The following is a 144,179-nucleotide window of genomic DNA, read 5'->3' as shown; positions in this document are numbered from 1 at the left end:
CAATAAAAATAAAATTATAATCCTACATTTTAATATATTAAAAAAAATTATTTATCATATTTATATATATATATATATATATATATATATATATATATTTTCACTTTTACGTATCCATCTCTTCAAGTAAATAATACTATAATCTTGTCCCTGTTCTCCCAAATCATTTATAAATTTTTATAATTATTACTATTAAGATAAAGAGTGCATGACAAAAAAAAAATGTTGGATGATTACTGTAGTCAATAAATTTGGCAAGTATTTCAAGATGAGGAAAGGGTGAAAAGATCCTTTGATATCCTACACAATAATTAGTAATACTTATTCTTTTTCTCTTTTTCCAACATTTATTCCACCAGACAAACCTTTTCCAACATCAATCTTTATCTCTTTTCACAATCACACCTTCTAGACAATTTATGTCTAAGAAAACAAAATAAAAATAGTTAAATAACTGATTTTTAGGGTAAGTTAATATCAAATAATATGATTAATTGAAGATGATATTTAAATGGCACAGTAAAAAATATTATATAAATAATTAGTAGATTTAACATTTTTAAAAGAGTAAACAAAGTATTGATTACATTCACTATGAAGGAAAATAAATATAATAGAATCTATTTATATATTAAACAAAGAAGATTATGTATATTCTAAGCAATCACAATCCTTCGGATTTTAGTTATGAGATATGTGATATGGTTTAACCAATTAACAACAAAATATTATTGTCAAACAATAATATGAAATATATCGAAGGGATGAGTTATCCTACTAATATTCATAAAAGAAACTAAAATAATAATAATAATTGTAATTGCATGAAAGATGCATGATTTATTATTCTATTCTTTCACTTCACTTAGTATAATAGTACCATTAGATTATTTAAAACGTCATTATTTAGGCATTATATATATAAAAAAGAAGTTTAGTTAGCTTTATCTGATTTTCGTTTAAACATATACATGAAAACTGACAAACTTGATTCCTAATTAAATTTTTTGTCTTTTTAGGTTGATTTTAGTCCAAATCATCACACATATCATCGCTTATACAAAAGTTATATGAAACGGGACCAAAAGAACCCATTAAACACTTTTATTGGTATAATTTAAAGAGAATGAGAGTAGCAATGTGATTCTCCTTATCACTCCATACTCTTTGTCTCAATATATATTTCATGATTCGACTTTTTTTATTTATCAATAAAAGTTAAGCTTTTCATTTTCGTTTTTTTTCTTCTAATTGAAACTTCTTTAATAAACCAGTATATAAGTGTGTACAAGTAAGGTAAAAAAAATCTATGTTCATGTTTCAAAAAATATCCGATCTTCTATACTAAAATAAAATATAAAGCGAATGCCCATAACTTTACTTAGTCTTAAGATATGTTTCAAATAACATACAAAAACATATGTAATGATTATGACTTTGTTTGAAAGTTAAAAATATATTGGTAATTATAACATTTATCACATTTTTTTTAGTTTATTTAAAACATCTCTCAACGTTGAAAAAAATTATGTGCATGTGTTTCAAAAAAAGATCCAATCTTGTGTACTAAGTTAAAACATTTTTTTTATCAGCAATAAAAATTATATAAAAAATCAGAGTGACTAAGTTAAAACATGAAGTTAGTAAATTCCTATACATCAATGACAAATCTAAAAAGAATTCAAGTTAGGATGTGTACTATGCCCTAAATGTATTGCATTATTTATTTTTATTTTTTTTGTCGATAAAAAATTACTAAAAAATTTGTTTAGAGAATGACATCAAAAGCAACAAGCAATATTGCATCTTTTGGACAAGGAGATTTGTAAGAGACTTCTATCTTTAAATTTTATAAATTTTTTGTGTCGTAAATATTTGGATTATAACTAATATTCTACATATTAAAGTTGAATGTAATCAATTTTGTCTCTTTGTATTTTATTAACATTTCAAATATATTAATACTAAAACATTTCAAATTCTCATCTCTTTATTAATACTAAAAAAATTTAATCCTACTACAAAAACAAATTCAGATCACTTATTAATTGTTGGAATTGAATATATATATATATATATATATATATATATATATATATATATATATATATATATATATATATATATATATATATATATATATATATATATTTTCCTTAAGAAAAAAATATTGAACTCTTTGATACACGTTCAAAGGATATTTATCCGCTAATTTCAACAATAATAAAATATAGGCTTAAATACATTTTTGTCATCATTTTCGTAGTGTTTATTGCGGATGGTCCTCATTTGACAGAATGTTTAAAATGGTCATTATTTGTACCGAATGTTTTAAATGATCCTCATTCTCGTCGCAATTCATGTTTTATTTGGTCATTTTCTGTAACGTCGTGCATTGTACATGTGACACGATTTGTATTAGGGTGTGTTACGTGTACTGTATATGTGTGATAATTAGATATTTGGGGATAAATAAGTGAGATAGGGTTTTGGTAAGGAATGTTTGGGCAGTTGGTGAGTTTTGACAATCTTGTTCCTCCATTCCCAATTTGTGTTGCTGCAATCTTCTTCTTCCTGCAATCCCATTATATAAGTATGTTACGGTCCAAATCTTCTTCGTTTACCTCTGGTTGTAATCGTTGGAGGCAACCGTGTTGTATCACTTCGTGCACTGTTGGTGGTTCAACGAGAAATGGATTAACCCCGATTTGTAGCTGCAGAGAGATGACAGCTTTGAGGATGACAAGAACTCCAAAGAATATTGGTAGAAAATTTTGGGTACAAACTATTTTTTTTGTATTAATAATAAATTGGTTTTAATTTTTGATTTATTGATTTACATAGTGGTGGTTCCAATAATGTGGGCTGCAACTTTTTCAAATGGTGGTGTTAATGAAAAGGATGTCATCATCATGACACAAATAAGGCAGATTAATGATTTGAAGAAGTCAGTGAAGGTTGATGAGAAGAGGCTACAATTAGTAATAGGGTTCACTTGTTTGTTATTGTATTATTGTATTATTCATAATATTATTGTGTGTAATCTTTTAAAGTCCAATCTGTTTTGTACTATTGTTAAATAAAGAAATGAAGAAATGAATTAGTTTGATTATGTTGATATTAGTCCCAACATGTTCAAAATGACATCTTAATCTGAGCATTGCAGTAAGTGATATTGATCTAAGCTTGGGAAAAATTAAATTGATCTAAGTCTGGAAGAAATTAAATTCATAAAATTAATTCATCCTCATCAAAATGCACTACATCAATATTTGACAAAAGTGAAATTGAATGAAGTTTAAGGAAAATCATAATGCAGTACATCAATAATGAATTATACATCAGAAATTCAAAAAAAAAAACTAAGACGTTTGTAGCTGCTATCATGGTCTCCTCCTAATCTGTAATTTCATCCTAAACTGCTGAGATGGTTCCTCTACAATTTCATCCTAATCTGTAAATCCTAAGCTGCAACTGCAATCCAATGATGAAATGACAAGTATTAGTTGCTTCCTTTACAAATCCGAGCTCAAGAAAGACGAAGAAATTTCCATAATTTCAAAATTTCCCCTAAATTGAAAAATTAACATTAATTAGCCATATATACAGTACACATAGCACACCCTAGTACAAACTGTGCCACTCCGTTAATGATTTAAACGACGTTACAGAAAATGACCAAATAAAATACGAATTGCGAAAATGAGGACTATTTTAAACATTCGGTAAAAATAATGATCATTTTAAACATTCTATCAAAATGAGGACCATCCGCAACAAATACTACGAAAATGGAGACCAAAAAGGTATTTAAGCCTAAAATATAAGTCAAATCTATGTAAAGAATGTAAATTTTTTTAATCCAAAAATAATAAATTAATAAAAATTCTTTTTTTTACTAAACTTGTTCATTTTTTACTCCATGTAAAATTGAGAATTACATTTTATTTCCCAACTCTTAAAACAAATTATCAACCCTTCATATTATAATTCAACTTAAAAATATTGACCTTCCTTGTGCTTGGAAAGTGTCATTCATACCTAGAATGAAAAATTATGGTTTTAACAAAATAATGAAACATGATTAAGGCAAAAATTGTGAATCATAATGTAAGATAATTTATGACTTATACTTGGACATAAGAACAAATATAATAGCATTTATAACATTTTGGCTACCTGAGATAAATCATGTTAACATAAATTCATATTTTAAATTTATTTATTTTTTGTTTGGAAGATTAATTTTAACACATCTTTAATAATATTTTATATACACTCAATAATATACGACCTCATTCTTCCTATGTGTTTTTTGTTTTATACAAACTTTTTACTCTAAAGATGCCATCTTCCTCAATTATTCCAAGCACATCAATGGAAATGTACTTGAACGTGATATTTGCAATTTCACTTTCTTAAAAATATCTCGATGTTTACACAACACTCCAAGATAAGTGACAACTAAATTGAAAAATAATTTGAGTGGAATTAATAGGAGTGATGTAGCAAATAATAGTGAAGATAAAAGGCAAAATGATTCTGTTTTGACATTTAGCCACTCTGAATATAAAAGGTATCTGGGTTTGAGCACTGACATGAATTGGATAAGGTTTCTGCGACAATGCCTCTGTTCCAACCATAACATTAAAATAAACATTATAAATGAGTGGTTCCCAAGAGTACAACCAGAATTGTTGAATAGAAGAAGCAAAGGTTGGGTTTTGTGATTATTTTATTTCCATACATTCTTTCTTTCTTTCTTTTCCTTTGGGTGGTTGTCACTGTTCAACTATGGTAGCTCTCTGTTTGGTCGTTTCCAACTTTGTCTTGTACTCTATGCACATATCATGTAGAGTGAAAGAGATGGAATAATAAATTATGATATTATTTATCGAGGACTATTTATTTAATTGGATTGATTCACCACATGAAACAATTAAGTTGATTATAATCCTTTGTTTAACTTATTGTCAACCAAAACTATTAAATCTAATTCATAATTGATTCGGATATTCACTTTGTAATTTATAAATTATGGATTTTAACCAAATAAATACTATTTTTTATTACTCTTCTCTTTTAGTCTATACAAATTCTTTCTAATATAAAACTACCATTTACAACATTCTCAGATCGAAATAAGTATATATGAATTATGATTAAATACATATAAAATAAAATGAAAAAATAATAATAAATTTGATTAATGAATAAACTATAATTTTATTTTAAAGATTAATTACGAATTAAATTCTTAAAAAATCATAAACTTTTCGCATATAGTCTCTCATTTTATTTTATTTATAAAAAAAATATATATATAAAACATTTTTTCATACAAACGACCTTTGTCATTAACTTGTTTTTATATTTCATTATCCATATGATCGCTTTAAACTAGAATTAATCTTCTGAAAGAAGAATTACATCTTTAAAATGACTTTAAATTTAATATGCCTAAATAAAATGGTTTAAGATATTTATTTCACTGAGGTCAATATATAATAAATGAAATAAATTCTTACCTTACAAACATATTTTGTGAGAATAACAAAGTTAGAAATCTTCTTGAGTCTAAGTTGTATGAAAAAAATAACAAAGTTGAAGTAATATATATATATATATATATATATATATATATATATATATATATATATAAAAGAAAATTCGTAAATTTATTAACGTGTTATCTTAAAATTTTTGATTAAATGTGATATCAATCTTATATATAAACTGGACTTCTTTATTGTATCTTCCTAATAATTATTTTATTGAAAGACATATCAAATTAAATTTAATATATTTCAGTATATTGGAAATTTTATATTGTGCCAATAATAAACCTTTTATATTGGTTAAATTTTGACATTTTAATATATTTTTGAAGATAGTGAGACAATTCTCATTTTAAGAGTCAATTTTAGAAAATTGAACCAAAGTTAATTAAATTACATTAATAAAAATAAGATAAGAACACTTATTGTATTCTATCCCATTTCATTTTGAAGAGGGAAACAAAGTAAGAATCATGCTACAGCAACATTTAATAACTTAATTAGTTTATAATTGGGTTATATATCTGTTTCAAAAAAAATTAAGAAGGAAAACTGTATTTTTATAACTGGCACCACTTGATAACCAATGGGAAATAATATATATATATATATATATATATATATATATATATATATATATATATATATATATATATATATATATATATATATATATATATATATATAGCAATGAGTTTTTGAGTGATAAAACACTATAATAATTTTTTTCACATAAAATATTATTATTGTTGTTAGCTTTTTAATAATATAGAAGCTAAATAAAAAATTATTTAAAAAGGAGATAAGAGTATATTACAGAAAAATAATAATATTTTGATTCAACTTTTTTACTCAATTTTAATTTAATACTTTAATCATTTTTGGATCATTATATTATATCATTATAAATAATTAAAATAAATAATTTAAAAATAATTAAAAAAATAAATAAATAAATAATTAAAATATCATTATTCAGGAAAATCAAGAGTGAGGCACACTATGTTGCGGTGCGTACAATTACAGCCGTATCAATAATAAAGCATTTCCAACACTACTACGCAACGTTTTTATGACAGCCGAAGAAGAATGTGTCGCTTACTAAAAATCAACAAAAAAGGAAAAAGAAAACATTGACAATGTTAAATCAAACCTTCAATGTCTTATCAACGAAATGGTCCCTAAAATGTGTGTTTAAGAGAGAGGGAAGGGTACGACACTATTTAGATCATGCAACGTTGGGAATCCAAACTTGTCATCAAAATTATGAACATGTAATCCATATACTTTTACTTTTTTGTTATTTAATATTCTCAATTTAAAATGGACTAAATACATTAACACAATAGGTGGCTCATCATCATCCAACCACAAATACGATAGGAATTGGAACCACAATGTGATATCATATAAACCAAGTTTTAAAATCGAATAAACTATGTGGAAAAAGAATAAAATTAGATAAGTAATTATATTAGAGTGAATTTTTAACTTACGGTATTTTAGCAAGATCAATTTGAAAGATTTTAAGGCTTAGAATACTACTTCCGTAATTACTTTTTATTTACGTTTGAAACTATTTACACTAAAAAAAGTTTTCTTATGAACAAAATCAGTATGTAATGTATAAAATCTGTATGTAATTAGATATTATCTATAGTTTATATATGAAAATAAATCTGTATATAAATTAAGTGTTGATAAACTTACATACAAAAAAATTTAGTATGTAATTTTACATACGAATAAGTATTAAAATCTGTATGTAAATTACATACGGATTACTCCATAAATAATTCTCGATGACTTACATACGAAATATTCCATATGTAATTTACATATGGCAAAATTCACATGAATTGACCAAAATATATATTTATATATCACATACGAAATAATTCGTATGTAATTTACATATGAAAAAAATCCGTATATAATGTGGAATGAAATACATACAAAATAATCTGTAAATAATATTGCATAAAATTCATATAGTTTATTGTATATGTAAATTTGTATGTAATAATATATTTTTCAAATTAAAAACTATATTCTTCTTTATTTCCAATTTTTTTACATTTCCTATTAATTGCAATAAAATTTCACCAACACCCGCAAGCAACATTTCACTTGATCTAAACGAGAAAATTAAAATCTAAGAAAACAAATTGTTTGTGAATTCATGGAAAAGATTTGGATAAATGTAAAGTGACAAGTTAAATAGAGATAAACGAATTTGCTAAAAGAAGTGGTTCCTATTATTGTTGAGAATCAAAGTTCTTTATTATTCAACTTTCTTGATTTTAGACTACAGAAAATTTGGTGCATATAAAATTTAAGTAAGCATTTTGATTGAAATACACATAACCAAGCTAATAGTTAGCCAGGGGTGGTAAAATAGATTAACTCGATCCATTTTTTTCTAGTTCAATTGTGGTTCGTAAAAAATGAGTTGGATCACTACAACTTGTCAAACGAAACATGCCAATAATGATAATCTGCCCCGTACAAATAGGTTAACAGCCCAAACTAGATTAACCCATTTTTATTTTTAATTTTTAAAATTTTTTCAGATCTTTAAAATTTGTTTATATATACATGTAAATTAATATTAAAAACATATTTAATCATATAAATTATTTTTTAAACTTTTAATCGAATAGTTAATATATTTAATTAAATTAATTAAATTAATTATTACATGTACATGTTATATTATCCTATTATAGTTAATAATTTAAACTTAATTTATAAATATTAATGATGTAAATTATTATTATATATTTACAAATTTTTTAAAACGTAATATAAAAAATTAATCTTTTTAATAATTTTTTATTTAAATTTTTAATGTAAAAAAAAAAATACCAACGTCAGGATGAATTAGACCATATTTTAACAGGTTGAACGAACTGGACCAAAATAAGCTGAAGGATTTAAATTTTCAATCGGAATCGACTCTTTTCAAACGAGCTTATGAACTAACTCATTAGACTCAACTTTTTTGCCACCCGGGTATTTAGCCGATGATAGACTGAAAATTTTAGCTCTTCTCGGACAATATTTTGGGTTCTCTAATGTTGCGCTTACTAATCTTATATGAAAATAAATAGTTGTGAAGTTTTCAACCACAATGATATTTAACCAGAAATTTCTCCTCTCGGCCCTTTTTCTTTTGTTTTCTTTTCATATCTACTTATCACTCAGTAAGAAATGTGAATTTAAATTTCCTTTGCTTTCCTCTTAAACAAATATTACAATTTTCTGCACTATAACTTTTTACAATCAAAATGGTAAAACCATATTATAATATGCATAATCTTCCATGCAAATTTTTACACAAAAAGCAAATATTACAAATTTCCATTCATCACTTCGCACTGACGTTGGTCAGGCATTTAAAAAATCACTTGCATATTGAAAACATAATTTTGTTTAGCTTATATTTCCGAGTGACAATCAACAAATAATGTATAGATAAATTACTACTAGCATTTTAATGCCGGATCATAGAAGCAGCAGCCAGCTACAGTGTTCACGGGAACAAATTATTTCTATTTATTCAAGAAAGTAGCTGGAGGACTAGAACTTCTGGCAGAATGTGACAATCATGTTCACCAATAGGTGATTGATCCTTACCGCTTTATTCTAGAAAAAAATAATGAGGTATCGGAAGAAATACCCTTTCAGGTACATCCACACAGAATACCGAGATCTCATACTTGAGTGGAAACTACACAGGATAATTAACTTAGTTGTCAAAGACAAATGTTGTACTGATTCGCCAAAAAGAATAGACTTCTTCACAAAAAACAAAAAGCCGCATGGAGCAATTGTTTCCAGCATACATTGTGGCTTGGAGTATTTTGGATTAATGGGGTATCACTAAATATAAGAGTTGTCACTGCCACCGAAGACCCATTCAATTACCTCCAAAACATGATTTTATTATTTCACACCAATAGCACCATATCCTACCATATTATTGCAACTTAGTGTAATCTATGCCCGAGAAAGTGAAATTTGCTTATTTAAATAAACGAACCAAAAACGTTGTAAGAAATATACTCGTTCCTCGATCCGTGAGTTTGTACTAGTCTGTAAAAGTAAACAAAAGTTCAAACAAATATAACCTAACACGTTAATCACCCAAAATCAAGCCTTCAGAAAATATGTATTGCTATACTCACGTAAATACACAGTAGAAACAAAAAGTAAAAACCCTGACTTGCATTAACAGAAACATGTAAAATGTCATTCATCAATGGCATGTCACACTCCAGCCATGCTGTTATATATAGCCTGATAACCAGTTACAAGATCAAAAGACAGCAAGATGCCAGATAAACAAATCAAAACAAGGTAATTAGCGCAGGTAATTCATGTGTATATATAACTTAAAATACCAAACTCTTAGTACTGTTTTGTTATGTATATACATAATAAAATGCCATTACAAAAATTATGCATAAAGAACAAAGCAACAGTCGGTGTTATGCATATAAGAGATTTTTCAAATTAATAAGGGTTTAATACCAAACATAAAAAAATTTAAACACCGCACCAAGACAAAAAGCCACTGCCAAAATTATTTCCATTGAATTATTCTCATCAAACCTCTATATATATATATATATATATATATATCCACAATATCAGTAAAAGAAAAAATTACATTATCAATAAATATACGAGAGAAATTATTTGATAGTCAATCAACAGATTTCCATGCTCTGTACCAAGAGAGAAAACACTCAACTAAGATCTACCTGCCAAATATATCACGTTCCGATCCATCATGATTGATTTCTTAATCTCAACCCAACTTTGCTTCCACAAATCAAGAACTACACAGTAAAAAGGGAGAAATATTGAGTGTTGTACATTTCAAAAACTCAACAGCAATTCGTACAAGATGAGATAAATACTTATCGGGGAAGAAAATATGGAAAAATGAAATAAGTTTGTATAAAAGATAAAATTATGTTTATCTCTAAGTCAATGCATACAAGTTTTCTCATATCAATTTCTCCCTAAACAGTTTTTTTAACTTTACAAATCAATTTTAATTTATGAAGAATTTTTTTTTCTTCTCCTTATTAGCGTTCATGGAAAAGTTTACTTAAAATTTGGTACCAAAATCACAATATTTTTAAATCTAGTTTTAAAGGACAATTAGTTTAGCACCTTGTACGCATAATGTACAAAACCGATGTAAGCGGAAGTTTAGAATCAAGAATTAAACCAAAAAAAGTAAAGAAAAGGGTAAGTTTGGGTTAAATGATTACCAGCTGCAGCTATAACCGCACTTCTCCATAGTTTAATCATCTGGAAGCCCAGTAGACAATTTATGTCATGAGCCTGCCTCATCACCTTCGGCAATGCAGAAAAATTCTGTTTGTCTAATTCTGACTTTGCTTTACCATGGTCAATATGTCCAATAATTTCAAATCCCAAATGTTCTGTTGTACAGATCCCTAGAATTAGGTATCCGATATTTTGGTTCATCGTATCCTCTATAAAACTTGTTAAATCCAAGTCTTTCATTTCTTAAAAGCTCGGCCACACCCAAACTATTTCCGGTCTGCACTTCGTTCCATCCATCCAATTGACCATTTGACAAGACTGCATTTCTAGACTGCTGAAGAGACAACTGAGGAAATGGAGCCAGATTACTGACTTGTGATTGATTTAACCTAGAAGAGATGCCATAGGAATCACCAAACTGAGAAAAGGAATTCCCAATATCAGAAAATCGAAGGTTTTGCTGTGGTGATAGAGATCTTTGCATCAATAATTGAACTCTAGCCTCATTTTCCAAATAATTTAACTGTTCGGGGTAATTGGACCGCATGTCCAGCAATGGGCTATTTCGTGCACCTTGAATTCTCCCTTTACCAACTGCCAAAATAGCAGGATCCATAAATTCAATGTCTCCTGGACCACCGATATTTCCATTTGAGGGTGTTTGATATGAATTTCGCAGTAAGAAAGAAGGGTCACGCAACGAATTCCCTGTCAAAGTGATAACAATGATATTAAACCAAAATATCTAGAAAGACATGAAAAAGTAGAACAAAACAAGAACTAACCAGAAACAGAGTCAAAAGCGTGCCCCGTTCTCTCAAGAGAAGAGAAACCAGGAGGTGGTGCCCTGTTTGGTACAGAAAATCCTGGTGGTACAGAAATTTGTGCTCTTGAAACAGCTGAAAAATATGATAAAGAAATGTCGTTACATATCTATACAAAAAAATAAGATACTAAAAGCAGTCACTGCACTTTAAACTTGGTTACATAACTCGATCAAAATTAGCAAACAAAAATCAACTATACCTGAACAGTTGACCTGTCAGGAAGGTTTCGGATGATATAAGTATACTTAAGCAACGGCAATACAAGTGTACATTATAATAAATCGTTCATTTACCAACCCTAATGAAAACTCAATTCTTTTAATGTACACAAATATAATATTGAAATTTTTTGTGCTGAATGCTTCTAGGTAGTTCTGGCAAATCCTATCAAAAGTAAGATGTTTTTCGAAATATACAGTTTACTCAACAAGAATCTACAAACAATAATGGCACAATAAAAGGTATGGCAATGACCGAACAGCAAAAGAACTAATGATAAGAAGTGTTGCTATAAAACCTAGGGTATCCGATTTAAGTAAGCTATAAATACCCACCAGAAAGCTTATTGTTTGAAGGAAAAAATTGACCACTGCCAAGATTTCCAGATTCTTCGAGGTTATTGGAGGGGAAGCCATTTGTGATACCTAGCTTGTCCAAAGAAAAGTCTCTTTCCACGAAATCATGTAGTGAGCCCTTGCTTGGATATTGTTGAATGGCACCAGAAGATGCATGTACATTGGCTTGGATTTTGGATTCCTCCTGTCTTGCAAAAGAAAATCTGGACTGATTGTTACTTTGAATTTTCCAAGAACTACATTTTTTTAGTGAGCCATTCTGCTTGTCCGTTTTGTCACCCAACAACTTGGCCAAACTTTGAGGTGATGTTACCGAGTCACCCCAGGCGTCAAACTCCATGGACAAAATATTTGAAATTATACTATTCTCACCCTTGTCCATGACAGCATCACTTCCGATACTAACCGTTTCACTGAATAAACTTCCAATATGTTGTTCATTCCTTTCATCTTGGAGGAAACCATAAGAACTAGAGCTCATTGATTTCTCAGAATATCCGTTGCATAATATGTTATTTGCATGTAATAGTGAGTCATCCCCAACTTCATAATTGGCATCTAAAGAACCAGCATTTACAACATTGCATGATTCACCATGCTGCAGGAGATGTGGATGAGAATGATTTGGGACATGACGAAAACTGGTTGATTTTGGCAAATATGAAGAAACAACTTCTGGATCCTTAAGTCTTTGATTATCAAAAGTTGTTACGTCATCTTCCACTTCAGTATTAACTGATAGTACTTGAGATTGAGAAACCACTGACAAATCACATAATTCCTTTACATTACAAACCTCATTATCTATTGCAGCAGCTTTAGTGTCTGCATTTGTAATCATGACATCTCTATGTTTGTCAGAATTATACTGTGATTCATGAGATTCAATTGGTTTAGCCGACATGTTATCACATGAGCTGATAGGTTTGGGTTGACTGTAGTTATCATTTGCGGAGTTTCTATCAATGTAAATAGAAGACAAATTACAAGACAAATTATCAGTTTCTTCACTGGTAGAAATAATTGCTTCCTCAGAACCAAAGCTGCATGATTGTCCAGTAATATCAATAGAATTTGGTGCATTCATAGCAGTACAACTGCCTCTATCACCATCTTTGGGTAATGGTAGAGAAGACAACTGGTTGTTCAATTTCATAGGTGAAAAACGAACATCAGAAGCTGAAGTTCTTTCACCAGCTCTAGAATTGTTATCCATGCTACTATATTGTTTATCAGGTTTCAATAATTCATCTTTTACCCCGACAGTGATGCTATGACTCCCATCACTTGACGGTGGTCTCTTTGTCACATCACCATTTAAGGAAGCCTCAACAGCAGACAAAATGGGTAGTGTGTTGTTGATTGTATCAGGTTTAGGCCTGGACAATCCATTTGCACATAATAAACCACCAGCAGCTGGCTGACAATTTGTAGCCCGCGTACCCCTAGCAAACACATTAGTTGAAATTTTTAAAATTATAAATTTAAATTATTTTAACCTTCACTGCAGAATACAAGAAAATATGCATTACCATGCAGCAGCAGAAAGAGATATAGGTCTCCCAGAACTCCCATTAGGAGGTGAACCTTTAACAATGCTAACCGTGGTCTGCTCCATGATAAAAAACAGAATGTTAGAACCTATAGTAAATGGGAGTTAAAGCAACTAAATATCAAACTAGCACAAAAATAAAGATACACGCCAAAAAAATGAGGTCATATAACAAAGCAATAATTAAGGAAAGCATGAAGAAAATCCTACCACATTGTTCACAGTTGGTTTCCCTGATGAAGTATCTGTGCAATCATCCAAGGGAGGTGGCAACACATCACCAGTGCGACGTTGCATGTTGTTAGCAGCACCAGTAATTTGTTGAACACGACTTCTTCAAAACAAGAGAGCAAGTGACTAAACCATTGAATGAAAAGCACTGGATGCAATTGCAAGCATATATAGTTTGCAAACAAAGACAAACTAGGAAATTTAATTTGACTCACCAATTGGGATACCCTTATTTGAATTCATCTACAACTACTGTTATATTTATAACTTGGAGTTCCAAGCGCTAACTCTCTCTATAAGAAATTCTCAACACTCTTCTCACTTTGGGAGGTGCATTTCACTTCGGCAACAAGCCAAAAAAAATTCTCAATCGTTTCAAACTAAACTGTTTATATTTTAAATGTATACTTAATTTTCTTAACTACATATCAATGCCAATTTAAAAACAACCGTATATTGATAAATATTTATTACAACTCCAAAACATAACTTACATTTTAAATATATATATATATATATATATATATATATATTATGATTTTTAATATAATATTATTTATAAATTTAAAAATATCTATTTATTTATAATGAATAATTAATGAATAATTGTAAAAGGATAAACAGGATGAATTATAATGTCAAAAAGCAAATGAAACCTTTATATGTAATGTAATATACTAGAGCAACCTAGAATTCAATGAGTACTATGAACAGATTCAATCCTTTGACCAAGGTCACATGATTTTGATAACAAAAGGTAAAAAGGAAATATAGAACAGAGAAAAAAATGGATGGCCTGGTTTGTATCAACTCTTAAGTGAATCCGTTCTGAATCAATATAGAAAATACACGAAGCTTTTAATTTACCGCAAAAATAAAAACCTTGCCAATGGCCACTGAAATAAGAGATTGCTATACATGAGGAGTTTCAATTAATTCAAGGATTGGTTTTATGATTCATTACTTCCTTGATTTTCTAGGAGTGTTGGGCAGTAAGATTTATAAACATTTAGATGATTCAACATAATATTATAGAAAAGCTTAAGCAAATAAAAGTTTTAGCTATGATGTTCATATATGTGGTACCATAAAAGGTTTGACAGATATACCAATGTCAATTTAAAACTTAAAAGTAATATGACCAGGAAATAAAACATTCTTCTTAACCAGAAAAGGATAAAGCACCATCCTTCATCTAATCATAATGGGATCGTATAAACAATAGATTCTATCATTCAACACATTCATAATAAGTCTTGCTTTAAAATTCATTCAAGAAAAATACCTAGTGTATGCTGAAATTATTTCATCTTTAGTGAAACTATCCTCTTGAGAGCCAATCTCATGCAGATATAGACAATCCGGATTGCTGCAAGGCTGTTCATGAACATCTATCTCCAGTCAAGCTTAACCATCATCGACTGTAAAAGTTAAAATCTGAGGAATTAGTAATTTTCATACCATGTTTCTGAGCCATGCATGACAATATTTAGTGGTTCCAAAGCAAGCCCTGCAGATGTACAAAACAAAAAATACAGCGAATTAGACTATCATAGGCAAGTCATCCATACATGAATAGCTTCAATAAATCCAGATATAGATACCTTAAAGGTCTACCCTCCAAAACGAATCCATGTACATTTTTAATGCATCGAATTGCTTCTTCTTCCTTTGAATAAGTAATATATCTGGGGGCAAAAAATCTTTCAGGAACTGCTATATTTTCGTTTATAAAGGTAAGCAAGCAGACGCAACAGGGAATATCATGGAGAGGGTGAAAGCCATAAATCCCTTTTTGGTCTTCTTTAAATTAAAGCATGCGCTTAGAAGGTAAAAGGACTTTTCCAAAAAAGGTAAATGGGCTTTTCTATTTCATTTCCAAGAAAAGAAATTGCTTTGGTGCAGTCCTTTTGCTGGTCATTTCCTTCCATCCAGTACTAACAAAAGAGAAATATCAAAAAGAGAAAGAAAAAAAAATGCATACACCAATAACATCCAGTTTGTCTGGATGACAAGAAACCAGAAAAAGTAAAAGGTCTACCTAGCATTTACGATAGAAATCAAAATGAGAAGCTAGCCAGTTAAAAACCAAAATAACAAGGCAGACTATGACAGGAAGGGGTGCATAGTGGTCACCCTCCAAAAAGCTATGGTGGAATAGCGTAGTGAGGAGTGACAACAACAGAAGGAAGCCATTGCAATGGAAAACTTCAAAAATAATTTAATCAATAATCGTATTATTTTAAAAATTTATATTATTAAAAGATAAGAGAAAAAAATAGATCACAAATACATGCAACCAGAAGAAGTCAATGGAAAATTAGCAATAACACAAAATAAAGAGAACAAAGAGTACCAAAGTATCAATCTATAAATCAACACAGAGGAGCCAACCCCAAAATGGCTATCACAGGATGGTTGTTATTCTTATGATGCACACATACACACGCTCAAATATAAATGAAAAAGAAAACGCCAAAAATGAGAGTCATTCACATGCTGCTAATAGAGAACAGAGAAGAAATCTTGAATGACCAGTGAGAGAGAACATTACAGCAACCAAACAATAAGAGAGAACAGGGAACAGAGAGAGAACTGAGTAAACAACAAAGGAGCATAATGTCAAAGATGGTTCAAGAGAGCATATAAAGCCGGAAATACAGGAAGGTACGGAAAATAATGGAGATGGTGCCAGAGAACAGAGTGAGGCTAGTCAGATGGTATAAAACAGGTAGACCTGCATAAATGAGGAGCACAGGGGGGGCGTCTAATTAATTGCACACTATTTAAATATGAGTACAAGAACTTAGTCAAATAGGTGTGTGATGCACGTTCAAAGTGATTTCAGATCTCTAAATGAGGTTTTTAATGTCAAACTTGGGAAGACTATTACGTTCTGGTGAATCTTAAAGAGGTTGAAACAAGGAATATGACTCCTAATAGAGTAGTGGCCACTACGGACCACAACAGCAAAGTGCTTCACTACAAACATTTAGGATTATCCGTGAGTCATTCTGCTCTATGCCACTAGTGGCAGTCACCACCGCTGCTACTAATAATCCAGCACAGTACCACTAAGGAAAAAAAAGCTAAACTATAAAGTTTAGGACAGCATAAACTTACACACTGCATGTACTATTTGGAAACTGCTGAACAACACCAGCAGCTGTACGAGACATCGAGACTTTTAAGACCTTCCCATACTGACCAAAATATTCTCGCTGCTGGAGAAGCTGCACATTGATAAAATATTAGTAAACTTACACATAGAATAAGAAAAATTGAAAAGGAGAGGGGAAGGTAGCCAAAAAGCAAAACAGATACACAAGATAGCAACTATTTAAAACATGAGGAAAAATTTTACATCTTCATCAGCCAGATTGAGAGGCAAGCCCACTATGTAAACAAGGTTCCGCTGAATTACTCGCACACTACTGAGCTGCTTCCGTGCTTCAGATGATTTAGACTTTGCTTTCTGGTTTTTCATCTTTTTTTCCATATGAACTTCAGCCACCAGTCTAAGCAAAGAATTAATTAACAAGAGAAACTCAACAAGATGGCCAAGTTTGGTACCTTAAACAAGTTTCTAGGTAGTAAGGCAGAAAATTGTGAACAAAATTCTTACAACTGGAACTTTCTTTTGTTCGATCATAAAGACAAAAGATAACTGGAATGTATTGTATATTGCGTAATATATAGCATAATATTAAAGAGATAGCTTATTTAGAGTGTTGGAATGGTTATGCAAATGCCCGCATGCTTAACAAAAAAGGAAAAAAGGGCTTATGAAAGCAGTACAACACTTCAAGTCTATAAGAATGTACTGTTAACAGAATAACCTCTCACAGTTTGCAGCCATCCCAACAATCTTTTCCTTATCATACGGAGAACGACACGCAGGGCATCGTCCCTCTGTGTCATCCTTCTCAGCCATATCCAGTATGTGATGCCAACACCAGACACATATCTACGGTCAAGTGTAGATTAAAAGACATTATTCACCATTACTGTCAGGTATAAAAATTTCAACTGGAAAATCAAAAGTAAACAACGGAGCCAGTGTCTTAAATACATGTTGGTATACAAGAAATGAGTGGCATTTTATTCTAAACAGAAAAAAATAAAATCATTGATACAATAATAGTTAGAGAGAAACCCACAGTATTTAGTAAATAAGCAATAATCAGCAACAGATGGTGATGGTGTACTCAAATCAGGAGGAGAAGAACAATAATGCCGAATGTTAAAAGATGAAAAGAGAGTAAAATATATATTCAAAAATAAATAGTGACCAGATTAACAAAGAAATTAAATAATTCTTCTAATGAACACATGATATTATATAAAAACCTACAGATTATTGTCTAATGACAAAATCATAGTAATAGAATCGAACCTCATAACCACATTTGCATGGTTTCAATTGCTGATCAGTCAAATCCATCTCTTCTGCACAGAGAGGACAAGTCCTTTCTCCTTCGTCACTCATGATTTCCCTGGATAAAAATTCAGCAAACTGAGAAACACAAATCATTGTCAACAGTCAAACAAACACCAGGATATTGCAAACAATGCAGATCAAACTTGAATCAGAAATCTTCCAAGAGATGTGCTTAAAAAATGCAGGAAAGCCTACTTTCAGTAAACTAAATACTATTTTGCCTCAGGAACTCAACAAAAACTATGATGGTGCAACTTATCATCAATCCCTTTACCCAACAACATAATAACAACGCTTAGCACTGTTACATAGTCACTTTAAGATACTATGAAAAAATAGATATCATAAAAAATGTTGAGCATTTGATAACATGAAAATTTAGAAATACAAATATCGATGGCACAAGGAAAGTGAACTACAATCATAAAACACAGCTTTAATTCTTATACATAAATCCAAATAAAATAAACAAGCAGATTGAAGTACACAGCTGAGAAACCTAACATCAGCCAAACACTAATAGGAACAAAAAATTAGACAGACAGAAAGGGAATAATTGACAATAGAAGACCTAATCACAATTGTTCAAAGCTAACAAAATCGAAATCCGAACAAATCCGAAAGCCAAATACAAAGAGAAATTATGAATTTAAAAATTGAAAAACAGCAGAGAGATGATAGATTGACGGCCAACAGCAATGATCCGCGAAATCAATAGCAAAACATAATCCGCAAATGCATTAGGGATCTATACAATAATTGATTGTAGAATTCGATCAAGAAATTAGGGCGATGGATTGGAAGTCCATAGCTTACAGTGATGAGATCGGTAAGAGGAGATTGTTCGAGAAGCGCACGCACGAACGATAACGCAGGGTGAGAGAGCAAGAGCGAGAGCAAAGTGTAAAGAAAACCACAAGTGTCTTTTAAAAAGAGAGAGAATAAGGCTTTGTTTGGATGGGCCTTTTTGGCTTTTTCCTCTCTCTCCTGCGTTCCTGTTGTTCCAAGTATTCCATTTCCAGTTCCCTTTCCTGCCCTTCTTTTTTTATTTATTTACTGGGACGTGCCATTTCTCCCTGTTGACCCTCTCTTTATCTATTACTGTTTCAGTGTTCAGATTCTCTACGAACCTGCGGTCCTAAGTCCTTATTCGTATCTTGACGTGGCAATTCGTATGTGAGGCACGTGGCCACCTTTTCATATCACACGGCTGTGTTTGGTGAAAAGTTCCTTTCTTCATCATCAAAAGAAACACAAGTTCTTTTCGAATTAGATATCATGATCTTCATTATAAAAGTCAATGGCAATCATGATTAAATTATTTATTTAATTATTTATGTGCTAACAATAAAGTATTTTGGACCCATTGATCATGGTATTTTAGCTGACCTGGGACTAGAGACTTTTGATTCCTTAAATACCCACATGAAAGCTTTTTACACAATTTTGATGGTCAAAATTGATGCTTATGTTTCAGTTATTGAAACAGTGGTTAATGGAGAGAAACAGAGAGGTGTTAGATGGTTTTAATTCAAGGATGTTTTGACTTGCGTGCGTAACTTGCATGGTCTTGGATGAAGGGTAACACTTTCACGTGGTATAAATGACCAACATACAGATATAGAAAACCTGATTTTCAGGAAGTTATCAAGCATGGTGTGCATCAAATCATTAGCCAACTTTTGTTTGTTTCTTCGTAGGCTTCATGCTACAACAGACTTAGAAGGAAGATAAACTCCAAGAACAACTATGCACAAGAGAATAAAACTATAGATATATAAGAGATACAACCCCTTAACTATTGCCTTACGATCAAATTTAGTAAATTTTTCTAAAAAAAAAACGTGAAAGAACAAGATATATTAGTAGGTATGTGAGTTTGTGTCCAATTTACATTTAGATAGTATAATTTGTCCATATGCATAATTTTAAGAGTGCATTATTCACATCTTTTATGTAAAAAAGAAAATAAATAATTTATATACCAAACTGATATTTTATTGTAAAAAAGTCATTTGTTTGTATGTTTGGGCGTTGTTTAAAAGAAATAAAAATTTTATGATACAAGGTTATCTGTTTTTTATTGAGTTTCGGTTATAAATTAGTACTCTCTTGTTGAATGATGTTCCTGACTTCTTGTGAATATCAGAAATAGCTAGTATCGGGATAAAGTATAAAATGTAAATATTTTTATTCCTCTAAAATCTTAATGTTGTGGGTGTAAATTTATTTTCGTTTCTGGAAATATTAAAGGTTTGATATTAGTGAGTGTAAATTTTAAAAGTTTAATCTTATTTTTATAACATTAGAAATCGAGTTTAATCCTTACAAATTAGAAGTTTGATTTTAGTTCTTAAAACATTAAAATTTTAATTTTCAATCCAGTGGAATATTATATTTTTAATTTTCAACACAACATATTAAGAAGTATTAAACAAAAATAGTCTAAAATGGTATTTTATTATTTTTCTATTTATTTATTGAGTTCCTTTTTATCTCCTTATCTAAATAATTGATGTAGTTACTTAATTTTCCAAAAGTAATTGAATATAATTCTTTTGGAGAGCTATTACAGTCAAGGAATGATGATTTAATACTAGCATCTTCAGCCAATCTAATCATTTATAAATATATTAAGTTAATATAAAAAAAATGAGAATAGTAAAAACACTTGAACTTTAACAGGTAAAACTAAATTATAAATATAATAATAAATCCGTGACAATTTTATACAAATATTTCAAGCTAGTGTTACTTTAAAAATAGTTAATAATTATATTTTTGAAAAAGTCGATTAATAATTATATTATAAAAATAAAATTTATATAAAAAAATTATATATATATATATATATATATATATATATAATAAATTAATCAGGGATTCTAACGAGTTGGTATGAACACGTGTTCGTATTTATTTTCGTTTTGGATTAAGGAATTACATTAACCTCGCATTGGATTTGTCTGTTCACTGTTATTATCTTCGAGTTAATATTTTTTTTAAATAAATCATATTATATATATATATATATATTCAAATTAAGCAACAAGTCTAATAAAGATCTTCTTTTGACCTAAAAACAGCGAAGTTTAACAAAATGAATGTATTTTTTTCAGACATACGACAATTATAGCGTGATAATAACAAACAAAAATTTGTTTTAACAGATAGCGACTTAAGCCATTTAAATAGAATATTGAATTCAAAATTTTGTGGATAAAAAAAAATTATACTATTTATTCATTTTTCGTACAAACAATATAATTATAAAAAATGAACAAAACAAATGAATTTTTGGTGTCAAAGTAAAACTCGTTATTATAATGTTTGGACGATGGATTTTAACCATTTCGATAAATTAAAATATATAGTAACTGAATTATTTGTAATTTATTTTTAAAATTTTTTTAAATAATTAGTTTAGATGAAGTCATTGAATTATTTCAATTTTTTTTTTTTGACAAAGCAATTTAATTTATATTTTATGACAAACTCAACTTTATTTTTAAGTCTAAATAACTTAGTGCAATTTTCAATTCGATACAACTCGTTGTAACTTTCAGTTCAAATTGATCCTTAGCCTGGCTTGACCTTTGACTCAGTTTGACCTGACCCGACCCTACTTAAACTTTAACCTAGTTCGACCTTTGGCGTAGCGTGACTTGGCTTGACCTTCGGCCTGACTCGGCCTTCGACCCGATCTGATCTGGCTCAATCTTCGACCCGACCTAGTTTAACCTTTGGTCTGGTTTGACTTTCGGGCTTTTCCCGCTTGACCTTCATCCCGTCTTGAACCTACCCGGCTTGACCTTCATCCTGCCTCTAGTTAACCTGGCTTGACCTTCGTCTCGGTTTGGCCCGATCTGACTCGACATTCTACCCGAATTGACTAGTCTCGATCTTCTGTCTGATCCTCATCTTTTTTTACGTGTAGACTTTTTTGTCTTGACCAATAAACAATTCCACAAGATGGAAAATTTCAGTTTCATTATTTTTTAAATGAATTTCAAATTATACTATTTTAGCTATTTAAAATATTTTTTTAAAATTTCTCAATTTCAATTTTCTTTTAATTTCTCATCCAAAGATGTCATTTTTATTGAAATTTTTTTAAAATTTTCAAAAAAATAAATCACTTTCTTAAATTGTCAAATTTAAACACACCATAAATTCTTAAAATAGTTATTAGCCACAAACATTACACATTTTCATTAGAAAGAAAATATCGTGACAAAAAGATGTAATGAAATGTTTTAACCAATGCGTAAAATTTATTTTGTTCCCTTAATTTTTTTTATTGTGCAAATATCGCTTTTACTCAGAAAAATATTTCAGACTATTATTGGGGCCGAACTCGTTGACAGGGACTTTTAACACACATACGCAAGCATTTTAAAGTTTGGGTCCAGCAATAGAATTGTATCATCGTTTTGGGCCATGATATTCTTAAGTTGGGGCCTTCTCCCTGCACCTCCAACAGTTTTTCTGTACCCCCAAAAAATACCTTTATACTCTTATTTATCATTTGTGCGAGTGGATGAAATTCGTTGGGACGCAGTAAATTTCATTTACTGCGTCACCAACCTCCTGCACCCCCAAAACTTCACTCTTAGTATTTTTCTCGTGTTTCGTTGTTCTCCATCCCAGTGCTTTTGCTCTCATTCTCTTCTCCGTGGTCCCTTAGAGTTTTTTCTGTTTGCTCCGTTTCATAAACAAGAAAACCCGTTTGACGAAAAAAGCAAAATTTACTGAAAACGGATTACAGAATCCGTTTCATACACTATGAAACGGATTCTGTAATCCGTTTCTTAAAAAAATTTGCAAATTTTTTTAGGAAACGGATTATAGAATCCGTTTCACAGTGTATGAGACGGATTCTGTAATCCGTTTCCTAAAAAAATTTGCAAATTTTTTTATGAAACGGATTACAGAATCCGTTTCATAAACACGAAACGGATTCCACAATCCGTTTCAAAAAAAAAAAAAGTTTATCCGTTTCAGCGTCCTCCGACACGGATTTCACAATCTGTTTCAGTAAAGGTACGGTGGCTTGCCATTTGGGTGGTGCGATTTCGGAAAGGTACAGTGGCTTAGCCTTTTCCAAACACATACAATAATACCATGCATACAGTTTATCAATTTTACTCACAAAAAATTATTTCACTTTACCTATTTTTTGAAGTCAAAAGTAAAAGTTAAGACTAAATCTACTATTACGAATTTTGGAATTCTATAAACATTAAAAAGTTTAAAAGCTAACCTGATTAGTGAAGCCAACTCCCAGGCCAAGAAGAATACGACCAAAAATGAGCATAGCAATATTTTGTGCGGCTCCGTTAAGAACATAAACCAATTCCATGAAAGCATTTGTGAGGTGGTGTATTTAGTAATCACGGATGCATAAAGCAAAAGGATTTTTTTTTAGGAAACGGATTTTGGAATCCGTTTCCTTTTTAATTTTTTTTTCAAAAACGGCTTGTGAAATGCGTTTGGTAACTTTTTTTTTTTTTTTTGAAACGGATTGTGGAATCCGTTTCGTGTTTATGAAACGGATTCTGTAATCCGTTTCATAAAAAAATTTGCAAATTTTTTTATGAAACGGATTACAAAATCCGTTTCATAACACTGTGAAACGGATTCCGTAATCCGTTTCATAAAAAAATTTGCAAATTTTTTTAGGAAACGGATTACAGAATCCGTTTCATAGTGTATGAAACGGATTCTGTAATCCGTTTCCAGTAAATTTTGCTTTTTTCGTCAAATGGGTTTTCTTGTTTATGAAACGGAGCAAACAGAAAAAACTCTAAGGGACCACGGAGAAGAGAATGAGAGCAAAAGCACTGGGATGGAGAACAACGAAACACGAGAAAAATACTAAGAGTGAAGTTTTGGGGGTGCAGGAGGTTGGTGACGCAGTAAATGAAATTTACTGCGTCCCAACGAATTTCATCCACTCGCGCAAATAATAAATAAGGGTATAAAGGTATTTTTTGGGGGTACAGAAGAACTGTTGGAGGTGCAGGGAGAAGGCCCCTCTTAAGTTTCAATAACTTTCTTCTTGTTTCTTTATGTACTTAGAGTTTGGTCCAGTTGACCAATCCTATCATTTCTTTTTAATAACTTTTTTTTTCTGTTTTTTTTTTAAATACTTACAGGAAATAACCTTTTTTGTGGTATTTAATTTGTTTTTTTCACATATCTCTAAAATATAGGTAACATTCAAATGTATTTTTAACCCAGAAAAGGCATTTATTATGCTTGTAATTTTTCAAATTTTTTTTGGATACCATCACATTATTTAAAAAGTATTTTTAAATTTGTAATCTATCAATTTTGTTATTCTTTATAAAAATCTTTAAGTTATTAATATTTATATATGAATATGTTCTGGTTTAAGTTTCTTAGGAATTCAAACCAAAGAGTTTAACTGTAACTTGTTTTGAGTTACATTCTTATTTACAGAAAATATTGTTGTAAAATTCGTAATAATTACGTGTTTGATTCTGTTATGATGAGAAGTATTGAAAATTTGATCCAATCAATCCTTAATAAGACTTTAGTTTTAGTTGATAACAATTTTTTTATATATTTTTTAATCAGCGTGGTTTTATTTTTAAGAGTTTCAATCCATACTTTAAATTACTTTAAATTAGGAAGACATAACGAAACAAGTCGAGTTGGATTTTTCAACTTGTCAATAAGTTTTGGTTCAACCTACTAGCTTACTGAATTAAAATATCAAAAATAGATTAGTTTGATCCATATCATTGACTTTCTTAAAATTAAAAAATTAAATAAAAAAATTATATTATTTTCTTAAATGTAACTATGCAATAATTTTATAATTTAATTCATTAAAATTTTTAATTAGGTTCTTATTGTTAATTATAATATAGCAAATTAATATGTCAATGTATTGTATAGGGCTGAGTAGTACTCAGCCATGTTGTTCATTTGCAGGCCTGAAAAGCTTTAAGGCCAAGTGCATGTATAAGGTCGAGTATTACTCAATCATGTTATTCATCAAGGGCATGAAATGCTTATAAGGCCAAGTGCATGGTATGTGGGACGTCAATGTCAGGGTTAGATGTATCTCAGTCAGATTGGTTGGAGGAAAGATCTGCAACTAATTCGCTTAACGGTATGGTTGTTATGAGCTATTCACTGACATCTGCAAAGGAATATAATAGCTTATAGAGATAATTAATGAAAGGTCATTACAAACAAGTAGTTTAGTAGTTTAGTGTCAGGTAAAGGACATATTGATCTCTCTCCTATAGTAGGAGAACTCGTATACTTTTTTACCAATGACTTAAGCGTCAAAATATTTGCAGGTACCTACTCCCCACTCTCTGAATCAGATAACGACATTCTAATAGGAATCCAACACTCTTCAACTATAACAACAAGAGTAAGGTCATACCATGCACGTCATATTGATTCCATACAAAAACAATAAATATAATAATATTTTAATTTATCTAATTAAAAACATTAAATAATCAATTAATTTTTTTAAAAGTACTTATATAAATATGTTTTTAATATTTATTTACATGTATACATGTAAATAAATTTTAAAAAGGTTAAAAAATGGCGAATTAATATATCTATCATGTGATAGAATGAGTCACAATTTTTTGTATGTTTTTTTTTTTATTAATCTAACCTGACCCATTTTGAACCCATATTGAGAAATAAAAAATAACCGACACAAACCACTCCTGTTTCAAAGGATAAACTATATCAATTTGGTAAATTATCATTTAATTAACTACATTACATGGTCATGAACATGGATGACCCGACTCCATTTACCCAAAAATCGAACTTCATTCTTTGTTATGGTAAAAAATAGAATCAAACTAGTCAATATAACACGAATAATCTCTCAACTCAATTTATAGAAACTTGTCCAGAGTACTCCAACTCTCCTACAATCAACCTTCAGTCCATAAAGTATCGATATTAATTATTAAATTATAATAATTTTTAACTACTTAAAAATATTCCCTTCATTTCATCCACACGATGTTTTGCAATAATCTTTTATTTTAAAATGTTCTATCTTCCTTACAATTCCAGGTACTTTAAATTCTAATTTCGAACCAACTATTAAAAAGTAAATCAAAAGAATAATATTTTAGAGTCTGAGGAAGATAGAGAATGCATGTGAGTCTCATGTAATGTTCGGATTCTTGATTAGATTAAGATATCATCCAGCTCTAATAGTGTTCCATATTCTTGGTAATATACATTAATTTATTTTTGTTGTGCAACATATTTATTTGTAGTTTTTTAAAATTTCCCTAAACATATTTTTTAATATCCACATCCATTATCCTTGCAGTTCTTGATAGTGTGATTTAGGGATGTCAAAAAAATCTGTATTTTTGGGTATCCGCGGATAAAACCTGCAACGGGTAAGAAGTAGATATTGTAAATGTATACCTGCGGATAACGGGTACGAGTATTCATGTTAACAAGACGGGTACAAGTATCATAGTATTCGAACTCGTGAATATTCGTACCCACTATACTCTAATTTAAATTAAAAAATAAAAATAACATAATTTAAATATTAATATTGATTTTGAATGAGTTATTTTTTTATCAATTAGTTTTGAAAACAAATCATTTCTTTGTAAACTGTCATTCAAAACGATTTAAATGGATTATTTTGACTTTGTTTAAAATTTATGAATGTTATGTATTTTATTTTATTTGAATTTACGATTAAAATATGTTGTTAAATTTTTATTTTTATTTTTTTGTAAATATCCACGGGTACCCATAAATATTAAACAATTATGCAAATGTCCGTATAACGGATACCCGACAGATGTAAATACAAATACGGGATGGATATTTATCCAACGGATACTGCACCATACCAGTCCTGTTAACATCCCTGATGTGAATTGACCCTTATGGTAAAACTTGAACGCCAAATATCTAATCACATTCTCAAGTCTTTTACGTGTGATTAATTATAAGTCCAATCTTTAGTAGCTAATTATCCTCAACATTTCATACAACGTCTCAACCTAAAACATGAATTTAATTAAGGTTAATTATAGAAGCAATAATATGTATATGTTTAATCATTGTTCCAATTATTTCCTTAAAATGCCTATGCTAATAGGGAAGAGGTTTTGATGTTTGTAAAGGTATACCCACTTGATATTAATGCCTTATGGCTTGAATAAATTATTTTATGATTTGATTTTGTGCCTTGTAACTTTACCATTGTTTTAACGGTTAGATTACAATCATGCTCAAATTTAATATAATTTTGCATTGAATTTAAAATGTTGCAACGTTATGTGTGGTTGCAAGGTATTTACTAAAATGGCCTATTGACTTTACACCATCTCATAATTCCTGAATAATGTAAATAGTTTGAAAATTTTCTACACGGGGTTGAATTTTTCCTTGTCTTTTAAAAAAATGTGTAATTGTTTTTAATGAGAGATTGAAATCCAATAAAATAATATACAATTTTTTCGTTCTTCAAAATGAATGTCTAAAAGCGTGTGGGTGAATATAAAGTAATATATGAATGATTTAAATGTTGGAATTTTTAAAACTTTTGAAAATACGATAAACATAAGAGATATAAGTGATATGAATGAATATTTTTGTATTTTATTAATATATCATCTTTCTTTATATATATATATATATATATATATAAATATAACAAAATATCAAATATAAAATATTTAGAATATTTTACTTTTAATATAAAATAATAATTAATTTTTAAAATCAAAATATATCTAAAAAATTGAAATATTTTTTAAAAATTAATTTAAATAAAAAATATATTAAATAATATTCCCAACGCTATCCCACTTCAACTCTATTTATACCCTTAGAATTTCATTTTATTTCATCCTTTTTGTTTTGCTCATCGATACGGTTGTGGTCTCTATAAAACCCTCACCCCAGTATCAAACTTCATTTTTCAAAAGCTGGGCTACACCCGTCCATTCATCTAATTCACTTATCATGGCCAATCCTCATTCTCCTCTTGATGTTCAAAACACTTGGGAGAAGATGAATAAGGCGGTTGAGGATATAAACCAGATTTATCGGCAAGCTCTTGAGCGAGAAGCTCAATGTCAACAGCGAGAAGCTCAATCTCAACGGCGAGAAAAAGAGTTACAAATTACGATCGCCGTAATTAATGCTCAAATTGTCGTCCTTCAAACTCAGCTCAACAATCTTAAACGTAAACTGACCAAAATGTTCACCGACTTACCTTCAATATTAGGTATTTGTAATAGTTTCTTTTTTTCTTTTTTTTTTGTTGTCGGACTAACTGGGATGCATAATACATTTCATATCTTTTATCTTTTATAACTTGTTTCCGCTGAAGGAATGTTGCGTTTTTTTTTCTTATATGTGTTTCTTTTAAAAACTTTGTTAAAACGAAATATGCGTTTCTATTAATATTACGTGTAAATACGTAATTACATTGTTATAAAACTTTAAAATTTTCAATTATATTAATTTAATCAAAGTTTATATTTTAACATATATAAACTTAATCGTAATTTTGAAATTAAAGAGTCAAGTTTTAGACTTAAAAGTTAAAGTTTTTATTGCAATGAGAACCGACTCCATTTATGCAAGATGAGATGAGACTCATATGTATAAATATAATTGTATTGAAATTATCGAATATCATTCTAATGTCTTGGCAAAAAATAATAATATTTTTGTTGATGCATTGTTCCATAATTAAGCTCTAGCACTGACGCATCAAATCAAATCCAACCTTATCAATAAATGCTTACTCGGGAGAAAGTCCCACTTAATATTAAAGTAATCGATAATTTTTGACCACTAAACTAAATTATTTTTATATTATAAAAATAACTTCTCACACTTTTACAGCAGCAAAATTGTAAGAAACAAATCCTGAAACAAAAGTAAACAATGTTTTAAATACATTTATATAAACACGATGAGAGATGTCTATTTCTTAATTGGGTTTAGTAATTTCAGATTTTATAAATTAAAAAATTATCAATTCATTAAAATTATGGAGTAAATTTCATTTATTTATTTTGATTTACTATCATCGTGCAACTATTACAAATGTCTTGGATAATTATTTTAAATTTAAAATGTAAAATAATAATAATATATTAAAAATGTTATAATGTATATCATATAATTCTTTTCAAATACTTTTAATAAACTAATTCTCAGATTTTAACTACATTTCCTTTTATCCCAGCAACTTAGTAACCTACTAATCGAGTTTGTAACTTTTTTTTTCTCCCAAAACAAGAGAAAGAATATTTTGAGTCCATAATTATGATGTTATTATTTTTTACGTCTATCAATTAATCTTTTCTATTTTTATCAGAAAATAGATTTAACTGAAATAATATATGAAAGAACTGAAATGGCGAAGAGTTTACGTGGATTTGTAGGAAATAATTTAAGCAGGGAGGCTTCATAACATTTTTTCTAAAATTATAATATATTTACATGTATTTGAGTGTATTTATGAAAATAATCATTCTTTATTCGTTTTTGTCATAATAATAATAATTATTTTTATTTTTATTAATTAATAATTATGCAGTTCTATTTTACATAAATTTTAACAATAAAAGTAAATTTATAACCCTACATGTTAATATATTAAAATATTTTTTATCTATCATATTTATTAAATCATTTATAGATTATATATATATATATATTTTACTTTTACGTATCCATCACTTTAAGTAAATAATATCATTATCCTCTCTCTATTCTTTCAAATCATTTGTAAATTTTTATAATTATTACTATTAAGATAAAGAGTGCATGAAAAAGAGTACTGTAGTAATGAATTTGGCAAGTATTTCAAAATGAGGAAAGGGTGAAAAGATCCTTTCATGTCCTAAGTTTTGGTATTACAATTTAAATAAATATATTTAATGTGGTTAACGGCAGTCTTTGGATTATCACTTTAATGTTATGAAAATAGTCTATGAACAGTGTTTTGGTGTTTTTTTTTGTAAAAGATGTAACCGTAGTTCTAAAGCAATTTATTCTCTTCAATGTTTAAAAGGAAATTTGTGTTAACAAAATTTTTCAAAGTTTATTTTTGACAAGTGTAAAAATTATGAAAACACTACAAAAAAAATTAAAATTACCGACGAAATTTTACCGATGGATATACTTTTGTCGGTAAATTTGAATTACCGACGGATTCTTAAATTTTAATTACCGACGGAAAAATCCGTCGGTAACACAAATTTTATTTATCGACAGAAAATCCGTCAGTAAATCCGTCGGTAATTCAAATTTTTCTTACTGACAAATTTACCGACGAATTTTTTCGTCGGTAAAAGAAGCGGGAAATTTCCCGCCCAAATTTGAATTACCGACGGATTTACCGACAGAAAAATCCGTCGATAAAAGAAACGAAAAATTTTCCGCCCAAAATTTGAATTACCGACGGATTTGTCCGTCGATAAATCTATCGATACTTATATATCTCAAAATCCGTCGGTAAAATCCGTCGATAATTTAATTTTTTTTTATCGACGAATTTACCGACGGATTTATTTGTTGGTAAAAGAAGCGGGAATTTTTCCGCCCAAATCTCCTTATAAGAAGACGAGAAGAAGAAGAAAAAAAGGAAAAGAAGAAGAGAAAAAGAAGGAGAAAGAGAAGACGAAGGAGAAGAAGAAGAATAAGAAGAAGAAGAAAAATGAGAAGAAGAATACAGAGGAGAAGAAAAAGTAGAAGAGGAAGAAGGAGAAGAAGAAGAGGAAGAAGAAGAAGATGAATATGAAGGAGAAGAAGAAGAAGAAGAAGAAGAAGATGAAAAAGAGGAAGAAGAAGAAAGAGGAAGAAGAAGAAGGGACGGCGGTGGCGGCGGCGGCGGTGGCAGCGACGGTGACCACGAAAAAAAAAACGAAAAAAAAATTGAAAGAGGGAGGAGGAAGAAGATGAATAGTGCAATAAATTTACTGACGGATTTTTTGGTCATTACCGACGGATTTTTTGAAATTATCAATTCCAAAAATGTAAATTATGGAGTAAATTTCATTTATTTATTTTGATTTACTATCATCGTGCAACTATTACAAATGTCTTGGATAATTATTTTAAATTTAAAATGTAAAATAATAATAATATATTAAAAATGTTATAATGTATACCATATAATTCTTTCCAAATACTTTTAATAAACTAATTCTCAGATTTTAACTACATTTCCTTTTATCCCAGCAACAGATCTTAGTAACCTACTAATCGAGTTTGTGACTTTTTTTTTCTCCCAAAACAAGAGAAAGAATATTTTGAGTCCATAATTATGATGTTACTACTTTTACGTCTATCAATTAATCTTTTCTATTTTTATCAGAAAATAGATTTAACTGAAATAATATATGAAAGAACTGAAACGGCGAAGAGTTTACGTGGATTTGTAGGAATTAATTTAAGCAGGGAGGCTTCATAACATTTTTTCTAAAATTATAATATATTTACATGTATTTGAGTGTATTTATGAAAATAATCATTCTTTATTCGTTCTTGTCATAATAATAATAATTATTTTTATTTTTATTAATTAATAATTATGCAGTTCTATATTACATAAATTTTAACAATAAAAATAAATTTATAACCCTACATGTTAATATATTAAAATATTTTTTATCTATCATATTTATTAAATCATTTATAGATTATATATATATATATATATATATTTTTTTTTTTTTACTTTTACGTATCCATCACTTTAAGTAAATAATATCATTATCCTCTCCCTATTCTTTCAAATCATTTGTAAATTTTTATAATTATTACTATTAAGATAAAGAGTGCATGAAAAAGAGTACTGTAGTCAATGAATTTGGCAAGTATTTCAAAATGAGGAAAGGGTGAAAAGATCCTTTCATGTCCTAAGTTTTGGTATTACAGTTTAAATAAATATATTTAATGTGGTTAACGGCAGTCTTTGGATTATCACTTTAATGTTATGAAAGTAGTCTATGAACAGTGTTTTGGTGTTTTTTTTGTAAAAGATGTAACTGTAGTTCTAAAGCAATTTATTCTCTTCAATGTTTAAAAGGAAATTTGTGTTAACAAAATTTTTCAAAGTTTATTTTTGACAAGTGTAAAAATTATGAAAACACTACAAAAAAAATTAAAATTATCGACGGAATTTTACCGACGGATATATTTTTGTCGGTAAATTTGAATTACCGACGGATTCTTAAATTTTAATTATCGATGGAAAAATCTGTCGGTAACACAAATTTTATTTATCGCCAGAATATCCGTCAGTAAAATCCGTCGGTAATTCAAATCTTTCTTACTGACAAATTTATCGACGGATTTTTCCGTCGGTAAAAGAAGCGGGAAATTTCCCGCCCAAATTTGAATTATCGACGGATTTTTTGGTCGGTAATTACCGACGGATGTTTCTGTCGATAATTACTAACGGATTTTTCTGTCGATAATTACCGACAGATTTACCGACGGATTTTTTTGTCGATAATTATCGACAGATTTACCGACGGATTTTTTTGTCGGTAATTACCGACGAAACATGATTTCTGTCGGTAAAATTTTACCGACAAGCATTTTGCTGACAAATTTTTGACCGTCGATAATCCGTCGATAATGTTGATTTAGCGACGGATTTTGACCATTACCGACGAATTTTGGCCGTCAGTAATATCGATTTTTCTTATAGTGAAATAAAAATATAAAAAGGAAAATAATTTAAGTATTTAAAATAGAATAATTTGATATATAAATTTATATAAATTCTATGTGACACGATAATAACCTGATACATGACTGTTTATATATTTCAAAAATAAAAATGGAAGTTAAAAAGTAAAATTTACAATTTAATACATATCATATCATGTACAAATACAATATTAACTCTAGTTAACAAAAATTATCAAATTAAACTTTCTTAAATAATTAAAAAATTAAATTAAACAAATAAATAATAAAAGAAGAAATTAAACCAAATTAAAAAAAATTAAGAAACTAAATCAATAAATATACGTAAAGTTAACATATATTATTAAATTAAAAAAATAAAACGGAAAACTCCAAAACACTATTACTTTCATCGCAGAATTTTTATAATATTAGAGTGATGACCACTGTTTAACCACATTAAATATATTTATTTAAATTATAATAATGAAACACTGTCGTTCAAACAAACCAGTAGAATCACATCACGTTACGTTTTCTCACAGCAGATAAATCGAACTCGAAAAAAATCGAATAATGAATAATGAACTGACAAATGCATCAACTTGCAAAATATTACAAAAATGTCCCGATCTGAGGTGCATTATGTTGTCATTCCTGATTGCAGAAGGGTCATGACGTTTTTTACAGCTCCAATATAAATTATTATTTTATGGCTTAAATATATATTTGGTTCCTATTTTTGTTAAAATTATTTAATTTGGTCTTTATTTTTGTTGTTTGTTCAATTTGGTCCTATTTTTGTAAAATCGTATTTAATCGAGTTTTTTTGACAAACAGTGTTAAAATTGTTAACGGAACAATAATACGGTGAAACTGTTTGGGTTACGTGTCAAATTTTTGGCAGTGACGTTGGCACATTGAAATGTTACGGTCGTTGTAGGTTTAAAAGTTAGTGAAATTGATTTGGGAAAGAAATTAGGGTTTGAGAGGTTTCAAGCAAAATTGTGCCCAGCAAGAAACTTGTGCACAATCCAGTTGGTGATTCGGAATTCGTGTTTGAGAGGTATGTCTCGTCACCATTCGTCTTCCTCCTTTTGTTGTAATAGTTGGGGGCAACCAAGTTGCGGTGGGTCTCATATTCGTGGTTCCAAGCGCAATCTCGAAGCTTCAATCGCAAATCACTCTCCAAGCACAAATTCCCCTCTTCGCGAACCCTAATTGATGAACAAGAAACTCCACCACCCAAGAACCCTAATTTTCCCCTTTCTCACCAACCCTAATTTTTCCCTATCTCTCGACCTCTCGAATGCTCAATTTCAATTTTTCACTCAACGAACTCTCTAACTCTCGAATGCCCAATTTCCTCTCGAACTCTTGCTGCAGTAAACCCTCAATTCAAACTTTTTAATTTTTTTCACTTTACCATGTTTTATCTTTTTACGTAATTCAAACTTTTTTCTCCAATTTCTTTATAAATGTGCCAACGTGTGCCATCATATATTCCAAAATTTGACACGTAACCCAAAAACTTACACCGTATCATTGTGCCGTTAACAATTTTAACACCGTTTGTCAAAAGGACTCGATTTAATACGATTTTACACAAATGATGACCAACTTGAACAAACAACGAAAATATGGACCAAATTAAATAATTTTGACAAAAATAGAGACCAAATGTATATTTAAGCCTTATTTTATTTATATTTGTTATGAGACTTAATAGATATTTTAGATGCTTATTCAATATATTTTTTAATTGATTATTTTCTTAATTATTCAGTACTTATTTTATTTAAAAATAATTGGTATAGTTTTTTAATTGTTTTTGTTTTTAATTAATTCAGTTTATGTTTTATTTAAAAAGAGTTGATATAGTATTTTTTTTTAAAGCTGATTTTGACACGGTTTAAGATGGGATCACGTGTCATAATTTTAGTTGTTTCTAAAATTTTATTTTATTTTTTATTTAGGGTGAAATTCAAATTAATGATACGTGCTTATTTTTTAAATGATATCTCACTAATTTAATTAAAAAAGACTATATTAAATCTTTTTAAAGAAGTTGATACAAAAACTCCTTTTAGAAAAAGGAAACAATTAAAAATTTATATTGAATAAATCTTCAAATTTTTAGAAAATAATAAGTCTTTTTATTGCTATTATTATTTTAATATAATATTTAATTATGAAAAACACATATAAAAGGAGTGTAAGTGAAAAGGTAGTGTTGTGGAATATTTTCTCATTCCGGAATCTTAAACATGATACAAGAAGACGTATTTGGAACATGAAAGTTCACTTTCGATTGGTTAAAGTTGCTTTCCTGATTGGAATTTTGTTACCCCATTTATCTGAGCTGATTTTTTTATAATGTATTTTTATAATATATTTATAATATATTAATTACAATTAATTTTGATATTTTAAAATATATTAAAAAGATATTTAAAATATTAATATAGTATATTTTTAATGCTAAAAAAAATAACACCAAAAAATTAATAGAAAATTTGAACTCATTTCTTTCCATCTAGCATACTTTTCCAAAATAATTACCCAGATAAACATACTGTTACTAATATATATCAATTCAGCATAATTTTGAAAAATGGGTCAAAATTTGATCTCTAGAAATCAAGTCTTAACCTGCTTTTGTTCTAGCCAAAAAATTAAAATTGGTCAAAATTTAATTTCTAAAAAATCGAATTCTGAGCTGGTATTTTTTTTTTCGTTCTTTTAGTTGGAAGAAAAGAAAAAAAATGAAAAGTTGGTTAAGAGATCCTTAATTAAATATAGATCTATGGGATACAAAATTTAAATATATATTTTTAATTCTAACCAATTTCTTTTTCTATTTTTAATTATTTCAATTAGAGTAACTCTAATGACTTTCATTCAATAAAAATATTTCCTATTCACTTATAGCTTATAAATTTCAATTCTACTGTAATTCATATATATGATGAAAAAATAAAATAAAACACAAACAAACAAATTAATACAAACTATATTTCTTTCCATATATTACTTTAAAATATTAAATTATAAATTTTTCAAAGATTAATTTTTAATCACATATCCTATTGTATAATTAATCAAACTAAAATTCATTATTTAAAAAAAATTAATTATTTAAGCAAAAGTCATAAAATTTTAAGAAAAAAAACAATTAATTTGACAATCTAATTTTACAACCAAATTTTTATTTTCTTCAACAACACATTTTGAATCAATTATATATTCCTTTATTCTAAAAATAATCTATACATTCCATACAATTTAAAAAATATTTCATAAAATTTACATCAATTAATAAATTTTAAATTTCTTTTTCCACCCCAATCAATTAAAACAAACAAATTAACAAACCAACTATAAACAAAATAGTAATCAAATAAATTTATCTCACAATATAATTTTATATTTCTCTATATTATTAACTTAACTTATTGTATTTTTAATATATTATATTTTTAAAAATAATTTTCATTCCTTATTTGTATAAAACGAAAAAAAAAATTCAACTCAGAATTCAGTTTCTCCATAATCGAATTCGGCTGATTTTCGACAAAAACATATTCTAACCTGTCTTTCAAGATCGTACTAGATCGGTGTATATTATAGATCGGTATTATTATGAATATGTTATCTGGGTAATTATTTCGGAAAAGTGTGCTAGATGGGAAAAAAAATCTTCATCATTCTATTCTCCAAAATACTCTGAAAAACTTTCTAACAACTATTCCACCTAAAGTTCACAAATTTCTCAAAGCCAATTAGCAATATTTAATTTTTGGCAAAATGTTGCATTTTGCTTGATAAACATAATTTCTTCTGCTGATTAACTTTTTAACTTAGCAAATGTCATTCATGTATACTTTGCATAGTAATAACTGATTATAGTTTTTTTTTTCATTTTTTTTCTATTGCATAAATAAATAATTTCAAAAATATAAATGAACTTATTATTACTAGTAAAAATTAGGTAACTTTAAACTTTTGAAAGAAGAGAGTTAGTTTGATTTGGTATAGAAAGTTTGAACAGAAAGTACATACGTGTAAGAGACCCCTAAATTGTGAAGAAAATAAGATGAAAGTGCAAATAATCATTAAGTATATGTTAAATAATTTATTATGATGACTTTTTAACATAGTTGAAAACATCGTCGTAATTGATTGTGGATCTCTTTTTTGCTGAAATAATTTATTATGATGACCTTTTAACGTAGTAGTTTCGTAATTGATTATATATGGACCTGTTTTCTAATGACAACCATAAACCTCTATCCGCTTGTACAATGTTTATCTACGTTATCAATAGATATTTTTCAACTCTTCTAAATACGAAGACCATTGAGAGAAAATTTGCTTAGATTACTCTTAATTTTTTAAATTTTAAAATCTAAGATCGACACATTCGTCAACTTAATCAAGATTGGTATTTTTTTCACAAATGTTAACATTTCTTTTAAGTTAATGTCTATTGTTGTTTTTCTTTAGTGTTGTTATTGTTAAAATTTATTTATTTTTCTTTAATAATTAATTAGTTAGGTTTTTTTTTTGTTCATCATTATGTCAATCATGATTTTTTAAAATTATTAATCAAGATTATTTTCAGTTATTTTCAACATCAGCTAATTAAAATGTATGTGAAAGTTATTGTTTCAACCAACACTGAAACAATTATCTTTAACCATTATTTGATTTTTAGACAATATAATTGAAGATTTTTCATTATTCATCTTTGATATAAATGAGGATTGATTGCATACATTTTTTCTCTAGACATTACTAATGTTACTTTATGATAGATTTTTTTTTTTACTTTTATATATGATAAAGAAATTAAAATTTAATACATTTAAATTATACTTTAAATAAAATATTCAAAAATTCATTAATTTAAAATAAAAGTAAATTTCACATATAGTTGAATAAAAAAATTGTAAAATTTCCTAATATCAGTGGAACTAATTATTTCAATTTCTTATTTACAATTTTAATACTCAAAATTTTCAATGATACAGATGAATCTTTTGAACAAAAAGTATTGATATTATGCAATCTTACAAAAGTATTTCCTATCAATGTATAATTTTCTCTTAAACACTATGGTCTTGGTCCAAAAACAACACCCCAAGAGACATAGGGTTTGTTCACTCAAAATCTTCCGAAGGAAACATTGGAAGATGTGAAGAATCCCAATGCAAAGAAGCCATCTTCCACAACCACCCACTCTTCTTGCCCCCATATAGGTGAATCTCTTGTTTCCTATGTCTATGGGTATCTTCATGAAATGGAGATGCAGAAAAGGAGTAGACCAATGGTTGACTACATTGAGAAAGTTCAGAAACTGTTCACGCCAACCATGAGAGGAATCTTGGTGGATTGGTTAGTAGAAGTGGGTGAGGAGTACAAGCTTCTCCCGGACACTCTTCATCTCTCTGTTTCATACATTGATAGGTTTTTGTCTGTTAATCCTGTCACTAAATCCAGACTTCAGTTGCTGGGTGTTTCCTCCATGCTCATTGCATCCAAATACGAGGAAATCGATCCACCCTGTGTGGACGACTTTTGCAGTATCACCGATCACACATATGACAAGGCAGAGGTAGTTACTTGTCACGAAATGCGACATCCTTCGAAGCTGTCAGGAACAAGTACATGCAGCAAAAGTTCAAATGCGTTGCAAACCTGTCTTCCCCTCCTTATGTACCAAATTCTTACTTTGAAGACTTCTAAAGATGCATAGGACTCAATTAACTTATTAGATTGTACAGTTCCTTGAAGGAAACACAGCTACAATCATGATGGTTATTGCTGAACAATTGTGACAGTCTTCCAATAGCAGTATTAGGAGAATTATGATGTAGGATGAGGTCAAAATTACATAGTTCATTGCTTAGAATTTTATACGAACAAAGCCACCTTGTGATTTGACATCATTGATTCAAGTGATGGTTGCAATCTTGGGTGAGACTTTGTGCTTCAACCAATAAAGAATGAGGCTTTTACTTTGTTTCTAGACAGCAAACCAGGGGTGTTGATCTTGGGATTTAAAGATGTTGTCATCATTAAATTTGATTTTTTTTCATCATTTGTCAAGCTGTGGTCATGGCGGAAAGGAATTTTAGATGCAGAGAATGTATGGAATTAAACATTACAATTTTTGTTCAGAATTGAAAATGTCCTATTCTATAGGGATATTTATTAATATTTGTTTTCATCATTCTTTTTTGTTACCATTGACATTTATTTATCTAAACATGCTATATATATAAAGGTTTTACAAATTTTAAAAATCATTTATTATTATAACAACAGAAAGAAAACAATGATCGTAATAATAAATTATATAAATTAAAAGCATATTATAAGTAATTTTTATTTGACTAATAATACTGTAAGATCACTGCATTCAGGTACACAAACAATGTAGTTATTATAATATAAATAATTATTATATAAATAATAATTTATAATCTTGAACAATTAATATTGAAAAATTCGACATTCATTGTACATTTAATATAGTTGGTGTTGAAATGAAGGTATTTTCCAAATTATTTGTTATCTTTCAATCGCTAATAACTAACAATGACATTTGCTATACACTTTTTCATATAATTGATTAATTTGCTATAGATCATCTGATTTGTTATTTAGTCTTTATCCTCTTGTCTTATTGTTTTATGTTCTTTTCTCTCTTTTTTTCTTTCCTTTATTATTAATTTGATTTTATAACATGGATAATATAAAATATTTTTCACTTTAAAGTGAAATAATACAAAAAATCTTTTAACATTCAGTACTTTTGGTCTTTGATGTCTGTCTAAATTCTGATGTCGTATTGGGTGACATCAAAATTAATGTCGAAAATATACACCGATGTCAGCTAACGTCGGGTGATTGAACAAACAACAAACGTCAATTAACGTTGAGGGATTGGACAATAGGAAAGAAAGGAAAAATATGCTCTATTTGAACACGGGAAACAACTATGAAGTAACCACAATCAACCAAACCCAAAACAGAGATGACATGGCCACTAAATGGGTAAAGCAGTCAGTCTTAGATGCATTGTAGACTTCGAAATGCAGCATCTAAAACTAAATCTCTTTACAAAAATAAACAACAAAGATGTTAAAGTGAGAAATTAACGGCAAGTTGAAAAAAAAAATTGAAACCCTAAAAGAAAACCAGATTGCGAATGGTTGACAGGTGAATATCCGAAGATCCAACATTTGAGAAAAGTGTTTTTAGGGTGGTCGATGGAGGAGCTGCTCGTCTGTTGTTGTTGCTGTTGAAGGTCGTTGGAGGAGCTGCACAACCTCGCTGCTGCTGCCACGCGAATCCTGACCTAAATGATTGGTGAAATCATGAAATAAATAAAATAAACGACAAGTTAATTGAAACCGTTTACGGTTTATAATACTTATCAAACATTTTTACATTAATCAAATTAATTGTATTAAAAAATAATTTTCCAATAAATAATATTACCAATGAATGTTTGTATTTCAGTATTAGAAATGTTTTCCTATAACCATCATAGGTGCGAATCATGCTTAAACCAACCATATATCTAAGAAAGTGCAACACACTACTTAAGATGTTGAAAATTTTCACCACTGCCTCATGCTGCTGCAGTCATCTTCTTCGTCTTAAAAATGGATGCAATATTATAAAATAAAACCATTACTTTTTTTCTTTAATTTGTATTAACTTGTTTTTTGTTATTAAAAATGAAAAAAAAAAAAAACTTGATTTGGGGAAGAATCTGGTTGGTTCTTGGAACATTAGATTTTGGCATGGCAACCATAGCAGTGGCGTGAATAGAGAACGTAACCTTTTTTGTGCTATTTAATTCGTTTTTATCACATATCTCCAAAATATAGGTAACATTCAAATGTATTTTTAACCCAGAAAAGGCATTTATTATGCTTGTAATTTTTCATTTTTTTTAGATATCATCACATTATTTAAAAAGTATTTTTAAATTTGCAATCTATCAATTTTTTATTCTTTATAAAAATCTTATTAATATATATATATATATATATATATATATATATATGAATATGTTCTGGTTTAAATTTGGTAGGAATTCAAACCAAAAGTTTAACTGTAACTTGTTTTGAGTTACATTCGTATTTACAGAAAATATTGTTATAAAATTCGTAATAATTACGTGTTTGGTTCTGTTATGAGGAGAAGTATTGAAAATTTGATATAATCGATCCTTAATAAGTCTTTAGTTTTAGTTAATAACATAATTTGAAAATATTCCCTTCATTTCATCCACACGATGTTTTGCAGTAATCTTTTATTTTAAAATATTCTCTCTCCTCTTCCTTACAATTCCAGGTACTTTAAATTCTAATTTCAAACCAACAATAAAAAGTAAAGCAAAAGAATAATACTTTAGAGTCTAAGGAAGATAGAGAATGCATGTGAGTCTGATGTAATGTTCGGATTCTTGATTAGATTAAGATATCATCCAGCTCTAATAGTGTTCCATATTCTTGGTAATATACATTAATTTATTTTTGTTGTGCAACATATTTATTTGTAGTTTTTTAAAATTGTCCCGAAACATATTTTTTAATATCCACATCCATTATCCTTGCAGTTCTTGATAGTGTGATTTAGGGATGTAAAAAAAAAATAATTCGCAGGTATTTCTGCGAATAAAACCTACAACGGATAGAAAATGAATATTATAAGTGTATACCTGCGGGTAACGGGTACGCATATTTTTAATATTCGCATGTTAGCGAAGTGAGTACGGGTATCATAATATTCGTATCCGTGGATATCCATACCCGCTATATTCTAATTAAAATAAAAAAAAAATAAAAAAAAATAATTAAAATATTAATATATAGATTTTGAATGAGTTATTTTTTTTATCAATTAGTTTAAAAAACATCATTTATTTATAAATTGTCATTCAATATTATTTAAATGAGTTATTTAAACTTTATTTAAAATTTATGAATATTATTTATTATATTTTATTTAAATTTACGATTAAAATATGATGTTAAAATTTCAACAACAAATTTCTAATCACATTCTCAAGTCTTTTACGTGTGATTAATTGTATCTCCAATCTTTAGTAGCTAATTATCCTCAGCATTTCATATAACGACTCAACCTAAAACATTAATTTGATTAAGGTTAATTATAGGAGCAATAATATGTATGTTTAATCATTGTTCCAATTATTTCCTTAAAATGTCTATGCTAATAGGGAAGAGGTTTTGATGTTTGTAAAGGTATACCCACTTGATATTGATGCCTTATATGGCCTGAATAAATTATTTTATGATTTGATTTTGTGCCTTGTAACTTTACCATTGTTTTACATGCTCAAATTTAATATAACTTTGCATTGAATTTAAAATGTTGCAACTTTATGTGTGGTTGCAAGGTATTTACTAAAATGGCCTTTTGACTTTACACCGTCTCATAATTCCTGAATAAGGTAAATAGTTTGAAAATTTTCTACACGGGGTTTAATTTTTCCTTGTCTTTTAAAAAAGGTGTAATTGCTTTTAATGAGGGATTAAAATCCAATAAAATAATATACAATTTTTTCGTTGTTCATAATGAATGTCTAAAAGTGTGTGGGTAAATATAAAGTAATATATGAATAATTGAAATAACAGGCGTGTTTAATGAATAATTCGCGCTTTTACATTTCTCATCTTCTTATTTTATATATATAAAATCCAATTTCTCCCCTTATGCACTTGAATTTATACAAAAATAAAAATAAAAATACATGTGCGTGTGATATTTTATTTTCTAGTACGATTTGAGGATCACAAGAAATTGTGGTAATATAATAAAAGAGATTGGAATTGCATATCAATTTAGTCAAAAAAAATTCATTATTACTAGAATTGATGATACTGTATAGGCTGAAGCATGAACAGAAGAAGATAATCTGAAGTGGAGAATCGTCTATTTTAATATTATTTTACCTTTCAAAAAGTAATATTCTTAGGAAACTATCTTTTTCAAAAACATTTTTTTTGTCAAGTTTATAACAAAAATATTCTCACTAAGTGACATAAGAATCCACATCCTTTTAACTAAAATAAAAAATTCTGAAAAATATATTAATAAATTAATCATTTTATTAAAAAACTAATATAAATATTTTAAGAAAATCAGATCCCTGTCGATTGTTACTTTAGAAGAACTATAATGTCATTTGATTAATATAATAAAATATTTGTAACAACAACACTAACTATATATTCTTTCTTCTTCTTTTTCATGAAAAAACACAATCATTCTTGTTCTTTCTTCTCATAAAAGTACTCTCATTCTGCTTTTCTTATCAAAGAACTTCAAAACCATGCGAGAAGAACAACCAACAAAATAATGTGAAAAAAAAAAACACTCGTTGAAAATTTAACATGACTTGTACGTAATGATATATATATATATATATGATAGTTTGAAAAAAAATGTTATTATCACACTAAAATATAAGTAGATTAATCTCTTGGATTGAAATTTAACTTCACTTATAATTTGATTTTATCTGATTAATATTTTAATTAATATCATATCATATATCCAATATTCCTAAATTACCAATTAATAAAATAAATACATTTTTACACTAAATACACCATTTTACCATTTGATAATTACCTTTTAGAAATATTTTGATAATTAAAAAAATTAATTAATAAGAGCCTTAGCTATCTTCCTTCGAGAAAAACCACAACTAGTGGTGGGGTCAAAGAAGAGAGTAAGTCAACACACCGAATGACAACGAATTCGTGATACACACTATACATGAAGATAGTGGTTGGTGATGATAAACTCACCAAAGTAATGGACTCGTAAATATCACAGTGATAAACTTAATTTATAAAAACTTTGCCAATCATGTTTCTTATATAATGATTTTTCATTAACAACCGTTCTACCGTAATATTGCTTTATCTGATAATAGAGACAGAAAAAGAAAAAACAAACCAACAAAACTATGACTATGAAAAAGGATAATCATCAATCATGCAGTGTGAGTGAGAGTTTCAAATGTATGCATTGCTAATTATTGTCACGAAGATTGGTAGCCAAGATCACCAGTAACGTCTTTTCTTTGAAGTGGGCAAATATTTTAAGAAATACAATTTAAGTAAAAAATAGAAAACAAAACGTGCGAGAGAAACACGTCCTATAAAAAACGCACCAGAGGGGTTTCGTGGTTTGATTCTGAAGTGCAAGTGAAAGAATGTGTGACAGTACCTCAAGCGGCGGAGAAACACAGAACATGAACAGTGACAGCAGCAGAGGTGGTTGGAGGAGTTTTCCCTTCATAATTGGTCTCTCTTCTTCTCTCTCCCTTTGCCTGTGAGCACTGATTAATGATATATTAATTAGTTAATTAATTGTTTATTAATGGTTAAGCTGCAACAGGTTCAACTGCAGGTATGTCACTTGGTGGTGCAGGTGTAATCGGAAACCTGATCGTGTATCTGATACGTGAGTTCAATGTAAAGAGCATCAATGCTGCACAGGTTGGAAACGTGACAAATGGAAGCTCAAGTTTATTTCCCATTGTTGCAGCAATCATGGCTGATTCTTTCTTTGGATCTTTCTCTGTTGCCTTGCTTTCTTGCTTTCTTTCTTTTCTGGTAATTAATTCATACTCTCTTCTCTGCATCTCTATTCTTTTCTCCAAAACTTAACTTGTTTCAATGAATTTTATGAAAATCTAATAAGAAAACAATAATTAAACTCCATATAAGTCTAGTTATAAAACATGGTTAATACAATTTTTATTTTTATAAAATAAGATGAAGTTCTCAGAACTCGTGATGACATTTTAGATCGAAGTCCTTGTAAGTATAATCAGTTTTTTTAATTTTTTTTTTAAAATAAAAATAAGTAAATCAGCCACCATCATAATAACTTCAGTCTAAATGTGATCATGAATCTGGACAATTTCACTCTATTTTATCAATAAAAAAATTTTCATTGATTCTATTTTACAATTATGAATTTAAAACAATCTTGTTTTACAACAAAACCTAAAAGACTAATCTTAAGCTTCAACTTTACCAGTAATGGTTCATTGAAATAGGGTGACTGGTTTTTATTTGTTTATTATATTATTATAAATCGTAGCAGGTAGTACTCAATAATTGATGCATTAAATAAAATAAATTAACGAAACATTATATTTGTTTTATAAATTTCAGGGCACTGTTATTTTTGTCTTGACAACAATGATTGGTTCATTGAAACCTATCCCCTGTGACAATGGATCAGAGGCATGCAACCCTCCTTCAGAGTTTCAATATGCAATCTTATACGGAGCAATAGCTCTGTGCGCACTTGGTTTCGGAGGTGCACGCTTCACAACAGCATCATTAGGAGCAAATCAATTTAACGAGGCAAAGCATCAAGACACATTCTTTAACTGGTTTTTTCTGACTTGGTACATGGCTTCCGTTGTATCCTTTACTGGGATTTTCTACCTCCAAGATAACGTGAGTTGGGCTTGGGGTTTTGGCATATGTAGTGTGGCCACCTTCATTGGCCTAATCATTCTCGTACTTGGTTACCGATTTTATCGCCTTGATAAACCCCAAGGAAGCGCGTTCTTCGATCTTGCTCGTGTTCTCGTTGCATCTATACGTAAATGGAAATCTCAGCTTTCTTCCGCAACAAAGGATTATTATAGCAGCAAGGATGAGATACTTCCAATGCAACCTGCTACAACTCCTGCGAAAAGATTAAGGTACTTAGTTATCGATGTTAATTATGTTGGAAGTCCTGTATTGATTACAAAGATAAGATTATCAAATATTTGAAAATTTTCAAACAAACGGTCCTACATGGAAATGCAGATTCTTCAATCGTGCAGCCCTGATAACTGATGGAGACCTTCGATTAGATGGTTCAATAGGAAAACCATGGAGACTCTGCACAGTTGAGCAAGTGGAAAATTTCAAAGCTATGATTGGAATCTTGCCACTATGGAGTTCGAGCATATTCCTATCAGTTCCGATAGGAATTCAAGCAAGCATGACAGTTCTTCAAGCTCTAGCCACAGATCGTAAAATAGGACACCACTTCAATTTTCCAGCAGGTTCCATCAGTGTTATACCCTTAATTTCCACATCCATTTTCCTCACTTTTCTTGACAGGGTTATTTGGCCTGCATGGAACAAGTTCAATGATAAATCTCCCACCACTCTCCAAAGGATTGGAACAGGGCATGTGCTGAATGTGGTTGGAATGGTTGCTTCTGCTCTTGTTGAATCAAAGAGGTTGAAGATGGTTCATTCCAACCCCTCAGAAACTATGTCTATACTATGGTTGCTTCCACCTTTGGTGTTAGTTGGCGTTGGAGAATCCTTTCATTTTCCAGCACAAGTTGCATTCTACTACCAGCAACTTCCTCACTCACTCAAAAACACTTCAACTTCTATGATTTCAGTGATCATTGGAATCTCCTTTTATCTGAGCACAGCCTTGATCAATGAAGTGCAGAAGATTACTGATTGGTTACCTGATAACATAAATGAAGGGAAACTGGATCGATTCTACTGGATGATGGCCTCGATAGGGGGCATCAACTTTCTATATTATTTGCTTTGTTCATCTTTATACAAACACACAAAAATGTAAGAGAATAATAATGTGGTTGGACACTAATAAATCTTAGAGTTCTCTCCCTACTTTTTGTTTCTCAAACATTTTTTTTATCAAATATAAAAAATATATAAATAAAAAAGTAGTTAATATGTTTTTCAAACATACTAATTTGCAAGAATACCACAATAAGTCAAAGTAATTAGATGATAAAATCACTAATTAAACCTAAATTTTTAAATAAAAATACATCTAGATATAAATACATATATATTAAAATGAAATGTGTATTTATGGATCATTGTTAAAATAAAATGTAAGTATATTGTGTAATATAGTTCTATACAAAATAAATACAACACGGAATTGGTATTAATATTTGTAAGTAAAAATATATGTAGAGACAAACAGAGATATATTATATTAAAATTAAATATATATACACATATAGTTATTGTTAAAAAGTAAAATGTAGACTTATAAGTAGAAATAATAATAATAATAATAATATTACAAATAATACTAATATTAATAGTAATACAAAATACAAATGTTTATGTATATCAATACAATTTTTAATTAGGGTATAACATGAATTTAAGGTTTTCACTTTTAAACAAAAATGCAAATATTGTTATCAGTATATAATTGTAAAATTTACCGTACAATAACTAATTATTCATTATGCCTAAGTATATTTCTTTCTTGAATCATATATTTAGGTATGAATACTTTTATGTTAAATTAAATGTTTGACATAATAATTTATTAATGATGTATCAGTGACGTGTAGTAAAAAAATATTTATCTTTTGTGTTAAATTATAAATTTGATATAATAATTATGAATTTGTACATTTCCTTTTGGTTGAAGTAAATAAAATTTTTTATTTTTGGATTAAAAATATTAATATTCTTGTCTTTTATATTTTGGAAATAAAATATATATTAGCAATAATAAACTAAATAAAAAGACTATTAAACAGAAATCGAAATAAACAACCTAATATTCAAGCGAAAACTTGATGGTAACGTATACAACTTGATAGTAACATATACCCATTCATATTTAAATGAAACAATGAAATTTGATCAACTCACTCTTACATGGTACAAAATTACTGGGTAAATATACTGCAATTCGAGTGTGGCATCATTTCTCACTGATTATATGCACAACCGCCTGATTAAAAAAAAAGGCCATCGGCTGATTAAAAAAAAAAGGCCATCATAATGTATTTCTTACATGGTTTATGGATCAGGAGACCAAACACAATTTACCTTTACATTTGTCAACAGAAATCAGCAACATAGTTCCTTTTTTAATTTTCTTTTAATTTTTTAAAATAATATAATTGTCATTATTTTTATTTAAATAAAGTTAAGAAAAATATATTTAAATATTATATATATATATATATATATATATATATATATATATATATATATATATGTTATCGAAGTAAAAGTTGAATCTTATAAAAAAATTAAATCATTTTAAATTGTATATAAAGAAACACCGAAACTTAAGGTATCAGTTATTGATCCAATATATACATTTAAATCTTTTATAGAAATAATAAGTTTATCTATATAGTAGGTAAATAACAATAAATAATGTTGCAAATTTATATCTTACTCTTTGTTAACTTTTACTTGCATGGCAATACAAATAATCTGACTCTTAATCATATATCCGACGTCATTCAAAACCATCACATATATATATATATATATATATATATATATATATATATATATATATATATATATATATATATATAACAACTATAAATCCTAAAATAATGATATATAACTTCTTCCAAATGTCTTAATGTTTTTTTCTAGTAACAAATAAGTCAATAAATTCAGATTCACTCGAATCAATGAAATGATAGTTGAATTAAAATTCTCCATCTTAACCATGTTGTATTCACAACTTTTACCCAATCAACAGTCATGTATTGTTTGCATAACAACTACTTCCCTTGTTCTTTCGCATAACAACTACTCCCTCTCTCTGTTCCTTTCTAAATATTTTCTTTCTTGAAGATTTGTGTTTCTACTAAACTATCACTTTCAAAGTTCAACACAACTTTAATTTATCTTTTCTTTTTCATTTATACCATTACACTTCACCTAATATTTAATTAGTTTACACATTGATAAATGTATAAAGGAAAATGATTAAATAGAAATCTCATAAATATTTTATTAAAATCAAGAAAATTTATTACATTTAAGGACATTGCAAAGAAATGTAAGGACCATTTACACACAGTAGCGGGCAATCATTAGCAGAAAACCACTGAGCTTATTATTAAGAAGGAATAGAAAAAATAGAAAGATATTACAGTACATATAGTTGGAGAGGTGGGATGGAAGTGCATCATTATTATCATTCTCAAGATCACTTGTGTGTAACTTCTAATTAGAAATGCTTCTTTTGTGGCAGTGAGATTAGTGTTCATGAGCTCAATGCCGAAGTAATTGAGTGTTTCTGTCATCTTGCTAAAACTTTCCTTCTTATTTTTCAATTGTGCTGACATTGGTAATTAAGCTATTCATTGTTCTAAGGAATATCTTGGTCATAACTAGCATGTATCCCCTAATTCTTCATGTCTTTTAGAGTTTGTAATGGGCTTGTATTCCAACAATTTGGAAATCATTGAGTATTGAATGAACTGTTAGACAAAGAAGTTAGACAAAGAAGTAAAAAGTAAGAAAATGAAGGCTTAGGTAGTTGCATTTTTTTATGATATAGGGTTTATAGACAACAACATCAAAAGCCTCATGCTAGATTACATATACACTCACCATCAACTTGATCCACCTTTATTACTGCATTCTGCAATCTGTGAGGGAATGCAAGTTTTAAAATAACAATTGAATACATGTTGAATAAACATAAACTATATTGGGTAATATGTATGAAAATAAGTAATTTCAAAACAATTTTTACCACGTGAAGTTGACTTCTAATATGATCAATAACACACTTTGAAAAAAAAAATCATGTAATCAAACTAAAATTCTACATTACATATACTTACCAAGAGGACTGAATGTTGCAGTTTAGACATGACCCCTCTTCTTCACACACCATGACATTCCCAAAAGAGCAAACTCGATCCTATTATCCCATGTAGACAAACCAAGTCGTAAATTTAATTGTTCTTCATTCTAGATTACTCTTTCCTCATTATTAGTATGCTTTTATCTTATTTTTCTTTTTTAACACAATAACCCAAATCAGGAACAACGAAGGAAAGGATTTGATTATGTAAAGTTAAAACAAATAACATAGACTTAAGGACAAAATCAATAATTTGTATTTAACATGTGACAGACATCTGCATGTAATATTTATGGCTGATTTTCATATATAGCTTAGATTATTTCCTTCACATCTATAATTTAGATAGTCGTGTCCACTAAATTGAGTGATTAACTCCAATGGCTCTTTTAAGGCAAACACAATTAACAGGAGTACCTCCAAATGTATATGTTACATACACAATCAATGTTCAAGTCAAAAGGTTTAGAATTATTATAGAGCCATGAATAATAATATTTACCTACATAAGCATGGTAAGTTTGTTCTTCCTAATTGTAGGAGTTAGCTTTCTTTGGAGAACCATATTCAATGGTTGTGGTTACCCATGAAATAGTAATAACAGATGAAAAGAAAACTAATAAATATCCCAAAGAAAAACATATAAAAATGCTTTATTTTTTCTTTAATCATGCCATGTAACTAACCTTAATCAAATTTTGTTTGTCTTTGACAGCCTTTGCATCTTTGGTGGCTGCACGAAAATAACAAAATAGTTGAAAAAGAAATAGTTGGTTTGTCTTTGACAACCTTTGCTTCCTTAATATAAAATTAACAAAATAGTATTATAGAGAAAGAAATAGTTGAAAAAAAAGTACATTTTTTTTCTCTAAAAAAAACCACTAATTTTTCAAGATACACTTCCTTCTAAAATCAAATCGAGTTGAACCAACATCCCCATCCAAATACCCTAGAACATATTCTTCTGAAAGTCTAATGAAAATGATTTCTTCCATAGGGTAACGAAAATTAACCATGAAAAATAAAGAAGAAAATGAAACTTTGGGACCCTAGAAAACAAAAATCTAAATTTACAAACCCAATATTTTACAACAAAATATATCAAACACCTAAGTGCAGAACAAAAACATAACTATATAACGAACTCCCCTCAACAGTAACATTACAAATACAAAAACAAATCCAACAACCATAGCATTTAAACATAACATCCCCGTACCTACAATAATCTCAACCCAAAAAATAAGAATGACAAAAATTTATAGGTATATTTAAAGATGAAGAAACAAAAGAGATAAGTTCTTTGAAAAAAATAATAACCTTCAAGATCATGAGGATTATGCTTAACCAAATAACCATCTGATGCACCCAAACTCTGATATAGGAGATAGAAGGTAAAAACAAAATCAATATTTGGCAAATTATGGAATGACCAAAAACCAAAAACACAAAACTACCATGAACCCAAAGTAGAAGAAGACCACGAAGAAGAAGAAGAAAGAAAACTCAAGCTACCGAGCACTATGAAGGAGCACTAACCTTAAGGCTGAAGGGTTTTCTTCTGATCATGTAGATTTGTCGTGTTACGGAAGAAGAAGAATGAAAATAGGTTTTTTTGAGAGAAGAAGAAGAAAAGCAATTGTCTGTCAATCATCAATCAATATTTTAATCAAGCATTAAATGTGGAATCATTTAAAGATTTGATCAACCATTAGAGGAAGAAGCGGGAAAACTTAAATGCACACTCACGGCCATATTTTTTCAGCATGGAGTGGGAAACAACAAAGAAAAGAATAAAGACCAAAAGGACCTTCTATTTATAAACATGTCAATGAATGACAATGACGTATATGGATGGATCCCTGATGAGTGCGTATTTTTGCCCTCATTTAATGTCTAATTATAGGTATTTAATTGAATTTGTGTGCTTAAAGATTGATTTAATTGGGATTTCCTATAATTGGGTTTATTGAGCTTGAGATACAAAAACATGTTAAAAATAGCTTTTTAGTTGCATAAATGTTCGTTGGATATTTTGAGGTGTGTTAGTGCAGCTGCAGCTAAGTTGAGCTCATGGAGGTGTGGAAATATATTGATTAAAGCTTTATGACACCTTAAAGATAAATCCAAGAATAAGGAATTATCAAAAGCACAAAAATTCAAGCCAAGCATTGCATGAAGACGACAAGAAAAACTTGAAAAAGTGAAGAAGTTTGGCTAAACCAAGAAGAGAGGAACAAAAAAATTGGACCTTGCGGTTTTCTTTATCTTTATGATAGAGATAATTTGGGAAAAAGATATCTTTAGATATTTTATTTGATATTTTTAAATAATTATCTTATTTAATTATATCATAAAATATTAAAAGATATTAACTACCAAATCTTTTTAAATATGACAAGATCTTCTGGAATCTTTTTAGATCCACAACAAACAAATATATCTTGAAGATATTGGATTATTTAGAAGATAATTTGAGGAGATTGCAAATGGTTGATTTGGAAAATTAATTCAAATATTAATTGGTGATAATTTATCATATATCTTTAAGTAATTAATTAATTTAATTATATTAGATATTGATATTATCAACCAACTATATTTGTCAAATAGTATATATCTCTCTAAATATTTTTAAATATTTATATTTATCTTTATTTTAAAAGATATTTGAGAGATTTTAGCACCAGAAAAGCCCAGTCCAATTCCTATATAAAGAGACCAAGGGAGAAGCAGAAAACAAGCTCGGCACGTCGTAATTTAGGAACCCTTAGGGGGGCCTAATTTCTTTATCTCTCTTTTCTTCTCTCTATTCTTCTTTTATCTTTATTTTGCATTCATGGAGTTCTAAACTTCTTGGGTTGATTCCATTGTAATTTCATTATGGATTCTGAGGTTAAAATGAATTAATTTCTTTGTTCTTTTTATTATTGTTGAGGTTTTAATTTATCTATGTCTTTTATCTTTGAATCACATAAAAAGTAATGATTTTAAATCTATATGCATGTTGATCATATGAGTTCAAGGGTTTTTAAATTGAATTGAGACTTTACTTTGATTTTATTTAGAAACTTTCATGTGATTAAATGAGTTTTTACCAATAATTGAGACTTTACTTTGATTAAAGGTATTTACTCTAACGAAAATTAATTGAGACTTTACTTTGATTAATTAAGCTTTTTATTTGGTGAGGAGATAAAAGAATAGACATGATTAGGCATAGTAAAATTTGATTGAGACTGTACTTTGGTTGAATTTACTGTGGATAATCTAAAAGTTCTCACTTTTAATTGAGACTGTACTTTGGTTAAAAGTGAGAACGCCAACAAATTCATTGAGACTTTACATTGATTAATTTGTAAATCTACAACAATAATTAATTGAGCAATAATCTTTAGATAACCGATGATGAATCTATTTTGGAAAAGCAATGGAATCAATCTATTTTCTTTACTATTGTTTATATCTTATTTTATCTTCTTATCTTTATCCTTCATATTTTTATAATTTTATTTGACTAACTCTTGTATAGTTTTATAAGAACTAACTTGTTAAAAATCAATTCTGTGTTCGTTGGGAGACGACTTTGGGTTACTTTACCCTTACTATTTTGTTGACTACTTTCTTAACAATACTGAAGTTGTTATAGATAAGTAGTATTAATTTGATCGCGTCAACGACAGCGTTATCAATCCCTGCACCCAAAAACCACTTCTTCAAATAATATTCATCAAATAGTTTTTCTTTCTATCAATAAAAGTGTTCCTCAAACACTATAACATATAAAAAACATGTTTAGTTTAAGATTCATCAGAACAAACAAAACTAACCTTGCAATTAGCTACTCCCATTTGTCAAATCCAACATTCTTCAAGTTGGAAACAGTCACATCCTTCAGATCCAGTGGTCTTTATGTGATGAACACAACTTTGATCCCAAGAGCCAACAGTTTGTTGTAGAGTTTAAGAGTCTCAAGCAGTGCAAATGCCTCACCATACGAAACCCAGATCTTGCAAAGGACCTTAAATCCTTATCCTCGAGCCTTATCTCTGATCCAAACCTGAAAAAATCAAAATCGAAAAATGTTAAATCCAACAACAAAAGATCAATACAAATGTTCAGAAAGAAAAAATTAAGAAAAGCATTTGAAGAATAAAAAGAAAAGAAAAGAAAAACAACAAATTGAATCCTTTTTAATCCGCTTTTGCAAAGGGCCTTAGATCCATATCCTTGAGCCTTATTTTGTTTGATATCAAAGCACTTCAATCTGAAAAAAAAATCAAACCTTTCATGAAGAACAATCAACACAAAATAAAAGAAAATTAATAGAGTACGAAGAAAAAGAAAATCCACGAAAAAGAAGAAGAAAAAGGAAGAAGAACAACAAAAACTAACCTTGATGAAGCAAACATTATGTTCTGCATTAAGAACAATAAATAGGAAGTTAAAAAAATGTAACTTCGTATGAAGAAGAAGAAAAAATAAGGATGGACAAAGAAGACGGAAGAAGAGGAAAACCTAACCTTGACTAAGCAAATGGTTGAAAACAGATTGTCTTGAGGGGAAGAAGATGTTATCTGCTGACAGCTAACGTCAATCACTAATTACTTCAAGTGGCAAAACCCAACAACATCAAAAAGACAAAAATAACCTCAATTTTAGACACGTGTCAATTAAATAAAATGTCTATTTCAGTAATTTACCTACACTAACATTGTCTTAGATATATAGTAGATTTTAGTTAAATTTATTTTCTAGTAAGAACAGAAAAGATGAATTGAAAGACGTAAAAGGAAGTGAAAGAGATATTTTGGTTACATTAAACGTGGATGGTTGAAGATAATGATGATGAAGAGAGTACTATAAAAGAGAAATCTCAATTGTAGTGTTTGAATGTGGTGGCTCACTAAAAAGGTTATCTAGAGTTGTAGCTGTCATTATTCGTAGTACTCGAAAATTAAAAAACCTTAGCAGATATTTGATGTTGATCTTCTGAAATTACTAATTCTAATAAGGAAGTTATGAGAAGGAAGAGGACAAAGACGGGTTGGTTCCCTCTTTGTTTCACACAGAACAGAATCATGGAGGGTGTTCCTGTTGTGATTGATTCTCTGTTACGTTTGTACAATGAAACAGAGATAACACATGAACTCCAGCAAGCACGTATTCATAAAGGTGTTCTTCTTAAATGCTTTTAAATGAACTGCACACTCCATCATAAAAGCAACAACAACAAGCTCGTACTCATAATCGTGTTCTTCTTAAATGTTATTAAATGAATTGCACACTCCACAATGTAAGGTCCTATTTTAGAAGAATAATGCTAATAAATAAAATGTTGCATGTTTATAGTACACAATAGAGCACCAACAAAAAGTATATAGAATTAACCTTTAAAAGTTATCCAAAATATACTGAGAGAAAGAGTACTAAGACACAAAATATTGCCATAAGCTTAACTTGAGAGTACTCATAGAGTTCGAAGTTAAAAAATAAAAATAAAAATGGTATGACAAAAGTTGCTCAAAATAGCATCAGCTACCATGCCCAAAACAAGGCAACAACATCACTACCATCTGAATGATCCCCAGGAATCTCCACGGCTTTTCACACAAAGGATTTGGTGATCATGGCAAAAAGAAACACCACACAAGAAAACAAACACAAATAAAAGGGTAAGCTAGCAAACATGTTTTAGTCATGTTATAGAGCAAATACAAGGTAAATCAGTTTAAATCATAGCAGTTGGCATCCATGTGAAAACAAACATACACAAGACCTCTCTGACTCAATATCCATATTATACTCTTGATATAGAATTCTAAAGGAAGTATGCGTCTGTGCTGACTTCTAAACTCTGTAGAGTCTAGACGCAAGGGGTTATCACCCAACCACAAACAGGGTTAATCCTCTAATGTCTTGGGCCCAATACGTCCCAAGACTAGAACCTCCTGCCATTCTCACCACATAAATCGTTCTACTCTATGTGAACGTGAGTGATTATTAGAACTCAAGATACCTTCCTTTATTTAGACATCTCCTATATCAAGGTATACACAAACTGTAACACAATGATGCTCCGACACGGTGGTTGGACGGCGCTTCCCGTGCCCGAAGCGGACACGGAGGCGCGGCAGACACCTGCACGACACGGTGTCGAAAGCTTCTCCATGGATCAGACGCGGCCAGTTCTCAGACACGTGACCGGCGGACACCTCTGGTTGTTTGGATGCGCGACTGATAGGAGATTCAGAGAATTTTTTTTGCGTATCCGAGCGAAAAATGGCTGTTCACGTTTTGCTGTTTCACGATGTGTTCACAATTTGCTCTGTTCACCCCACCTAACGCCATTCTGATATTTTATTTGATTGGCATGATATTTTTGTTTGTTATTTTTTAAGAGAATAAAGGAAAATCTAACAAATTTAAAATAAAAAGGGAAATAAAAAAAATAAAAAATAATCTTTCATACATTCTATTAAAATAAACCCAAAAAAATTTAAATAAAAATGGAAATAAAAGATAAAAAATAATCTTCCATACATTCTGTTAAAATAAATCCAAAAAATTTAAATGAAAGTGGAAATAAAAGAATAAAAAATAATCTTCCTTACCTTCTATTAAAATAAATCCAAAAAAATTTAAATAAAATGATAAAAAATAATCTTTCGTACCTTCTATTAAAATAAAATAAAATCAAGATGATGAACAAAAATAAAATCAATAATAACAAATTATTCTATAAATTATTTTAAAAGTTTTTTTTATTATGAAATAAAATTATTAGATTTTAATATGTTTATTGCCGTGTCCGTGTCTTATACTTTTCAATTTTGCCGTATCTTCGTATCCGTGTCCGTGTCGTGTCTGTATCCGTATCTGGGCATCATAGTTGTAACATCCTTTCTGGAAATTACTTATTTAAATTAAATAATTGAGAAAACAAATTCAACATCAAACTGTTATTATTCTCAAACACGGGAAATATTCATAAATTATTCCAACTGTCAAAGATCAATTATAGCTATAAAAACAGTCTTATTAAAATTTTCAAAATCCAATAAAATAACAAAATTTTATAAATAGTTCCTAGCTCGAATCCCAAGCTAGCCCCTCTCTCCGTCTCAAGTGTTAGCAGCATCACCTGTATCATTAACTGCTCTCGTGTAAAGAATTACACGATTATCGCCAAGCACAAACAGAAAGGGTGAGCTCAAAAGAATATAAGAAACATATCAATTAATTAATATAAATATGCCCAATTATATTATCATAGCTAGACCGTGGTCCTACCTCTACGAACCTTCCCGCTCGTAATCCTACTATATGGACCTGCCCGTCGGTAGTCCAACACATGTTATCCACCAGCTACGTACCTCCCCGCACGTAGCATCTCTCAACAGTGAAACTCAATCTAATCTTTTAATATTTTTTTGTGTGCTTTATTTAATTTTAAGTCATGGTAAATGCGACTCGTGATAGTCGATTACTAAGATCTGTTGCTGGGATAAGAGAAAATGTAGTGAAAAACTAAAAATTAGTTTATTAAAAGTATTTGTGAGGAATTATTGCCGGTACATTATAACATTTTTAATATATTATTATTTTACATTATAACATTTTTTTTCATGGTAGAATTGAAGTTAAAACAACCTACCATCATAGATTTGATCGGAAAACCTATCTAAGGTAAGTTGGTAGGCATTTCGGTCGGCTTACTGTTTCAAGATTGTTGAGCTGAGTCTGAAAGACGACAATTTGAGCATGAAGTTTGGTGATCGTAATTTGTAACTTTTCTTCTCACTGTTGAGATTGAGTTTCTAGTTCAGTTATTTTGATTTGGAACATCGTGAGTGTTTGCATTAAAACTGGATAATTCTGGTTCATATCCTTAACCATCTTATCTATGTTCTCCAAAAAGTTTTGAACATCAAAAGGTGGAGAAGGAGGGTTGGCCATGAAGAGATGAAAGAAGTAGAGAGATGGGAAAGGAAAAATGAGACAGAGATATGAGGGAGGATGCGAGAAATGGAAAGGATAGAAGGGAGTGTAAATTGGATGGATGGGTGTGACCCAGCTTTTAGAAAATGAAGTTTTATAGGGAAGATGGTTTTGTAAAGACCGCAACAGCATCGAGAAATAAAATGAAATAAAATAAAATTATGAGGATATAAATAGAGTTGAGGTGAAGGGAGTGTAAATTGGATGGATGAGTGTGACCTAGCTTTTAGAAAATGAAGTTTTATAGGGAAGATGGTTTTGTAAAGACCGCAACAGCATCGAGAAATAAAATGAAATAAAATAAAATTATGAGGATATAAATAGAGTTGAGGTGAAGGGAGTGTAAATTGGATAGAACAAAAGGAATTTACCTTTCAGGGGTCACCAATAGAGCAAAACTGACTAAAAGGATATTAAGGTGACTCATTTTGCGTGTGTGCTCTGATAATAAAAAATAAGAGAGGTTTTTCGAATTTTTTTCTTTGTCTTGCATTAAAGAGGTTTTGTCCTTATATAAAATAGTTGGGCTCATAAAAAGGGTGCGATAATTAAAAACAAATTAGATTCTCCCTTCTTTTTCTTTTTTTTTTCTTTCTTTGTTTTCCTTTTTTTTCATGGTAGAATCGAAGTTAAAAAAAAAAACCTACCATCATAGATTTGATCGGACAACCTATCTAAGGTAAGTTGGTAGGCATTCTGGTCGGTTTGAACTATTTTAAGACTGTTGAGCTGAGTGTGAAAGACAACAATTTCAGCATGAAATTTGGTGATCGTAGTTTGTAACTTTTCTTCTCGTTGTTGAGATTGAGTTTCTAGTTCAATTATTTTGGTTTTGAACATCGAGAGTGTTTGCCTTAAAACTGGATAATCCTGGTTCATATCCTCAACCATCTTATCTATGTTCTTGAAAAAGTTTTGAACATCAAAAGGAGGAGGAGGAATGGCCATGATGAGAGGAAAGAAACAGAGAGATGGGAAAGAAAAAATGGGACAGAGAAATGAGGGAGGATTCGAGAAATGGAAAGGAAAGAAGGGAGTGTAAATTGGATGGATGGGTGTGACCCAGCTTTTAGAAAATGAAGTTTTATAGAGGGTCAGGGTTTTATAGAGATCGCAGCAACATCGAGAAACATAATGAAATGAAACGAAATTATGAGAGTATAAATAGAGTTGAAGTGAAGGGAGTGTAAATTGGATAAAGCAAAGAGGATTTACCTTTCAGGGTCCCGAATAGAGCAAAACCGACTGAAAGGATAGTAAGGTGATCCATTTTGCATGTGTGCTCTGGTAATAAAAAATAAGAGAGGTTTTTCAAATTTTTTTCTTTGTCTTGCATTGAAGAGGTTTTGTGCTTACACAAAATATTTGTGTTCATGAAGAAGGTGTGATAATTAAAATATTTTGCACAAAACTTGAGGTTGGCAATTACGATCACACTGCTTTGAGCTTAATCTGAGAGTTTTGCATATGCAAAAACTTTAAAACAAAGTGGACAATTTTTAATCGTTATTCATTATGACTTTGTGTCACTTAACTTTTACTACCTCTTCACGGATGTAGACCATAGCAGAACCAAAAACAACACTGTTGCTCACCAATCCGCTCTTCAACAACAATGTTTTAAAAAAAATCCAAACTTTATCATATATTAACCAAAAATAGAAACAAAAATCACTCTTTTTCACAATCATCAAGGAACACATACAATTTCTTGCAGTGGGTTAACCCAAAACTTTTTGTGCTCCACCAAAAGGGAAAAGGAAAAGGGAAACGACAAACCCACTAATAAAATATCTCCCAAAACGGACCAACAACAAACTTCAACAATGAAGGAACAGGAGCAGATACACTTTGGAGAAGAGATGGAGGACGAAAAAACAGTGGGCAACGACGAAAACCAAACCTGCAGATGGTTTAACCACAAACTGCTCACCACCACTTCTCCAACTACTTCCACTGCATTCTCTGTAACCCCTCACTCCCTTCTCTCACTCATGAAACTCCTTCAACCACTAGTTCTCTCTCTCTCACTTGGTTCTCTTTCAATTGTGTAACTCTGATTCTCTCTCTCACTTGTTTCACTTTCAGTTGTGTAACTCTTTCTCTCTCTCTCACTTGTTTCTCTTTTAGTTGTGTAACTCTTTCTCACTGCCACGTCAGGTAGTAAAAGAAGTTGTCAAAATTGGTTGTTAAAATATCATTTCTTTTATTACTTACCTGGCCACATAAGTGTAAGTCGGTAGTTGTCAATTTCAAAGCTACTACAAAAGTGTACTTTAGTATTATCTTATTTATGTTTGTACGAGGGACCATCGATGAGTAGAACAAAGTAATTTCTTTTTTTTCACTACTATAAATTCAAAATAATTTAATATTTTTTCTAAGTTCTGCGTAAATGTGTGATGATAAATTCTAAATATACGTAGAAAATTGATTAATGTATTTATAGAAAGAGAAAATAACAATGTTTATGTATTATCTATTTTCATTATTTTGTTTTTATTTTTATGTATTTTTTCTTTCCGTGTCTCTGCTACTTTTTTTTTTTTTGACAAGGAAAAGTATTCTTGAATTAAATTGATATTAAGTCATAAAAACTTGTGAAATGTATTGTTGTTATTAATTTGTTGTTAAGGTATAAAAGAAAAACAACACAACAGTCGTGCCTAAGAACGGATATAGCATTAGTTCTATTAAACAAAAGGAAAATAATATTTTAATTCATTTTTTTTTACTTACTTTTAATCTATCATTCTCATCATCTTTAAATTATCTGTTTTAATTTGTTGTAATAATGTGATGTGATATAATAATCTAAGAGTGATAAAAATAATAGATTAAAAGTAGATAAAAAAAAATAAATTAAAGTATCATTATCGTAAAATAAAACTCCGCCCTACACTCATTATAGTTACAGCATTTATGTCTTTAACTTCTCCTTTTAACATGAGATTCACAGTATACAGTTTTATCGAGCACGATTTATTATTTGTATTATTATATATTACTCTATAAAAGAAACTTCCAATTTTGATGTCCATAATTTTTTATTCTTTGAATTTTTTTTAAATTAAAATAATTATTTATAATAAAATCGTAAAAATTATTTATATTATTTTTATAATTATAACAATAATAACTTTTTACTTTTTATTATCATAAAAATAAATTGACCACACTTCGTGTGCATATATTTTTATTTGTAATAAAAAGTAATAATTACTCATGCATATTCTCAAACTAGGAAATAATTCGTTTAAAATACTTCTTTTTAGTAAGATAAATATATTATTAGCTTATTTATCTAATTTATAAACAAATTTAATTAATAAAAAAGTGTTTGTAAACTAAATCTATAATTCATATGAGATAGAAGTTTATTTAACTACTTTAAATAAATAATCTATAATTTTTTTTAATTTTTTTAAATGTTTGGTAAAGTCAATAATTATGTTTTAATTTATTCGATTGATACAAAACTAATTGATAAACAATTCATTATGTTTGTAATTTGTAACTTAATTAATCTTATTTCATTACTATCCCTTGTATTGTAATATATATTTTTTATTAACTTTAATTTATTTTTATCTATTATCAACTATTTCAATTTTATAAAGATAATTACTTTTTTGTACAATTTTTCATTTTTTATATTGGGACATTAGTCATTTTGTTTTATTTATTAAATTAAATTATTGTCATATCAAGTTTATATATAATTTTTATTATATGTAATTTTCATATAACACATGTAAGGCAACATTTGTCACTTTAATTCTCTATGTTGAATATTTCTCCATTTAAAAAAAAATTAAAATGTAATCCGATAAATACTAAAAACATGTATAATACTTGTCTATAAAATTAAAATAATTTACAGTAAGTAAAACAAAATTAAGATAATAAAACAATGTATTTAAATATAAATGACAATAATTAAATAAATAACGACAAGTTAATTGAAACCGCTTACGGTTTATAAGATCAAAGCTCATAAATTAAATTATTTTAAAATATTTATCAAACATTTTTACATTAATCAAATTAATTTTATTAAAAAATAATTTTCTAATAAATAATGCTATCAATAAATATTTGTATTTCAATATTAAAAATGTTTTCCCAAACCCATCATAGATACGAATCACGCTTATACCCACCATGTATCTAAAAAAGTGCGACTCACCACTTACAATGTTAAAATTTTTTACCGATGTCTCATGCAGCTGCACTCACCTTCTTCATCTTAAAACTGCGTGCAATATTATAAAATAAAACCATTATTTTTTTTGTTTAATTTGTATTAACTTGTTTTTTGTTATTAAAAATGAAAGAAAAACTTGATTTGGGGAAGAATTTGGTTGGTTCTTGGAGCATTAGATTTTGACATGGCAACTATAGTGGCAGTGGCGTGAATAGAGAGGGTAACCTAATGGCAAAAAAGATTGTGTGTGAGTGACAGAGAGAGTGGCTGAGAAAGATTGAGTACTGTGTCACTATGGTCACTCACCGGCTGGAGGGAGGAGCAATGTAGGAACCCAGATGAAAGTAAAAAAAAAAAGGTTAAATATGTTTTTGGTCCCTCAAATTTCAGCGAAATTTGGAATTAGTCTCTCATCAAAACTTTTGATCAATTTAGTCATTCATCTTTCAAAATGCATGAATCTAGTCCTTTTAATCAAATTTTGTTAAGTTTATGTGACGTTTCAAGCACATTTCATGATTATTTACTCTGTTTGATACATTTTTGCTTTAATGTTAACTTAAATACTATCATGAGATGTGCTTGAAACATTAGATAAATTTAACAAAATTTGGTTAAAAGAACTAAATTCACGCATTTTTGAAAGATGAAGGACTAAATTGGTATAAAGTTTTGATGAGGGACTAATTTCGAAATTCACTGAAACTTGGGACAAAAACATATTTAACCCAAAAAAAAAGAAAAAGTGTTTTGAATGGAATCGATGATGCAAATTAGTGCATACATTATTTTTAACAAACATACTAAAAAGTTCATACATTGTCTAATTCAGATATGCAAGATGCTCTTCTGTTTATTCACATCATAATAAAATAAACATCAAAATAATACATCTTTAAAAAAAAATCCTAAGAAAACCCCTAGACATTTCATAATTTTTTAGGAGATGCAAAATTTGTCTTAAGACATCTAACTTTATAATGTTGTGGACTTGGCTAAAAGGATACGTACAACACCAAAACTCACCACGTGTGTTCTATCTTTTTTTCTCTTTCTGTTAAACCAAAAATTCGCACTACACTCTTTATATTTACGCCATTTATGTCTTTAACTTTTCCTTTTAAGATGTGATTCATTGTATATAGTTTTGTCGAGAACGATTTATTACCTGCATTATTATATATTACTCTATAAAAAAACTTCTAATTTTGATGTACATAATTTTTTTCATTCTTGCAATATTTTTTAAATTAAAATAATTATTTTTGTCATTCTTTTAAGTAATCACTTTTCAAGACTAATATTTCTTATTTGACTCTTTTTTTAAATTTAACTCATTTTTAAATTAAAATAATTATTTATAATAAAAATCGTAAAAATTACTTATATTATTTTTATAATTATAATAATAATTATTATTATAATTTGTAACTTCATATCTTGAAATGGACTTTTGAGTTTACCTTAAACATGTATTTTGTAACTTCATTTCTGACTTTGAAAAATTATTTCCTTATTTTAGTGCTCGAGTGACGTGCAGTTAGATTTCTCTCGTTCTTTTTAGCTTTTTTATTTATTAATATAAATGGTTGGATTTTGTTCCACTTATTTCGATTAAAACTTAAAATTATTTAATTTAATTATTTTTTTTAAGTTTCGGTGATGACTCAGTTTGTAAATCCTTTGTTCCTATAATTCATTAAAGACATATCGGTTTTCAAATTTCTAATTACATAACTTACTTAGCCTTTGATTTCCTATTTCGTTAAGATTTTAGCTGTTAAGATATCTTAGTATGTTTAAAACAAGTGTTTATAATAATTTTAAAGTGTTAATTACATTTATTACATGCTTATTATCTAAATAAATTAATAATTTACTTTTGGGTAATGTATTGAATTTTTGTTTTAGGTATGTAAAAAGAGTGAAAATATCGAATTTGAGTGAATATAATCCTAATACTAGACTTTAGGTTGTTGGTTCTGGGCGAGAAATAATTTCAACTTCAAAGAAATTAGAGAGGAAGTGAAACTTAGTAAATGTGGGGGATTACAGATAGAAAATCGATAAAGCTTTTAGTTTTATTTGAAAATGTGTAATACTTTCTTCACTTCTCCTTACTTGCTTCTTTCGGATCTCTCAACCATATTATATATTCTTTCATCCGTTTCTATCATCTTTTTCTTGGTGATCTCTAATACCACACAATATATTCTTCTTTCTTTAAGAGTTGTCACCCATATTCTTATTTTATAATTTTCGTAGAAATTTAATCTTATAATGTGTTTGAATAAGAAATTTTAATAGAATAATTTGTGACGTTCATTTCCCAAATGTGAAATAATCTAGTTTTTAATTTAACTATTATTTAGGAAATAATTATATTTTATTTTATTTTTGAAAAAATAAAAATTATATATATATATATATATATATATATATATATATTACAACTTTGACATTTATTTCAATCCTTTCGTGCGTTTCTTAGTCAAAATATTTTATTATTATTATTATTTGATTTTTTTTTCTAACACTCTGATATTTAAAATATGAAAAAAAATTAAAGTTCTAGAGAGAATGAAGAAAAAGAAAAGAAACAATTTCTTGAGAAACGTAGTCTTTTATAAAATAATATGATTAATTGATTTTTGTGCTTATAATTTCGGTCTTCTAATAATAAAATAACCGAATTCCTCTTATAAAGACCATTTATACTGTTAGTTATTTTCTAATTATAAGTCCTTGTGAAAATCAACTCAAACATTGACGAAAAAATTGTGAAAAATTTTACTTTAGTGTTTTCAATGAATAGTTTTCGGACACAATTGTCATATGGTTTCCAAAGACAATATCCTAGAAATATTTGAAAAACCTTTAGTACTTTCAATAATAATGACAAACAACTAATATATACTTGTAGGGAAGAAAACCTAAGTCACTTGCCTACAACTACATAAACAATATGTTGATGAGTGAACACAAACCCCCGTTGAAAGGATAAACAACATGTTGCTTACAAGTTTTTTTTTTTTTTTTTTAAGTTTAATTACTTTTTTAGTTTTAGTTTTTGTTAAATAATGTTAAATTAGTTCTTCAATTTTTTTTAGCTTCAATTTGGTTATAATTTAGTTTTAATTTAGTTATAATTTTTAAAAATTTATACAACTGATTACTTTCGTTTTAAGATTAAAGATTTTTCATCAAAATTGAAATTATTAATAAAAATTATTTGTTTTGTTGGTATAAATGACATAATTATAGTGTTAATTTTGATTAAAAAATCATTAAATTATTTTAAAAAATTTAACAAAAAAAAAATTACATCACTTTTTTAAAATCGAGATCAAATTAAAATTAAAAAAAAAAAAAACCCTATCCAAACTATACTGAACTCGTCATATAGTTAACACCAACCCGGAATGTCCAAGTAAAAGACCTATCCGAACTCTATAAATAGGTTAAAACAGAAATACTCTTGTAGGGTCAATTCCTGTTAAAACAGAAACATTTGTAATTCTTTACCGTATGAGAACAAGTTCAACATTGACCGTTTGTTGGGAGAAAGAGAAATTGGACAGAACGAAAGAACACATGTTTGAAGATGATTTTTCTCGGCAAGAAAGAAATAAAAGATGTAAAATTTGCTTCAGACTTTCCTTTTTCTAGAATAATGAAAATCATGATCAACTTTATATATTTCAATAATACCCTCTAGAAAAATATTAGACAACAGTTAAGTTCTATATTGTCAATCTATCATCTTGACATAAAATCATAAAAAACTATAGATGAAAAACACCATTTACATTAAACATCATAAAATCAGGATAGGGTTACTCACTTATTTGTACATTGTCAAATTTACACTTGATTTAATTAACAAATCCAACTAAAATCAAAACTAAAGCTATTCACTTATTTCTACAATATCAAATTCACACTCACTTAAATTACCAAAACCGTTAAATTCAACATTATAAAATCAAGAGTAGGGTTATTCACTTATTTCTACAGTATCAAATGTACACTTGCTTTAATTACCAACACAAATTTATACCTGTACATATGAAATATATATAAAAACAATCTGCCTAAACTTCAACTTTGAACAATCCAGATTTTACACCTCTGCACTGTTTTGCCTAATGATGTTTATTAGCACACGTTCCAGACATGTATATGGTACTGCTTAGTGAAAATAATATCATTTAGTATTTCTAAGGAATTAGTCAGCGAAAGAAGCCAAACCCGACTGTAAGCTTCAGCTAATGTTGCAATCTCTGGAATTTCCAGGAGAATCCTCTTCAGAAGAAGCATCACCATCCAAGCGTCCTAAAAGGTAGCCCTCTGCATCCTCGTCATCACTCACAATATCTGCCCTACTATATCTCCTTTCAATATATGCCAATGTCTGCCGCCTCTGCAGGCGAAGAACATGCATTATAACATCAGGGGTAAGGGTTACTCGTGATCGGTCTTCTCTGCCTTGTCTGTTTGCCTCCATTATCTGGTCACATGAACAATAATCACAAAATTTGCATATGAAGAAAAAAATGCATCAAACATATCCTGTGTAAGAAAATAGTTGAGTAATGGAAAGAGGAAGAATGAAGGAAAAAGCAAAGACAGCATAGATAGTACCTCTTTCACATTTCCAGGAAGTGGAGGTATATCATTCCATTGAGGAGCCCAGATTTTCACATTTTTTTCTATACCGCAAGTAGCAAGGATAGGTATATGAGGATGGGCCTCAAGTTGATTTACAACATGTTGATCGCCTACCATTAATCTCACCAGCTTAGCTTCCTTCTTCTTCCAGATGAATATATGACCACAATCTGAACCACTCAAGACATATTCATCATTCGGGCCGAAAAAATTCACTCCTTTAATTGTCTGTGCATTTCTGTGGCCTGAGTAAACTTGTGGCTCATTAGAATTCTTCAAATCCTCAGATGAAGGCGAAGAACACATGCCCTCATTCTTTTGAAACAGATAAATGAGCTCATCATTATAAGAAACAAGGAGTTCACTAAAGCTTGAATAAGCCAATCCTGTAATATGGACATTATTTGAACCAATCAAGTGACGAGGGCAAAACGTCTTAACAGGTTGATCTGAATTTCTAGCTGAAATCCATTGGCATTTTCTTATGTCATAAACACGTGCATATTCATCAGAACCACCAACAGCAAAGTAATACGGATTTCTAGAGTCAATCACAATGGAAGTCAACCCTATTTTGCTTGGAGTCTGTTTTCCTGTTGATGAGGAACAACAGAAAAGTTTTGTAGCAGAATTACTTCGCAAATCAAACTGCAAAAGAAACAAACTTATAACTGTACGGGGATAGCATAAAGGAGAGCTTCAACGTGCAACATGCTGTAATACTTGACTAACATGTTGAATAAATCCATCTTCACCAGAACTGTAAATTATGTGGGGACTTCCAGGCTCCACAGCAAGCTTGTATACACAACCATGGTGCTTCCCCAACAATGTAGTCTCAACTCCACCACCCTCCCGGAAAAGGCCAAGCCTTACCTGTTAAAAAGCACGAGTTATGTCAACCTTATGGGTGTGGCGATTTATAGTAACATTTGGATGACCGACAAAAGGCATAATAACATCTTGATAAAATTAATCAACACCCGTATACTCGTTCCTAAAAAAGAGGAAGCAAAGGGAATTGAAGCCTCCTATTTTGGGGCTACACAGAATATTTGATCTGATGTAGACTTTGACGGATTTATTATTTACCTGGCCATCAGCAGCAGAAGTTATTATTCGACAATCACCGGAAAATGGCATAATCTTTGTCTGGAATATGTTGTCTGTGTGGCCAGATGGGTAAGCAAGCAATCTAGCTTTGGATGCCCAATTCCATAACATTACTTGTCGGTCATCAGAACCAGATACAAGAAGGTCACCAGTGGAGTTAAATTCCACTGCATTCACACACCCTCCATGACCATCTAACTTCCCGTATAAATTCAAGCTCTTCACAAGCACCTGCAAGTGGAAATAAAACAACCCTCACGAGACAAATTCCTTGACATTGAATTCATTAGTCACAATAGAGCAAATGGATAGCTGTAAACTAATCCTTTTTTTTTTAATATAGAAATCACAAAAAGCGAATTCTGTATCTATGAAAAAAAATGTCCATACAAATAGAATTCAACAGTTAACGAAATACTCAAGGAAATCAGTTATATATGATATGAACTGTGTGTATAACAATGTCCGCAATAAGGTTAACTTACACACATTATAAAACATGAGACCTACAAATAGCAGTTGATTCACGGAATAGGTTTTTCACTTTGCATTCCTTGAATTGTATTGTATTTTACAGATTTGAAGTCACAATGAAAACATTTGGCAGTTGGCGGTGATTAATCAGAGAAATTTGGAAAGGAAAAAAAATATGAAAACCGAATGTGAGAGAGAAATTGAGAAAACCTCGGAAGCTGAAAAGCGACGCGCAAAAGCGTTGGGATGAGAGAAGCCCAACTCTCTCCTGAAAATATCGGTAAAGCCACGTGGAGGTCCAGTATTGGCATTCGTAATGCCCCTGTGGTTATGGAGGTTTTCCATTTTTTTTTTTCTTCAGAGTTTGCGTCGTCTACTTGATGCAGTTGCAGTTGCAGTTGTAGAAGAAGGTGTTTGATTCCTTTTGTGGAAGAGATGAGTGTCGAAGACGCTAACTTAAGCGATTCTCCATTTCGCAAACGACGTGTCGTCACATGCAGACATGGGGGAGATTGCGTGGGCACAGATTCTCGTTTTTGATTTCCCCCATTCCGGCTTCGCTTCCATCGGTTAACGGCGATGAACGCATTTGCTTGACGAGTTTCATGGGCTGGCCCAATTAAATACCATTGATCCAATCTGGAGTCTTCTGGCCCAAATACAGCTTTAGGTATTTTTGTAGTTTTTTACAGAAAATATATTTGTTTTGTTTAAATAGCATTATGTTTATGTATGTACATTATTCGTTTTTGACTTGAGAAATGTTTAGACTAAGACAACGTTTACCTCATAAATGGTCTTAAATTCACCACGGAAAGTTCATTGTATCTTATAAAAATGACATTAAGACCCATTAGATGACTTTATTATATTATTTCAATGAATTAAATCATTATAAAAATGTCATTAAATAAAAAAATGTTAGAAATTAAATAAAACATGTTTTGATTTACGTTAGAGATGATAAAATACTTATACTCTCTCTTCTAAAAAAAATGCTCATACTCGTAATAACAATAAAAATATTTCATTTTGAGTTGAAAAATAATAGAAAATGGTCTAATTTAAATAAACTATAATTTAGTTTGATTTCTAATTTAGAAATAACAATAATAACTTATATTTGAAAAATATGTAAAATCTTAAAAAAGAAATTGATCTTACTTTCAATGACAATGTGTAAGTTAATTTTGAAATGAGATAAGAGAGAATATAATAAATATACTTTGTATTGAAAAAACAAAACAATCTTACTCTCATTAGTCGCGTGTAAAGCTAATTTTTGAACGAGATAAGGGAGAATATGATAAATATTTTTATAAGCTATAAATTTATAGAGATAGTTGAGAATATAATAAATGAGTTGGGAGTGAAAAGAATCCATTCTCGATAAAGTAAACACTTTATAATACAGAAGTGGATTCTTTTCTTCACTCCCCAAATGCCAAAATCATAAAATGCTATCGTCGTAACCAACGATTTTACAAACTTTCTCACCCTCCTTTTCATAATATTTGCTCGTTTATCACGTGCCTGGTTATCACCTTAAATATATTCAACATTGATACTAAAGCAACTTTGAGATTTAGAGTATATTTTAACGAATTTCTTTATATAAGTTTTTTTTAGAGGAAAAATTATAAAAAAAAAATAATTCTTTATACTATATACAGATTAAAAAATAAAAACTATAATAAATGAGCTTTCATATTTAACTTATCCATGAATTAATTTAGTTTATAGATAAATTAATTTAATTTTTTTTTTCTTTTCTAAGATGAATATATGGAAAAACTTGTCTAAACCTACCTTTATTGTTTTTAATAATCGAATCAATTTTAACGAGATCCAGCTTTGCACAGGGCATACAGAAATTAAAAAAACAATTACAATATGCTCCATAATCCAATCTCACCATAGTATTTTTTTTTATCAATGTGAATCAAGCATTAAAAAAACCTAAAAAAAAATACGATAGCACGATACAGAAAGAGCATGTTCATAACTTTCTGCAATCCATAAAAAAAAAAAAAAGCTTTCTATTACTTTGAAAATATTCTCCGCAATTCCCCATTTGCGCATATCTACACGCACACACCCAACCAGCCATTCATGGAAGCGCGTCCATTCACTTGTATATGTTGGCTGTAACATCTCTCTCAGAGAAGTTACTTTAATGGTTATTTTTTCAAGTGAACCAATTTCTTAAAGACAAGTCATCAACTGTGTTGATTTTTCGTTGCATAAATCAACATTTTTATCAGAAAACAATTAATTACTACTTTTTCAATTACGTATTCAAACATTCATGCTATTGAAAAACCTTACGCTTTAAAAAAGGCGCAGAAATTAAACGTAAAAATAAGAATTTATTGAATCCTTATAAATAAACCCATAATATAAATCCTTATAAGATAAGAATTTATTGAATAACACTGAAAGTTAATTAAACAAAATAAATAAGTAAATAAGTCTCTAAGTATTTATTCAACTTGACAGACAGTGGAAGTGACATTTCAAATTGTAAGTAGCCAAAATTGGCATTACACAAGCTCGTTCAGATGGCATTATTCAACTTCAGATTTCCATATATTTGATCAATCATTACAAAAGAAGAGTGGGGTTCTATAACTTCATCTATCAACATAAAAAAAATTCAGAAAAATTGGTTATTTCCCGGGAAATCCTGACCTACATCATGTATATATATGTATGTAACCCCAAACAACCAAAATCCAGTAGCTACACTCTCATGGATTCCAACTCCTCTTTACAAAAAATTACTCTAAACAGTCCCTTCCCTTGGCCCCTCTGTTTCCTATTCTAAGCAAAAGAAAAATAATACAAAACTATAAAGCAGGTATTCTGTTAGAGATACTTTCCATGACCATCGGCAATGCGATCTTCTTACAACCCCATAGCCCCAGGAAATGAGCAGGAATCTTTTGTTGTCAGGTTAATATCAAGCAGGAATATTACCTAACAACCATAGCCACTAAATTACAAATTCTCATTTTGTGCTTTCTTCACTTGTGTAAATATCCTTTGCATATATATAAATGGATCAATCAATCATCTTCCTCTGTTAAGGAAGCAAATGAAAAAGGTCTGAACTTATAGCCATCGCCATGGTAGAACTTATTTTGAAATTCTACCCAGTGAAGCCGCAACGCATGAAGAAAAGCACTAAGACTCTCCATCATTAGTAGTATAAAGGCAGTTGCAAAGGAAAAAACGGTGAGCCCCACCAACCGAATGATAAGATTGTCATATCTGTTTTAAATATATCCAGGAATGACATTTATTAAAGAATAAGATTATATATACACACAACAATGGAATGCAAAAAACATTACAGAAGATAATTCGGAAAGCTAAAATATTGAAATTATAAACCAAACATAGAGATAGATAATTTTAAAAGCTAAAATATTGAAATTATAACCCAATCACAGGTTTTCCATGCAGCTTTGAATGTAACTAAATTTGCAGTATACATAATATATTAATTGTAGAACCAATATTTATTACAAAAAATTCGTCGGCCTTAATTTTTATGATGATTACATTAATAAAACAAATGTTTCATATCCAATGCTAGTTTTGGCCTTAAGCATTAGTTTAAAATAGCATAGAAATTGGGCAATGTGATCAATAAGCCCATATGTTAACAGTATCAAACAAATGCCTTTGGTTTCCTCTCTATGTTCATGTTCTCCAATACCAGACTAGAATCTTGTGAGCTTTAAGTGCACTCTGTGGATTATAAACACCGATTCTTTAACATCGTGTAGTATTTGTGGATAACATGGTGATATATCCACAACAATGTTGAAGGGAATTCATTTTCACCCACATTCAACTATGGATTTTTGTTTTTTCTACTAAAGGAAGCGGGTTTGTTTATTAAACATTTCAATAATGCTAAACAATACAGAAAAATCTTAACACCAATGTTGAAAGTAATATAACACGTTATTAATCAAACTTACCCCCAAGCAAGAAGCAGGACTTTCTCATAGAAAACAGTAGAAAGTTCAGAGTGAGCCAAACTGTACAATTGAAAAATAAAATCAGACAAGGAACAAAAACCCATAATATAGGAATTCATGGAGATGAAGGAGAATGATGACTGTGCAAACCTTAATGCCCAAAGACGAAGATATGATGCTGTATTAGAAACAGAACCTAGAACAAATTCAATGGCGTGGATCATTTGGTGAACAAAGACTTCACTGAAATTGAATTCTTCATGATGATGTTGTCTGGCAGAATCAGGTTCAGCCTCAAGATCCTCCTCAGAACTGTTCAGTAAGCCATAACTACGACCTTGAAATCTCTATACAATGTCAGAAAGACAAAAGATTAATAATCTTGACAAACTCCTAGCATCAACTCCTTAATAACTAACTGCAATGAAAGTGTGGAACAAAGACAGACTATATGCAGAAAAGCTGTCAGCATAGCTGACAGGAGTGATAAGTAATTTATTACTTAAACATATTGATTCAGTAGAAAATCAAAATCTTATAATGCTTGTCAAGGAGAATCAATTTTCAGCAACCTTATACAGAAATTCGCTGCCAAAAGGGGGAAAGTCAAGCCAAGCACATGTAAATATAGGTCAGTATAATAAAGTAATCTGGCTGAATATAATTATAAACTTTCAAGCAAGAAAAGCATACACAAAGCAGGTAGATGTGGCACCTCAGTATGAAGCTTCTTCAATATAAAAGGTTTTGGAAAGAGCATCCATGGAACTGCAATTACAGCCAAAAGCAATAACACAATCTGCACAACAAAACACTAACTCAGAATGATGAAAAAAACAGGAAACAACAATTTATTATGCAACAATGAATAGAAGAACCAGAATCATACTTGAAGTGGTCTTTGGCCCCAGAACAACTGATTCTCGCCAAGATTGTCCGTGGGGCTTAAAAACATGTATATCATAACATGATAAAGGTCCGCTTGAGACCCAGTACACCACTTAATAACAATGAGAAGGGAAAGATACCCAAATAGACAGTTAAGGAAAATCATCTGTGGCACAAACTGGTACCTGATAGTAACATAAAGGGCAAGTTAAATCAACTACCAAAAGAATAGCATAATAATATCAGCACAGGCCAAGCAAATAGTGAGACACCTTATATCCAATGAGCTTCCAAAGAACCGTGCATTAAAATAACTTAATATAATTCCTAAATTCATATGTGCCACACCAAACAGAATGGACATCTTCATCTTCAAAGAATTCAGGAAAGGCAATTCTGAACGACTTCCACGCCAGCTGGGATCCACACCAAATGGGTATGGGTCTTGGTATTTGACTAAGCCAATAGTATGTGCATCCCTGATAAAAGGTGAGGAATGTTGAAACATTAGACAGCACCAATGTTAAAACCTGGATGCTTACAAAAAACTAGAAATCGCAGAATAGGTTTCAAAATGTAAATTCACATCCAATGTATATAGTCATAATTAGAACAATTTGAAGGAGGAAAACGATATAAAACAAAGTAAACGAAAATAGTGCAACTATGCAGGATATTCCAACCAAACTATTCCCAATGACATAAATATGAAGATAAAAAACAGAGTGAAAGGTGAATCATTACTCAATAGTCCTGGATTATGTCAATGGTTGCAGAGTAAATTTTCTGGTCATTAAAACCAGTAAACTCACATTCGATAGCAGGACCCATAACCGTTTGTAACTGATATTCTCTTCTTAATTATGACACCTACCAGCTGTAGCTTTATACCTGTTATTCTCTGTTTAATCTGGATACGCAGTTGTACAAAACTTGTATACACAGAAGTGTAGCTGATCATTGTGCAAAATTAAGCTAGTACAGAAAACTAGCTCGGTACTTTATATAAAACAAAAATACCTAATTCATCAAGATTAATAAAGCTGTTAAATTGGTCAGTTTTAATTAATAAAGCCATAAATTTTAACTTTATTCCTAAAATATCCATGGAATTAATGGTTTAATAGGTAGTTATACCACTCAATTTAAGGGAGAATTTCTTCAACTATGAGAATGCCTCGTATTGTTAATAGCCCAATAATAAATGCATCTACTATTATGGGAAATGAGTAGATATCTCACTAATAAACCTCACAATAAATTAAAGGTATAAAAGAAACTTAGCAGTTAATACATTGAAAATGATCTCGTGTTTCTCAGAATTAGGACAAAAAAATGCTCTATTATATTAAGGACTATAAATAGTAGTATGTGTATCTGAGAACTCTCCAGTCGGAGGAATTGAGTGTTTTTGGGTACTTTTCTAAGTTTGACAGGTGACATGTAAAGTACAGTACTCCTTACCAGATACATGAAAGGATTTCACACAGACAGATAAACACGCACACACACACATACATACGATCTTTAATAAAAAGCAACATGATACATAGCAGTCAAGAGAACTATTCCAGAACTATTGCAAAACAGATTTGAAGGCGGCTTCAAACCAAACATCCTCCTTTTCATTGTGGTTCCAAAGCTTATGCAAAGGTCAATTAGTTGAATTAATATTTGTATTTTAGCAATTCTATTGGTACATTAAGGATTCTAACTTAAGCTCAAACCTATGAGCTTTGGCCAAAATCCCACCAACTTCAGTTCCATGTCTACAACCTAGAATCTAGATGACATAGTTTAGTAAATCAATCAATGCACCCCCTGCTGCTGGTGAAATTAAGAAGAAACAAAAACAAAACACAAAATAGTTTAATTTCTGGGTCTGGGCTATGCCCAGCACTAAGAGCTGTTGTAGAAAAAGTCCAGAAAAAAATTGAGCCACAAACAGCAAAAAATTCAACCGCAAAATGAATTTCACATGTCATTCGTCTATTTACTAAAAGAACCAATTCATAGAAACAAATTAAACACTAAAAGAAATAATACTCACAAAAATCCTTTATCAAAATATTAAATATGATATGAACCCCAGTCCAACATAATGTATCTCATATACCCACAAAATCATCAGCAATACAGAACTTTTAAAGTGAGTTTGGCAAAATGAGCAAGAAAAATCATCAAAAATATTTGAAAAAATTGGCAGGAAAATCATTTAAAATGGTTGGAAAATGTCATAAAACAGAATCATTCAAATGTAAGGAAAAAATGTGCCAATAGACAGAAAGAATAGGTATTAAAAATGGTGTGGAAAATATGTGAGGAAATAATGAAAACGTGGCAGGAAACAATCATTAAATGGGTAGGAAAAGTAGTTAGGAGAAAAGTCAGACAAATGAGCAGGAAAAATGAAGGGCAGAAATCTGTGCAACTGGGAATGGGAATGGGCAAGAAAATGGATGAACCATCAATCATGTAGGGTTTCAATATGCATGTATGTATGTGTGCATAATGTGAGAGGAGTGAATCTCAATGATATAATTAAAATTATATTGATCATTTTTGTGTGAAAATTTACTGTTCACACCTCAAATGCTCTCTTATTACAAACGTCCCCGTGTTAGATAGATAGATAGATAACAACTCGGGCATTATTCAAAAATGTTGGTTGTACAAGGCAAGTAAAATAATTACATATCCAATCAATTAGTAAGGCATTATATATCAGATATTAAGATTAAAAAATAATTAACTAAAACCAAAATCATACACTCAGACAAATACAACACCTGCAAGAACTATCACGGCATTTGTATGCAGATGCACCAAATATGTGGAAAGGAACAGAGAAGAATTCATTGTAGATTAAGCCACAATAGATTGAAAATAGTGCCATTAGCAGAAGCACATAGCGCCCACCAAACAGCATCTCCATAAAGCTTCCAAGTTTCTGGCAGAAATTAAGAAAAAAAATTGTGAGGGTCAATTGCAACCAAGAGCAGAATAAAAGTAATAATAGAGTAATAGTATCACTGATAGAAAGTCATTTCAATAAAACAGTTCAATTTTCAATATTTTGGGTGAAAAGAAGTAATGCTGGCATCCAAAAAACAAAATCCAACATAAAGCTAAATCATTCTGATGGAAAATGGTATTCACACTGGAATTACAGGGAAATAATAGAGAAGAGGTCTAACAGAAGCAGATGAATAACAGATAGAAATGAAAAAATAGAGCTAAACTCAAACAGTAACGCTACTCTGCCCCTACACCAAACCCTCCCAGAATGCATTCCCTCCCTTGTATTCCCTCCACTCCCAGTGCTTTCCACACTTCTTTTACCATTGATTTACTGCCATCTGTCCACTCTACTAGGCTCATCTCTAATAAACTCCACCTCAATTCCCATCTTGCCCTTATAACCTACTATCTCTTTCTTTGGTATACCCAAACTGGAACCCAGCAATGGGAATTTGAATACTAAACACTGAATGCTCGGCAGATAATGAAAAGCCTCATTGACATTATTCTTTGAACACCAACCGTGATGACCCAACTTAGTTTAGAAGGAAAAGGAACATTCAAATGTGACATGACCCAACTAAATACTATGTTCACCCAAGATGAACCACAACATATCTCACGCCAGCATGTGCATTTCGCCTGATCCTTCCATCATCAACAACATAATTTTGGGTACATTTCCATTATTATATTACTGTATTATAGTTAGAATGAAATTACCTGTGTGCTGAGCTTGTTTTCACGCGCTATAAGAACCAATGCTCCTAGCAACAGGCAAATTCCATGACCCCAGTCCCCAAACATCAAAGCAAATAGGAAAGGGAATATAATAGTTGTGTAAACTGCAGGATTCGCCTCCTGGTATCTTGCAACACTGCCATGTAAAAGGGCTATTAGGAATCTAATCAGTTGTCATGGGTTTATGAAATAGCTAGGAAGCTAGATAACTAGTATCGACCATGTTAAATCCCTAGAATCAATCAGGAAAACAAATTCAAACAATAAAAGTAATATTACATGATTTAACTGCCAAGGAAGTTTTGAAAACCCTTGAACAGTCATTCGATCCAGAAAGAAATTTAAACTTAAAAACAGAAAAAGTGGTGCGAAAAAGACAATTGTTGCACCTTCCTGTCAGCAAATGTTAATTTTGCACAGTACTGAAATCAGGTTAATACTAGAAATTTGTCCTCTTCATTCCCAATATACAAAGCTTTGTTATCACGCTTCACTTATCTAATCACTCAAATACCCCACCATAAGACATTTCAAATTGTGGACTCCATAAGAAGATTGTAAAAGAAACTTCATGTGAAACATATATTAAAAACTTACAAATAGTTTTCTTTCCCAGAATTTTATAAATAACCTCAACATGTTTGAGGTACAGCATATACCTATCAGACAGAGGTATGGCATATCATGCAAATTTCTAACTTCAGAAAAGACAATGCATATAAACCTCTTCAAAAATTACTACAAGATATTCAATAATTCATGTTGCAGCTACTAAAGAAACTATAGACGGTCAATATTAATAGTAAATATGCTCACCCGTATGCATCAACAATTTCTTGATATGGATTTGTGAAAGTGTTGGTCCGAAAGTATGTAGGTGGTGATTCCACTGCCTCTAGTGGATGGAAGATTATGCCAACTTGAGAATTGCTATCAAAAGTTGCACGTTGCAGTGCCTCCTGCATCTGGAAAATCATTAAATTCAAGCTCTTTATTAGATAACGAATATTGATGATTTTTCAATTTCTCAAAAATTTGGGAAGAAATACCTGTGTTTTTGCAAGCAGAGGGCACCAGCCCTCTCCCACAAGACATTTTTTTGTAACGTCGAAGTTTAACATGTTCAGTGTATCGTACACAGCCTTCTCTCTTCTTACCTAGGACAAGTTCATAAGGATGAGATCTATTGGTAAAAAATACATATCTATTACACGTGCACATTGATCAGATATTAGGACTGGTTTGTAGTAGAAACATAGATAAAATAAAGATCTTACAAAATAGAATAAGACATACAAAAGCAAACTCTTACCATGCTCATCCATTTTCCTAGATGGTCTGCAACAGAAGCTAGAGCCTTGTTCCGGTGCCTAATCCCAGCTTCCAAAGTTGTCTCTAAGTCTGTAAGACGTGATGAAACCTGTACCAAAAAATAAACTTTTCCACTATAAGCATCATATTTGCAACTATTTGTATGTTTAGTCGGTTAAGGTGAAACATACAACAGGAATACTAAGTACAAGGTACAGTTGAATTCGATTGAGTATCAAAACCGTATTCATACCATGAATGGTACTGCTAAAAAAGAAACTCAAAAAACTGATGGCATATAATTAGGTATACGTGTCGCTTGAATTGCAAAGCAAGATGCCCATATAATTAGGTATAAGTGCCGCTAATTAAGAAAGAATCTTTATTACAAGAGCAATATATGGAATTCAAAAGTATTAGTTTACAGCACAGCAAAACTATACTCTCCCTGAAACTGTAGAAATAAAAATCTCAATTTTGTCTTGTGTAGACACTAACCACATGTCATAATGAAAAAAAGATCATAATTTAAGAGTCCAAAAATAACATAATCCTAACTGAAGCACACTCACCTCTCTAGTTATTTGCCTCTGCTTGCTAATATCTTCGGGAACAGGATAACAATTTGCACCGAATGCCTCACAAATTTTCAGAATCTTTGTTCTTGCCTGTTCCCCAGAGAAAAACACGACGAACACTGTTTTTTCAATCTGAAAAGGAAAACCACAGATGTCTGGGTTATTGTGCACAGAAAATAGGGATACAAGCCAACTAGCAACAGTAACTCAAAATGACAAATACAGATTGAAAGAGGAGGAGGGGGGAAGAAGGAAAAATAAGAGCTCAATTATCAATCTTCTTAAAGGTAAAAAGAAGGAAGAAAACCATCTCAGTTGAAACAGGATCCATGATTTGTTCATCAGCTGGTTCCTGGTTGAATAGCATATTGCCTCTTGTAGCACGAAACAACATTCTTTCAAACATAAGAACCTTGGATCTACATATTATCCCACTGATAAATCTTAAACCAGTCGAATTTGATGACTGAGGTCTCATTTCCTGTAATAAACAATTTAGGGTAGTGAACTTGCAGAATGAAAATATTTGAAAAGTAGTAACAGGATCTGCACTAATCATGCTAAAAGATATGGAGGATGATAAAGGATGCTACAAAAAACCTGTTCAAGCAAAGATGCTGTCTCAACATAGGCATCATTTGAAAATACATTCTCTTGTAGTTCTCTTTCATCTGAAAGTGCAAGGTTATGACTTGAAACAAGAAAGCCACATGCCTGAAATTTACCCAAAAATTTTTTATCTTGAATACATGACAAAAGTCATAGAGAAGATATTTTATTCATTAAAAGAACATGGTGAATTCATGAATTAAAAATAAATACTATACTGGAATTGGATGGAACACATTAAAACGAAAGCAGATAAAATAATATTGAAAAAAACTAATGCTAAATTATGATCATACAAATCATTATTTGCTAACTCAACTTCAACAGGAAGCTTAATGTACCCAAAATAACAGGAAAAGAAAACATCTTCAGTACTTAAAGATAACCTGGGATATGCTCACCACAAACTATAACCAGGGAAAAAATATACCTTTTGTAATACAATCTTGAATTCCAAGAGTTCATTATATGATTGCCGGAGTTTGTCACTATTAGAGTTCATTTCAATCAGCTCATGTTCATGTTCAGCAAGTTGTATCTGGCATAAAAAAAAAGTAAACAAAAGTATATTGTAGTAGATTTAATAATGAAAATCTTTGAGCAAACTGGAAAAATAGCTGAGTGATTACCACTAACTTATTTTAGAGCATCGTGTTACTGTTGACAGCATGGCACAATGTAACCTAAATGCTAACTCTATGTCCCTCAGAAAGTAATCGATTATGAGAAAAAAATAAAAGATAGAAACAGACCTCCAAATCCTCCAAGTCAATATCTGGTTGCAATACAGTACGAGAAGAAGACAATAGGCCAGCTTTACTGATTTGATCCTTGAAGAATCTTAGTTTTCTTGACATTTCTGCACATCGTTTTACCTGCCAAAGAGAAATGCAGCTAATGTTAATAATTAGAAGAATCAGAAAGAGAATCTTAAAGTGAAATTGTAATTCTCAATGTCTCAATGCGAGAGGGAGTACATTTATATAGACTCTGAGAACTGTCTCTAACAACCTATTCTAGTTGATGACTCAGCACTATATATACGATAGACATAACAGCTAGGCTAACTTGACTGAAAAAAGGCATGACTCTCTGCTACAGATACTGCTATATTATAACGAACAGATATAGCTGCAGGGATTATGTCTAACAGTAATAAGGGAGGACACGAAAACATTACCACAATCATAATTTTACTAGTAAATTAACAGGAATTCTCATTTGTGCAATGCAGATTACCTGATTAACAAATGTTCTCTGGAAGGGACTTTTATCAGCATTTAACTGCAAACAAGAGAACAGTGTCTATAAGAACTGCAATGATGACAAACCACACAAAACTTTTCCTCCAGCAACATCCAATCTATAAAATTTACAAGGCCAAAAAGTATTTCTACTATACAAAGAAGGAAAGAAATTAGTTTGAACTACAAATGTTTCCTACACGACCATCAAAAGAGCAACAACTCTCAAGACGTGTAGCGATTCTCGCATGTTATGTGGACAGATCTCAGACCAATTTTTAAACGACTACCGAGGAGGGCGCCCTATAACATTCTACAACAGTTCGAAAAAAAAGACTTGAGCAATGAAACTGGTCAACCACAAGTAAAACCAAAAACCACAATGTCCCGAATTACTAGCTGAATTCACCGTTATCATCAGCATTTGAATATACATTGAATCCCACAGTGCTGCGTTTTCATCATTCCTAGAGGTCCTCACTCAGTTCAACTAACATCCAAACAAATAAACATACTAATTCAAGCTACACCGTGACGCAAGCATGTAGAAACTCCAAAACTCCACACTCAGCTCGAAGAAGACCTTGAGCAGCAATGCAGAGAAGGAAAGTGCGAAGAAAAGAGGAAATGGCAAGGAATCTCGAGGGAGCTAGGTCGGATCTGGAAGAGAACTTACGTCGCGGAATTGGAGAAGACCGAGTTCGCCTAAATAGGAGATGGCGCGGTGTGCGGATTCCACCGGAATGATGAGTTGAACAAAGGTCATCTTCTCGGATCGCATCAGATCCATCGGCGGCAAGTTATCGATGAACTGCTCCATTTTCTCGATCGAGAAAATGGATCTTCCTCTAGATCTGAACCCTGCCAACTTTCGAGAAGTGGAAGAAGAAAACACTGTTTATCTGCTTTCAGTTTCCCCTCTCCAACCGCAATTAGAATCGGAAATTTTCGGTGGTGCCGTGCAAAGTATGATAAAAAAGAAAAAAAGTGGGACAAATATTTATAATAACTATATAAAATATATATGAACAGCTATAAGTTGTCGCTGTTTTTGAGTAAAAATTCCCCAACCTCGTCCGGTACGAATGCACAGGGTGACGGTGCGGTCATATATCACAATCTAATGGCATGTGCCCTGTAATTTTAGTCGTCAATGGAGTAATGTGTATCTGGTATGACTTTAATTTTTTTAATTGACTTTTTTTCACTTTTAGAAGTTGAAAATATTTTTATCTTTATGAGTAAAAACACTATCTAAACACAAGTAGAAAACTACCACCTAATTATAAAATCAAATTTAACACTCATCTGCAGTTATTTATGTGTGTGATCATGAAAAATCAAATTACTAAGGTTATATCTTACATGGTAATATTTATTTTGATGTATGGAAAAAGAAAACTTTTCAAAATATATTAACTCTGTTGTAATCCAAACTTGTAATAAATATATATATATATATATATATATATATATATATATATATATATTTAACCCACAGCTTGTATTTTAGATTTTGAAAGAAAATCAATATTTTGACAAAATAACAAACCGTATTTATTTGTACAGATTAGTTTAATTATTCAGATTTTCTATAAATTTTTTTAAAGTTAAAATAGAAAACTTGATTAGTCTGCATAACAATATATATAATTGATTAAATTTTACATATAGGTAACTATATTTATAAATAAATTATTTTAGTCTGCATAGACACTTTTTTTCTAATTTTTATCTTTTATAACTTTAGATGATAAAAACTATAAAAAAAAGTTAAAAATATGTACTATATAGGTTAAATTTTTTGCACAAAAAGTTTTTTAAGTATCATAAAGGCTAATTTCCCCATGATATACACTGTAATAATATAATGTAGTTATAAACTAAAAAACTTGGTAGTCTTTAAAAAATGTCTAGATTTTTTAATTTATTAATGTCATAGATACAAAATTAAAAATAGATACCAGTATGTCTGTGAGAATGATTAAATAACTTTGTGGTGCATTCAAAGCCAAGACAATTATTTTTAATTTACTATTTTTTTATTTATTAGAACTATAATTACACCAGTTTTTATTTTATTTTATTTTTGTCTTTATATGTATATTTACATTTTGTTTTTCACCAACGTGTATTAATTTGTTTTACTTATATATTCAATAAAAATGGGAAGCACACACTTAAGTATTATAATCTAACTCAACCAACATACCGATAAATATTAAATTATGCCTCATAATTTTAATTTCTAGAACAAAATAACAAATATTGACCACTTAAAAAGAAGACAGTAGAAAGAAAAAAAACGAGAATGTGAAACTGGTGATAAGTGATTATGTCTCTTATCAACATGGTGGGTTCTTATGTCGGATAACAATGATAATAACAAATAATAAATAAATAATAATAATAATATAAAAAATAAAAAATAACCACGATACTAAAATAAATTCATAAAATAACAATTATAATAGAAAAAATCATAAAAGAAAGTAATAAAAAATATAATAAAAACAAAGACACATAATTAATGATGACAAGATTAGATATATTTTTTGTTGCGAAATTGTAGTGAATTTGAAATTAATCTGTCATTAAAACTTTGATTCAGATTATTTCTCAATTCTAAAAATATGTGGATTTAATCATCTTAATCAAATTTTGTTAAGTTTATTTGACTTTTGAGACACGTTTCATCATTTGACTTATTTATATCGTTTGATATAATCCTGCTTCAATTTTAACAAAGAATCTATTAAGAAATGCATCTTTAACCATCAAATAAAATTAACAAAAATTTGTTAAAATGACTAAATCCACGTATTTTTAAACTAAAGACTAAATTAATCAAAGTTCAAAAAATAAACTAATTTCAATTTTTACTAAAATTAAGAGATAAAAAACATATTTAACCCATGATAACATAACAATAATAAAAAATTAAAATAATAAAAAAATCATAAAATAATAATATACTTAAAATATAGTATTTTAAATAAAATTAATTTATATGATCAATTTGGTACATATATAATTTTATTATTTTTAAAGTTTTATTATATCAATAAAATTATTCACAATTTTTTTTTACTATTTTTTCTTTAATCCAAACAACTTTTTTTTCATCTTAATATCTTTTATTTTATTTTATTTTTAAGTGTGCATATAGATCCTTTTCTCAAACTAAGTTTCTATATTATTCACAGTTTGGGTGAGAAAAAAAAAGAAAAATTGAGAATGGATTAGTTACGAGAAAGATAGTAAAAGAATTGGGAGGAATGAAAAACAAATTGTGAAAATATGTGAATAATTTAATATATATATATATATATATATAATAAATTTAAAAATAGAAATAAAATAATACATTTATAAAATAAAGTTATTACCTTTGCTATCATGAATTAATTTTAATTAATATTAAATTAAATGTATATTGTTATTACCATTATTTAAGAATTTTAATATTACTATATTATTATTGCTTATCAATTCATAATTATATTTTTATTATTTAAAAAACTTTATTATTATGGTTATTATTAATTCTTTTTTTGCATACTACATAATTATTTATATTAATACAATTGACTACATATAAATATATAAGGTAACATATCCCAAACATAAAACATGAATTATGTTATTTTTTAGTGGTGATGAGTCAGTAAATCAATCATGCATAGGTTATTAATTATGCTCAAAGGAGATAAAAAGCACATCAAAGTACGGATCATAAAAATAGTATTATTTTCAAAACAAACATAAAGTAAACAGATTAGAGTTATCACTATAAAGATTAGTAAATAAAATAGTTATTGTAAATTATGACTAAAATATCTTTAAAATGTATGTCAAAAAATATGTATAATGTATGTAATATCAATCACCTACTACTCTACTAATTCCAATGTAATGTATACAGTAAGAAATAGTATAACTGATTATATAATTACATTCTCTTATTAAAAAAACAAATTTATGACATCAAAATTAATAAGAAATAAAGTATATAAATATAATTATGCAACTGACGTAACATTCAATTAAATAAATAAAAGGAAAACATAATCAAGTTTGTTCAATTTACTTCACTAATATCACGTGACACAACACAATAGTATAGTTATCCCGTTCATATTACTATTTTTATGATAATAACTTACCAGTTAAGTTGTTTTAAAAAAATCAATTCTACATAGGAAAAACAATTATATTGATATGTAATTTTATTTCTTACAGAAGTTTGGAAAAAAAAAACTGTTGATCTAATTAGTTGCAAAACTGAAAATCAAGTTGAAAGGCTTTGAAAGACAATCATTATTTAATTTGAGAGATTTAGTTGATGTCAAAGTTTTAAAGAAGAACAAGTATATATTAATTTAAAAGAAAAAATATTAAAATAATATTTTTTTAAATATAATAAATTGAATCACCTGTTAGTCTTTTAGTAGTATAATGATTACAAAGTTGTTACAATAATATATTATTGTAATATATATATATATATATATATATATATATATATATATATATATATAAATTATTGATTTTACTAAAAGGGATTAAATTTACTTGTCTTCATTTTCAGGCTCCATCTTCATCTTCAACGGGAGTTTTACTTCACAATATATTCACAGGAAATGTTCGCCCAGGAATGTGAAAAATGGGTACACTGCAAGAATGTCACAATTATATGAAAAAGTGTCCATTATATGAATTATTTAAATTAATCAGGCTTAAAAAATAATAAAATTAAAGAACATAATTAACTTTTCCCTTTATTTTTAGTAAAAAAAATAAGTCCAATATACGTATAGATTGCTTGTGGAAGAAAGATAGAGAGAATGCTTCTTCTAACATCGACAAATTTCATCATCATGCATATGAGGATATGTTTAATTATTTGTAGATCAATAAAAAAAAGTAACAACACAATGAAACTAATAATTTAACTGCATTAGCAACTAAGAAGAATCACAACACATTCCATAGTTTCCCAAAATTTATGTTGGATATGCATTTTATAAAAGGGAGGAGTCTCTGAAGTATTTTCAAAGTATGCTTCAGTGAGAGTAATCTTTTGTGCCTACAAATTTTCAGTGAGTTGAAATTAACATTCTCTCAGTAACATTTAACCTATATACGAATATTTTTTTTAAACTTTTTTTAGTCTTTATCATCTAAAGTTATAAAAGGGAAAAAAAAAAGTGTTTATGAAGAGTAAAATAAATTATTTATAAATATAGGAAAGTATGATAAGCAACTTTAATATTTGTGTTTTTTCTTTTATTTTTGTAAAACGTTGTAAAACATTATTAATATGTTAAGAATATGTGAGAGTGTTCCCTTTGCTCGTTTAGTATCATATGTTTTTGATTCTGAAGTATGAAGTATTTACACGTATATCTGAATACAACACTTTGGAAAACCATGAAAGGGTAAAGTGGACTTTTTGAATTGTTTGGTGGTGCAGGAAGAAAAAAAGGAGGTGCAGGAAAAAGTGCCCCAACTGGAAACCATGACAGCTCACAACAAAAAGGCCATATAGAGAAGCCCACGGTTACAAAAATAAAAAATTGACCTGCTGCCTCGACTGGGCATAAAGCCGATTGGGCTATGAACATGCTTTAGGCCTTGGTGAGACAACATTTTATATACAAGTTTTCAGTATTCTGTATATACAAATATTAAAAGTTGCTATTTACGGAAGAGTAATCAAGATGACATGAATATTTATAAACCCTAGTAAACAGAAAATTAGAAGAAAAGCAGCTTCTACTACCTAATAATTTCTGAAACGTTTCCCCTCTTGTCTTGCGATTTCCATGGTGGGTAAGAACTGTTCTCATAGTATCTGAAAACGAATCCAAATGCTGTTTCATTGCATCTCTTTCGGCTCTTATTTGATGTATCCCGTTCAGCAGTTGTTGAATGGTATCGTCACGTTGGCGAAGATCGTTTAGTAAAACGGTTACTGAAGGCTCCTCAACCATCGAAGGCGGTGTGCGAGAAGACTCAGGCTGAGTTCCTGTCATCGAATCTGAAAGGATCTTTACAAGACGACAACAAAGTCTTACTGGGGTTGGACTTTCCAGAACAGAAAAGATGAAAACTAGGGTTAAGGTAAATGGAAGACGGAAGAGGATGACGATGAAAATAATGGTTTTACTGTTTTGGGCCGTGTTGTGTTGGACCTCAATTCATTTTTCTCACATCATTTAAACAAAGCCGTTTCTCTCTGCAACCATGATAACCTCCCCATGATAACCTCCGAATTTCTTTAAGAAATTCCAAAATAATTTTTTGACTTTGACCCACTCACTAATCTTGATGACACTATTGAATGTCGAATTCTGTTAAAGAAAATATATAATCATTTAAGTTATCATTTCGTCTATGTATTTAAAAAATGAAAATTTTTGCACTAACAATTTTGTAACATTATTTAGAAAAGAAATCACATAAATTCATTTGATTGATTTGTTCATGTATATAATTAATGATTGACCATTTTATAAAATGTCACAAATGATGAAGGATGTAGCATTCTTAGCTTGATTTAACTATTTCGATGAACAATATTTCACATGGACCGTATTTGAATGGATTACTTCAATAGAACAATAATCTTCAAACATTAATTATCATTGAGAAGTAGACCTAGCCTTTGTATTTAGTATATTTTTGAATAATCATTACTTGCAATAAGGCAAACTGCTTTTTCAAATATTTTTTAAAAAAATACAAAGTTTTTCAAATATTTTTTAAAAAAATACAAAGTTTATTATATGACTTATTATTGAAAATATTTAATATGTTTTTATTTAAATTAGCTTTGAAGAAATATTTTTGTTTTTTAAAATATATTTTAATTTTAAAAATTAGTTATTATTTTAGAATTAGAAAATATTTTACATTTTATATTCTGATAAATTTTGTTATATATACATAGAGATTAAAAAAAAACATGTTTCTCCATATATTATATCTATTTTATCTATCTGATATCTCGTATCTTTCATAGTTTTATAACCTCTAAAATTTACAACACTCATAATATTTTATACTATAATTATATGACTCCTAATATTTTATATTCAATTATGACTCTTAAAATTTTATAAATCCGCATCTTAATTAAGTTCGTATCGAACTCCCTATATCAAAATGTAGACTTAAACGAATGTTTATTATATATATATATTAAGAAAATTATATTATGACTTTCATATTTTTTACTCTCATTCTTTACCTCATGATAATGTGACTTAATATGGATTATTGATTCTTTCAAAAGAAAAGACAGTGATACATTGATCAATAACACACACTAAATCATATCAGGGAGTAAAGAATAATAAATCTTTTTGTAAATATTTTGTAAAATATACTTTTATTTTTAGATCATATATATATATATATATATATATATATATATACACACACACACACACATATATATATATATATATATATATATATATATATATATATATATATATATATATATATATATATATATATACTAAACTAACCCATTAATCTAATTTCATAAAATATTTTAAATTACATCTCAGTTTCAAACATGGGTGGCTGCATGAGTGGATTTGATGTTAGAAAATGATGGGAAGTACAAGGTGGAGCATCAAAAAATTGGAATGACGATTTTAAAAACAAGTCGGTACACATGCATTACATGTTCTGTAATCAATTGCTAAAAATTGTTTCATCCAAAAACTCCGTAACCACTTCACTTAACATTCCACAACCTCTTTCAAAATTCGTATAAATTTTTTGAAATGGACAACACAACTATGCGTGCTTGGCTAACGAAATTTGAAGTGACGCAAACCTAATCCCATAAAAAAAATGATGGAAACAAGTTGCACCGACACACGTCGAAATCCATTTTCTTAAGACATCCTCGCTTGCATGTTAATTCTTACTTAATTTATATCAATTTATAAAGTGAAATTTACAAAATATAAATATATCTTTAACATAGGCCTCAAACTCTTTTATTTCTTTGTTGCGTTTTTAATTTAGGGTGGTCTAATTTTATCCGAGGTAAAAGTATATAAAATATTTTTTATCAAAAGAAAAAAGAGAGAAAAGAAAACACACTTACATACAAATTATTATTTTGTAGAGTTTCATGTGGTGTGACTGGTCTTGCATGGAGCTTTTTCTCTTTTACGTTGAAAATCTTGATTGGTAATTACCAAAACGAAAACGAATTTGGAAGTTGTAATTGAAACACCGTTTTCTTTTCATGATGATATCAACATTAGTATGAGTACTTCACTATTCACTCATCATTTTCATCACCTAACTCTTTGAAATTTCATGTGTTTTCTTCATTCGTGTCTTCATCATTTTGTTCACGTGCCAATTATCATCATTCACCAAACATCCTTGCCCTTTCTTACTCATAATCATAATACTACGTGGTTTTTCAACAAGTACGTGATTGGTCCAAATATATATATATATATATATATATATATATATATATATATATATATATATATATAATGATTAAAAGTTTATATATGATTGCATTTTAAGAATTATTTTATTTTATTTTCAATTTATGCATCCATTTTGAAACTAAGTTAGAAGCCGAACTCAACCTCTTTGGTCAATTCATCACTTACATTAGAATGATTAAATGAATTTGGTGATTCCACTACTATTCGCACCAAATGATTTAAACATCAAACTCGTGAGCTCATTCCATCCAAATTAACTCAATTGCGTTTTATATTAAGTTAAATTATTGGATTAAATAAAATATTATAAAATTCAAATTCGATAAATTCTATCTAACCCATTACGTGATAAACATCAATATAATAATAATAATTATATAAAAGGGATTCATCGCCTTTCTTGATATACACATTTTTTTTTAAATTACTCTCTAATAAGTATATGATTTTTTAAACTAAAATAATTACTCTATTCATTTTATCTTTTTAAGTGATTTTGTGTTAAATTTAACTATTTATTAAACTAAAATAATTATTCATAAATGTTGGTGCAACCTCACCTTACAAATTGATTTTGCAATGTTGAATTATTTTTAAACTTCACCTCTTCATAATAATAAAACTTGTTTTATTCTAATTGGCTTGTTTGTGATATTGTTTTTTTCCAATTGCAATTTTTGTAGTTTAATTGGTATAGATGATTAATTATACATATTATATATATATATATATATATATAATTCTCTATTAAAAAAATTTAAATATAAATTTAAATATATCTTTTTTAATTTTTGTTCGATGTAAGACTTTCTATTCATATTTGAAGAGTGACACTATGAGTTTTAACCATGAGATACTACAACAAGACATATTTTTCCCACTCGTATATCTAAATTTTACCATTTTTTTAGCTTAACTGAAAATATTGACCACCATAAATTATTTATAAAAGAGACCTTATACCAATTTCAACGTAAAATCTTAACACTTCACAAATATTGTTTTTCTTATATACTAATTTTTTTTTTTTAATTCTATTCAATTTGAAACTTTCAATCTACTTAATATTTGATTCCTAATAAATATATAGTGAGAGTGAATAGTTTTTCGCTTAACTTCCTTGAAAGACTCACGAGTCTTTAATTATTGAATCTTTTGCCATCTCTTTGCCCATGATGTGTGCATGGTAAAAGAAATTCACCACACTTGAGACATTACAATGTTTAAATCACCACAGCACTTAGACTATTTACCTTGACTTTTTGAACAATAAACAGATTCATCTCCACAATTTCACATTTCACTTTATTTTTATTTGACTTGAGTAAAATCACTTTAAAGTTTTCTTTCAAAGAATTTAACCTCACGCCAATTAGTTCCAACACAAATAGTTGAAGTAGAAAGTAGAAAGTAGAAAGTGGAAATGGCATATATACGATATTTGCAGTGTGTAGATGTTGGGCACAATTTTCATCACTAACTTTTGCTTTCTGCATTTGTGTTTCCTGGACTCAAAATAAATTTGACTGGTCAACCAACATATCTGACCCACCATATTTTGCATCAATCTTTGATTAATTTGTTTATCTTCAGCATTGTCTTCCACCATGCACAATACAAACAAATGTTGTTTATCTCAATCAGCCTATTAAAACAAACCACAAAGCTACAACACTACTTACATTTTCACAGTATCCAATGGATATTTTATCCAACACTGCCACCTTCTTCAAAAGCATTTCCTAACTTGTTCATTCCTCAATCATATTCAAATCATAATTAAAGCATTAAATCATAAAAAATTATACTATATATGATTTTGTGTGTTATTGATATTTTTAAAGAAAAAAATAATAATACATTAATCAGTGATCATATTAAATCAGATCAAGGTCAATAAATAAAAAATTAGAGTTAAAAATCAAAAGATGAAAATCATAGTATCATTGTCTTTTAATCATATAGTAACATTGATTTTTCTTTTAAGTAAACACTGAATTTAGCCTTTACAAAAATATATATGCTAGTCAATAATATCAGTTAAGTTTTTTCTTTCTTTATCGTAAGAGAAAAAAATCAAATCAGACTTCATTTTAAATAAAAACTAATAAATATTTAAGGAGAAACACAAAATTCATTGGAAAATAAACTTAAAAAATCATCATGTCAAATTCTACCTTATTTGGGTTCTAGGTCATCCATTCTAAGATTTCTTTCCCGCAAAAGTTTGGGAATATATATATATATATATATATATATATATATATATATATATATATATATATATATATATATATATATATATATATATATATATATATATATATATATATATATATCTGAATTCAAGAACAATAAAAAAATAAAATATACTATAGTTTCCTATATTATGGCTGCTTCTTTTTCTTTTTCTGAGAGTGAAAACCTAAAATCTCCTTTGATGTTTATTTTAATTAGTTTTAAGTTTCTGACCATATATGTCACATGCCATGCATTTTATTTCTTATTTTATATAATCAAATCCATTTTGGGGATTTGGATATAATAGCCATAGTTTATTCTCTAAGAGAATATGCAGTTTTGGTGGATTGCATGTTCATATCTTCCTTGTAAGTAGGACCAAAAAAAGTGTTCATTATATGAATTATTTAAACTAATCAGGCTTAATAAAAAATTATAAAATCAAAGAACAGAAGTTAACTTTTCTCTTGATTTTTGATAAACAAAACAAGTCCAAGATATGTATGGATTGCTTGTGGAAAAAGGATAGAGAGAGAGTGCTTTTTCTACCAGCTAAGCGACAAATTAAGCATCATGCATGTGAGGAAATGTTTAATTATTTGTAGATCAATAAAAAAATTAACAACACAGTGAAACTAATCATTTCATCATGCATTACCAAATAAGAAGAATCACGACACATTCCATAGTTTCCCAAAATCATGAATCTGTTACATAGATTTATTTATAAAAGAGAAGAGTCTCTGAAGTATTTTCAAAGTATGCTTCAGTGAGTGTAATCTTTTGTGCCTACAAAGTTTCAGTGAGTTTGAAATTAACATTCTGGTTATTACTTAGTACTTTTTAAGGAATGAATGTGCCAACATACTCAAACTTAACTTGCAAGTTGCCATTATTATACACACGTCAAGAGATTGTTCTTGCCATCATATATATATACATCAACATTCAACGATGGATATCATTTACAAATCACAGTGTGTACAAATATTTGAACCAGTGCAGAGACAGCATGGATCACAGATAACATAAAAAACTCTCAGATATGTTGGAGAAAATAAATCTATGATGCGGTCATCTTTATAAAAAGAAAAATACATTGGTTTTGGTGTGAACTGACTACAATGGAAATTATGTCTCTTGAGTGGCTATGGAAACAAGTGAGTTCCATTGAATAGGTGTGTGAGTTAAGACACGTCAGTTATAATTCATGATGATCATTTTCAGGGTATAGGAGGGACCACCAGCACCCAAATTGAAGAACCAAAAGACCCATCAAACTCAGAAAAAAGCAAAGTTGATTGATGAATTAAGAATGAGTGTTGATGAGTACCTGGTGAGGTGGCTAGCATATGTATTACGAATGTTGGAAATTTATCATCGATCATAGATAAAACTAATCCCGGTAGAAGTGACTTTTAAGTCTAAACACCGAGATAAATTCATTTCGTGTGTGGAATAAGAAATTAGTGGATGATCCGTTAGCAGTCCGATATCGAGTGAAACAGAATATCTAAGAAAATTCGTTAGGATAAGTTTCAATATGACTCTGATACCATATTAGAAGTGAGTTTTAAGCCTAACTCAACCCACAAAACCGGCTTGCAATGTAAAAATTGCATCCACTTATATATTGAAAATTGACCTTATCTCTAATCGAGGTGGACTTCCAACAAATTCAAAGATAAATTAAGTTTAAAATTTTGTAAGAATATATGCGCAGCGTGTTCCATGTAATAAGAACGAAATACAAGCCTAGTGTGTGAACAAGTGAATGATTTGAGAGTGATGAATAGACACAAAAAATGAAGATCCTCTTTCACCGTCATCAGTGTCTGCAACATCATTACCGGTCCACATCAAGCAGACATTCAACAAACAATGTCAAGAATAATTATTGTCTAATTGCTTGCTATGTGGCCCCCCACCTCGTCACACCTAGCAAAAACATCTACATTCTCGCCTCTTTCTTGGACCAAACCTCTGATTTTCCTTGTGTCTGATTAAGATACTTTTGTTTATTCACCAAATACAGAGCCGTGTTTTTTTTATTCATTGCAAAATGAGGGTTCAAATGTTAGTTAGAACTTAGGAACATGGGAATCCATCGTGCACGAGGTTTAAGATTGGGGGCTGAGAAAATCGGCTATGCATGCAAAAATTATTGAATGATTTTGGACCACTGAATACTGATGTTAATTTGTATGTAGGTGGTGGTGGATGCATGGTGGGGCCTTTAATGGTTGGGTCCACTGACCCACTATAGGGACAAGACAAAGACTCAGGTTAGGGATGGTATGAAACCGTTACAATTACTCGAATTTCGAATACTTACTTACCTTCTCTGCGTGCAAGCTAACCTCATTCATCGACCACATTGTACGACAAAAAATAATCATTATTCTCTTCCTCTCTCTCTCTATATATTGGGATTGTTTGCTTTATATATAGAGACAAGTCCTTCTGTTACCATTACCATCCCTCACTTTGCATGAAAACTTCTCCTATCTGTCTCAATTGTCTATCTTTATTTGCTCTCTCACTGTTTTCCTTCTCTTTTTGTCCCTGCACGCCTTAGACAACCAGATTGAAACCCCCCCACATAAAAAAATCACTCCTTTTCAGGTTCCAACCAAGGAGTGCTTAGTCTGATTCTGATTCTGTAGATGGATCCTTCTTGTGAACAACCCCAGGTAGGAATTTGGATGCATCATGCAAACACGTTGGTGTTGGCTTTCTTAATTGTTAGAACAAGTTTAGAAGTATACAATTCCAATTAAACTCTTCTTTTTTCTGATTATATATGTCTATGTGATGCAGCAAATGTCAGTGGAGAAGAAACCAAGGCCTAATCCAGAACAAGCTCTGAAATGTCCAAGATGCGACTCCACCAGCACAAAATTTTGCTACTACAACAACTATAGTCTTTCTCAGCCAAGATATTTCTGCAAGTCTTGCAGGAGATATTGGACCAAAGGAGGAACACTGAGGAATGTTCCAGTGGGAGGAGGATGCCGAAAGAAGAGATCATCATCGTCGTCATCGTCATCGTTTAAGAGGGATCATGATCAGAGTTTCACACCCAATCTTAACCCACTCACTACATTCCCTCAGTTGTGTTATGGCTCCAATGACTTCACTCTAGCATTGGCAAGACTTCAAAAACAAGCAAGTGGACAATTGGGTTACAATGACCATGAAATTTCTGGTGTGGGGAACCCCACAGGCTCTTTTTCTGACATGAATCCCTACTCAGAGCACCCTTCATTTCTGGACGCAATTCGAAGTGGGTTCCTTGAAACACAAAACCATCTTCAGAATTTGTATTACATGTATGGAAATGGAGACATTGGGGAGGTGGATAATGGAAATTCTGGTGGAGTTGGGATCAGCGAAGAGATGATGCTCCCTTATAATCAAGTGATGAACAATGCAGCCACTCAATCAGTGAGTGCATTACTGAAGCAGGAACAGTGTGGTGGCAGTGAGCAATTCAAACAATGGCAGCTTAATGCAGACACAAACAATGGTGAAATTGATTCAGGAAGAGCAATTCAAAGTTGGAACAGTTTCTCATCTTCTTGGCATGGACTTCTGCAGAGTCCCCTCATGTAGAAAAAGGCACTTGCTTGAGTAAAATCTCAGTCTTCATTAACAGGGATTTGATTCACTTGGATCCTTTCTTTACTTGTGTTTTTCTCTTTTTCCTGCTTTTGTTTAGTACTCCAAAACTGTCAAATTTTCTGTACTTTTATCTTCTTATTGATGAATATGAATAGACTAATGAAATTTCAGATTTTGTTTACCAAAGCAAGGCAATGAAGTGGAGAGAAAAAATATACAGAACATCTTTTGCTTATTTGATAGAGAGATGAAAGAGATGTGTCATGTAGTTTAATTTTGTACAGCTTAATCCCGAGCCACTGAAGTTTGAACAGTTTCAGAGCTCTGGGTTTTGAATTATGCTGTGTTTGTTTTTAAATAATTACAAACAGATAAATAGATTGTATTTTTATAATTAAAAGTAAAAACAGTTATGTAGTAAAATTTCTCAAAATCCTGTATTGTAATATAAGTTTAACTAATTAAAAAAAAAAAACTGTCAGAAGTTGGTGAAATAGAAATTTGGGTGACGCGTGAGCGCCATGTTCGGAAAGAAACCTGTGCGTTGGGCAGACCAAATCCAACGTAGGATTTGGGCGTGAGAAAGCAGCCAGACATTAGTTTGACAATTATGAATGTTGAGTCACTAACAATTTACAAACAAGTACTACAATACAAACGCAAACAAAGGAGGTTCTGTTCAGAACTCCAAAAAACATAAAAATACGAAATAGAAATACCCTGTTTTGATTTTAAGAAAGTGAGGCTCAAAGCAAAAAAACCACCAAGTTAGCTAAAAATAATGATATATCAATGTATAACTATTATTAAGAACAGTTACTTTTAACGTACTAACGTTAGTACAACAGTAATTAGAAAATTATATGACTGCATTGTGATAATTCTTTTACAATTGCTAACTGATGTAGATATAATTATTAATATTAGTATTTATTTTCAGGAATTCATTTGTTTCCTCCACAATTAACCTTTCTGTTGCATATTTAATGATATTTCAGCATAGGAGTCTCATGCTATTTAGTTTTAACTTTAACTGTTTCTTGTTTATAAAGGTTTCGAAGTAGCAAAGTGTGGACTTTAAATTGGGCTTCGGTTCTTTCCTTGGGGCCTTCTCCCTGCACCTCTAAGAGTTTTTCTGTACTCCCAAAATTGACGTTTATTCCCTGGGTGAAAGTGGGTAGGGACGCAGTAAATTTCATTTACTGCGTCAACGTCCCTGCACCCCAAACTTTGACCAAACGGAATACAAAAGTTGTTGCACGATAAAAGTCAAAATGTATAGGAAACGGAATACAGATTCCGTTTCAAAACGTTATGAAACGGATTCTGTAATCCGTTTCATTAAAAAAATTGCAATGAGAAAAGTCAACACCCTAATATACTCTAACTAGTGCCCACGACTCCACCACAATCATAAATTTTGTATGACCTTTATTTATTGTCTAAAGGTCTTGATGCATGGCTCACCAAAGAAGAAAAAAAGGAATGCGTAAAAATAACAAACTTTAAGTATATATATGGTCTGCACCGTGAGCATAAAAGCGAAAGAAAAAAAAATAATAAACTAAGGACATAAAGTAAACAATATGTATTCACGTGAATGAGAAAGTGATAAGCAAGAAAAGGAAGGTAACGTCAATTTCCGTTTCAGAAACTATAGCTTGAAATTTTTTGTAAAACGGATTCTGGCATGCGTTTCAATCATTTACCAAACGGATTACCTAAGCCGTTTCACGAAAAAAAGTCAAATTGTATGGGAAACGGATTACGAATTCCATTTCGTAAAGTTCTGAAACGGATTCTGTAATCCGTTTCAAAAAAAAATTGAATTTTTTTTTGAAACGGATTACAGAATCCGTTTCAGAAATATATATATATATATATATATATATATATATATATATATATATATATATATATGCTATTGCTTTCTGAACCGGAAGTACCTGACTTTGCTTTTTGTACCAGCTTAGCATTTGAAAAATATTTTAATATAAAAATGAGTTCAAAATTTAGTAGGTGATGTGATATATTCAAATGTTACACAAAATCTCAACAAATCCAATTCCATGAAGAGACAAAGGCAATTCTGAATAAATTATTAATGCATAGGAACCATAAAATACCTTTCAGGTAAACTAAGTCCTTGATTTTCAAGCTCTTGATTGAGTTGAGTCAACCACTTCTAAGATTCTAAATTATTAGGATTTATCAAACGCTGGCTGCAAAATGCAAGAAATTGAGGAAGCTTAAACGTAGAGAAAAATTATCAAGATCGTAAAATACCCACAATTAATCTCAAGTTTCTCCTGAAGGAAAATCTAGCAGCATTATATTCAGTAGATAGTTTTCATATACCTTATATTCAAATCAACCTGTAAAGGAGATAATTCAGAGTATACTGTTGCGTCTTCTGAACTACAATCTGACTTTCTATCACTACATTTTGATTTATTAGATAACAACATTGCAATTGACTGATCAGAAAACAATGTTGCAATTGAAAAAGGGTCACAAAGAGTAAGGTTTAAAAATAATGGGGTGGGGTGTAATTTTGTTATGAATGGGGGTGCAAGCAAAAAAATCATAATGTATGGGAAACGGATTACGAATGCCGTTTCGTAAAGTTCAGAAACGGATTCTGTAATCTGTTTCAAAAAAAAATTGCAATTTTTTTTAAACGGATTACAGAATCCGTTTCAGAACTTTACGAAACGAAATTCGTAATCTGTTTCCCATACAATTTGACTTTTTTTCGTGAAACGGCTTAGGTAATCCTTTTGGTAAATGATTGAAACGCATGCCAGAATCCGTTTTACAAAAGATTTCAAGTTATAGTTTCTGAAACGGAAATTGACGTTACCTTCCTTCTTTTCTTGCTTATCACTTTCTCATTCACGTGAATACATATTGTTTACTTTACATCCTTAGTTTATTATTTTTTTTTCTTTCGCTTTTATGCTCACGGTGCAGACCATATATATATACTTAAAGTTTGTTATTTTTACGCATTCCTTTTTTTCTTCTTTGGTGAGCCATGCATCAAGACCTTTAGACAATAAATAAAGGTCATACAAAATTTATGATTGTGGTAGGGTCGTGGGCACTAGTTAGAGTATATTAAGGTGTTGACTTTTCTCATTGTAATTTTTTTAATGAAATGGATTACAGAATCTGTTTCATAACGTTTTGAAACGGAATCTGTATTCTGTTTCCTATACATTTTGAGTTTTATCGTGCAACAGTTTTTGTATTCCGTTTGGTAAAAGTTTGGGGGTGCAGGGACGTTGACGCAGTAAATAAAATTTACTGCGTCCCTACCCACTTTTACCCAGGGTATAAGCGTCAATTTTGGGGGTACAGAAGAACTCTTGGAGGTGCAGAGAGAAGGCCCCCTTTCCTTTCTTTATCAGCCCATGAAGAGACGGGACAATGATGACCCACAACGGCAGAGGACTTCTTCTTCCTCCTCTAAGCATTTTTTCAGGGCGCCTTCTCCCTGCACCTCCAAGAAATCTCCTGTACCCCCAAAATTTACGTTTCTGCCCTTATTTAATATCCTGTGAGAATGGGTGAAAGTGGGTACGGACGCAGTAAATTTCATTTACTGCGTCAACGTCCCTGCACCCCCCAAAACGTTACTATACGTTCCTATTTCATATTCTTGTACTCCGTCTGTTCTCCATCATCCAGTGTCTGCTTTCATTCGTGCTTCTTCAGTCAGTGGTCCCTCTCATTCGTGCTTCTTCAGTCCTTCATTCTCTGCGGTGGTCCCTGGTGTCTTCGTTCGTTCATTCTGTCTGTGGTGGTCCCTCGAAGAGGTTTGTATTGTATGACTTTGATTTATGTTTTTTTAAGTAATCCTGATTTGTTTATTCTGTCTGAGTATGCATTTGATTATTGTTTTGTTTATTCTGTCACACTGAGTATGCATTATTGTGATTATTATTGTGATTGAAGGTTGATTCTTTGAAGGAAGTTCTTCTGAGTAACCGCGTTAGCTCCTCCAAGTGGTATTTCTGTCAATCCAGGTTAGCCTTCATACCACCATAAGTTTGTAAATGGAATTTGTTTGAAGGGATTGTTTGGAATTCAAAATGTATGGGAAACGGAATACAGAATCCGTTTCATAAAAAAATTTGCAAATTTTTTTATGAAACGGAATATAGAATCCGTTTCATACAGTTTTGAAACGGATTCTGTATTTCGTTTCATAAAAATTTGCAAATTTTTTTAGAAACGGAGTACAGAAACCGTTTCATAACATTTTGAAACGGATTCTGTATTCCGTTTCCCATACATTATGATTTTCGTGTCATTGCATATGTATCATGGTAGAATTGAATAACTTATTTCGTTGAAATTTCCGCTCCTTATTTGTATGGATGTTTTGTCCAACACACCAAACACTTGAAGTCCAAACACTTGAACATGAAATAGAAACCAAAATTTTGTTTTTCCAAACGGATTACATAATCCGTGTCTTAAAGATGTGAAACGGAATAGCTAGTCCGTTTCATACTTTGATTTTGTGTGTTGGTGTGTATATTATGTTATTGGTGAATTTTTAATGTGAGTGAATGTATACTGTGTGTGTGATTGGTGAATTTTCTAACGTAAATTATGCAATGAATATCAACATGCAATTAGTTTTCAATTTTTGAATATCAACATGCAATTAGTTTTCAATTTTTGATACGTGTTGCATTCACTCGTTTTCTGTGATACGTGTTGCATTCTTTATGCATTTAGATGGGTTATTTACTTATTAAAATTTCTTTTTTTATTATAGTTCATTATGGAAGATCATCATTTTAGTTATTTGAGTTTCTTGGATTCTCAAGCGGATTCTCAACAAAATTGTAGTCTCATGTCAGAGTTTTCTGATTTTGTTCATGATATCTGCGAACAAGATTATACATCTCATTTTACAACCGATGATATTTTCTCAACACGTGAAGATTTAATTAAATGGGTTAGAGGGGTTGCTTATAATCTTGGGTTTGTCGTTATTATTCTAAGATCGGATAAATACAATGGACAACCAGGAAGAAAGACCCATGTATTATTAGGTTGTGAAAGAGGTGGAAAATATAGAAAATACAAGTGTGATGCAGAACCCAGTTTATCTGGGACAAGAAAATGTGATTGTCCCTTTAGATTGAGAGGGAGACCCATCTCTCAAGGGGAGGGATGGGTGTTGAACGTAAAATGTGGTTACCATAATCACGATGTCTCTTCTACTCTAGTTGGTCACCCCTATGCGGGTAGGTTGAAGTCTACTGAACAGTCGTTGCTTGTTGATATGACCAAAAGTCAAGTCAAACCTGCAAATATACTTCTCACTTTGAAAGAAAAAGATGATTGTAATGTTACAACTCTGAAGCAAGTGTATAATGCGAGATATAGGTACAAACGTTCAATAAGAGGTTCAAGAACTGAGTTACAACAGTTAATGGTTTATATGATTTCCTTGTATAAATTGTACTAGGGTTGAGTCTGCTCACTGGAGTCTGAAGAAAGTTCTTGGAAGTAGTATGGGAGACCTTTGTTCGTGTTGGGATGAAATTCACAACGTTATTATCTTGCAACACAACGAAATTAAGGCGTCTTTTGAAAGAAGTTTAAATCTGATCAGTGACTCTTACAAGGCATTGAGTTATAGAAGATTAGTGGGAAATATTTCTAGATGTGCCTTAGAACTCCTTGCTCCAGAGTTGGAAAGAGTAAAAAAGATTGGATTCGATAGTAGTCGTTGTGGCTGCATTCTCAGACAAACTTATGGTCTACCATGTGCGTGTGAATTAGCACGATATAATCCTGGGATTATTCCTCTCCAAGAAATTCATGTGATGTGGACTAGGTTGAGCTTCTCCAATGTCTCATCTTCACAATCTGAAGGGCAATTATCTATTCAGAGGGAGGTTGATCTACTGCTTAATCTTTTCAAAGAAGTTGATATTGCAGGAAAAGTGACCATAAAACATAAATTACTTGACATAGTTAGCCCTTCCATGACATCGATGTTACCACCACCGAGTAAAGTTAAGACGAAAGGTGCAGCTAAGAGTCATAGATCAAAGAAGTCAACCAAACGTGATCCCTCCTATTTTGAGCATGTGGATGCCTTCATTGAGTCCTCAAGACAAGACACATGTGTTGCAAAAACAGAAAACAAGGTCAAGAGCAAACGTGTAATTGAAGAGAAAGTAATACCCATGGTAGAACAGTTCAATCCTGTTTTTCATCCTTATATACTCGATGTTGTCGATGTTGTGGCGGACGGTCATTGTGGATATAGATGCATTGCTGCATTGTTGGGTATGGGTGAGGAGTCGTGGCCTCTAATCAGACATGATCTATACAAAGAACTTAGTCAATGGCGAGATGAATATGCAACGTTAGTTGGAGGCTATGATCGTCTGGAAGAACTGAGAAAGTCTTTACTAGTTCAATCACCATCAGAGGTATAACTTCTATACACCAGTGTTGAAATTTATGTATTACAAGTTTTTTATGATTTTCTTTTATTATATTCTAATTAATTATATACAGGCTAATCGAGACAAGTGGATGACTATACCAGACATGGGGTATGCGATTGCTAATCGATATAATGTAATCCTCGTGTGCTTGTCATCAGTTCAGAATTTGACTATATTCCCACTTCGTACATCCCCACCTATTTCGCAAAGTCAACATCGACTAATTTGTATCGGACATGTTTACAATTCTCATTTTGTGCAGATATATATATGTTTATATATATATATATATATAATTTTTATAAATAACTTTATTTCTCTATTGACTAATTGCGTATTTACAGGTTCGTCTACAAGAAGGCTGTCCATTACCGACAGTGGATATCATATCATCTAGCAATTGTTACCCAAAGGCAAAAGGGTGGGCATCATTTTATAGAGATAGGATGCAAGCATTCCTAGATTTACACATAGTGGATCGTAGTTATGTAGATCTCATGGAAGACTGATATTTGTTGATTGTATTTAAGTATTTCACTGTTGTAGTTTGTAATTATTTTACCAATATATAAAATTCTAACTCCTTTGGCCAAGGGACGGATATATTTTGGCCTCATTGCTAACATTAAATAACTTAATATAAAATACCATATATAGATGAAATATCTTAACATAAAATCCAATACAAATGTCAATTCTAACATCAAATACAAATAAATCGACTATCCAGACGTAGATGGTCGTCGACCTCGAACTCTACGTCCTCCTCTAGTCTCTTCCTCTTCAACTCCATCTTGAGCCATCTGCAATAACTCATGAGTGCGATCCAGGCAACTGTGCCCTCAGTAACATCTCTACAGTCTATCATCCGCTGAAGACCACCTACAATGCGTTTCACGAGACCCTGTGATAATAACAAGTTAATGTCAAATATTAATAGTTACTAATAATATGAACAACTAAATGTGTTACATACCAATAAACCACTGGAAGATGATGACGGTGACGTCCTCTGAACTGTTATGTCATCTGGCAAATTCCGACGAAGTCGGGGCACAAGCACAAGGCTAGGTCGGTCGGCCTCAGCTCCACGTAAAATGTATGGATGGGAGACTCTCCTAAACCACTGCAAATATCCATCCGAACAAGAAAAAGGAGCTGGTGCTTGGACCACTTGATGTACAACAAACTGCTCGTGCTTTTTCCACCGATCATCAATAGCCTCAAAGTCCATCATGGGAACCGAACTAGGCGGTCGTGGAATAGGCTGGATGAAGCCAAATTGTCGCAACACACGCTCCGGCAAATGACGTTGAACGACGGTCCCAACCCTCAGGAAGCCAGAAAACATGCCATGTGTTACCAGTTGTCGAGCAGCTCTGTGTGCTACATATGAGTTCCAAATCATCCCATCATATGTCAAGCCATCCAACTGGACTCTAACATCAGCTATAGCGGAAATGGCTCGTCCAGTGACATAACGTAGAGCACGGGGTTCAGTCTCCACATATGTATCCCGTACTTGCTTCCTTAATGTAGGGAAGTGCTCGTATATCCAAGTCTGTATCAAATAATATTTCATTTAACCATTGTCATATAAAACTAAAAACAAGTCAAATAAAGAATAAAATGTTATATAAATGGGTACCTACAGAAGAGGTAGATATCCAGCTAATTGCTTTGTATTTGCAAAGCTGGCATCTCCTAGTTGCTCATATAAGTGGACAAGAGCAGCAACTCCCCAACCATATGTACGACATGTGGAGAGATCTCTAAATAGCTCGAGATAATGTGTACGAACATAGGTGGCGCTTTTGTTAGCAAATATCGTGCACCCTACAAGGTGCAAAAGATATGCACGTGCAGCAAACTCCCATAGCTCGTTTTCACAACAGCTGTGATACAAGTCTCTCAACCAGCTCAGTCGGACCTGTGCACCCCGACTTTGATTCAGCTCCACACATGCCATGGCCCGGTCAACACCAAGAAGTGTCGTCGAAATCTGAACAGAATCTTCATATTCCAGATTTTCAGTGGAGCAAAAGTTTCCACTGATGGAAAGATGGAGAAGTGACCATACGTCATCCAAAGTGATGGTCATCTCTCCAATGGGTAAATGAAAAGTATTAGTCTCGGGATGCCATCTCTCCACGAAACCCAATACTAACCCAAGATCGATATATTCATATAAAATATCGCACAAAGGCGATAATCCAGAAGCTAACACAAAAGGTGCAACAGCAGGGTGAGGACGTCCTAATTTCTTAACTTTTTTAATATGGGAGACCACTTTCACAACTCGATCCTACCAGAAGAAACAAACAACAATAAAAATACTTAACAACAACAAAATTAAACCTATATAAAAACTTCTTACTGACCTGACCATCCCATATCATGCGTGCAACATGATCATGGTACTGCGTCAATAAAGATGTATCATACGGCCCACCAGGAAATCCTCCACCATCGTTATCAATGACCTGCTCGTCCTCCCGAGGAACGTCAGGAACCTCATTCTCAACAATGTCGTCCTCAACAACATTAGCCTCATGCTAACCCCTTCTACGAGCCGATGCTGTCGGTCTCTTTCGTGCAGCACCCTGTGTGGAACTCTCAGGTGCATCATTTGAACCATGTCTAGATATATTTCCTCGTGTCCTAACCATATCTATAATAAAATAAAATACAAATTAATAAATAAAAAATAATAAATACTCGCACTCATCTTTCCTTTTTTTTTCCTCATACAAACACAAGTGCACGTTCAATTTCATCAAACGAATTTAAATAAAAAACATTAAACGCATCCAAAAAAACAAACAGAAACGGATTTTGTAAAAAAAAAAAAAAAAAAAACCGAAACGGATCCCACATTCCGTTTTGAAAAAAAAAATTTAAACGTGAAACGGATTACACAATCCGTTTCAAAAAAAAAAAAAACGGATTCCAAAATCCGTTTTCTAAAAAAAAAGGGAAACGGATTCCACAATCCGTTTCCTAAAAAAAAAAAAAATTAGACGGGAAACGGATTCCACAATCCGTTTCCAAAAAAAAAAATAAAAAACACGGATTCCAGAATCCGTTTTGAAAAAAAAAAAAAAAGGGGAAACGGATTCTACAATCCGTTTCCTTAAAAAAAATAAAAACACCACAACCCTTCCTCTCAAACGCACACCACTCATCAACACAACCCACCTTTCCAGGTTTAACAAAAAGCTATATGTAAAAACCTACATATAAAATCAATAAAAATAAAAATATACACATGCATTAAAATAAAAATATACACTGTCTAATATTAAAAAACCAGTATTACTTACCTGCAAAAATTGAGAAGCCGCGAGAAAGGATCAAACGTGGTTGCCGACGGTGGGGAGAAGAATGGTGTGTGGAGGAGAAAAGGAGAAAAGGATGGCGTGGGGAGAATGGTTTGTGGGAGAAGAGGGAGAAGAGGGAGAAGAGGGAGAATGAGTGCGGTGCAGTGGGGGAGAAGGAGTGCGGTGCAGTGTGGGGGAGAAGGAGTGCAGTGTAGTGGGGGAGAAGAATGCTTTGTGGGGAGGCTAGGTCAAAGATTCCAAGGGTGGTGCAGTGCGTGCAACGTGCAAAGAGAGGGAATCTGCTTTTTATTGGGGTGCGGGTGGAGGGGTTTTGGGGGTGCAGTGTGCTGAGGAGTGTGAGGGGTGCAGGGATATTTAGGGGTGCAATTCGGTGAAATTGAGAAAAGACACAGTAAGTTTTTTTTTTTAACCAGGGGCAACGTTGGAAATAAAGTAGGTTTTGGGGGTACAGGAGAGATTATTGGAGGTGCAGGGAGAAGCCCCCTTTTTTCAGCAACCCAAAATTTTTTCAAAATTTTCTCAATTTTTTTTAAATGATCCTTCACTTTCACACTATGATAACAAAAATTCATCTTTCTCTCTTTCTTTATATTTATTATCCACAAACACTCGCCCCCTCTCACACCTTAGGTTGGTAATAGATTCCAAAATTCAGATTTTAAATAAAGTACGGTAATTTTGTTAACCAAATTTCATAATTCGGTTAAGAAAATTATCGGATTTAAAAATATATTTGAGAATTATATATATATATATATATATATATTCGCCGCCAACTGTAGCAGCACCATCCGCTAAAATTTGTCCCTTTTTGATGCATTTACCTCGGTGAACCTGGGGTTTGGAACCCTAGTGTTTAGTTGCCAAAATTGAGTTTGGAACGATTATCATATTCATTGATAATTGTGGAAAGGGGGCATTTTTGTTTCCCTTTTTGGAGAATATTTGATAAAGTGTGGATTTTTTTATAACAGTGTTGTTCAAGAGCGGAAGCAGAAGGTCAATTGTAGAAAATAATCACTCTAAAGCGGAATCTGCAAGATGGTGTTTCCAGTTTACGTGCGAAGTAGTGGGTTCATAAGTGCGAACCTGCATTTCTCTACATTACTTTGTTATCCCTCACCGTGGTGTGCGTAGTAGCCATTAGATGTTGAGAATTTAACATGTCTGCATCATGGTTGAAGTGGGTTGGAATAAGGTGTACCCATTTAAAGAAATGGTTATGTAACTCGTTATCCCACATGTAAGTGCAAAACAATGATTTGGGTTCTGCTAACCTATGCTAAATCATTTGAACAAAACCTTTTCCCTGGTTGACTATCTTTATAAGTATCCTTTTCAACAGTCCCCTTGGTGACATCAATAATTTATAAAATTTGTTAATTAAGTGACGTTAGAGGAAGTTATAACGAGAAATTTTGCAGATTGTGTCATACGTCTTGCATACGAAAAAATTGCAGTTTATGTGCAAAGCGGTGTTATCGTAAGTGCAAACTTGCATTTTTCTGCATTACATTGTTTTCCCTCACCCTCATTAAAGTAGTAGCCATTAAGTTTTTACAATTTAACATGTGTGGTTCATGGTTGAGGTGGAATTTAATAAGGTGAAGCCATTTCAAGAAAGGGTAGTGTCACTCGTGATCCCGAATTTAAGTGCAAACCAAGGTGTGCAGTTATGCTAAGGTGAGCCCATTTCAATAGATGGTTGTGCCACTTCTCATCTTGGATTTAAGTGCAAAAAGGGAAACCCAACATTGTAACAAAAAAAAAAAACACTTTATCAAATATTCTCCAAAAAAGGAGACAAAAATGCCTCATTTCCACAAACACCAACAAATACCACGAATTTATTGCAGTGGGTAAACCCAATACTTTTTTTGCTCCACCAACGGGGAAATGACGAATCTCGTCGGAAAATAACTTCGAAAATGGAGGAACAAAAAACTTGAAAAATGGAGGAAGAAGAAACTTAAGGAGATGGACGAAGAAGACACTTCGTAAATGGATGAAGAAAAAACTTGGGAGAAGGAAAAAGAACAAACATGGGAATGGAAAAAGAACAAACTGCTCTGCACTTCTCTCACGACTTCCACTCCTCTCTCTCGCTCTCAAGCATGATCAACGTGAAAATTGTGCAAAAAAAAAAAATTTAGATTCAAAAAACAGTATCACGTCAGGTAGTGAGAGAAGTTGTCAAATAATGGTTGTCAATATATCATTTTCTATAATAATAATAACAATATAAATTTAATCTCATATTAATTTATGATAACAAAGATAATAACTTTATTTTATAAATGTATAATTTTATAACTATTATTATTTTATGAATTTATTTTACTTATTATTATTGTTTATGAATTTATTTTAATTATCATTGTTTATTATCATTTTAGTCTTTATAGACTCTTTTTTTTTTACCTTTTATTACTTTAGATGGTAAAGATTAAAAAAAAGTTTTAAAAAATATACGCATATAGGTTAAAAATTTTGCACAAAAATTTTTCTAGGTAACATAAAATTTAATTTCTCCATAATATACTTTAATAATATAATGTTTTTATATACTAAAAAAAATATTAAAGACCGGAACTCTTTAAAAAAAATCTGGACTTTTAAAATAGATTAATGGCATAGATCCAAAATTAGAAACTGAGAGGCAGTATAAAATATATTCAAGCATAGACACATAACTCATCTAAACAACATTAGAACTTTTTTTCATACCAGTTGATTTATTTTACCGGACTTTTTATCGATTAAAAATAAAATAATTTTATAATATATAAGTGAATACAAATTTTATCTTATAAGTTGGTTCTTTCACATCTTTTGTTATCACCTTTTCTTCGTCGTTACACCTATGACGAGTTTTGCTTCTCTTAACCCTTTCATTTCTTCATATTAAAAAAAAAAAGCTCTATTTTTAACTGAAATTGAAGGAACAAAAACACATTTAACTCTTATTCTTCCGCAACAAGTTAGCTAAAAATAATGATTTGTCAATGTATTTATTATTAAAAAGGTTTAAATACCTTTTAAGTTTCAAATTTTGTAACTTTTGTCAAATCAGTCCTAATTTTATTTTTGTTCTCAAATATTTGATCATTTTTCCCCTAACACCATTTAAATTATTAACGGTAATGAACCGTTATTACCACATGTCACTTCGTGTTTTTTTTTTACTTTTGTAACTTTTTAAAAAAATTTAATTTTTTTTAAGTGTCCACTTGTCAATTAGCAACGTGCCACGTGTCATGGTCAATTATTTTGTATTCAATTTAGTTCCTATATTTGTTATTTTTTTTCAATTTAGTATTAATTTTGTTTAAAATTGAACAATTTTGTCTCTCTCAAAATTGGAACTAAATTTATTTTTTTATATTAAAGTTATAATGATGTTTTTGTTAAAATTCAAATTTTTATTAAATACTTTTTGTTTAAGATTACAATTAGTTTAAGGTTATAAAAATTAAATTTGGTCCTAATTGTTAGAGGGATAAAATTGCTTAATTTTAAACAATATTGAGACTAAATTAAAAAATAATAATGAATATAGGGACTAAATTCAATATAAAACATTAACTCTTACGCATGACACGCTACTGAGTTGACACGTGGACATTGAAAAAAATTTAAAAAAAATAAAAAAATAATAATTAAAAAACAGAAAATAATAAAAAAACTACAAAATAACACCTGACTGTCACTGTTTATTACTGTTAATAATTTAAACTGTGTTAGTAAAAATATACTAAATTGATCAAAACTGACAAAGATTGAGACCCATTTGAACACACAAAATTATGATTGATTTGACAAAAACGAAAATTGAGACAAAAATATATTTTAAGCTATTAAAAACAAGTACTTTTAATGTACTAACTTTAGCATAAAGGTAATTGTAAAATTATATGATTTACATTGTGGTAATTCTCTTACAATAGCTAATTTATGTATTATTAATATTTACTATTTATTTTAAAAAATCCGTTTGTTTTAATAGTAGCACGACCTACTTACATTCACTTGACATAGTTTTTTTAATGATAAAAATAAAAAATAATATGTCAAATGTTATTCGCTTAAGTCCGCTAATGTGTAAAAAAATATTTTTCCTTGATAGTATTTGAGCATATAGGAATCTCATGTTATTTAGTTTTAACTTGATTGAAGTGCTTATATATATATATATATATATATATATATATATATATATATATATATATATATATATATATATATATATAATAAAATGTAATAAAATATAAAGTTAAATGGCTTTACATTATTTTTTTTCTGGAAATAAAGTCATAAAATTATTGATTTGAGATTTTTTTTTCTTTTTAAATGTAGATTTAGACTGAATGCAGACTTAAACGAATATTTATTATATAATGGTACAATCTAAAGGTCATTTTTTAAAGTTAAAATATTTTCGGACTCTAGAATTTGAAAATGCACAAACGAAATTGTGTAATTTAGAAAAAATATTTTTTCCTTTAAAAAATATTTATCTGCATTATATAATTGGGACGCCGAATGACTTCTAAATTGAATTATGTAATTTAGAAACTATTTTATTTATTTATTTATTTCAAATTTTGAAAGTTATTTTTTATTTTTAGGTTACACAAGCAAAAAGGACAAGAAGTTAAGTTTCTTTATGTTTACTTCAGTTCGGAAGAAATTCATGGAGGTGAAGGATTAAGCTGCCACTGATATACTGAACCCATTCTTTATGTCATCACTATTGCATCTCCATTTTTCACTTTTCACTGTAAAGGAAGAGGAAGAAGAAAAAAGATAATCATTACATTAAAAATAAAAAAGCTTGTTCCATAATGCATTACATATGTTTCATAAAGTTTGTTATAAAAACATATGTTTCATAAAATTTGTTATAAAATGCTCATTCCGAAAAACTCCTTCCAAAAGTTATTTTGTATATTTTAAAAAGTTTGTTCCAAAAATAATGTTCTACAAAGTTTGTTCCACAGTGCGTTTCATCCGTTCTCGAAAGCTTGTTGTAAAAATCTTATTTCAAATATTCAGTTTCAGAAATTCTATGGAAGAAATCATGTTCTGGAAGATTAATAAAACGGTAAGTTGAAATTCACTTTTCAAAGGGTAAAATAGCCATTGGAAAAATTATGAGGTGGGTGCAGTTAAACATTATGGAGGTGGAGGGAGAAAAACCCCATAACAAAAGCTCAAAGAACCTCATTTTGGATCCTAGGTTCATGAAACATTGAGAATGTCTTAATCTATACCTACGCGTACTTGCTTGATTACCTCTTTAAATTATATAAAAGACGATAATGTTATTAGGTGCAATTAGTGGTGGGAACGTGCTCTTCCATCGAGCTGACCTGTCAAAAAAACACGGGACTCAAATATTAAGTATGTTCGCCTACAAAATTTTGACTCGCATAACTCACATCTCGCGTGTACTGCTCCAACTTATATATTAAAAAAATAATTTATACTTCTATGTATTAGTTACTTTTTTTTTGAATTTTCAGATATTCTAAATTCTTATATAAATGAAAAAAATAAATATTATATATTTTTGAATATCTTAAAATTTAAAAAATTCATCCGGATATCAAAGCACAAATATGTATGTAAATATAGATATAACAAAAATATTCGATTATTAATTTATTATTTAATTTTTTGAAGTCTATGCTTAAATTCGTAAACTTGTTAAACTTTTTCGATTTGTTAAATATTAAAAGTTTTATATAAAAAAAAACGGCCGACACATAAGCCAGAATTTATGTGGAGTGGGCAGATTTTTGAACCCGAATTTTCAATGAGGGACGAGCGGACCAATCCATATATTTGTGAATTTTAATATACATTTTTCAATTCCAGCATACATAATTAAAAAAAAAATAGTCTTGAGAGTACAAATATTGAGAATTTCCATGAAATGGAGAAGAAACAAACATTGAGACAGATCATCAAATCAATGCTTCCTGATACCACCAAGTCACAAAGAAAATATAATTTCATGGATTTTCTAGATAGAGAAATGGTGGATCATATAAAAGGGCTTAACTAAATAAATTGACTACAAAGCAGAAGTAGTAGACCATGTTCACCAAACAAGTAGAAAGGTTGTGGTCAGACAAAATTGTATAACATAAACATTGCAGTAACATAAGATTACATTGCACTACAACATTAGAAACTGGTCTAAACCAAACAGTTACTATTTTTGAGGTTTCCTCCACAAGATCCCAATCTTCTTCAGCATGTTGCCATTTTTCTTGGTCTGAAAATCATCATCAAGTTCTTCACAGAAAGGTGAGTACTTATTCATCATAGAGTTATAGTTGTTGTCTAAAGACATTGATCTCTCAGTCAGCTTCCCATTGTTCCCTGCTGAGAGCATAGCAGCAGCTGCTTCTGCAGCTTTCCTCCATTGATCAGACTGTACCTTCAATCTTCTCAGTTCAGCTTCTACTATTGAATTTGCTGCCTGAGAAGCTTCTAGCTGCTCAGCTACCCTCTCCGCTTTTCGGTTGCTCCTTTCTGCATCTTCCATCACAATACCAAGTTTCATAACAGCTTCACGTTCTGCAGCCTTAGCAGCTTCAAGTTCTGCAGCAACTTCAGCATGTCCAAACCTCTTACTGATCTCAAACTTCAGCATTTCATTCTCTTCTGATATGCTTTGCAATGTTGTTTCCTTGTCCATTAGATCACCCTTTAACTCAGCCACACATTCATCTAGTTTTCGAAGCTCCTTTTTCAGTTCAAGTTCTCTTTGGGATGAATTTCTCTTTTGAAGATGCAAATTCAGCTTCTCATTCTCCTCCACAATGCCCTGCAACTCAGTTTCCTTATCCAACAGGTTAGCCTTCAAATGTTCAATATCAGCATTCTTTCTTTTCAGTTCTACCTCTAGCTCGGATTCCCTCTGGCTTGATTCTGATTTTATCTGCTCAATCAATTCATAGGCTTTTCTGAGCTTCAATGAACACTGAATATGTTCTTCCAGGTGCTTAGTCTCATCATCAGTCTCTATGGCAGACCTCAGAGAATAAATTTCTGCATCAGTGTGATTAGGAACCTCACCCTTTTGTGATATCTCAGGTTTCAGCTCCATGTTCCCATCATCTGCAACATTTAAAGAATGGTTGCATTTGTTACTAATGGGGCCAAAATCAAGTTTACTGACTAGTGTCTCTAGTGATTCCACCCGTGTTCTAGATTGGTCTAATTCCGAAGCAGCAGAGTTGTAGCCATGCACAGCTTTTGCAGCATCAGCTCTCAGGAACTCAACAGTTCTTTTTGCAGCTTCAAGTTGTCGCAGAGTCTCATTGACCAAAGCTTGTGCCTGACCTGACTCTTTAGAATCCCTGAGTTGGTTTTTCATGTTCTCCACAAGGGAAAGTGATTCTGCCAAGTTATCCTTCAAGTTCAGTAACTCCACGTCCGATGATTCTGCAATTTGCGTGTGTGCATTCTCACAATTAGCTACCAATTCAAGTTGAACCTTCAGCTGCTGAATTTCATCGATAGCAGAGGTCAGTGAAGAAGTGTTGTCTGAGAGCTTTTGTTGTGCAGCTTTGAGTTCGGATTGCCACGCCTTATCATGATCTTCTATAGTTTTCTGGAGCTCAAGAACACGAGATTGTTCAGTAGCAGAGAACTTCTGAAGTTGCTGTTGAGAATCTTCAAGTTTCACAGATACGGCAAATAGTTGTTTCATGGACTCTTCAGCATCTTGCTGAGCTTGCTTCTTGGATGAATCAGACAAACTGAGCTGGTTCCTCACAACCTTCAAATCCTCTTTCAGTTGAGAAATCTGAGATTCTAATTCAGATATTCTGCTAGGACGCTTCCTCTAAAACATCAGAAGACTATAGTTATAAGGAATTGTATAAAACAACAAGGATTAGAAAAACCTACGCCAACAAAATAAGAAAACAAAAGAGGCCCAGAAGCAACCTAATCTTTCACAAAGCTTGAATATACAATGCCACCAAATATAGTATATAGAACCAATGATAAGTTATTACATGGCAGTGAAGTAGCTTATTCTACCAACTCAATTTATTTGAATGCAGCAGATGCTCGGGAACAGAATCCTTCAAAAAGGAGACTTTAATATCTATCTAACAGATAACGTGCATTTGTACAGGAATTAAGTGCCCACGCCATTAGAAGCCACATTATCACGTTCTCATTAGCTATATCAGTACATTGTCCAAGAATATCAATAAAAGTGAGTAGAATTAAACCCTTCAACTAATTAGACAACAGTTAACACCACCTTTTCCAAAGCCTTGAAAAATATAAACATAATCATAACAGCATCCTACAATTTCGGCAAAAAACAAAAGCGCTTTAAGTAAGCATAAAGCTTAATTTTTAATCAAAGATAAAGAAAGAAACTAAAAACAGATTTTCCGTGCCTGTTACCTTCTCACAAAAACACTTTCTAATAAAAATATTATTTTTTTAAATGGATTCTAAACCTAACTAAATTCTACACCTACCTCTGGAGCTGGACTTCTGGGTGATCTGCGGTCGGTGACTTTAGGACTTCTATTATCCTTTGAAGTTTTGTGAGCTTGGTTTGATGAAGATGCAGTGTCTAGTGTAGCAGGCCTGAGTTGGCGTCCACCACCACGAGGAGACACTTTCTGAGGCACTTCAGAGTAGCTACTTCTGAAATCATAAAATCTAAGCGATATGAATTATGATGGTCATGTTAACGAGAAAAGTTGCATTGGTATGTGGAAAGACGCATCTATGAACTCTAGCAATAAAAACCAGCAATAAACACTTTGCCATATAAAGCAAAACCAATTTCTTTAAATCACAGGGAAATCTGAACTTGGTAGTTGCTAACATGTTACAGAGTTCCTTTATGTGGTTTGAACATAGAGTACACTGGATGCTCCTAAACCCAAACTGTTACACAGATTTAAACAGACAAGTGCTGAGTTAATTACATTTACTTTTGCTGTAAAGAGTAATTGAGTAATAAATACGTGAGTAATACTGCTTAAAGTTACAATCAAGTCTTGTCAGATGTAACGTAAGTGTCATTAACCATATAATTAATTAATTCAACTTCAAAATTAAAACTTTTTGCAAAGCATTAAAACCCATATTATGATTATTGATTTATATGGTAATAAATATTCAAATTTGAACCTTATAACTCGTGCCGAAAATGTTATTCTTATATATCTATCGTCAAACATTTACCATCGTACAACCAATGATAATTAACGACTGGACTGTCTTATGCTTTTTCCTCTATAAAAAAAATACTATAAAGTTGTTACACAAGGTGACATTATAGCCATTTGAAATAGACAGTGATGCAGCGAAATCAATTCCAGTTAGAAAAACTAAAACTTTTGCTCACAATATTAATGATTATAATTATAATTGTAACTGGGAATAAAAGCCCCGGGTCCAATCTTCAATTCCGCAGTTAACGCCGCCCATTTAAAACGCACTTGAACAACAAATCATTAGTCTTATGAAAAAAATGACAGAAGTAAACTCTCAGCGACAAAAACCCAACAAATATATTTAACCTTAGAAACATGCGCTTATTAAGGAATAAAATTAACCAAAAAAGAAAGACAAGCATCAAACTTTAAGATTCTTACTACCCTGATTGCAGAATGTTTCAACACCATATAGCTAATAGCTCGATATGAAAATGACACGAACTATGTGAGGAAATTTGTAAAAGTGGGGAGAGTTAAAAGTTGAAACTGTAAATAGTTGAAAAACATTTGCTTGAGTTGGTGCTAAGTTAGTAACCATGTGAGAACTTTTAACTATACCCGTCAATTGGAACAGAGTTATTATATACAGTTTATGCATTAAAGCTTTAGATCCATGAGCACATTATGTTCCAGATATAGTAGTTAACATTTGAATTTGAAAGTATGAGAATTGAGAAATGAGAACATAATTTAAGGTGAAAAATCCCATTGATTTAGCCTTATCATGGCATTTAAACATCACAATATAATTTTGAACTAAGAATAGAAAATTGAAGCTATTACCTTGTCTTTGGGGTCTGCTGCATGGTTTAACTGCCTTGTGTTCCAGGAAAGTAAAAGGGGTTAATAATTAGGACCTTGCTACTTGAATGCTCCCTGACCCACAAGGACTATAACAGTTCAGAAAAATATCATTAACTGAGGGAATCCAATGTGAAGGTCAATGAAGTTGGGGGAAAATAAATAGGTTCATGCAGGATGAATGCATTCCTAATCATCATCACATATCAAATCATAAATGCACAACAATTGCATCCACCAAATTTCACTTTATTTCATTTCCAAAAGTTACTCCTTTATTACTCCCTTTTAGACGTACCTGAAGAAAGTATATCTAAAATTGAAGACATCACTTAAAGAAAATACTATCAGGGCAGAGATTCTGGGCAGCATTGTAAGAAGATGAAATGAAAATTACAAGAGTTTTGGTACTTGAAATTTTTGTATGGATGAATTTAGTCCTTGAGAAACTGCTACTGGTATATATTTGGGTGAAATGTGTAGAATTCAGTTTGCATTGTTGGATAAACATGTTATGCATCAATTTAGTTACAAGAAAATAACACACAAAACAAGTGTTACCTGTGTAATTTGACATCGTAATCACGCTCTAAAAGACAAAAGTGTCTTTTTATTAGCTGATGAAATGAATGACTAGAACTTTGTGTCAAAAAATCCCAGAAAATATTTAAGAGGCACGTTCTACTGACAGGACACCCCATTACAGACACGTCCAAATCTTCATCTTGTAAATGACTAAGATACCCATTTTACCCATTTATGTGAGTGAAATCACATTCATGTGCTGTGGACTTTTTTGTAATTGCAATGAAAAAAAAAATATTCTTAACCTCCATTTAGCCGTGAAAGAAGGGCATTCAGAGTGGCCATTCAATGACTTACACATTGACATTTTCCCATAATATTTTCAATGAGGAAGGAAAGGAAATAGACATGAACATTATCGTAAATAGAAAAAATAGACATGATGGTAATATAGATAGGGATTCTTATAACAATTTGTTATGTGTGCTTGGTGGACAACGAGCATTGAACAGGGAAACACCAAAGTAGAAAAATAGGGGGAGATTCATCTTTTGAAATTAAAAAAAGAAAGTGTAAGAAGTTCTCTTTATTAAGCATATTGAAAAAGAAGAAACAAGCACGGAATTAACTAACAAAGAAAGAACATCATGGAATCCAATCCAACTCTTTTAACACTACAATCTCACATTCCGAAATGAAAAGGAACAAGATTTTACTATCTAATTCTACTGTTCAAAACACATGTTTCCCTCATTAATAATGTACTCAAATTCGAAAAGTATGTGCTAAATCATAAAGCAGCGAAACCTCGCAACTCCTACACTTTAAAACAGAGAACCGCGTTAATGCCACTTTTAATGTTAGCATAACTTTCCAATTAAATAAATTATGTAGCAGTTTAAAGTAAAAAAAGCGGTCAAAAAAGAAACGCAGAAACATCATTAATAAACTTTTAATTTTTTCCGGAAATTAAAGATAAACATTTCACATTCCTAACAAGAACAAGGAGAAGGAGATGAAGAACTTGAAACCTCTAAGTTATAAGGAACGTAACGAATCACAGTGATGAAGGAGGAGATCTTGTTTTCCAGAGTGTGTTAAAATGGCCATTAACCTGGACAAGAAGCAATTAGCAAGATAATGATTATGCAGTTATATTAATATAATTATAATAATAAAGACTCTCACAACTTTCATGCGTTTTCCTGCATAAAAAGGACAATGCAGAAGAAGAAACGACATAACAAGGTGGGTGCTGATTCATACCCCGAGCGAAAACCTTTTGAACATATTAACTAAACGATGAATTTCTGTTGAGTGAGCGAATGTTTGATGTGTGAGTGTTGGAATCTGGCACTGGTTTTTTTGTGTTTGTTGTTGGCAACAAGAAGGAGCAGTGTTGAGGTGAAGAAGAAAAACGTGAATGGGTGCGAGAGGGGGAAAGAACAGTCCTTAGACTATAACAGAACATAACACATATATATTTGTCCTTTCACAACGTTAATTGTTTTCAAGTAGCACCTTGCGTCCGTCACTACCATTTTGTCCACAGAATATTTTATTTTATTATGTTTATTTAATAAGTGTAAACACAGGCACTATCGTGTATGTCTATGTATTTTTTAATTATGCATTATATTATATTAGTAATCGATGATATTATAATGTTATTAAGTTAATAAATAAAATAAAATTATATTTATAAAGATGTACAAAGAAAATATAATAAAATAACGGTTGATGTAGGAAAAAAAAAGAATAAGGAAGTAAATAGTTTTATAAAAACATGTAAAAGTAACCATTAATTTTTAAAAATTTAACAAATAATTACATTATAAAAGGTAAAGTTGGAACTATGAAATGTGGACACAAAAGAGGAAAGAGAGAATCCTCTTTATATATAGTTATAAATATATTAAGAAATTCAATCTCTATCTATTTATAAGTATATTATTGTGGGAAAATATTTGTAATTAATTTGGTAACAAATATAATATTGTTTACTAAGATATGTTGGTATTTGGTTATTATTGTTTTGACAAACCTGTACATTTATATACCACCGATACTTCATTTTGGATCATGTATCTGTGTACGACACATCTATGTATCCGATACTTTAATATATTATTTTATCAATACTTTAAATGAAGTATATAATTTATAAAGTCGTAGTACGCTACAAGAAAATTTTAAGTGACAACAAATAATTACTCACTATATATATATATATATATATATATATATATATAATGATCAATTTAGATATCAATTTAAAAAATAAAAATTATTAACAACTAAAATAGTTTCAAAAAATTATAATTGGTTTCTAAATTGATAATTAAAATAATTTATATTATGAATTAGTTTCTAAATTTGTCACTAACATTAGCTAGCAAGGTTTTGACTACCAAAATAATTTATTTCTGAATTGATCATTAACTTAGTCACCAAGGTCTTAGCTACCAAGTCTCTAAGTATAAGATTGGTATCTAACATATTTTTTATTACTAAAATTTGTCATTTTCTTGTAGTCGTATTTTTGTGATGACAATAATTTATAATTTTTATGTTGACAACTTTAGTACATATAATTTTAATTTGGATTCACACAATAACAATTATATATTTATTATATTTTTAAAAATTATTATACATTTTTCAATATTCATATATCATGTATCAATTACGTATCATATCTTATTATTTTTAAAAATAAATATATCGACATATTGGATACGTGTCATAACCGATAAATGTACCGTATCTATGTATATAGTTGTATAAAAATAAGATTGTATTATAATGTAATATAATTTTATTTTTATAAACTTTTGAAGAATTAAATTAAGGTATTTTCGGTGTCGTCATCTCGCTCGAGAGGAAGAAAAAGAAAGAAAATGTTGAAGAAAAAGAAGAAAAACTTGTTTCGAAAATTTGTTTACATTACATGGAATTGAATCCTCGTTTAAATAATGTATTTATCAATTATAATTTCTAATTTTTGAATAATGAAATTGTGTCATAATATATTTTATTTTTTGCTTTTGAATTAAAAAATAAAAGACTAGATAATTTTAATTCACTTGATAGCTTTGTTTGTAGCATTTAAATTAAAATAAATAGTTATTTACATCATCACATTCTAACACGTTTATATTATATTTATGAGTTTTTTCAATATTTCGTGTTTCAATTTTAGTGATAACACTTTTTCCAGCTGTTAATTGTGTCAGAATGTAGTCTTATATGGGTTTAAAAATTCTCCAGAATTTTTATTCTTCAATTGTAGGACTGTTTGAATTTGATTTTAAAATGGTCGATTTAAATTTTTTTTTCTATACAAAGTATAATAGTTCTTGGTTAGGCTTATTTTTAATTTTTTTTTTCTTAAATATGTATTTGGTCTCTTAAATTTTAGTAAAAATTTAAATTAGTCTCTTTTCAAAATTTTGATCTAATATAATTCTAAAATTTTAGAAATATGTAAATTATTTATTTAATTCAATTTTATTAAATTTATATCACGTTAGTATTTGAGTTAACATCGAAGTGAAGTTGTGTCAAATGATGCAAACAATCAAAGTAAAATCATGAAATATGTTTAAAATATCAAATAAACTTAACAAACTTTGATTAAAATAACTAATTTACGCATTTTTAACGATGAATGATTAAATTGGTCCAAAATTTCAAAGAAAAACTAATTCTAAATTTCACTAAAAATTAAAATCAAAACATATTTAAATTTTTCTTAATAAGCGTACTTTTAGACTTTTTCTCTTCAACGACATTATCTATGGAAAAATTTATTAATTTCTTATTTCTTATGTCTTCTTATTTACCATTTTTCATATCTTTGATTTAAATTCTAATTTAAAATCAATATTAAAAGACCGTATCATTGATTTAAATGATTTTATACGTTATAGTATATAGTATAAAATATTTATCAATGATAAATAATATTAATAAATAGCTATTGTTTCCTGCACCCTCGTTATTATTAACTGCACTCTCACCGTAAAAAAACTTAAACATCATTCACTTATCTCTTCTTATCCCTCGTAATTACTAACTGCACTCTCACAATAAAAAAACTTGAACATCTTTCACTTATCTCTTCTTATTTATCAGTTCTCATATTTTAACTTAAATTTACATTTTAAATCTATACTTTAAAAAAACGTACCATTGATTTAAATGATTTTATACCTTATAATAGAAAATATTTACAAAAGAGAAAATAAGATTAATAAATGACTATTGTTCCTGCACCCTCATAGTTACTAACTGCACCTCCATAATAAAATAAAAAAACCTTAAACATCTTTCACTTATCTCTTTTTATTTATCATTTATCATATATTTAATTTAAATTTAAATTTAAAATCAATATCTTAAAAAATCCGTATCATTGATGTAAATGATTTTATACGTTGTAGTAGAAAATATTTACCAAAACTAGAATAATATTAATAAATGACTATTGTTTCCTGCACCGTCATAATTACTAACTGCACTCCCACGATAAAAAAAAAAAAAAACTTAAACATCTTTCACTATCACATTTCTACTGTTATTCTCGCTACCATCGCAATTGCACCCCTACTACAGAGAAAGAATATAATAGAGGGAATACTCTGCAGAAGAAGAGAGGGAGTACACTATATAGAGGAAGAACAAGATAGAAAATGTGGAAAAAAATTGGTTTTGAAGAGCTTTTTTCGAAACATATTTCACATTTTTGTCTCTTAACTTTCAGTGAATTTTGAAATTAGTCAATCTTGAAACTTTGAACCAATTTAGTCATTCATTTTTTTAAATACGTGGATTTAGTCATTTTAATCAAAATTTGTCAAGTTTATTTGACATTTAAAACGCGTTTCATAATAGTATTTGACTTAACATTAAAATAAAAATATGTTAAACAATATAAACAACTCAAATACAATTCTGAAATGCGTACGAAACATCAAATAAACGTAACAAAATTTGATTAAAATGACTAAATCCACGTATTTCGAAAGATGAAGGACTAAATTGGTTCAAAGTTTCAAAATTAATTAATTCCAAAATTTACTGAAAATTAAGAAACCAAAAACATATTTAACCTTTTAAAATTATAAGTATTTCGGAAAACTCATTCCAGACAATATTATATGCGTTCTAAAAGTTTGTTTCGGAAATCTTATTTCAAAAGACTTATTTCAAATATTCAGCCAAATTTTGTATAGGGTTACACCAACTCAATCAAATACTACTAAATTTGGGCTAGTTTGTCTCAAGCTTTAGCCTAACCTAACCAAAAATATAAACAGAAAAATTGGATTGGATATTTTGGATTATCCATTTTGAAAATCTAGATTTAGAGTATGGATATACAATCCATAAGATATATAAAATGTAGATCAGATTGATATCCAAATTCAATAAAATGGATTGGATTTTTAATAAAATGAATATTAAATGGATTGAATCATAGCAAAAATGGATTGGATCCTGAAAATTAGATTTTTTGCCCATCCTTAGTTTAACTTTTCAGATCATCCTATTTTCCTTCCGCTCATTTAAGAGTTCAATAAATATAAATTATTATTGTTATCCTCATAATTTTTTTAATTTTTATGTGTTAAATAAACATTAATTATTACTTTTACCCTCATATTTTTATTCTTTCAATTTTATATGTATTTAATATCTTTTTATTAATACATTTTTTTACAAGAGTATAATTTAAATTTGTTAATACAAATTTATGGATACATCAACCATTCTTTTATTAAACTTCTAAAATTTTCAATTAAATTGTAAACTTTAAATTTTATGAATATAAATTTCAAGGTTTAGTGTTACGAACGTCTCACGTCTCACGTCGCACGTCGCACGTCGCGCGTCTCACGTCTCACGTCTCACGTCTCACGTCTCACGTCGCACGTCTCACGTCTCTCGTCTCACGTCGCACGTCTCTCATGTCTCACATCTCTCACGTCCCACATCCCACGTCTCACGTCCTACGTTCCACGTCCTACGTTCCACGTCTCACGTCGCACGTCCCATGTATCACGCCCACGTCTCATGTTCCATGTCGCACGTAGCATATCTCACGTCCCACGTCGCACGTAGCACATCTCATGTCCCACGTCGCACGTCTCATATTATTGCACTGAAATACTTGATTGTGCTTTAGTTTACTGGTTGTAGTATAGCTAAGGTTCTTCTTTGCATCCTTCTTCAGATAATAGTTTCTTATTGATCGAAGGAAGAGAAATGACATTATTTTAACGGAAATAGGAAAGCTAACCTTATGCAACAACAGTACTTTGAAGCTTTTGCAGATGTCTGCTATCATTACATGGATGATTTTAGAAAAGTGTTTAGATGTTGGCAGACAATATTTTTTTATTGGTTTTCTATTCTGACATTCAATATGCAAAGAGATGTGTCACAAAATTCTAATCAAGGGTGGGCAAAAAATCCATTTTTTATAATCCAATCTATTTTTTCTATGATCTAATCCATTTAATATCTATTTTATGAAAAATTTAATCAATTTAAAATGCATTTTATTGGATATGAATATCAATCTGATATATATTTTATATATTTTATGATTGGATATCCATTCTCTAAATCTAGATTTTCAAAATGGATAATCCAAAATATCCAATCCAAAATTTCAGTTTATATTTTTGGTTAGGTTAGGCTAAAAGTTGAGACCGACTAGTCCAAATTTATTCGTATTTGATTGAGTTGGCGTGACCCTATACAAAATTTGGCCGAATTTTGTCAAGTCGTTCTCGGTCGAAATTTGGCCCAGTTGGTCTTAGACAAAATTTGGAAGTATTAGGTTGAGTTCACCCTGACCCAAATTTGACTGCATTGACCTGAGTCGACCTAGACAAAATTTGATCGTATTCGGCTGAGACAACCGCGACCAAAATTTGGCTATATTCAGCCTAGTTGGCTCCAGTCAAAATTTGGTTGAATTCAATCAAGTTGACCCCGATTGAGATTTGGCCGAGTTGGCCCTGACCCAAATTTGGTCGTATTTGGCTGAGACAGCCTAGGGTGAAATTTGGTCGTATTCAAATGAGTCGGTCACGATCAAAATTTGGTCGTATTGAGTCGGCCACGACCAAAATTCGTCCGAATTCAGTCGAGTCGGCTCCAGTCAAAATTCGGTCGTGTTGGCCTCGACACAAATTTGACCGAGTTGGTTATAGCCTGAATTTGGTCGTATTCGGTAGTCAATCGCGACCGAAATTTGGTCATATTTAGGCGAGTTGGTCCTAACCTAAATTTGGCCAAATTCAGTCGAGTTGGTCATGACCAAAATTTGGTCAAGTCAGCACTTGCCCAAATTTAGCCGTATTCGGTCGACTAAGTCCTGAACAAAATTTGACTATATTCAACTTAGTCGGCTATGATCGAAAATTGGTCATATTCAATCAAGTCGGTCCCGGTCGACGAATTTAGTAGAGTCAACCCTGACCGAAATTTGACTGATCAGGCCCTAACCAAATGTGGCCATATTTGGCCAAGTCGGCTTTAACCAAAATTTGATCGTATTAGGCAAAATCGGCCCCAGCCGAAATTCAGTCGAATTCAGTCAAGTCGATCTCGATTGAAATTTTGTCGAGTCGACCTTAGCCCAAATTTGATCACGTCGTCCTCGACCAAAATTCATTCGAAAGTCATCCAAATTCATCCCATGCTGAAATTTGACCTCGTTGACCTCCATTTATTAGAATATCACTCCATTTTTCCTACAACAGTTATATAAAAAATTATTTAATTTGAGGAATACAACAAGATAATTATAGAATATTATCAAATACATTTAATCTTCAAAGTACGAATAATGATGAATTATAATGTAACTATTTGATATTATGGAATTTATAATAATAATGTTAAATACGTCAAAATAAAATATCCAAACTCTCGTCTTTAATTTAAACCTGGTAAATGTTTGTAAATAATTAAAAAAGAAGAAGAAAACAATGTTGCCATTGAAAGTAGAAGTTTTGAGTTTATTCAAACACACATCGTTAACACTATAATAACGAGTCAAGTTTCATTAGATAACTTATATATTAATCACGCGGTTCCTTATATTTAAGAAGTCAAATGAAATTCTGTCGATAATTAGTTGTTACCGCGTTTTTGTCAACTGACCTCATAAAAACATGTTTTTTTTATTTAATTTTAATGGGTAGTTCAGATACGTGGTACCAATAGTTTGTTTATAAACTGTGCATAACTTGATGTGTATATTTCATAGTCATTTTCTAAAATTAAATAATTATAATCTATATTGATTTATATAGGTGATGAACAAGAATTCATATGTTAATACATTTCAGTAACAATTTGACGTTTTAATTATACTAACATTTGAAATTTTATCAATCATTATTATTACATAAAAATTTATTAAAAACAAAAATAGATCACATCAAATCTATCAAATCTATGATAAAATTATATTTTATGAAAAAGTTGGAGATGTTAATTATTTTATTATTTTTTAGACAAATGATGACGTCAAAAACTAATTCAAATAAGTTTATTATTATGTTAGTATATAGCCTTAATTATTTGTCAATGTTTTAATATCAGCGAAGGCATTGGATACAAGTTATATAATCACACTAGATTTTGTGATAATGACAGTTAAATATAATTGGAATTGAAATTTTCATGTACTTTCAGGATTTCATGTAAGAAAGAATCTTCCAACCAAAATCTGTAAGTGTACAATTTAATTTTTTTTATATTTTATTTATGCTAGCCTCTCAAATATCTCAATTTTATGATTTATGTCCTTTATAATTAAAATTGTATAATTTTTATATTTAAAGAACTTAACTAATATATATTTTTATATTTAAATAACTTAACTAATATATATAGTTAAAACTTGAGAAATTAAAATTACCCATTTACGCGTTTGAAACAATAAAGAACGAAAATAAACCTTAAATATATGTTTTGTCGCGGAGATGTTTCGGTGTTTTGGAGGAAAAATACAAGGTCTAGTTCATACTAAAAAGGACGTTTATGCAAAATCATATTGTATTTTCAACTAATCACAAGTAAATTATATATCTTAATCGTAATGTCATATCAATAATTTATAATTAAATGACAATATAAAAGTGCTCTACAAATATCACGATATTACCATTAAATTTCTTCACCTTTTGCTTTTGTTATAATACAAAAATTTCATAACATTTCCGTCATATGTATATACATAAACACAAATATATATATATATATATATATATATATATATATATATATATATATATATAAACAGTTTAACAATATATTATTTATTAAAATAATTATCTTACTGTTATAATTATTAATTGTAATCAATTACTATTTTTTTTTATTTGTTAGTCATACTGTCGAATTATAAATACTACAAATGATCACTTTCATTTGAATTTGTCCATCGTTTTTGTTACTTGTACGATTACTATTATCAATATGTGAGAATATTTTGGAGGAGATGAAATCACCAATTTGTATATACCTACATGACGGAGCTTTTATTTATTTTTTAGTAAATAAATAAACACACACATATTTATTAGGTAAAAGAGTGAATACTTTTTTTTCCTGTATGATCTTAAGATATAACTAAAAATAGGATACGAAAATTTTCATGAAATAAATATTTCACTACATGTATATCGAGTTAATGTATATAATATTGCAAAAAAAATTAAGGAACTGTTTACCATATTATAATTACAAGTCAAGGAGTAATTAAGAAATGTTTGTGGTTGTTAATAACTATTCATGGGAACACATGAAACATAGTATATAAGTGGAAGAGACGCATAAAAAAAAGTGAAGAAAATTAGAGAAAAGAAAAGAAAGTAAATTATGAGAAGAAGCAACAACTTGATCGGTTTACTAAACTTCATCACTCTGGTGTTGTCAGTTCCAGTTCTGGGAGGTGGGATATGGCTGGCCACCAGATCCAACGGCACAGAATGCCTGAAGTTCCTTGCGTTGCCGTTGATCATCATAGCAGTGAGCATCATGGTGACTTCCATAGCCGGTTTAACCGGTGCCTGTTACCGGAACCTGTTAGTGATGAGCCTGTACCTGGTGGCCATGATCCTCATAATGCTGTTGTTCCTCGGATTCATCATCTTTGCCTATGCCGTAACGGATAAGGGTTCGGGGAGGGAGACAGAGAACCGCGCTTACTTGGAGTATTACCTAGAGGATTACCAGGGTTGGTTGAAGGAGCGCGTGGAAAGTGATGAATACTGGACAAAAATTAGCTCTTGTGTTAAGGAATCTAAGCTTTGTCGGAAACTTGGGAGAAACATTCATGGAGTGCCTGAAACTGCTCAAGCTTTCTTCTCAAGAAATCTTTCTCCTATTCAGGTTTCTTCTTCTTCTTCTTTCTTCTCAATATATTAATGTAGTTTATTCTTTTTATTATTTTTTTTCTTTCCGTTACAGTAAGTTAAAGTGTTTTTTGTTACTTTTTTTTTTTCTATATACAAAATATATATTTTGTGAACAGTCAAAAGGTAATTTGCTTTTATTTCAAGGTATGTTTTTTTAATGAATGTATATATAAAAAAATAAAATGATTAAATAAAAAACTATCTCAATTTGGACAACAAGCTGATTAAAGATATTAATTCATATTGGGCGTCACGGTGAACATTAATTAAACTGTGTCATCCACCATATTTTTAAATACCGCATAAAACAACCATAAATAAAGATTTTTGTTTCGTATATACTTTGAACCAGTCTATGTTATCAGTAACTACCTTCTACAACATGTTAAATTAAAATTCAAATCTATTTGAGAATGTTGAAGTTAGAACTTGACCAGACTCTTAGATTCACTCTATTTAAGAAATATGAAATTATAAGATTTTTTTTTAATTATTCTTTAGTCAATGGTATTGATTAGTTAAAATTAGACTTTTACTTTGATATTGCAGACTATTAAAATGTAACTTTAATTTTAATTGTTTAGAATATATATATATATATATATATATATATATTAATTTTTCTCCATTTAAGTAATGGAATAAACAAAAAACCCATTTAAAATTTTGAAGCATGTAACATTCGTTCTCAACTAACAAATGAAGCCTATGTCTTATTTGAGTTTGGCCAGGGGACTTCTCCCGGCAACCCCAAACCTTCTCCTGTACCCCTAATAATTACCATTTTATCCTCTCTTTTCTTGACCCCCAAACCAACTCCACCACCTCCTTCTCCTCCCGCTTCTCCTCCTCCACCCACTTCTTCGCCCTCTCCATGGGCCTCCCCCAACTCAACCTCCTTCGCCGTCGAGTTCGACACTACTTTCGACCCCTCCCTCAGCGACATCAACGACAACCACGTTTTTAATTTTAATTTTTTTTAGAAATGGATTTCGAAATCCGTTTCAGAAAAGTATGAAACGGATTCCGAAATCCGTTTCACAAATTTTAATTTTTTTTCTAGAAACGGATTTCGGAATCCGTTTCATACTTTTTTCTGAAACGGATTTCGAAATCCGTTTCACAAATTTTAATTTTTTTTTGTGAAACGGATTTCGAAATCCGTTTCATACATTTCTGAAACGGATTTCGAAATCCGTTTCACAAAATTATTTTTTTTGTGAAACAGATTTCAAAATCCGTTTCATACATTTCTGAAACGGATTCCGAAATCCGTTTCACAAATTTTAATTTTTTTTCTAGAAACGAATTTCGAAATCTGTTTCATACTTTTCTGAAACGGATTTCGAAATCCGTTTCATAAAAAAACATGAAAATTTATGAAATGGATTTCGGAATCCATTTCATACTTTTGATTAGGGTCAAAAAGATAATTATTGGGGATACAGGAGAAGGTTTGGAGGTGCAGGGAGAAACTCCCGTTTGGCTATTGGGCCTTGGGTCACCTTCGAATTTCTAAAATTGGTTTTGTAAAAACTATCTTTTCTAAAAGATAATACTTTTTTCTTATAGAATATAAAGTACAAAAGAATATTATTGTACAATATGCCTTTAATATTAAGATTTTTAATTTTCTAAAATAAAGCTAAAATTTATTTTAAATTTTTAATTAATATATAGTTTTTTTTTTTGCAAATGTTTTGTGAAATGTACTTTTTAGTTTATATATATATATATATATATATATATATATATATATATATATATATATATATATATATATTAATTTTAGTCTCTTGGTTACTATTTGTCCACGCTTTTAGTCTTTATTGTGTCACCATGTAAATTACTAGTGTAACTTAATAGAAGGTTCGTATTTTTTTTATTAATTGTAGTCCCTTAACTATTATTCATAATCGGTATTAATAATTTTTTTAATTATTATCATTAAGAATGACGTACGATCCATGCTAAGTATCAATCTAACATTCAGTTATGTGGTAAAATATTGATGATTTAAGACATATTTTAGCATTCATATAAGACTGCCTAGTTAATTGAATAATATAACAGTGTTTTTAATGATGAAAACTTGTCCATGTGCATGATTAGGAGATAAGATCATACAAGAAGGGTGAAGAAATTTCTTGTTCATCATAAATAACGTTAAATTAATCATGAATTTCTAATTTGTTTTTATTTAAGTTTGTCGTTTAGGAAAATTTGTTCATCCCTTTGAAAACTTTTAGTTAATTGCAAAATTCTAACTAATATATACACATTTTAAATTTTGTACTCTCCTTTATCATTGAACCCATTATTATAGTCACTCAAAATTAGATTTTGCTCTCACGAATTTGTAAAATATTATTTTAAAATAATTAGTTTTATTGGTATAGAAAAACTATTACATAATAAATCATAAAAAAGGACATGTACAAGTTGAAAGAGAGAAAAAACTGTTATTTTGAATGATGGAAAAAACAAAGAGAATCCTAAATATTATTCTAGTATATGATTTAATCCCGACAAAAGTGACTTTATGAAGGCTCAACGACATCACGATATAGTTGTTGGCAGTCTTCCTCACAAAATTTCCAGCTTTTATAATGAATTGACAAATTTCCTACCATATCCTCTCACCATTACCTTGCTTTAATTTGTAGATAAAGTCAAGCAACTTTTTTTTTTTGGAAATTAATCTTTCTATCATCCAATCATCTTTTCAGCGAATTCGTTTTTATCTATGTTAAAAATATTAAACAAGTTTTTCATTTTTAAAAATTATATTTATTAGAAATCCAACATCAGTTGAAAATTATATAAATTTATAATAATATAAGTAGTTACAAATTTCACCTTACAACTTATCACGTCGAGGTTTTACATGAGACTAGACATTAATTACTGGTCTAACAATCGGTGAAATTATATGTTCAACAAATAGAAAATTTTTAGACAACAGACTTTGATATCATATTAAAAAATGTGCTTTCAGTTTAATTTAATTTTATAAAATCGAATTGTAAAGTGAAATTTGTACTCACTTTTTTTTTATATATATATATATATATATATATATATATTATGAAATTGTCTTATCTCTAGTCGATATAGAACTTCTACCTATACATGTGATTGATTTTATTAAATGATTTTGTGTTTGATTAAGTCCGGATGCTGCAAGCCCCCGACAGAGTGTGGTTACAAATATGAGAACGAGACGGTGTGGAGCTCAGAAGGAGGAGTTGTGGGAAGCAACAACACAGATTGCAGAAAGTGGAGCAATGACCAAAACTTGCTTTGCTATGACTGTGACTCGTGCAAAGCTGGTGTGTTGGCTACACTGAAGAAAACTTGGAGGAGGGTCTCTGTAATCAACATCGTTGTGTTACTTTTCCTTTTCCTTATTTTCATAGTTGCTTATGCAGCCTACAAGAACAACCGCAGAATAGATAACTGTCAACCCTGCGGTGAAACCAAGATCATCAAGTTGCGACCCTAGCACCCTTTCTTATCTTACTATTTTGCATTTCTATCCCCGAGCCTTTTATGTACCTTTTATGCAATTGTTTTATTTTGTGCCTCCTTAAAAATACCCACTCCATTTTGTAATTTGTTGAAATTAAGAGTATTATGTGTTTGTAAGTTTTGTACCGAAGAAATGTTGGAAACAATTCAAATCTGAATTAATTTAGGTACGATACGATAGAATAGACAAAATTAAATACTATATAAGATAAAAATTCATAATATTTATTATTGTAATGTTTTGGTTAAAAGAATTTTAAGCATTATTAATAAAACAATATTAATTTAGTATCTGAATGATATTCTAAAAAAACAACTAAATTAATGATAATTATGTTAAAACTAAGTGTTTTACAAAAATATGTCTGAAAATTTTAGCAGCACCATTGGAGAGTTCTTGCTGAACTGCAGTGGGTTTGGGATGTTTAATTGACACCTACATATGTCTTATATGGTTGCATTGTCTAAGCTAAAAAGGAAAGTGTATCCGAGAGATGAGGCAGTACTGTCAAATTTGATAACTCAAGAAACATACGTGGCCTGTTATTAATTTTTTATATGTATTTAATTTTTTTGAATAAAAATTAATATATCGATATCGTTGTATTTTAAAAAAATAAAATATGAATTTTTATTAATTATAATAATATAGGCTACAATAATTTGAGAAAAATCTCTTATGAGACATGGCCCTTCTTTTTTATATTTGTAACTTTAGTTTACACGTTTTTATATTTGTAATTTTAGTGTACACGTTTTTTATATTTGTAATTTTCGTTCGAACACTGCATATACAAACGATGCGTGAAGACAAGTGGTACAAAACAATAATATATGTTTTTTAGATAAATATTAATTATTTACGAAAATTTACATTTCTTTTTCCGGTGTCGTAAATTCCCCCTGCTATACTTTATATCACTAAGAAGAGTTAATTTCAAATAACTGACAAAATCATAATTTGATTTTTCTTTAATGAAACACATATGTTCAATCGATTGTAATTTAAATAAGGGTTAAATATATTTTTGGTCTTAAGTGAAAATTGTAATTAGTTTCTATCGAAGTTTTATTCAATTTAATCTTCCAACTTCACAACCGTGTGAATTTAGTCATTTCAAACAAATTAGTAAATTTTGTTAAATTTATTTAATGTTTTAAACGCATTTCATAATAGCATTTGAGATTTTTACACCTTTTATTAACTAAGAAAAAAATAATAAAACACATTTGAAATGTCAAATAAATTTAACAAAATATGATTAAAAGACTAAATTCATGCAATTTTGAAATTAAAGAACTAAATTGGATCAAAGTTTTAAAAAAAACGTATACCAATTCTTATAAAAAAATAAGAGATCAATAACATATTTAACCCTTTAAATAAATAAAAAATCTAAAAATCAAACGACTTTCATACATAACATTTGAATATACATTATCTGCTAAGCTTTTTATACTGTCTTTTTAAAATACACCTAAATTTTTTTATATAATATCTTTAAAATATATCGATATTTATTTTAAAATTTTAAAATATATTAAAAAGATTTTAAGTACTAATGTAATTTTAATACTGAATAGCCAAAGAACCCGCACGGTATATGGGACACAACTTCTTTAGTATTATAATTTTACTCTTTAATAAATAAAAAAAATTATTTATTTAATAAAGTAAATGCTTAAACAATTTCGTTTATTTAAAAATAACTAAATATTTTTTCTTTTTAAAAATACCAATAACGTACAACTTTTACATTACTTTTAAAAAAACTATATTATTTTAACAACTTTTAATATCATTCTTTATGACCTGAAAATTATATTATTTTAATATATTAAAAATCTAAATACACGCGTTAGTGATGTGTTTTTGTGAGTATATACAAAAGTATTATATAACCACCATCCCAAAATTAGACTTAATTGAAGAAATCACATGACAGAGAGTAATTAAGGGAGAAAACACTTCAAAATTCAAAGATTTGACAAAAATGTGATTTGCATCTTTGACTTAATTGTTTCTACACCACTACTGGAGTAATGATACGAAAATTATTTAGAATACTTCAAAATTCTTTTTTCCCCATCCAAATTTAATATTATTTTTGTTAATCTATCCGAAACTACATGTACAATATCAATAAAATAAGCAATTTGTTTTGCATATAAAAATTAATTTTAATATATTCAAAAAATTAAATATATTTTTAGTTTTCAATAAAATTAAAATTTATCTTTTGTTTTAAATTTTTATATATTTTAATTTCTAAACTTTAAAAATTAGTTTATATAATATTTTAATTCAATAAAATTATTATTTTTAGTTTATTTAACAATTTCACACATTAACATTTTTGAGTCTAACCGTATCAAATAATATATATAACCCAAATATTAGTTTGAACTATAATTTTAAAAAATTATTTAAAGTTTGAGAACCAAACTTGTCTTAATATTTTTAATATGAATAAATTTTAATTTTGGGTTAAAATATAGGAAACAAATTCTATTTAAAAATATTAAAATTAATATATTTTAAAATATTTATTACTCAAAATTTCAACATAATAATCATGCCATAAATCTTTGATTGATATTTAATTTCATTTTAAAAGTATTCCAACTTAGTTATATTTGTAAAATTTTATTAATATAATATATTTTTTTAAAAGTGTAATAGATTGTAAAATAACGGTAAAACAAATTTGTTTCCTTAAACTGCATTTACAAATCTGGTTCTTTTGGACAATGTCTTAAGTTGCCCAAGGTGAACAATTAGTACAAAACACAAAAAGAAAAAATAATAATATTTTGATGTGATTCTCCTTTTGTATTGGGAGCGAACCCTACAGAGGCATTTGAGAAAGGTGACGGGGACGGAGGAGCATCTTCCACCCATAAAAAAGAGCACTGAAACCCTAAACCCACTCTGTTTCAGTTTCAGTTTCAGTTTCTTCTTCAACAATGCCAATGGCCTATTGCATATCGCACTTCCCCAAGCTTCTACTCCTCCCTTCTCTTCCACACTCCCCGTCGCGTTCCTCCGCTCTCCTCCCGCCGCCCAAACCTCTGCCCCAAAACCACGCCGTTCCCAAAACCCTACGCGCATGCCCCTCCTCGCGCGTGAAACCAACGCCTCCGGTTCGATGCTCAAACGTCGCCGTTGCAGAACCCGCCCCCAAAGTCGGGAAGCGAACCGATATCAAGAAGATCCTAATTCTCGGCGCGGGTCCCATCGTAATCGGCCAAGCGTGCGAGTTCGACTACTCCGGGACCCAAGCGTGTAAGGCCTTGCGCGAAGAAGGTTACGAGGTGGTTCTCATAAACTCCAATCCTGCCACAATCATGACTGATCCTGAAACCGCCGACCGCACCTACATCACTCCCATGACGCCGGAGCTTGTCGAGAGCGTTCTCGAGTCCGAGCGCCCCGACGCGCTCCTCCCCACCATGGGCGGCCAGACCGCACTCAACCTTGCCGTCGCCCTCGCCGAGAGCGGCGCGCTCGAGAAATACGGCGTTGAACTCATCGGCGCGAAGCTCGACGCAATCAAAAAGGCTGAGGATAGAGAGCTCTTCAAACAGGCCATGACGAACATCGGAATTAAGACCCCTCCCTCCGGCATTGGCACCACGCTCGAGGAGTGCCTCAACATTGCCAACGAAATCGGAGAGTACCCGCTCATCGTGCGGCCGGCGTTCACCCTCGGTGGCACCGGCGGCGGAATCGCGTACAACCGTGAGGATTTGTTGGAGATTTGCAAGGCTGGGCTTGCTGCTAGCTTGACCACCCAGGTTTTGATTGAGAAGTCTCTGCTCGGGTGGAAGGAGTATGAGCTTGAGGTTATGAGGGATTTGGCTGACAACGTTGTTATCATTTGTTCTATTGAGAATATTGATCCCATGGGGGTTCACACCGGCGATTCGATTACGGTTGCCCCGGCGCAGACTCTGACGGATAAGGAGTACCAGCGGCTGAGGGATTATTCAATTGCTATAATTAGAGAGATTGGAGTGGAGTGTGGCGGGTCTAATGTTCAGTTTGCGGTTAATCCTGTGGATGGTGAGGTGATGGTCATTGAGATGAACCCCAGAGTTTCCAGGTCTTCAGCTTTGGCGTCTAAGGCTACTGGATTTCCCATTGCAAAGATGGCGGCGAAGTTGTCTGTGGGGTATTCTTTGGATCAAATTCCAAATGATATTACAAAGAAGACACCTGCTAGCTTTGAGCCATCTATTGATTACGTCGTTACTAAGGTAAGCAACTTGGTTGTTGATGTGGCCATCATCAAATATAAATATTCACCAATGTGGCTTGGCGGTATGTTTTTTTTTTTTTTTAAATTCTATTCAGGTGATGAGTCAACTGCTCATGTAATTAAAATCTGTCGAGTTTATAATATTTAACATTAATGTTATGGAGCAGGACATGTGAGTATTTACACAATGTGTCAATGACAATGTATAATTTCAAATTTGTATTTTGTTTGCAACATTTTCGGAAACAAATTGGATTTACTTCTGTCATGTGATTTTATGGTGCAGATTCCTCGGTTTGCTTTTGAGAAGTTTCCTGGTTCTCAGCCAATATTGACGACACAGATGAAATCTGTTGGAGAGGCAATGGCAGTAGGGAGAACCTTCCAAGAGTCATTTCAGAAAGCAGTACGCTCTCTAGAATATGGATACGCCGGATGGGGGTGTGCCCAGGTGAAGGAGTTGAACTATGACTTGGAGCAGTTGAAGTATAACCTCCGAGTTCCTAACCCAGAGCGCATCCATGCCATCTATGCTGCAATGAAACGAGGGATGCAGATTGACGAAATCTTTGAGCTCAGTTACATTGACAAGTGGTTTCTCACACAGCTCAAGGAGCTGGTTGACGTGGAAAATTTCTTGCTGTCATACAATTTGTCTGATTTGACATATGTTGATTTCTTTGAGGTGAAGAAAAGAGGGTTTAGTGATAAGCAGATAGCATTTGCTACTAAATCTTCTGAGAAAGAAGTACGCAATAGGCGATTGTCTCTGGGTGTTACCCCGGCATATAAGCGAGTTGATACATGTGCAGCAGAATTTGAGGCTAATACTCCTTATATGTATTCTTCTTATGATTTTGAATGTGAATCGGCTCCCACTACAAGAAAGAAGGTCTTAATTTTGGGTGGAGGACCAAACAGAATTGGTCAAGGGATTGAGTTTGATTACTGTTGTTGTCATGCATCTTTTGCTCTTCAGGTTTGTTTTCTTCTCCTTTTTATTAATTGAATTAGATTCCAGGGCTTTTTGCTTTGAACAGTTTTGGCTAGGGTGCGAATGGTGCTGATGCTACTTTATAGTGATCCAATTCTGATATTCAGCCTTAATGATGAAATGTTGATTTTAGAACTTAAGTTGTGTCCCTGTCTAAGAGATCAGCTTGGTGTTTGCTTTGAAATCATTCAACCCGTTGTTTTGTTAACAGTCAAGCTATGTGGTTATTCTGATTTTTATGCAGTCGCCACTCTCTTAACATATTTCACTTTTGTCTATTTTGTAGGATGCAGGATATGAGACAATCATGGTGAACTCAAACCCAGAGACAGTCTCCACAGACTATGACACTAGTGACCGTCTATACTTTGAACCCTTGACTGTTGAAGATGTTTTGAACATTATTGATTTGGAAAGGCCTGATGGTATCATTGTACAATTTGGAGGTCAAACACCATTGAAGTTATCTCTCCCCATACAACAATACCTAGATGAACAAAAGCCTGCATGTGCCAGTGGTGTTGGTCATGTACGTATTTGGGGAACATCTCCTGATTCCATAGATATTGCCGAGGACAGAGAGAGGTTCAATGTGATGCTTCATGATCTAAAGATTGAACACCCTAAAGGTGGAATAGCTAGGAGTGAAACTGATGCCCTTGCCATTGCAGCTGACATTGGATATCCAGTTGTTGTTCGCCCTTCTTATGTTTTGGGTGGTCGAGCAATGGAGATTGTGTACAGCGATGATAAACTGGTGACATACCTTGAAAATGCCGTTGAGGTGGATCCAGAACGCCCTGTATTAATTGACAAATATTTGTCTGATGCCTGTGAGATTGATGTCGATGCACTGGCCGACTCACAAGGCAATGTGGTCATTGGTGGGATAATGGAGCACATTGAACAGGCTGGGATACATTCTGGTGACTCTGCCTGCTCTATTCCAACCCGAACCGTTCCATCAACTTGCTTGGAGACAATCAGGTCGTGGACAGTAAACTTGGCAAAACAATTGAGTGTATGTGGGCTCATGAATTGTCAGTATGCAATAACTCCATCAGGGGATGTATTTTTGCTTGAGGCCAACCCTCGAGCTTCTCGTACAGTTCCATTTGTATCAAAAGCAATTGGCCATCCATTGGCTAAATATGCTTCCCTTGTCATGTCTGGAAAGACTCTCCATGATTTACAGTTTACAAAAGAGGTCATACCTAAATATGTGTCAGTCAAGGAAGCAGTTCTTCCTTTCTCAAAGTTCCCAGGCTGTGATGTGTTTTTAAGTCCCGAGATGCGAAGTACCGGTGAGGTTATGGGTATTGACCCTTCATATAATGTTGCATTTGCGAAAGCTCAAATTGCTGCTGGGCAGAAGCTACCACTTTCTGGTACTGTGTTCCTTAGCTTGAACGACTTAACAAAGCCACATCTTCAGAAGATAGCAAAGGCTTTCGTTGAGAATGGTTTTCGGATTGTTGCTACCAGTGGAACCGCTCATGTTCTTAAATTAGCTAACATCCCTGCGGAGCCAGTGCTGAAGTTGCACGAAGGGAGGCCTCATGCTGGTGACATGATAGCCAATGGAGACATTCAACTGATGGTGGTAACCAGCTCAGACGATGCACTTGATCGTATAGATGGTCTGGCCCTGAGAAGGATGGCTTTGGATTACAAGGTTCCTATCGTCACAACAGTTAATGGAGCCCTGGCAACCGCTGAAGCAATACAAAGCTTGAAGGCCAACTCCATCAAAATGATCGCACTTCAGGACTTCATTGACGGTGAATTTAAACAGTGAGGAAGTTTTTGCGTTCAGCTTCTTTTCTCTCGCAAATGGTTAGACGATAGACACCAGTAAGCAAACACCTAAGCACCTGTGTTTTAACTCTGTATTTAGTACTACTCATTTATGCTAGTCTTGTGTCTACGCAAGCTCAACTATTTCCTCTGTTTTCTGAGATAATAAATTAAACAGTATTTGGGATGTGGCATCGTTTTAGATTGCTCTCCCTCATTAAAGCATATATCCATATCGTTAATTGGTTTTGTATATTGACTCCTTATACTTGGGCTATTGCAGCATCACGTTAGACTGTACAACTTGCTAGATTTGGAAGTGCAGAAGAATTGCTTGGGATGCTTTCATTTGTTGAGTGAAATTGTCAAAAATATCGAAGGTCATGTAGTCTGTGTCCCGACTCTTGATTTAAAGTGTAGAAGATTTTGTAGTATTTGGATTTTTTAAAGCTTAATAATTATTCTCATTTTTATTATCATACTTCATTTTCAAAATCAAATATCTTAACAAATCAATTCAAACAAGCTGGTGCTTAGATTTGCGTCACACTGCATAGGAAGGTCTCATTATTCGAATGCGTGATAGTGCTTGCTTTTTATACTAGGGCCAGTAAGAGAAGTGAATTTAGTCCATATATTTACAAATATTAATTTGGGCGTGCAATATTTTCTAATATTTGATATAATCTTATTTTGAAAGTATTTTCTGAACGCGAGCTTTGTTAAAATTATCTGAGTTTAACTTTTCTGTATAATATGAAGTTTTCGTACTGTTAATAAAAAAATGTTCTGTTGCGTGACATTAACTAACGTAATTGTAATAGAAGTTCAATTTTTAATGAAGTTCTTGTGTAACTGAGTGGGTTTTCCACACTTAACTGTGGAATTGTATCGGATAAAATGATGAAATAATTGCACGCATGCGTAATAAAGTATATCAAAGTATATTTTAGCGACTGCAGTTTGTATCAAAGTATATCCTTCCCATAGAAACTAAACCATAATATCTTAGAACTTATCAAAGCATAACTATGAATAATAAAGATATTCGATATTAAAAACTATGGTTTAAATGTCACTCCATTTTGGGTCATAGATATTAACCAAACCAATACTATTATTATATTCACTTTTATAAGCTGACGAAAACTCACTCAATAACTGTGTATCCATATTCAACTGATTTCATCTTCGTTGTCGATAAAATTAGAAAATTGAGAAAACACTGAGATTGCAACCCTTGTTTTGGTTATGTTGTCAACTATGTTTTGGTTCTGTCGATGACATGCACATGTATCTGTTTGCTCCAAACAAATGCACAATAACGTTGTTGAGTTTTGATTTTTACGCTGTTGGTTCTCACTTTTCATGTAAGTGAGGCTTCCAAGCTCCAATAAATAAAGTATTTTGATTTGAAAATGGAGGAGAAAAATTGACCTCTAAAAACGTGTCGAAGGGCGAAGAAAATTAAGTAGCATGGTCCTTTATTCTAGATAAAATGAATTAATCATATACCTGGTTTCCACCTGCAATTTGTCAGCTTTTATCGACGGTCTAAGTGCGCAATCCTTATGAATTTGGAAAACCTTTCTAACTTTTTCTCTTTTACTAATACCAATAATTTCATAAATTGTATTCACAATTAATATTAAGTTAAAAATAGTTTGGACTCATTGTAAGCTTAATTAACTTATTCATTTAAAGTTTATTATATTAAAATTCCTTATTTGTTGGATTATCTTATTATTAGAATGTTATTGGACTATTTATAAATATTTAGTCTTATACTTTATATATATATATATATATATATATATATATATATATATATATATTTGTGTAAAGGATGTATTAAAAATTTGAAATCAATTTATATTATGAAAATGAGTATAAATGTCTTCTTAGTTCATAGCATAGAGTTAGATTTAAATTTACCTATTAAACATATAATAAATTTATGTTTTTTAAAATGAATTTCTTTAATTTTTTAATTGAATATTCAATTTTTTAATATTTTTATTTAAATATTTATATCCAACTATGACTTTCATGTTATCAGTATTATGTAAATTTCATAAATAAAATTGCTCTATCAGTATTATGTAATTTTGGATTAATATTTATGTACTAGTCTTGAAATTGACGCTGAGTTTTGAAAAATTAAATTAGTTCGATATTTTTAATAAAAACCAGCATAATTCTTATTATTAACACACTTATAAAAGAAAAATAAAATATAAGATAACCTCCTTCATTTTGAAATCAGTTTTATTTATGAACAATTACAATTTTTCATTTGCATTTTTGAATTACGATCTTTCAATTTACACTTTAACGATTTACGTTTATTCTTAATCGGGAGGATAAAGATAAAGTGAAAGAATAAATGACTGAACAAGTAGAAATAACATAATATATTTTTGTAATAATGTTACAATTTTCATATTCATTAACTATTTTTTGAGAATTTAGATTCAATGCTTGTACAATGTCTTTTAATAAATCAAATATATAGCAAACTTAATATTTTCAATTTGATTTAAAATGTTTGAGTGTTTTATGTGTGGATCAATGCCACCAAAATCTTAAAATCACTGGATTCTTGGGTTATATTGACTATAAAAACAATTCATGCATTTTTTAAAAAAATCTTATTTTTGGTATTTTTGGTTGTTAATGATGGAATAGTAAAGAAATAAAAACAAAAATAAAGTGAAGAATGATAGATGAAAAAGAAAATGATGAGAAATGACTTGTAGGAATGCAAATTGTAGAAAAGTAATTTATCAACGATATAATCCAAATTGCTTCAATCCGCATTCATTTTGTTATTTCTTCTTGATTGTGACTTTTTAGGTGTGTTTAAAAGTGTATATACAATTTGGTTTACATTTGATCTATTTATTCGTATTTCTCCCCTATTTTGATAGTTATTTCACATAACAAAATAAAATAAAAAAAATGCATGAATTGAAATAACTATCCTAAAATTATCCGTTCTGTGTTGCCTGTAAGTACTGCAACAGTTATTACACATAAACCCCCTCTGAAATTGGCTTCAATTATTAGTTTCGATTACTTTTATTTGCTTCGATTTAGTCTCTTTTAATATCTTTTACTCTAACCAATTTATATTTCAACAATATCCTTTTCTCGATTCTTTTAGCAGAGGGTATCAAACACATTATTATTGGATATATTCTCTTGAAAAAAAAGTGTCGTTGAAGAGTTCTCTTTTAACTAAACCAATTCAATTTAATTGAAGGGAAGGGAAGGGAAGAGAAAAAGAGAAAATGATGAATGATAATAAATGGAAGTAATAAAGAAAATTGGAAGGACTAATGGTATAATTAATAGTAACAACCAACATTCAATATCATTGATTTCTATATATTCCTTGCAGGAAAGGACAAGTGATGATGGTCATTCCCTCCTTCATCAACAACCTCAACAACTTTGCAATTTTCAACTCATGTTTTACAACAAAACATAATTAAAACACATGTTTATCATAAACAACAAACACATCCACATAAACAGCCTAATAAAGATCACACCAACATCGTTTCGTTTCGTTTCATGTATCCCAAAACCAAACAAAAACCAATCACATCAACAACAACAACGAAACCCTTCATATTTCATATATGGTAGTTTTAAAATATTGAATTTCTTTTCTTCCATTGCGGGGTTATAATCTTGTATTGTATTGAGTTGTGTAACTTAGATAAATTTGGTTGTATGACATGACATGTGATTAGTAATTTATAGCTATTCTCTAATGTATAAATTCTTCACATAAAAAGAAAGGAAAATTTGTCTTGAGTTTATAAAGCATGAATTTTTAAGTGATATATCACCTAAATATTTAAAAGGTTTTACTTCTATATTTAAAAATAAAAATGAGAAAATAGAAGAATCTTTTGATAATAAGTTTAGGAAAAAGTATTGATGTTACATAGGGATGGATAATAATCATGTCCACGTAGATATTGTCTGAATTCATTCCGAATTTTTTGAATTGAATACGCAGATGTACATATTTTCATCATAATACATGTCCTATTTAAATTATTAAAATATTTACAAATAATTAAGTAACCATATATATATATATATATTTTTTTTTTTTTCTATTTTTTATTTCTTCTAATTATTTGATTTGACATAAAATTATTTGCATCTCCAATATATTTTTCATCTTATCATAACCTTTATGTAATTATGTATGTCAATTAAAAAAAAAATATGTCTCACATTTGAATATTTTTATTATTTTTTAATATTTTTATTTATTGTATATTTTTCTTTCACGTGAGAATGTTTAATACTCTCAATTTAAGTATTTAATATCATAAACCTTTCATTTACTAGACAATATAAACAAAAAAATATCTTTACTTATTATTATTAATTTTTGTTCATTTGAAGAATTCTTTTGTTTTACTAAAAAAATTTTGTTATTTCTACACCATTTAGTACCTATGTTGAAATTTGAAAAGTTTTGTCTTAGATCTCTGAGATATATTTCATCTTATCATACCCTTAATTATACATTTGTTTTTCTCTGTGCAATTTATTTTAATAGTCTCTCAAATTGTTTATAAGACCCACATTTATTAATTTTTTAATATTTTTATTTGTTGTTTATTTTCATCATGTATAATACTATTTTCATATATTTTATCTAATTATTTTTTAATTTCTAACTCATTATCAATCATACTGTAATTTTTTCACTGTAATTGTACAAATAATTTTTATTTACTACAATATAAAAATTTAATGTAATTGTCATGAATATTTTTTATCACCATCCAACATATATTTCAGTTCAAAAGATACAAGATCTATAATAAAATTTTATTATTATGTTTATTATTTGTTCTTTGCGCATTTTGATCAAGTGATGTATTATAACTTTTATTAGTGTATAAAAAAAAGATTTATTAAAATTTAAAAAATTGAAGTAAACAAACATTTAAAATATATTTTATTTGAATATTTGTTTTTTTTTAAAATATTTTTTAAATTTTATCAACTAGATTTCATTAATGTTTGCAAATTTAATAAATGTTTTAGTTATGATGAAATTTTATTTAATATTCTAATCTAAAATGTGAACAATTATAATTTATTTTAAAGTATTTGATATCAAATAAACAATCATCCTCATAATATTGAATATTTGATAATATTATGTTTCATTTACCATAATTTCTTATTATTTTATAAAAATTAATTAAAATTAATATTGAAGTAATAAGAAAACAGGTATGAGTATGAATACGAGATTATACCCGTTACTCGGTGTGGATGAAAATTGAACAAAAAATTGATACATGTTGGCTTTATGTATGAGAATGAGGATAATTTGTTCCAAGAAGATAAATATGAGATAATGAAACTCATTCCCTCTTCGCTCCGTTGTTGTTCCTAACTAGGGATGTCAAAAAAATTCATACCTGTGGGTATCCGCGGATAAAACCTGCAACGGGTATAAAACGAATATTAAAAATGGATACCTGCTACCCGCGGGTACAAATATTTTTGATACCCACATGTTAACGGGGCAGATACGGGTATCATAGTATTCGTACCCGTGGATATCCGTACCCGCTAAACTTACACCTCTTGACATTTTTCTCTTTCTTTTCTTTGAAATTTGGCATATACATCAAACCTTATATAGACAATGATGTTTATGGTATGCTTGTTGTCAAATGATGGAATAAAAATAAGAATATTTGGCATGTGACAATTGAGGTTTATTATTTTCTTATTTTGTTTATTTTGTAACAACCAATCGGAGAGAGTGAGTTTGTTAATGAAAACACTAATTAAAGAATTTTCATTGGGTTGAACGTCATTTTATATCTACTTTTACAACTATTTGGACTTGTATCAACTTGAGTTTACTTGAACGTTATTTAAAATTTATGACAATAATGTATTTTATTTAAATTTATGATTAAATATTTATTTTTTAAATAATTTTGCAAATACCCGTGGATATAAAAAAAAAATAGACGGATACTCGCACAATAGATATCCGACATATATGGATACGGATACGAGACAAATATTTATCCAGCGGATAGGATACGTGGGAGCTATTACCTGTACCCTACCCGCCCCGTTGACATCCCTTCTAACTCTATAAAATTAGAAAATAAGTGATAAGTCATCAAATTTATAGTCACATAATAAAATCAAATCAAGATTTTTATAACAACTCAAAAAGTTACGGCGAAAATAACAATCAATTATATATAAGATTTTATTAATTTTATATTAATTATTGATAAGTAATATTTAATATTTAATAGTAATTAACTTTCTCTACTTTAGTTCATATTATATGAATCATAATTAAAAATTAAAAATTAAAAATTAAAAAAAAAACTAAAATTTACATTAACCTCTTCTCAATCATATCCTAAATCTACCTGTCAAACCATTCTCGACTATTTTTCATTTGTTTACAATAATTATAATTAATATTTTGTTTTAATTTTATAAATGGATAAAGTTCTATTGAATCATTTGTTTTAAGGTAAAATTCATTTTTTGAGTTTAAATTATTCTCATTTCGTGGATCAACATTATCTTAGTTATAATGGATAATATAATTTTGTTCTTGTCACGGTGATATGTTGTTTTGCGATTCTGATTCCTGTAGATAAATTGTGATATATATATTTTTTCATGAATTAGTTTGGTTAAATTATATTATAATTTATTGACTTAAAGTCTTCAATTAGTTTGTATGCATTATATTGACTAATTGTGTTATTGCTTCAATTAGGTTGGACCGGTATTTAGTTTTATTATAAGAAAATGATTTTTGCTTGACAAATTTTATTGTTTGTTATTTTTAAACCTTGATCCAATCCAATTTAACGTAATGAATTTTTATTAAATTGAGTGATAGTTTGTCTAAATGTGACTCAACAAAGCTCCTATACACCCCCTAATAAATATACATTTTTTCTAATTTATTTGAAACTATGTTGTTAAATTTTTGCTTGTGAATTTATTTTTCTATTCAAAATTGTATTTTAACTATGAATTAATTTATCATGAAAATTTTTAAAACTGAAATTATTAAATCTCGTTGTTTTGAAGTTTCTTTATAATTTTATATATTATTCCTTTATTATATAAAATATTTTATTGTATTGCTCGGTTCCAGTGGTGATTTAAAACTTTAATTAATTGTATACATTTAAAAGTGAAATATTAATCTCTTGGTAAGTCTAGTGTTTCAGTCATTTATAAAACGTATTTTTAAAATATCAAAGAATAGTTAAAATTTGATTTAAAAGAGTAAAATGTGTAAATATATGTTGTTAAGTATTCTGAATTATGTCCAAATATACTTCCATAAATCATTAGAGAAGATACTACAAAAAAAAAATGAAAAATAAGACAGTCGATTTATTTCTGTAGATAATTGATTATTTTATTCTTCCAAAACTTATTTGTAAATCAAGAATACACCTATAATATTCTGAAAAACAATTGATTATCTCAGGTTAAACAATTTAATATTCTTATAAATAATGTGAAAAACCAATCATCCTTAGAAATATTTGATTGC

General features: G+C 30.2%; 9 protein-coding genes and 1 pseudogene across 18 annotated transcripts; 5 read left to right on the top strand and 5 right to left on the bottom strand.

Annotated features, from left to right (window-relative positions):
- Positions 1-10,124: 10,124 nt before the first annotated feature.
- On the bottom strand, positions 10,125-19,436 carry LOC114184195. 4 transcript variants are annotated; one of them, XM_028071471.1, is made up of 14 exons: positions 19,308-19,436; positions 18,447-18,546; positions 17,890-18,017; positions 17,415-17,568; positions 17,174-17,283; positions 15,655-15,738; positions 15,512-15,560; positions 15,336-15,427; positions 14,030-14,153; positions 13,800-13,876; positions 12,247-13,712; positions 11,651-11,764; positions 10,847-11,459; positions 10,125-10,405 (listed from the first exon to the last, which is right to left on the bottom strand). In XM_028071471.1, the coding sequence occupies exons 2-13, from the start codon at positions 18,537-18,539 to the stop codon at positions 11,005-11,007; spliced, it is 2,946 nt and encodes a 981-aa protein (XP_027927272.1). In that variant the 5' UTR covers positions 18,540-18,546; positions 19,308-19,436; the 3' UTR covers positions 10,125-10,405; positions 10,847-11,004. The 4 variants fall into 4 exon arrangements, with proteins under 4 accessions (XP_027927272.1, XP_027927268.1, XP_027927271.1 ...); XM_028071467.1 differs by having other exon boundaries at positions 10,847-11,573; positions 19,308-19,435; XM_028071470.1 differs by having other exon boundaries at positions 10,847-11,573; positions 14,030-14,150; positions 19,308-19,435.
- Positions 19,437-28,508: 9,072 nt separating this feature from the next.
- LOC114184767 lies at positions 28,509-38,951 on the top strand (annotated as a pseudogene).
- Positions 38,952-44,197: 5,246 nt separating this feature from the next.
- LOC114183932 (protein NRT1/ PTR FAMILY 2.6-like) lies at positions 44,198-46,920 on the top strand. Its single transcript, XM_028071129.1, has 4 exons — positions 44,198-44,563; positions 44,658-44,875; positions 45,443-45,984; positions 46,094-46,920. The coding sequence occupies exons 1-4, from the start codon at positions 44,473-44,475 to the stop codon at positions 46,875-46,877; spliced, it is 1,635 nt and encodes a 544-aa protein (XP_027926930.1). The 5' UTR covers positions 44,198-44,472; the 3' UTR covers positions 46,878-46,920.
- Positions 46,921-66,077: 19,157 nt separating this feature from the next.
- On the bottom strand, positions 66,078-68,975 carry LOC114185960 (DDB1- and CUL4-associated factor 8). Its single transcript, XM_028073950.1, has 5 exons — positions 68,593-68,975; positions 67,888-68,139; positions 67,528-67,671; positions 66,769-67,443; positions 66,078-66,634 (listed from the first exon to the last, which is right to left on the bottom strand). The coding sequence occupies exons 1-5, from the start codon at positions 68,725-68,727 to the stop codon at positions 66,389-66,391; spliced, it is 1,452 nt and encodes a 483-aa protein (XP_027929751.1). The 5' UTR covers positions 68,728-68,975; the 3' UTR covers positions 66,078-66,388.
- Positions 68,976-70,896: 1,921 nt separating this feature from the next.
- LOC114184877 (V-type proton ATPase subunit a1) lies at positions 70,897-81,852 on the bottom strand. 3 transcript variants are annotated; one of them, XM_028072252.1, is made up of 18 exons: positions 81,443-81,847; positions 80,762-80,806; positions 80,275-80,397; positions 79,953-80,060; positions 79,514-79,627; positions 79,221-79,394; positions 78,908-79,045; positions 78,337-78,444; positions 78,074-78,181; positions 77,841-77,989; positions 77,007-77,160; positions 76,052-76,212; positions 73,535-73,741; positions 73,264-73,447; positions 73,090-73,173; positions 72,525-72,721; positions 72,375-72,434; positions 70,897-71,655 (listed from the first exon to the last, which is right to left on the bottom strand). In XM_028072252.1, the coding sequence occupies exons 1-18, from the start codon at positions 81,584-81,586 to the stop codon at positions 71,451-71,453; spliced, it is 2,463 nt and encodes an 820-aa protein (XP_027928053.1). In that variant the 5' UTR covers positions 81,587-81,847; the 3' UTR covers positions 70,897-71,450. The 3 variants fall into 3 exon arrangements, 2 of the variants coding, with proteins under 2 accessions (XP_027928053.1, XP_027928054.1); XM_028072253.1 differs by lacking the exon at positions 70,897-71,655 and adding an exon at positions 71,850-72,138 and having other exon boundaries at positions 81,443-81,850; XR_003604668.1 differs by lacking the exon at positions 70,897-71,655 and having other exon boundaries at positions 73,068-73,173; positions 81,443-81,852.
- Positions 81,853-93,908: 12,056 nt separating this feature from the next.
- Positions 93,909-95,312, top strand: LOC114183889 (dof zinc finger protein DOF5.3-like). Its single transcript, XM_028071059.1, has 2 exons — positions 93,909-94,195; positions 94,323-95,312. The coding sequence occupies exons 1-2, from the start codon at positions 94,169-94,171 to the stop codon at positions 95,115-95,117; spliced, it is 822 nt and encodes a 273-aa protein (XP_027926860.1). The 5' UTR covers positions 93,909-94,168; the 3' UTR covers positions 95,118-95,312.
- Positions 95,313-103,259: 7,947 nt separating this feature from the next.
- On the bottom strand, positions 103,260-104,249 carry LOC114184766 (protein MAIN-LIKE 1-like). Its single transcript, XM_028072077.1, has 3 exons — positions 104,172-104,249; positions 103,993-104,094; positions 103,260-103,916 (listed from the first exon to the last, which is right to left on the bottom strand). The coding sequence occupies exons 1-3, from the start codon at positions 104,247-104,249 to the stop codon at positions 103,260-103,262; spliced, it is 837 nt and encodes a 278-aa protein (XP_027927878.1).
- A 6,612-nt stretch (positions 104,250-110,861) lies between these two features.
- On the bottom strand, positions 110,862-117,018 carry LOC114186046 (interactor of constitutive active ROPs 3-like). Of its 4 annotated transcripts, none has more exons than XM_028074044.1 (5): positions 116,814-117,018; positions 116,579-116,661; positions 115,005-115,111; positions 113,469-113,655; positions 110,862-112,813 (listed from the first exon to the last, which is right to left on the bottom strand). In XM_028074044.1, exons 3-5 carry the CDS (start codon positions 115,025-115,027, stop codon positions 111,173-111,175), a joined length of 1,851 nt encoding a protein of 616 aa, XP_027929845.1. In that variant the 5' UTR covers positions 115,028-115,111; positions 116,579-116,661; positions 116,814-117,018; the 3' UTR covers positions 110,862-111,172. The 4 variants fall into 4 exon arrangements, with proteins under 4 accessions (XP_027929845.1, XP_027929847.1, XP_027929846.1 ...); XM_028074046.1 differs by having other exon boundaries at positions 113,469-113,640; XM_028074045.1 differs by having other exon boundaries at positions 115,005-115,097.
- An 8,385-nt stretch (positions 117,019-125,403) lies between these two features.
- On the top strand, positions 125,404-129,640 carry LOC114185822 (tetraspanin-3-like). Its single transcript, XM_028073754.1, has 2 exons — positions 125,404-125,966; positions 129,165-129,640. Exons 1-2 carry the CDS (start codon positions 125,454-125,456, stop codon positions 129,495-129,497), a joined length of 846 nt encoding a protein of 281 aa, XP_027929555.1. The 5' UTR covers positions 125,404-125,453; the 3' UTR covers positions 129,498-129,640.
- A 2,700-nt stretch (positions 129,641-132,340) lies between these two features.
- On the top strand, positions 132,341-137,055 carry LOC114183397 (carbamoyl-phosphate synthase large chain, chloroplastic). Of its 2 annotated transcripts, XR_003604358.1 has the most exons (4): positions 132,342-133,783; positions 134,072-134,764; positions 135,066-136,633; positions 136,860-137,055. XR_003604358.1 is itself a non-coding variant. In XM_028070411.1 (3 exons), the coding sequence occupies exons 1-3, from the start codon at positions 132,491-132,493 to the stop codon at positions 136,575-136,577; spliced, it is 3,498 nt and encodes a 1,165-aa protein (XP_027926212.1). In that variant the 5' UTR covers positions 132,341-132,490; the 3' UTR covers positions 136,578-136,829. The 2 variants fall into 2 exon arrangements, 1 of the variants encoding a protein (XP_027926212.1); XM_028070411.1 differs by lacking the exon at positions 136,860-137,055 and having other exon boundaries at positions 132,341-133,783; positions 135,066-136,829.
- The last annotated feature ends 7,124 nt before the right edge of the window (positions 137,056-144,179 follow it).

Source organism: Vigna unguiculata, chromosome 5, assembly GCF_004118075.2.
Source record: "Vigna unguiculata cultivar IT97K-499-35 chromosome 5, ASM411807v1, whole genome shotgun sequence".
NCBI lineage: Eukaryota > Viridiplantae > Streptophyta > Magnoliopsida > Fabales > Fabaceae > Vigna > Vigna unguiculata.
Note: the sequence above shows the minus strand (reverse complement) of the source record. Positions and strands in the feature narration are given on the sequence as shown.

What these genes read in the sequence shown, in the direction of transcription:
- LOC114183397 (XM_028070411.1), top strand. Translation starts at nt 132,491, where the DNA reads ATGCCAATGGCCTATTGCATATCGCACTTCCCCAAGCTTCTACTCCTC. An exon ending in TTGATTACGTCGTTACTAAG is followed by an intron (nt 133,784 to 134,071) that starts GTAAGCAACTTG and finishes TTTATGGTGCAG; the next exon opens with ATTCCTCGGTTTGCTTTTGA. An exon ending in ATGCATCTTTTGCTCTTCAG is followed by an intron (nt 134,765 to 135,065) that starts GTTTGTTTTCTT and finishes TCTATTTTGTAG; the next exon opens with GATGCAGGATATGAGACAAT.
- LOC114184877 (XM_028072252.1), bottom strand. Translation starts at nt 81,586, where the DNA reads ATGGAGCAGTTCATCGATAACTTGCCGCCGATGGATCTGATGCGATCC. An exon ending in TTGACTTGGAGGATTTGGAG is followed by an intron (nt 80,061 to 80,274) that starts GTCTGTTTCTAT and finishes TTTTTATGCCAG; the next exon opens with ATACAACTTGCTGAACATGA. An exon ending in TCAAGATTGTATTACAAAAG is followed by an intron (nt 79,628 to 79,952) that starts GTATATTTTTTC and finishes GGTAAATTTCAG; the next exon opens with GCATGTGGCTTTCTTGTTTC.
- LOC114184195 (XM_028071467.1), bottom strand. Translation starts at nt 18,539, where the DNA reads ATGAGTGACGAAGGAGAAAGGACTTGTCCTCTCTGTGCAGAAGAGATG. An exon ending in CCAAATAGTACATGCAGTGT is followed by an intron (nt 15,739 to 17,173) that starts GTAAGTTTATGC and finishes TTTTGCCCCCAG; the next exon opens with ATATATTACTTATTCAAAGG. An exon ending in TTGGAGGGTAGACCTTTAAG is followed by an intron (nt 15,561 to 15,654) that starts GTATCTATATCT and finishes GTACATCTGCAG; the next exon opens with GGCTTGCTTTGGAACCACTA.
- LOC114184766 (XM_028072077.1), bottom strand. Translation starts at nt 104,249, where the DNA reads ATGGTTCAAATGATGCACCTGAGAGTTCCACACAGGGTGCTGCACGAA. An exon ending in AGCATCGGCTCGTAGAAGGG is followed by an intron (nt 104,095 to 104,171) that starts GTTAGCATGAGG and finishes GAGGACGAGCAG; the next exon opens with GTCATTGATAACGATGGTGG. An exon ending in GCATGATATGGGATGGTCAG is followed by an intron (nt 103,917 to 103,992) that starts GTCAGTAAGAAG and finishes TTCTTCTGGTAG; the next exon opens with GATCGAGTTGTGAAAGTGGT.
- LOC114186046 (XM_028074044.1), bottom strand. Translation starts at nt 115,027, where the DNA reads ATGCAGCAGACCCCAAAGACAAG. An exon ending in CAGCAGACCCCAAAGACAAG is followed by an intron (nt 113,656 to 115,004) that starts GTAATAGCTTCA and finishes CATATCGCTTAG; the next exon opens with ATTTTATGATTTCAGAAGTA. An exon ending in CCAGAAGTCCAGCTCCAGAG is followed by an intron (nt 112,814 to 113,468) that starts GTAGGTGTAGAA and finishes CTGATGTTTTAG; the next exon opens with AGGAAGCGTCCTAGCAGAAT.
- LOC114185960 (XM_028073950.1), bottom strand. Translation starts at nt 68,727, where the DNA reads ATGGAAAACCTCCATAACCACAGGGGCATTACGAATGCCAATACTGGA. An exon ending in CTTCTGCTGCTGATGGCCAG is followed by an intron (nt 67,672 to 67,887) that starts GTAAATAATAAA and finishes GCTTTTTAACAG; the next exon opens with GTAAGGCTTGGCCTTTTCCG. An exon ending in TTCCTGGAAATGTGAAAGAG is followed by an intron (nt 66,635 to 66,768) that starts GTACTATCTATG and finishes TCATGTGACCAG; the next exon opens with ATAATGGAGGCAAACAGACA.
- LOC114183889 (XM_028071059.1), top strand. Translation starts at nt 94,169, where the DNA reads ATGGATCCTTCTTGTGAACAACCCCAG. An exon ending in CTTCTTGTGAACAACCCCAG is followed by an intron (nt 94,196 to 94,322) that starts GTAGGAATTTGG and finishes TATGTGATGCAG; the next exon opens with CAAATGTCAGTGGAGAAGAA.
- LOC114185822 (XM_028073754.1), top strand. Translation starts at nt 125,454, where the DNA reads ATGAGAAGAAGCAACAACTTGATCGGTTTACTAAACTTCATCACTCTG. An exon ending in GAAATCTTTCTCCTATTCAG is followed by an intron (nt 125,967 to 129,164) that starts GTTTCTTCTTCT and finishes TGTTTGATTAAG; the next exon opens with TCCGGATGCTGCAAGCCCCC.
- LOC114183932 (XM_028071129.1), top strand. Translation starts at nt 44,473, where the DNA reads ATGTGTGACAGTACCTCAAGCGGCGGAGAAACACAGAACATGAACAGT. An exon ending in CTTGCTTTCTTTCTTTTCTG is followed by an intron (nt 44,876 to 45,442) that starts GTAATTAATTCA and finishes TATAAATTTCAG; the next exon opens with GGCACTGTTATTTTTGTCTT. An exon ending in ACTCCTGCGAAAAGATTAAG is followed by an intron (nt 45,985 to 46,093) that starts GTACTTAGTTAT and finishes ATGGAAATGCAG; the next exon opens with ATTCTTCAATCGTGCAGCCC.